The following is a 114,574-nucleotide window of genomic DNA, read 5'->3' on the forward strand; positions in this document are numbered from 1 at the left end:
GAATTTTCTGGTGACTATTCAGAAAGGTTGAAGAGGTTTCAATCCTTGATAACCGTATTATGAAAAAATAACTAACTCTCCATGTGTACCTTTTCATGAAATAGACTTATGTTCACTAAAATAAATAACTAACTTTCCATACGTGCCTTTTCATGAAACATAATCCTATAGGTATAAATAGAGACTTATGTTCTCTTGAAAAACTAAATTCAGAAAATCAAAAGTTGGAGAGAAACACAAGAAAAAAAAAAAAAAATCCTATGATCATTCTCCAGAATTGCTATCTGTAGAAACCAACATCTTGGTTGTATCCTGGAGACAAATTTGCGATAACCCTTTAGCAACAAAAGTGTGGGGGGCAAATATTGTCTAAGGAAAACGATATAATGCCTCTAAGTTATCTATTTTCTTTTTGTCTTTTGTGTTAACCTTATTCTTCTATTATTACTTTGTGTAATATCCCCAACAAAAATACACATGGAATAGTATTCCTTTCAAGTGTACATTTTATGATTAGAATATCTATCAGTGTTCAAAATGTAATGTTATTTAAAAATTTTAATAATTTTATACAGGATATACTTTTAGATTTATAATATTTAATTTGAATGATGAAATTGATCTATTGTGAAAGTTCACTTAGTGTGTAAAACACTAATGAATGTTTAGACTCCCAATTTTAAAATAACCGATACAAGGTTATACTCAAATAATATATGTGCAGAATGATAAGTACAAGCTATACCCTAACAAGGAACAAGTCTAAACCATAATAAATCACAAACACAATAGCAATTAAAAGGAAAAGAATAGGGGAGAGAGATGCAAACACAAAGATAACACCGATACGTATTATCAAAGAGGAAACCGAAGAACTCGGCAAAAAGCCTCTCCGTCACCCTCCAAGTGGTAAAATGATCCACCAAAAAATCAGTTGAGATATATGAATAGTAATAGACCCTCCAAGCCTAATCTACCCGATGCACCTATGCCCTCTAAGCTTCTTGCTCCAACCAGGTTAAGTCTAACCATGTCTTCCCTAGCTTTCCAAATCCTACAGTAAGCCCATTACATCAACCAAATGAATTAGTCCTCTCTAAATTGCTTCCCAATCAGCAAATAACCTTCTCACTGATATGGGTATGGTGAGGTAAGGATTTGGCTAAGTGTCCTCTCAAGGATATGACAATGGAGAAGAAGATAGTAGAGGAATTTTGGAGAATCAAATGTATGAGATTGTAGATGAATCAATCTTATTTTTCTCTAGGATTTATGTTTCAAAAATCTCTCTAGAAGCTCTCTATATTTCATGGGTATAAGGGTATTTATAGTAGGGTATGTGAGGAATACGAAAAGTCACTTTTCTGCAAAACAGGGTACTTTGGCAACTCACTTGCAACTGGGACAAGTCACGAGTTCCAATCGCCAAATAATTGACTGGCCAGACTGTCCTTTTTTATCCTATGGTGCTCTAACTGTCATGACCCTTCAACTTCCTGCATGCTTCACACGTGTGGCACTTTGGCGAGTCATTAGTTGCGAGCCACTCATGAGTTCCAGTCGTGAGAATACTCCTAATCGCACACACACTTGAATTCTTTACACTCTTTCACACACAATCCTTACATGATTCCCATCTAAATACATGGTATCTAATTGTTGAATTACAAGCAAATTTGACACAGAATAAAGCCAACACGTGATTAAATAAATTCAACCTTACATATTGAATGGAGAAGATCATTTTTCCTTCACACATGCATAAGGATGAGCACGTACATGCAAAGTCGACTGCCTTTCGTACATGTATATTTGTATGTATCAATGTGTTATAAATATATATGTATTCAAAATAAAGTATGAACAAAATTATAAGATTGGGAGTCATATTTACCACTTATGAAGATTGGAATAGCTTGGTTTCCCTATCAATGGCTGAGAAAAGAATCGGATCCAAGGCTGTAAAAAGAAATAGAAGTATCCAAACAGTCAGACATGTACAAACCACCACACAATGATGTTGTCATCGTTAAGAGTATGCATAATATCGAAGAAGCTAAAAAACACGCAACTCAGCAGTGCAACTAATGGTTGGTAAGGGTATGTGTCCTTTAGAAAGCTAAACCTCATCAGGATTTCCCTAACCCTCTCCATCTTCTCGGCTTTGAATTTGAAGGGATTTAGAAAACCAATACTCCTACTACCTTTCAATTAAACCTCTACCACAATTTTTAGCTACCCAGAAGCTGCACTATAACCTAGCTTGAAGTTTCAAAGTTGGGGGCTTGACCCCACTTGGAACAATTAAAGAAAAGAAGTCCCCTCCTTGTGTGTGAAGCAAGAGATAGAGTTAATATGAGTACCTAGGTGTATAAGGAAGAAGTGGGAGAAATAAAATGTTTTTAAAAGAGAAGAAGAGAGAGAAAACTTTAAACTAATATTTTTTTTATAAGATATAGCTACAGCAAGCTGTCAAAGATAACAACTTACTGTAGTTAAGGTGTTATTTCATTTAGCTATAGCAACTTTGATGTAACCCATTTTTAGTGTTTTAGCATTTAAATTATAGCATTTTAGCATTTGAAATCTTTGCTAAGAATGCTCTAAAATGCTAACATATATAAATGAAATCACACGAACAGGACCCGAAATTTATCACGAAACAGCACAAATGCATTGCTTAAATCTGAAAGCAAGCAATACACAGCATCAAAGATTCAAAAAGAAATTCGTAAGACGAGGAGAGTGGTCAGGTACCTGGTATTGGGGCGAGGGAAGAAAATGAAAAGCAATAGTACCGAGGAGACTATATTATATGAATTTTATCTGACTTGGTCATGTGAGAATATGTCAATGAAAAAAACATACAATTGCAAATTTTAATAAACCCACCACGATTCTAGGATTTCTCAATTAAAAGCTAGGAAGAAAGGAACAAGCATACAAGTTCTATATATCAAAAAGCTCACATATATAATGAAATCACAATATGACAGAACAAAACTAGTAAGATCACGTAGGAAACTGTATGTTTTTAGACCCTTTAACACAAGTTGTTTAACCTAAATATTTAGCCAAGTGATTACTTAGATAAATTACTCAATTCTATGTTAACACATTTAAATCATATCATGTAAATAATGCGAAAATGTAAAGAACACAACGATATATGAGAACCCAAGAAAATCTAACCGGTAAAAACCTGGGACGGATTTAACCTAGCTATCCTCAAAGTAAAAAACAGATCTACTATGAAAAAATTGAAGTTTTTACAATAAGATTTAGACCACTAACATCCTATTGCTACCTCAAGTAGAAAACTTACTACCACGACCACGTGACAACTCTGAGTCCACGAACCACTTCTTTTCTTAATCTGCAGCAACCACAAGTTCTCCTACATGTGACTTTGAGACTCCTCTCAAAAGCTTCAGATCTTCTTTAAAGTTCTTTATGCAGCAACTGAAGAGATCATCAAGTTCTTGACATGAATCTTGATCTTGATAACTCTATGTGTGTGTATGAAGGTAAACACTTCTAGATCTCACAAAAGATTCAACACACAACATTCAAAAGACTTCTAAAACATAGCTAGGGTTTTTCCTTTTATACTTGGAGTAAAACACAAAACCCAACACGTCAAATGGGCTTGGGCTAAATTAGAATTTCTGCAGAAAAATAAATCTGCACATGGTTCGATTGATTGAGCCTAATTTTTTATCTATCGAGCCTTGCAGATTTTGTCCAATAAATTCTGCAATCACTCGATTCCAATTTTACAAGTAAACACACTTTGAGCAAGTCAAAACATAAACTCTATGTTTTGATCATGGTTTGCCAACATAATACAAATTGAATTTCTAATACATTTAGTTCCTAAAGTCTTAGAACCTAACAAACTCCCCCTTTGGCAATCCTTGATAAAACACATCACAAAAATTGAAATGCTCAAAGTAAAGCATATTCATAATAAAAAAAAACCCTAAATACAATTCAACCTAAACCACTATCTATCAGTTGCAAAAGTAGACAACAGCCATGACTAAATTAACCAATAAATTTCTGAAACACTCAACAAACACATAAACGCATGTGTGGAAAATACAAGTAAATCAAAAATTAAACTTCTTGATTTCACAAAACATAAAATAAAAGACATATAAATATAAACAATGAATAACCTCATAAATATAAATCAATAATCAAATGTACCATATGTGAAACAAGAAACAATAAAAGAAACAAAACACAAAGCATAATGTCTCCCCCTAACATATACAACCCATAAAAATAAATACATCATAACCAAAAAGAAATACATCATAAAGCCAAAACCAAAAAATACATCATAAAAGCTCCTAGATACAATCTATATAATCTCCAACCTCGCCATATCTCCATGTGTATGCACTCCCCCTTTTGTGACGAATTGCCGAAGGGCAATCAAGAATCATCATCAAAAGGTGGAGTCGGTAGAGTAAAACCTCTAGCACCCGCTAAATCTGCTCACAAAGCCTAAAGCTCATTAAGCACATCCAATAGAAGCTGTCCATGCGCCGCTTGAACGGTCATAACTGTATCTAGCATGCCATGTAAGGATGAGTCGCTCATTTTTTATGGTGGAGGATCCACAACAGCTGTAGTGTCTACATATGTCTCTACAGAAGGGTCACTAGATGGAGGAGGCCTAGATGCATCACCTGTAGAAGACTAAACTCTAGGGTGTTTAGAGCTAGCTTTCAACTGAGCTGCTCTTTGCCTAAGGAAGGTGGCAAAGAGCAGACCATCTAATGGAAGTACCAGTGATGAGTGACATAATGTCATCAAGGGGAGGGATCTTAGAGGAAGGGTACATTGGCTGCTGTACCAAAGGTACACCGAGAGCAAAGGCCACTATATTAGGAGTAATGACATACTCTTCTCCCCTTATCCAACTCTTCACATACTGAATGTTGGATGAAGTGGAGTGGACAAAGAGATTCGAATAGAACTCTCTAATCAAAGCAGTCGAAGGAGGATGCTCGACCTCTAAAAAGTGGTAACCAACCCCTACCCTCAAAACTCCTACGTATCTCTAGATTAAGCTCATCTAAAATGACCTTACGCTCAGCCCAAACAGACCTAAAGATATTCAGCTTCTCATAGGTTTCTTGGTTTTTTGGGGTTCAAAACCTATCACTTTGGAACACAAGGGTAGAAGGGGTGGTGGTTTTCTTGGCTCTAATCTTCCTAACCATGATGCTTAAGGGTTTAAAGGAAAGGAAGACAAAAAACAAAGAAAATACCAAGGGCAAACTGCATTAAGAGGGTTAGAGCACAAAAACCTCAATAAATAACAATCTATATGATGGATGAGATGAATGCACATATGACGCATGCTCTAATGCATTGAAATTTGTTCAATTATACATTATAAACCATCAATTGACTTGAACAAAGAGTTTTAGTCCAAAAAACCCAAATTTGAAAAACCCAATTTCAAAAATTCAACCAAATTGATCAATTAACAATTATACTAGTTAGAAAACATTATATAATGAGTTAATCTATCAATAACACAAGTCAATTTCAACAAATTAAGCTCAATTGAACAAAAATCCCAATTTCACAAAGTTCTAAGCCGTAGAAATTTCAATTTTCCTCAAATCACAAAATTGATCAAATTAATGCATGAGGATCATGTTTATATCATCTAAGAACAAAAACCCATTGATAAAAAATGATTAAAACATTCACTTTTCGAATTTCAATCGGTCGAAATTGAGCTTCAATCGATCGAAAAATAGATTCGATCGATCGAGCATCAATCAAGCACCAATCGAGCCAGGCAGATTCAAATCAAAACTTTAAGCACAATTTCGATCAGTTGAGTAATAGCTTCAATCGATTGAAAATCTGGAATTTTAAAATTTTTGAAAAACAAAGCAAGTTTTATGTAGTAACCACTCAAACCACCATAATTCATAAATGAAATGCATGAATATGAGTTTAAAACTTTTTCAAAAACACTTGAATTCAACCTATATCTTCCAAAAACAAGATTTTCAACCTTTTGTCCCCAAAACTCAAACATTAAACATATTTTGCATAAAAATCAAGGAACATATAATCTTGGATGGCCAAAAACAAATTCACACACAATATCATGTATTAAGTTTAGCAAAAAATAACTTGTGTAATGTGTGCAACTAGTAATAGCAAGAGATGCATATGAGGTGATATGTAGATAGTAATCAATCACAATTTCTACATTATTCATCACATAAGTTTAAAATGAGACTATCACCTCAAGAGTTATATTATATAACTCTCACATCTCCTAGAAAACAAGTTTGCAATCATGTAATTTTTTTTTATTGCCTCATAATGTACACACCATTTTTATTTCATCTTGAAATTATTATTTTAGTCAGATAATGTACACACCGGTTTTATTTCTTTGTGTCATCTTTATTTTAACACAATAATGTACACACTAATTTTATTATTAATCCGAGGCTACACCTTATCATATTTATTTTAATCCAATAATGTACACACTAATTTTTTTATTAATCTGAGGCTACACCTTATGTTCTTTTTGTGCATGTGCTACACTTTCTTGAGCACAAAATCTTATGATATGCACTAAGGTGTTCATGATTGGTTAGTAAACAGTGGTGAGATAATTATTTATGCCTTTCTCATTATGTTCTAGTCCTAACAATCAAAAGCATGTGACTTCAAAATCAAGATCATGTGATCAAAAACTATAAATAACTCCCACACAACATGCACTACATAGCTAAAACTAGCAAAGTGCAGATAAAATAAGCTCATCCAAGCTAAACAAGGTACACAAGCATGTTATGTAAAGATAATAGGCCAACCTTGATTACAAATCCAAGATATATAATACAAAACGCATTCCTCTTTCCTCCTTTTTATTATTATTTTTTTTTTTAAAGAAATAACAAAAACAACCTATCATGAAATGCATGAATGTTATGCAATGCAAATCCTAAAGGCAAAAGGAAAACAAATCATCAAAAGAAAAATGGTCACAAAGAGTATTAAGATGAAGTACAAGGACCAAAAAAAAACAAGGATGACTAGGGACATAAAATTACACCAATCACTTGACGAAGTGTCTCAAACTTACTTCTATCAAGAGGTTTGGTGAAGATGTCAGCATTTTGACATTCAGTAGGGATATTCTAAAATCACAATCTTTCTTTCAACCAAATCCCTAATAAAGTGATATCTAATCTCTGTGTTTAGTCTTAGAATGTTGAACAGGATTCTTAGAGATATCGATAGCACTAGAATTATCACAATATACAACCATGGTGTCCTGTGATATCTCATAATCACCTAAAAGTTTTTTCATCCAAAGAAGCTGTGAGCAACAACTTCCAACAGCAATATATTTTGCTTTTGCAGTTGATAGAGGGACAAAATTTTGCTTTTTACTCATCCAAGCAACAAGATTAGCCCCTACATAAAAACACCCACCAGTGGTGCTTTTTCTATCATTAGTATTGCCAAACCAATCTGCATTTGAGTATCTAGCAAGAGACATATTTGACTCTTTACTATAAAACAATCCATAATCACAAGTTCCACTAACATATTTTATTATTCTTTTAACAGCATTCAAATGTGAAACTTTAGGATTAAATTGAAATCTAGAATAAACACCAACACTGAAAACAATATCTAGACGACTAGCAGTTAAATACAAAAGACAACCAATCATGCTTCTATATAATGTAACATCAACAGACTCACCTAAAGGATCATTGGTTAGCTTTGCATTTGTAGCCATTAGTGTTCTACCATGTGCAGCCTTTTCAAGTCCAAATCTCTTGACAAGATTTCTAGCATACTTTGCTTGATTGATGTAAATTCCAGAATCCATTTGCTTCACCTACAATCCCAAAAAACAAGTTAGTTCACCAACCATACTCATTTCAAACGTCTTTTTCATGTCATCTGCAAAAGATTTAGCAAGAGAATCATTAGTAGCACCAAAAATAATATTATCAACATAAATTTGAGCTACTACAAAATAATTCTTATCCTTTCATATCAAGAGAGTAGTATTTGCAAATCCTCTTTTGAATCCATGCTCAGTAAGATAGGCAGTTAACCTATCATACCATGCCCTAGGAGCTTGTTTCAACCCGTAGAGTGCTCTCTTCAACTTGTAGACATCATCCGGTCTATAAGGATCCACAAAACCCTTTGGTTGTTCAACATACACCTCTTCTTGCAGCATCCCATTCCAAAATGCACACTTAACACCCATTTTATACAACTTAAAATTCAAATGACTCGCTATAGCCAAGAGTATCCTGATGGATTCCAGTCCTGCAACCGGTGCAAAAGTCTCATCAAAATCAATCCCTTCCACTTGTGTGTATTGATAACGCCTTAAAATGTATACTTGTTATATATTTATATGGGTGTTATCTTCTTATTACTATGCTTAATTTGTATAATTAAGCCATGATTTGCATTAATCCCTATTATTTATCTTTACATAATTTCTTGAAAAAGATGCTATTTATTGTGTGTAATTTCCTACTTTCAGGAAATCATGTGAGAAAGATGAGTTTACAGGAATTTGTGAGAGAATGGAGGCCAAACTAGAATTAAAGTGGAGCTAAAGGACCATACTTAAATGTCTAAGGAGGTGCAGCTGGAGTGCTTGGATCGTCTACCATGATTGGAAGCTTCAAATAAGGAAAGAAATCAAAGAGGCAGAATCTAAAAAGGAAAAATCTGATTTGAGCACTGATCAGTATTTCAGGCATATCTCTCTCCTCAAAAATCCAATTGACACAAGGCCAGATGGATTGGAACCGTGACTTAAATATCTACAACTTTCCAGTTTTGAGTTTTCCGAAATTCTCAATTTTTGAAGGCCGAAATTAACTCACAACTTACTGCTGTAAACCTGGACGGAAATTAAAATAGTAAATGTTTTATTTTCTTTGGACACTTAGACATTAGGGTTTAGAAGTGAGGCTAGGCAGAACGAATTTTTGAGAGCAAACCTTGTATTTTCCTTTCTCTAATGGCAACCTAATCTCTTTGCTAGGGCTAGGGGTTATGTTTATTTTATACGGTATGAATATTCAATGTGATTCTTTCTAGGATTTTATCTACAACATATTTGATTGTTCAATTAGATTTATTTTGATGTATTAGTTCTTCCATGCTTTCAATAAGTTCAATCATGTTTTTCTTATTGTTTAGATGAATTTCTAATAGTTTCAAATAGAAATCAGGATTTAAAGTGAACGAGTTTTTCTGAAAACTTTTCTAACCGCATTATCAATCGAGGTTATCATGCGTTCTTGAATTGTCTCAGTTCAACCAAATCATAAGTTTTTAATTGTATAAGAACAATCAATTATGAAATAGATATTTTCTTAGATCACAAAGAATTTCATATCGATATAGGGAAACACCCTAATGCCCTAGTATTTACATTATTGATTTAAATCAGTTATTATTATTATTCTTGTTAACAATCACCAAGCAAAAGTATTTTTCTTATTCACCCAAATTGTTATTTAATTATATTGTTTTTGAATTTACCCTGCTCCTTGTGGTTCGACCTCGGTACTCCGAGAATTATATTGCTACGATCTCATGCACTTGGGAGTGAGCAAGCATGTATCCTTGAGCCACAAGTCTTGATTTATTTCTAATAACTATACCATGTTCATCTAACTTGTTCTTGAAAATCCACTTAGTTCCTATCACATTCACTCCCTTATGTCTAGGAACTAACTCCCACACATCCTTCCGAACAAATTGATAAAGTTCTTCATGTATAGAATTAATCCAATTAGCATCTTGAAATGCTTCATCTACTTTCTTCGATTCAAATTGGGATAGATAGCATGAGTGAGTAATTACATTCAAGGCTTTAGACCTCAGTCTCATGTTATCATTTAGACTACCCAATATGTTTGTGACAAGGTGATTTAACTTTACTCTAGCAGATGGACCTTTGACCAGAGATGTGGAGGTACCTTTTTGTTCAAATGAAGAACTAGGCTCACTTTGTTCTTGTTGGGTTTCATGAACAGGAGTGGATGGTTCTGAAATTGATGGTTCTGAAATAGCACCATTCAATAATTATAGTTCTTCATCACTATGCTTCCCAACATAATCTTCAGGAAGAGACTCTTCAGCCTCCATAGTCTTTTCTTGAACTGGAAGAGTGTCTTCTGAATGAGATTTTGAACATAGTTTGTCATTGATCACCACATTTGAAGACTCCATAACTGTTTTAGTTCTCAGATTGTACACTCTATATACTCTACTGGTGGAAGAGTATCCCAAAAAATATCCCTTGTCGCTCTTTACATAAAACTTTTCTAGGTTCTCCCTATCACGCAGAATGTAATAGTTACTACCAAATATCCTGAAGTATTTGACAACGGGCTTCTTTCCTCTCCAGAGTTCATATGGATTTTTTTTGGAATTAGGTCTGAAATACACTCGATTGAGTGTATGGCAAGCAGTGTTATTTGCTTCTCCCTAGAAGGACTTAGGCATCTTCTTGTTATTTTGCATGACACAAGCCATTTGTTGAATAACCCTATTCTTCCATTCCACTATTCCATTCTGCTATGGTGCCTTGGGTGAAGAGAACTCTTGTTGTGTGCCTTGATCATTGCAGAAAGTAGCCAGTTTTGTGTTCTCAAATTCTCTCCCATGATCACTTCTAATTCTGGCTATCACAGTACCCTTTTCAACAATTTCTTGCACAAGTGTATCATTTTTTCAAGAGTCTCGGCCTTATCTCTTAAAAGCACAACCCAAGTATATCTAGTGAAATCATCCACAACAACTAAAATATACTTCTTTCCACCTAAACTTTGAACTCTGGCAGGACCCATGAGATCAATATGCAACAGCTCCAAAGGTCTTGAGGTTTGAACTTCAATTACAGATGAATGCTTGGACTTCACTTGTTCACCCATCTAACATGGTCCACATATGCACTTCTCAATCTTTTCAAATTTGGGCAAACCAATAACAGCTTCACACTTGGAGATCTTTTCTAATTGCTTGTGACTTGCATGTCCCAACCGTTGATGCCATAAGTCTACTTGATTGATCTTCGCACTAAAACACTTGTTGCTTATACTTAATGTTATACCATAACAGTTATCAACTATCCTAACACTAATACACATGCAGTCACCTCTTCCATCAAGTATCTCACATTCATACTTGGTAAAGAGAACATTCAGTCCATTGTCACAAATCTGACTGATGCTGAGTAGATTACCCTTCAACCCATCAACATACCAGACATCTTCAAATACTGACAACCTTGGAATGTCCATAGTTCCAATGCCTCTGATCACAGATTTGCTCTCATCTCCAAACGTGACTGTCCCAATCTTTCCTTCAAAAAGTGTCTTGAATAGAGCTTTATTTCCTCTCATATGCTTGGAACAACCACTATCCAAATACCAAAGACAAGAATCACATGCTTTTAAGGCGGGTAAAGCTGTATAAAACACATAATTATCATCACATGTAATTATACCATGATACTCAAGGAAAGACTTAACACATGCAACAAGCATATGATCCACAAGCAGACAAGTTGAATTTTTGCAAAAAAGAAATTTAAAGAATCCATGACAATAGGGGTCAAGGATCAACTCTTAGATCAAAAGATCTAAAAACACAAGAGCTAACTTGCTCTGATACCACTTGTACGTTTTTACACCCCTTAACACAAGTTGTTTAACCTAGATATTTAGCCAAGTGATTACTTAGATAAATTATTCAATTCTAGGTTAGATAAATAATATCATGTAAATAATGCGGAAATATAAAAAACACAACGATATGATAACCTAAGAAAACCTAACCGATAAAAAACCTGGGAATGATTTAACCTAGCTATATCCTCAAGGTAAAAAACAGATCCACTATGAAAGAATTGAAGTTTTTACAATAAGATTTAGACAACTAACATCCCATTGCTATCTCAAGTAGAAAACTTACTACCATGACCACGTGACAACTCCGGTGAATTTTGGCATTTTCCTTTTTATACATTTAATGAGGCAGAAATCTATCGTACTTAATTGTGCTAAAATTGATTTGTGTATAATTAATAAGTGGGATCGAATAAATTGCACTTTCACTTTAACTATTGCTGACCTTCCCCGGCTACATCATCGAACACCTATGGGGAAGTCTTTGTAATTTTATGGTTTTCTTAAATATAATCCATTATTTAATGTTTGTGTACAGTATATTTATTTTTTCTTACTACCAAAAAAAAAATGCCTATTAAATTATACAACAAAGTGCTATATGTAGGCATATTGAGCTGTTTTAACAACTAGATGATATCCGACGCGATGCACTGACTACTTTATAATTTCATTTGAAATTATTGTTATATATATTAAGACCTATATATAATACTTATTTTATTGTATAATATTTATGTTTGCCCATAATATTGTTAAATACTTTGAAACTTGATTTTCTTAATTCATATTTAATTAAAAAAAAAAACTATATAACACTATAAGACTATAACATATTATAATATCTACAGTTAAAAGTAGATTTTATTTTTTAAAACTAATTAAATGATTTTGAAATCTATAAATAAGAATTTAAAGCATAAAATACTTTTATATCCTAAAACTACATAAATTTAAGTAACTTCTCAAACACTTCTTCAACCACTCTATTTTCACAACCAAGTATAAAGATCTCAATCACAAACACCCAATTCATTATCTCAATGAAATTAAAAAAATCATTTGTAAGTATCAACATAATGAGAGTGTGATTAAATAAAGAGAAATTGGTTAAAAACACATCCATTTATCAAAATTTAATTGTATTTAGTTGGATTTCCGTACAATTTATTAAAAAAAAAAAGTAAAAATACTTTGAAATCATCATCGATTTTTATTTTTATCAATATGGCTCATATCAAACAAAATAATAGTAAAAAACGTACAAAAAAACCTACAAAGTATGAGTTCTAACATAAATATATAAAAAATCACTAACTTCATAAATAATCAATTAGAATGTTTCTTTTTCTTTAATTCTAAAACAAAATACATTTATAACTTTCCCAAACCAAAATCTCAAACACCCAAAGACTCAAAGCGAATCACAACATTCACAAAATTCACATTGACTTCAACATCAAAACCGTAAGCTACCATCACTGAATAAAAAACGCAAGTCTCATTCCTTGGTCATAGCCTACTTATATGGGCTAGATACAAATAGTACTGCAATGTTGAAGTTACGTAGGTGTCATTAGAAGGTTGAAAGCAAATGACATAATTTTTTGTCTAAGTGTATTTAAAATGGGATCGCATGAAAGATTGTAAGCATGTGTATATAAAGGAGTAGAAGTGAAAAGTGTGAATGGAAATGCAAAACATTTTTTTTTGTGTATGAAAGAGAGGAAAAATCTTGAAACATTGAACCAAATGAAACAAATAGTAGTCTTAAAACATTAAATAAAAAAATGTAACAAAAAGTAGTCTTGAAACATTGAACCAAAGGAAATAAAGAGTCGTTATTTTTAAATTTGTTCTTATCTCTGATGTGGTTTAAGAGTATTTTAATTCTCTTCATAAAATACGTCACATGACAGAATCTCATGTTTTCTTACATGAGGTCTCTACTTTTATATATATATATATATATATATATTGATTGATTGATATGAGAGTATAAACAATATAGGACGAGATTATTTAACCAGACTAGACTTACCAGTACATTAAAAATGGACTACCTATATATAAGTTAAAGCTTGGCCTTATATTCTAGCAGTCCCCTCAAATTTAAATGAATTATGAAAAATCAGCTTGAATTTAGATACAAAGTCATGAAAACAACTTAACGATATGAATGGAGTACCCAAATTTAATTATTAGAACCAAAAAAATAGTGAATAATTAAAATAATTTAAAATGATTAATCATTAATGAGACTTCTTATGAATTACTTACTATTTTGGTAATTGACTTTTAATTAGACTAGTAATTCACTTATTCTTTTGAATTTTCTAAAATATTTCAGTAATCAATTTTTAATTAGAATAGTAATTTAAATTTTTTAAAACTTATCACAAATAGAGAGTAGTCACTTGACACATGCAGATATAGTGTCTAAAAGACTAGAATCCATATTAATCTCTAAATTTAGTCAAATAAAAAAATAGCAAATTACAATTTACCCACATGTGATTTGATCGAAATTTAAGTTACCTACCTGTGGTTTGAAATTTGACACTTTACCCACCTAAGGTAAGCTCAGTCAGCATTCTGTAACTCACTTCTGTTAAAAATAAGGCTAAATATGTAATTTTGCTTTACTTTTATGTCTCACTCTTCCTAAAACAAAAAACATATACAAAAACAAGATAAATAAATGGAGAATTTTGTAAAAATTTAGAACCATCATAATCTCTTCTCCTCCACATCCTGTTCATCAAATCTCTAGCCAAAAGAGCTTCTTTCTTTATGTTGGAGATGAATCTTTCTACAAGCACTATTCGTCCACTGTCAAGCCTTCCACTCCAAATTAAATAATAATAAATAAATAAAAAAAGAACAAATAAATGCATACAAAACCATCCAAAATAAAGGGGAGATAAAGTCAAGATTTAGACAAAAGTTGCTAATGAACCTCAAACAAAGAACCTCAAATCAGATCAATCCACAACCCATAATCTCAAACAAAGAAAAAAAAAAACCCACGAAGCAAAAAGAGAGAGAAGGGTAATATGAGATTTGTGGAGTTGAATTGGGTTTTATTTTTTTGGGTATATGTCCTTCTTGTTCAACATCTATGTGAATTAAGAGAGAGACCAATACCACATTTTTATTGCTAAGTGCTCAGATTTATTGTTGGTTTTTTTGTTTGATTTGTTACATTTTTTGTAATTGTTGTTAGGAGTCTTGAATATAGGTTCAAAATATTAATTTTTACAAAACCTTTGCTTTTTTAAATCTTGTTTTGTCTTATTTTTGTATGTGTTTTTTGTTTTGGGAAGAGAGAGATATAAAAGTAGAACAAAATTACATATTTAGCCTTATTTTTAACAAAGGTGGGTTACGGAATTCTAACTGAGTTAACCTCAAGTGGATAAAGAGTAATATTTAAAACTACAAACAAGAAACTTAAATTTTTTTTTCAAACTAGAGGTGGATAAGTTGTGATTTACCTAATAAAAAAATTCTTCAACAAAGAGGTACACTTGATGAAAAGGTCGTATTTAGAAAAAAAGTGAAAATTAAAGAGTATAGGTTACCAAACGGTCTACCTTGTGTCTAAACGACTTGGAGCATACTTTTATCTAAACGGCTTGCAGTGTGCATCTTTCTTACAAAACGCTAAAACAATTTTTATTTTTTATTTTTTTATTTTTTTTTTATGGTTGCTGAGTAATAAAATTCATATAACAAATAAGGGGCTAGGCCCAAAGAGCAATAAGATTAGGGCCAAAATGGCCCATTAGCATTAATTTTTGAAATATTTAGCAACAAAGCACTGTTTCGGAAATAATTAGGGAAATACCACTTTTTCTAGTACTCGAGCTTGGTGAGCTCGAGTACCATGTTTTTTTAATCCACTGTCGCCCCATATTCAAGGAGCCCTATAGTGGCGTTTTTAAGCCCTATAGTGACATTTTCGGGCCCTATAGCGGCGTTTTTAAGCCCCCATACCAGGTTAAGGGGCCCTATAGTGACGTTTTCGGGCCCTATAGCGGCGTTTTCCTGCAAATTTTTTTTATAAGTCCCCATAACAGGTTCAAGGGGACCTATAGTGGCGTTTTTAAGCCTTATAGTGACGTTTTTGGGCCCTGTAGCGGCGTTTTCCTGCAAAAAAATTTTATGAGTCCCCATAACAAGTTCAAGGGGCCCTATAGTGACGTTTTTAAGCCCTATAGTGACGTTTTCGAGCCCTATAGCGCCGTTTTTTTTTTTTGAGAAGATGTTTGACCAATGAAAAGATGGTACTCGAGCTCACCAAGCTCGAGTACCAGAAAAAGTGGTATTTCCCTAATTATTTCCGAAACAGTGCTCTGTTGCTAAATATTTCAAAAATTAATGCTAATGGGCCATTTTGGCCATAAGATTAGTGTAATCGGAATAGATGCCAGAGCTTCACAAAAGGCTGCCCAAATAGCAATCTTATGGGCCAAAATATTCACAGATCCAGTAACCAAAAAAAAAAAAATCTCACGTTAAAAGAATTTATTCTTGCTTTTAAGTTTTATCATCTGAAATGATATTTCTAATTTCCTAACCCATCTGTGATTCTTGCTGTAAGAATGCTGAAATAGCAAGCTGAGAATCTCCTTCAAACAAAATATACTTCAGTTCAGGCATGCCTCAGTTACTTCTTCCACTACCAGGAGCATTGCTTTTGCTTCTGTACGTAAATGGTAACCCCAGACTTCCAAGCCCGTTCATGCATCACAAATTCTACCCAATGATTCTCTGCAAATTGTTTCTGAAAACCCCATTCGTTTGATTGTAGCATCCAAGGTCACGTCTTCTTCTCAACCGAAGGGGTTGGCTTTGTCCAAGTTGCTACTTGGGAGAATTACATATGATTAATTCTTCTTGCCATTCGGATAGAATCAATGTTTACTATCGAACATCAATTGGTTCCACCATAATTGTCACAACACAACAACAGATGGCAGAGAAGAGAGTAAACAGTCTTGCTTCATTTTGATCAAGCCCCAAATGCTAGTCAGGACTCAGGATATAAAAGCATTTTCAACAACTAGCTCATTCACAGAGAATTGAATGTGCTGAAATTAAAAAACTATCCTAGAGTTGACCAGATTGAATTGCATAAGGTAAGGGCACATGAGAATCGGTAATTTAACATAAGTTTATCAAAGTAAGAGGTCCTGGATTCAATCCCCTATGTCCAGCTTACCTCCCATTTAAATTTTCATGTGTTTCTGACCAATTGACATGCATGCATAGGACTTAAGGGCCGTAAAATTGTAATTGAGTGATGATCAAGTCAAATATTAAAATCTCATAATTAGTTTATTTAATTTTATTTTGAATGTCCATTTAGTATCACATAGTTTTTGATAGTTTATTTGCTAAATATGAAATTAAAGATATAGTTTTTGGTAGTGTATTTACGCTAAATGTGTGACAAAAAGATATCAATCAGCTTGTGTAGGGCCCTTGGGCCCAAAAGTTCATCATTTATTCATATATTGGGCCTATGGCCCAAACCGAAAACAAGGATCTGCCTGAGGAGGAGAAGTTTTTGTCCAAGAGACTGCGCTGATGAATAAAAGATGGGGTTTGGTCATGATAGCTCAAAAGAGCTCACCAAGGATGAAAGAGTCCTCAGCTAGACAAAGCTGAGGACCTATAAGATGGTTTATCAGCAAGGATGACGATCTCGGAAATTCAATTGGAGCAGACAGGCATTGCAGAGACATCAAATAAGGAGGAGTCCTGAAATATCTTAGAAGAAAGTTGCTGCCTCCACATTAAATGCACTGCAGTTAACTCTCTGACCACATTAATGTGGAAGTGATGCCTGAATAGTGGTTTTCAGCCTTACAGCTACTACATGAGGACTTATAGGAAGTGCTGACGGGACAAGTATCCAGATGAACCGTCTAGAGTGCACGTGGAAGTTGGAAATGGAAGGAGAAGACATTATAAAAGGAGAAAGAGGGAGTAAGACAAGGGGATCGAAAAATTCAAGAAAGAAACATTGTATCAATCTGCAATCAAACTTGTAACGTTACCTAAGAACTATACATAAGAACCAGAGTTCTCGGACTTCGTCGAGGACGTTTTTTTCTTCATATTACAGTTGTCTATTTTCATCTTTTTGTCATCAAACCTATCTAACTCATTGTCCGATCAACCCAAGCCCAGTTCTCTAACTCATTCTCTACAAATTTATTGTTTTGGACTTTTTGGGCCTAAGTCCATCCACGTGTTGGGTTAGAATATCAAATTTGGTCCTTACAGCTTACTTTCATAGGAGATAGTTTTGTTAAATTTATAAAATAAAATAAAATGAAAAGCTTTAGCCAAGCGGACATTTGAATATAAATTCATCACCAAACTAGTTTATATCTTTAGACTTAGTTTTTTTTTTCTTTTAACCAACACAAATTTGTTTAGGAATTACTTGATTGATTTCAACCATAACTAAAATTCCTTTCCCTTCACAAACTTGTGCTAACAACTATATTTTAGGTTCTATTATCTGAATTAATATGAGTATATAAAAATTAGATTTATGAACCTAGCTAGCATGGTTAGAAATTGTATTAATTTTTTATTATGAATGGGCCATTTATATAATCTACAAAAAGAATGATAATTTGACATCTTATGAACTTATTTTCAACCATGGACAATTGAATCCCAAGTCTATATAAGTATATTTTGATATATATATATATATATATGTGTGTGTGTATATATATATTATACATATAAATATATACATACATTTACTTAACTTCATACTCAAAAGCATGTTCATTGATAAATTATTATGTTTGGGTTTATTTGCTTAATAATTGAGCCTTATCTTGAACTTTTGTTTGACTTGTTTTCTAAGTAAACATAGAAAAACAAACTGCAAAAACACATTTTGAACTTTTGAGTCCAAATCAAATTGATCATTTGTTCTAATTTGAAGTTAAAAGTCCCTAAGGTTAGGGAAATGGTCAAATTGGTTATTCTCCCACACTTTCGTTAGCTAGACTGGATGGAAAGAATAAAAAATTAAATAAAATTTCTCCTGTTTAAAAAAAAAAAAAAAAAAAAAACAAATTAATCTTTCTCTTTTCTTCCAACAAGCACCCACGCCACCCCAATATTGCCATGCGCCATGACCCTGGTGCTAATTAAGCTTTTTTTTTTTTTTTTTTTAAGAGAGATAATTATAACATGCTACTATCCCGCAGCTCGAATCCTTTCTTCCCTAGACCCCTAAGCACTTTGTGCATGAGAAGGTGTCAATTCAACTAATTAAGCTATTAGTGTTTGTAGGGGTGACCACACCACACCATAACAATATTGACACACCCCTTCACACTTGATCTCTGTCTTTCTCCCCTAGGGGAATGAGTGGTAAGTGGTAACTTTTCAAACAAGACACTTGGTAAAGCAATGCAACTCTTCAAGAAGAGTTGCTTAGATAGAAGCGATAACCCTTCATGAATAGTCATGATGCACTTTATAAAAGGTTAGTCCCTCATTTTCACTCACTAAAATTCCTCTTTTGCTGAAAAAAATAATACCTCTTTTGGATAACCAGATTTTCTTGTGATTTTCACTTTTACAGGACTCTATTTCTCAAGTACCAACTAAATTAAACAAAACCCAAATTACTGTTACAGTGGCAAACCCACCATTTCCCCTGAACTCAAAACACCTTTTTATTTTTTATTTTTACGTGATCATTAATTCAAAAAATCTTGTCAAAATTGAAACCCTTTGCTTTCATTATCAAACAATCAACTATCAATTATCTAAGATGGAAATGGTGGGTATAGAAATTGGGCATGGTTTTGGTTGAACTTTCATGTCCATTTGTGAATTGTTTATTCTCGGTAACTTATTTGCTACTATCATCAATCCTGTTAAACATGGCAAAATTGGACCAAGACCTGAACTTTTAAATTCAAAGTAAAATCAACTTGTGATACATCCCATTATTTGGGTCGGGTCAATCTAGCTGGCCCGTGATTTGACCCATTTAATAACATTCAGACCTGACTGATTGTTTTCTTGGGCCCAATATATGTATTGGGTAATACAAGTATTCAAATACAACAGCCAGGGAAATAAAACCTAGATGCAACAGGTCCAATTACACCACATAATTTATTCTTTTTTACAGCATGGTGTGTTACTGACTGGAGCCAAACAATAGAAATTATAGAATAGCTAAAGCCCTTTAATTTATTCTTAACTCCTCAGCTCATAAAGTTTCTTAGCAATTCTTTTCAAAAAAAGAAAAGTTTCTTAGCAATTATAGCCCAAGAAGCCATTAGAACTCCAACATACAATCTTAAATATGAGGAAACATTCAAAAGTCAATAAACTAAAAGGCAATATAAATGGTTCCCTTCGTAACATAATCTCTATTTTATGGGAGAAGCTGAGGACCAAGGCTTAAATGGGGAACTTGACCACATGAGAAGTTAACAAATAATAACCTTCTTAATTTCCAGGAGAAGCTCTTTTGCCATCTGGTTTGCCCATTGCTAGCTCCTCAATAACCAAACCATTTGAAAAAAGTTTCTCAATTGAGATTACTTGGCTTCGCTTTGTCTCTCCTCTACCTCCTGAATTTCCTCAGCTGCAACAGTTTGATCCACATTAGTTTTCCCTTCGGTCTCCAGAGTTGTCTCCTTCTCCTTCTGTTTTTTCTCATCCAAGGAATTTTGCTCAGTGCCTGCAGGGACCCTGTGCACGAGTACAGAAAAACACCCAAGTAACTAACATGTAAACTGTATGAACTTTAACAGTCCAAGCAATCAAAAATCAAAAACAAGTTTTCAATTTTTTTTTTTTTTTTTAAATTTTTCATGTGAAAAATTACGGGTCCACTCTCAACCCATCTCATAGGATTGACCCAATCAATTTGCAACCCGTTTTTGACCCGACTGATTTGCCACATCTACCCTAGTCAGCTAGTATGTGACCAAGAGATCAGATTAATTACTCTGTTGCAGTTCCACTGGTATCGTCAGGACTATCTTCTCTCGTACGTGGAATAACGAATTTGTCAATAATCTTGACAGTCTTTAACGGTTCCTGATCCGATGCAACTGCCTTCCATTGGCTGGGATTCTCTCTATGGTGGCCCGACTTATCCGAATTCAGCCCCTCCCATTCAGGATCCAGCTCCCATTCCTTTGGTACCTATATGTCAACATGGGTAATTAGCAACTACAATGATAAGAATTTAAAACTAGTTCAAGCCGTCAAGTCTTGCAACTCAAGTGACATTAATTAATGTTTTCGACATATACGTCCAAGGTTCAAGTCTTCCACAATTATCAAATTAAAAAAAAAAATAAAAAATAAAAAACATAAAAAGAATAAAAAGAAGAAATAGTTCAAGCCTCCTCAGAAATGCCCATATTATAGTTTTAAGCAATTAAACCATCCTAGAATTACCATCACAAAATGAACCACTAATATTGATTTCTTACCTTATCAACTGCAAGGGTATAAACTTCAAGATCACCCTTACGGTTGATGTGAAATCGTGTAAATGCCTTGTAATCAGCAATCCTAAGTGAGGAGAAGGCTTCATCATAGTGTAAGTTGAACCAGTTGATGCAGATGTGCAAGTAGTTTCCAAATACTAAGGCAACTGCAGGGGTTGACAATACCCAAAAATAAAGGAAGGTGGAAGCATAATAAATGGCGGCACCCCTTCGAGAGAGAGATTCCATCCCATTCTTGCAAATATTGCTCCGTGCCACCGCCATGAGCTGATAGTACATTTCATATGAAATTTATGAAAATAGATAAGTAAAGAAGCATGTTTGTGGAGCCAAAGGGAATCCAGTTCTCACCTCTGGTACATCAAATCCAGACATTAGATACTTGATACATGCTGGATAAAGCCCAAAAGTCCACCGTTTTAGTCTATTTTGAATGCCAATCGGAACTGGAAGGTGTTTATGGAACTTAGATTGGTGCCACCGATATAAAGAATGATTGTCTGAACGATAAAAGAGTATGCTTTAATTTTTTGGGAAGCTAAAAACATTATATATATATATATATATATATTTTTTGAGATCCTCAACATGATACATACTATCTTAGATATCACATTATTAATCCATGAACATACAAACTAGAAAGCAATTTAACCTTTTTATTTGAGTGATGATAAGGATGTAACAAATTTTATTACTTAAGTCTCATAAATTAATGTATCACAAATGAGCAAAAAGTAATTCATATATTTATTTAGGAAAAATATTAAAAATTTGAAAAATTCACTACAAAACATCTACAAATTAATGTGGTAATGAATGCGATTGTTGGATTTTAAACACATAATAAATAAACTTGTCAATTAATATTTTGGGATTTTTTTTTTTTTGTTGGATAATTCAATAGTTACAAGTACAACAATGTTGGGAGGAATTCGAACATTAATTCTCCAAGTAAAAGAGAGTAGACTTTTTAATCACTGAGCTACAAAACTTTTTTATTTTTATTTTTATTTTTATTTTTTATAATTAGTGACATATTAATTTGTAAATATTATATAGTAAAACAGTAGTATTATGTTCACTATATTTTCACGAAAATTTTACAATAAATACTAGGTGGCAAATTGTTATCGGTTGGTAAAATAGTGATGACAGTGGTGTGTAAGACAAAATTCAGAGTGCAGCGAAAACAAAATAACATAGACATACCTTCAGCCATAGTTGTTTAAGTGTTTAGAGAAAAAGAAGACTCACTATATGATAATAGTGTATATAAAAGGGTCTTCTAGTCTATGACCTTCACCTTACATATTTCCTTTTGATGGAGACAGGCCATATATATAGGCTAAACTAGGGACCCTTTTAAATGAAGATTTTCATAACTCTCCTTCCATCAAGGAGCTTAAAAGTTGTAACTTCACGGTGTTTATTAACCAAATGGGTTACACCATTTGAGAGTTACTAAAGGATGTTACATCTAACATGTAACTTTCACAAATAGGAAACTTAAGACATGAAATAAGAAACTTAAGATATGAGTTTCATCTTCACTCAAATGTGGGCCACATAAAATTCTCTTTAAGGAGATATAATCCTACATTCTCCCACTTGGCCCACATGAAATTTAAATAACTCAATAAGTGATTATCATTATGCTATAGCCATGATATTATCCATGTCACTAGTTGTGAAATGCTCCCACTCAAATAAAGAATCCAATACATGAATCATGGCGGTAATACCCTTAATTATAACGAGTACTTCCTTCCATGTATTACAATGTATGGTAATATTTACGTGAGTACTTTATGGGCCATTAATTCTTTATGAATGGACTACCTATTAGCCATTCGGATCCTCCTCTAAACATCCCCACGGATATTGTTCTTTATTTATCCCCATGGATTAAATAAACTTTATATATATATATATATATACTTTATGTGCACAAAATAAAAATCATATATTTTCTTCTCCAAAAATAACCAAATATGTGTCCAAAACATAGAATAATTAGAGAGAAAATAAACACTAAATGAGCTAACAGGTTCCTTATGTCCAAAAGACTTTTATACTGTTTTGCCGGCAAACCTTTAGTTATGAAATTAACAAATATTAGCTCAATAATTTTAACACAGTGGACACTTTCTTTTTTTTTTTCTTTTTTTTTTTTTTTTTTTTTTTTGGTAATCACACAATGGACACTTTCAATTGCTTAAAACTCTCTCTTAGATTGAGTTACTTTATGTCGATATGTTTATTTCGGCTTTCACATTCATTGTCCTTAGAGAAGAAAATTATAGCCAAGTTATCTTTGAAAAAATCTTTAAAGGTCTCATCATAAAATCGACAACCTTAAGACCTATCCATAATGCATGTCTTATAACTTCATAGCATGTAGGATATCTTACATGACAAAATAAAATCACTACTTCCAAGTAGTATGTCACATATTTAGGCGTAAAAACAATGCATTTACTCCCACTAATCTTAAGGTATATACACTAATTAACAATGTGCCCAATAAAACCAAATGGCACAACAAAGTTGGTGTACCTTTATATACCATTAGTAGGATGCTTATATGCCTAAATTTTGCAATATAAAACTTTTATTGGGAGTCAAACCTTAATGGATCTTGTAAACTAATATAAATAACTTTCACAAAACCTTTACCTTAAAGGAATAAATTCTCAAGTTTTTACTCTTGAGCAATTAGATCACTCCCACCCTTGTACTTAATTTCTCATTTGACATATTTTATTCAATAAGATGGGTGATTCATCCACGTGAGTACCAAAACATAGATCCACAAACCCAAAGAATATAAACTTTAATGCTATGAAACTTAAACTTTAATTCTAAATTAACCAATGCCAATTTAGTAGTAAATTCAACCTTCCTATGGGTAGAGGCGCATCATGCATGAATTTACTATAAAACTTTATTCATAAAACTAGTAAATATAAACACTAAGAATCAAATTTTCCATACCTATGGGCCTAGGAAAAATCTCATCTTAATGCTACATTCACCATTTTATTCCAATTAAATCATAAAAATAATAACCTCCCTATGGGGCCAAGTCATTATCTTCATGAATTAATTGCCACTTAGATGCCTTTGTACCTAATGAAGTCTTGTAAAAATTTCTTGATGTGATTATCATCATGGCTTAGGATGCTATGGCCACTCCCATGTCATTTTGATATTCACCACTTCAAGTAGCATCATAAAGATCAACCAATCCTAATATTGATCATGACAGTATGCACTCCAAAATGACATGAAATAATACTTAAATACATGATAAGTGCAAAGAAACCTAAAATGCACTTAAATAAATTACTCACTTGAATGATCCAAATCTCATATGTAAGTGTAACAATAAACTTTATGAAATAATTTCAAACTTACATGCAACACATTTATCCCCATAATTTATAGTAAAAGGTTATGGTTTCCAAAATATAAGGATCATTTGTTTTATCATGCCAAATATATATATTGATCCACAAAAATTGTCTCTAAAGCAATTTACAATTGAAAATTGTACAAATTATTGAGGCATGTTTGTCATATGAACCACCATACTGTTACTAATTATTTTCCAAATAATTAAGATTTTCTATCTAGGAAACAAACATAAATACTTGAATGAGCACTTGATGAATATCAAAATCAAAATCAAATTTATGAACACTTTAAGTGCCATGGCATGTATTTTAGTCAAATTACCCACTAGTCCACATTGGCATATTGTAAAATACTATATGTGGACAATTTAAGATTAGAGAAAACAAAATCCTTGAGTCGCACATGTAATGAAAAACAAATACATACAACGTAACTACCATTGAACATGTCTAGTTCTATATAGATAATAATCACATGGATTCCAAATTAATACTTCCAATCTCAAAACTCAATGGTAATTTGTTACACATATACCAATAAAGATGCAAAACAAAACTTATTCTCTAGAATTTAGAGTACACGTGCTCTATATTTGCATCCAGCACAACTTAAATTTCATCCCAAAATTAAATTAGTGCATACAAACTTTAACCATAGATGGTACAAAAATATACCATGATTGGAAATAATAGAAATTTCTCAAACTAAAATCACTAAACAACATAGCATGAAGGATGGCTCTGATACCAAATGTAAGACAAAATTCAGAGTGCAGCGGAAACAAAATAACATAGACATACCTTCAGCCATAGTTGTTTAAGTGTTTAGAGAAAAAGAAGACTCACTATATAATAATAGTGTATATAAAAGGGTTTTCTAGTCTATGACCTTCACCTTACATATTTCCTTTTGATGGAGACAGACCATATATATAGGCTAAACTAGGGACCCTTTTAAATGAAGATTTCCATAACTCTCCTTCCATCAAGGAGCTTAAAAGTTGTAACTTCATGGTGTTTATTAACCAAATGGGTTACACCATTTGAGAGTTACTAAAGGATGTTACATTTAACATGTAACTTTCACAAATAGGAAACTTAAGACATGAAATAAGAAACTTAAGACATGAGTTTCATCTTCACTCAAATGTGGGCCACATAAAATTCTCTTTAAGGAGATATAATCCTACATGGTGAGCATAGATTATAACAAATAACAACTTGATACTTAAAGGTTATTTATTATAAAAATGTTGTGGACGTAATATTACTCATTGACCTAGTAACAAGTTTAAGGGCAGGTACGTAGGTGCACTGAACTGTGAATCCATTGGCATTCTGCCATCATACTCTATTGTTTATATATGCTGTTCATTGAAGAGTTGCTTACATCTCTTTATATGTTATGAAGTATGTGAATGAAAAACAGAAAGGGAAAACATTAATGGGATGCCACGCATAACCGAAAGGGAAAACTGACCTGAACTTGATACTAGTTCAAACCTGACAAACGTCTCAATACCCACTTCCAACACCAACATAAGAATTAGAGCTACGGCCAGATGTGCAAAAACATGAAGAATTCCAATCATTATCCTTTTCTTCAATGACAGTTTGGAAGGTGCAAATGCAACCGCCACAATTAGAAATAGCAAAGTAGCTATTAGAGACACATAAGAGTAGTCCACCACGTACATAAAAGCATTCCAAACTGTGCCGAAGAAAGCCCTCAAGAAACCGGAAATTGAATCTACTTCAAAAATGTGGTCAAGCTTACACTAGAAAGGAACATGAAAAGAGAGAGAAAAAATCAAATTGATAGGCCTGTTTAAGATATTTCAATTCAAGACAGGAAGAAAGAAGAAAGACATCATAATTGTCACAATAACTACTATAAATTGGAAAAATCACTAGAAGAACACAAATTCACCTGTGGGAACAGAGAATAGACCAACATAAAGTATATGATGCCACCAACAATATCAAATCGCCAATTTTCCTTTCGGAAATTCCAGATATTTCTTGATGCAAGCTGCAAATTAAAAGCAAATAAGATGTATTATTTAAACAGGAAGCAGAAGAAAATGATACAATATGTGAAGTTGGTAAATAATAGGAAATGAAACAACAGAGTCACAATTAATTACCCATGCTGACGTCTTAAAAGAAGGATAAGCGGCTTTGCACTTATAGAAAACTCCACGAGATTCGATAAAATCACGAAACACATGGGTGGGATGTGTAAATGCTCCACCACAACCATTTACTAGCAGATGTTGGGGATAAACTGAATTTGACTCTTTCGATCTAACAATTGAGTGGCGCATATAGTGATGTATGTCACCAGCAATTCGAAGTTTACACCTTTCTTTTAAAATGTCATAAATAAGGCATGAGACATATTTTCCTTTTGATTGATAGTCTGAGCCATTATTTTTAGAATCGCTATTCTCATACCAATCAACAAGCCAATCTGGTTGGTGTGTCATTATGATCACAGAGTTTTTCTCTCCAACCTTACACAGTCAGACAAGAAAAGTAGAGTCAAATAATATAAAGTTTTAGGGGGAAAAAACAAGGGACAAGTTTCTGTGTTACAATTTAGGTTGTGATATCATGATTATTATTGATTATTTCAAAATTTTACATTGTTAAGAAATGATAAATCCAATCAATTAATATAACAGTTATAATTACTCAGAAAAAGTAGCATGTAAAAGAAATGAGCCACTAAAACAAGTCAAACAACTGTACTATAATACATGGCAGTTTTTTCTTCTTTCTAAACTTATCAAAAGGAGAATTTGCCATACAATTCATGCTACATATGACCATATAGATAAAGTTTGGCTACAAACTCAATAATAGAAATATGACATGTACAATTACACAAATCACCAATTGTATAAAATTACTTAAGTGTGGATTAGTATTCTTCTCAAAAAAGAAAAAAAACAAGTTTTGATTATTAAGTCATGTGCAATGCACATTACAAGGACACATATTATCTTCCAATAAACTACATCTAAGTTTGTAATCAAAATTTGTTCTAGTCATATACACTTCATGCTATAAATAAATGAGCGAATCATGTGATCCATTTGTTTTGAAGAGAAATGACTATTTTAAAAAAAAAAAAAAATGTTAGGGTAAAGTTTTGTAAGTGCTGACAAATCCAAGTTAAAACACATTTTTGATTCATCTATTTCAGTACTCAAATACAGGAAAACTTATAACTAGTTATTAGTTTTCAGTGTTTAGATAAAAATTGAAGAATCACATTGAAGAACACTTCACCGAGGAATCAGTTATGGCCGCCTTATGCCCCTTGGGTATTACACCAAGAAATATTCATGTTTTTTTTTTTTTTTTTGTGTGTGGATCTATTTGTGAGCCTTAATGTAGTGATACACTCTTGGTTGCTCCAGAAGCTTATAAACCTTGAGTGGGAGGGTTCTCTAACCGATGTGGGATTCGGGTGAGCCTAGGTGTCAATCACCACAAAGGCAAAAATCTTGAGGTTCCACACTCGGAGATGAGGACAAAACCGTAAGGGACTGACTCCCCAAAGCGGACAAAAGCCTTCTAATGTCCCCACACTTTCTATCCTTAAATTTTACCAAATGGTTATTTTTCGTTCCTAAACTATTGAATTTTTTTTTTCATCCCTATTTTGTCTCTAAAAAAAAAAAAAAACTTTGGGTAAAATTTAGGGACCAAAATAGTATTTTATAAAAATAAAAAATAAAAAAATTCCGCAGAAACAAACATAATTAATTTGATTTAATGCTTTGATAAACATATTGAAAGTCAAAACAATGAAAATACAAATATAGGAAAGATACCTTTTTCTTAGCTAGTTTGGAGAAGAATTCAAATTGGTAGACATCGATATCACTATGGAGTGCAAGATCAAGACCGAATATCCACCATCCCATGGGAAGTTGCAAGGCGAAATAACTTGTCTTTTGAGGCATGAACTACCCTCCCAACCAGCTCCCATGACATATATATCTCGTAAAGGTATGAAGTCCATCAAACCAATCTGTCAAGCCAAAACAAAATATTACCACAATGACAATCTAAATGCAAACAAACTTTAAAGAGTTTTTAAAGAAGTATGAAGAATGGTCTTCCAAGAAAACAAGCGATAAATTAATTACTAATATAGGAAATACTAAAAATTATTTTACTACATTATTCTTAAAAACTGATGTATATATTATAAATTACAAAGAAGTGAGACTTTTGTTAATGAAGCATAAATTAGGGTACATTTAATATTTATTAATTGATGTATTTATATAATGTTTAAAAAATAAATTCAAACTGTGTACAAAGATCAAGAAAAACAAAAATAACTACAATATGCATGCAAATCAATAAATTATATACCAGTATATTTTTTGGACTAAAAAAGACTTTTTTTTTTAATTTTTAAAAATGCATTGAAGCTCTTAACTTTATAATTATTATTTCATAACCTATTCTCTTATAGAACTTGTTAACATGATTAAATAATAAAAAAAATTAATACATACATTTATTTATGGAAAGATGTTTAATTTACTTCAAAATATTATATATTGTATAAAATCTCTAGCATCAATATTTATTTATTGTAAAATACTAAAGGTACTATAAATTTTACTATAAAATGCCTACAAATTGACGTGACAATGAATGTAATTGATGCCACTTCAACAACATAATAACAAATATTGAATTACCTTTTGATGACTAGTAACACATCGATTAGAAAGCATTTAAAAAAAAATTAATATTAGATCTTACTTTTTTCCTTCAGAGCATTTGCATCAGCTCATGGAAAAATTCTTATCTGTTTTAGTATAAGAACTTATTTTTCTATTTTACATACTTACTTTTCAAAATACCTCCATCAAATTACCTATTTCACATTACATTTCATTAAAATATTAATTTTTCTTGATTTTTTTTAATTGGTTTTCTTCCATCTACTCTCTTTCTTCATCCTCAAGATACATAAAAAAAAAAAAAGAATAAATAACTAGATGCAAAATAAATAATGTTAGTTTAAATTTACATGGTTACTGTGGCAAACTTTTAAATTTACACATTATACATGGAAAGATGTAGATCATTAATTTTTAGGTAAAACTATATAAATTCTACACATTTTTATATTATACACAGACTAATGTGAATGCTCTTATACACACTCACTACGCAACTTATTACCTCCTCCTTTTAAGTTCGTGGTAACCCATATTTATAACATCTATCTAACATGGAGTTGGTCCCACACTTATGAGGCCCATCCTATGTGAGAGGGTTATCTAGACTATATACACAAATAAAATTTACTTTTTTTGAGTTAAAACAATCTAATTAAGATGAGTTTAACACTCCATTTGTTTAAAAGTAAAATATTTTTCATAAAATGTTTTCTTATTTTCAGATATTTGTTTGCATGTAAAATATAGTCAAACTTGTAAAATATTTTCCGTTAACCGTAAAATTCATTATAAAAAGTAGTAAAATATTTTACTTTTAAAAACTTGTTAAAACATTTTATAAAAACACACAATGACTCCCCTTCCCCTCATTTGGTGGCTAGGTTGTCGGTTTAGTAGCCAAAAATGCCATTCTGGCTGACCAGTCACCAAAGCCACCACTCCAGTTGTCGGTTTTGGTGGTCCAATCACCAAACCTTCAGTACCAATGGCTTTCGTGGCTGAGCCAACAGTTTTTGTGGTTGAGCCACCAGTTTTCGTGGTTAAGTTGAAAATTTTACATTTAAAAAAATATTATGTTTGAAAATATTTTACTTCAACATAAACAGAACATAAATGTAAAAACTAAGACCAACCATGGTTTCCGGGGATAACAAAACATTGGGGCCCTGGCATCGATTGTTTTTGGTATTTCCTTCTGTTTTTCTTCCCTTGTTGCGGATCTGACACCCCTGGAATCATACTTTCTTTTTCATGACAGGGTGGTTGAAGAGCAAACTCGAAAGGACGAAACAAGCGCCTTTCATATGTAAACTCTGAGGGATTAGGATACCTACAATAAAAGCAAAGGTTTCAAAATTTAAACAACATATTGTCAAACATAATATATAAACATTTTTCTCTTGCATTTTTTTGAGAAACTTGGATACATTTTTCTCATGCATGCAGGGGCGGAGCCACATTCACAGTAACATGAGTAAAAAAAAAAAAAAAAATTGTAGTAGGTAAAACCATAAAAGTTAAAGACTTAAGACTCCAATGCATTTATTGAAGAGTTGACCCCCTCCAAGGCAATTGATTGACCCCCTACGTGTTCATGTTCTTTTCAATTTGCTTAATTACTTAGCCTTTCTCGATCTAGTCCCCATAAATGTTAGCCACAAGCCTACCATTTAATTAACTTTTATTGCTAGCTTCCTTTAAAAAAAAAAAATTTTAAATTTAAAAAAAAAATTGAAAACTTTTATTCATAAACAAAGGCCAAACTTTTATTGAGAAATTTTTACTACTAGCTTCCTTTTACCTTTTCAATTTGCATTTTTCATATTCTGCTTACTAGCCACCCAATTCAATGTCCAATCAAGTTTTCTCACGGTCTCACAATAAATTCTACTCAATTTGTCGACTCACCCATCCTATGCTCTAAGTCTCTCACATACTATATTCTCATTCAGCTCCTCTTACTTTTCTTTTCTTTTGAATAGAGAGCTTTCTTATTTGAAACTAAGGGGAAATAGTTTTAAAATCTTGAGAGGTACAGAATTTTTATTATCCTTCTCAAATTCTATTTTTCTTCAAATTTTATTTATTTATCTTATAGTTTATGATTTTTTTCCCTTTAATTTAATAAACCAATTGATAGACTTTATTCATTATTTTTATCTAAAATTTCATATTAGCTTCTACTCAAAGTCTTCTTAAAAAAAAAAAAAAAAAAAAACTACTTCCAGTCAAAGAACTGAAATACAAGTTGGATTGGGTATATATGATAAACGTAACTAGTACAAGATTACAACATAAAGTTTCGTAGTCCAATTTATGGTACCAAAAATCTTATTTGAAAAATCTCATACACATGCCAAAACTAACAAATTTGTTTTTTTGTTTGACATTTGGAGACACGAATCATGAAATTGATGTTTGAAAATTCATTAATGTAGTGATGAGTGCGTTAGACATTCATACATAGATCTTCTGAATCAGTATGATCATTTAGTTTTGGCCCTCTGAACAAAAATTTCTGACTATGCCCCTATATGCATGTATGTATACATAGAGTAGTAATGCTATAAAAGGAGAATTTTATAGCAAATGCTGTACCACTGAACAAAAAACTAGGACAAATAGAAACCCGAATAAAACCTTAACAAATAATGGCACCATTTGTAGTGACTTAGGTATGTTGTTTGACAATACCTATCAAAAAACACCCTTAACAACCCGTCCCACGTACACAACTGGATGCAATGAAAATGTTCTAAGGTTTCAACTAAAATCATGCACAAGCAATGCATGAAAGATCCAAAAACCAAGTTAAAAAAAGCCTTGATAGATTTTTAAGTTTGCAAAGGGGTGAAGAGTGTGGTAGAGGCAGTCGCTCTTACCAATCAGGAGATTTCAGAAGTTAATCAATGCCCAATTAGTGGAAACTTATTTTAGAGCATCAGTAGACAAAGGTTTATCACCTAGCTTGACCATCAAGAAAAGGCCAACTACTGAAAGACAATTTCGGCCTAGTCAACAATTAATTTTTTTTTTTTTTTTTTTTTTTGGAGACAGTTTTAACTTATGACATTCATTCCTGATAATTGTCTTTATCATCAAACTAAGATATCAATTGAGTTTTTAATGTAGATAGGGATTGAGCTACAAATTTCTTATTTGCCAACAAGGAATTTTACTAGTTGAGCTAACTGGAACCCACAACTTGTCAACAATAAGATGTAGAATTGTTAATAAGAATTTTTATTATGAATAAAATTGTCAATTTTCACCCACTCCCAATGAGTATTCAGTCTTTAAGTAAGATCGAAACCTTTATTTATATATATATATATATATGAAAGTAAGCTCAAAACCAGTTAAAATGTGTTAAATTATCAAATTATAATCATAAAAAGGTATTGTCAACTTACGCAAGATCCCCCCCAATGAGGAGGAAGTCTCCGCGTTTTAAGGTATCTGATTCGATTTTGTATTTTTCTTTTTGGGATGAATCAATTTTAATTTTGAGTTGAGCAAGTAGCCGTGCCACAGTATAAGTTGAGTTCCCACCGTCACCAGTATCTGCCATGAAGTCGAACCATAGTTCTTCTTTTTCATTAAAATCATGTAAATAGTCCCTTTGAGTCTCCTCTTCCGGATTTGGCTTCCTTACTGTCTGATGAGTGATGAGTGAAGATGGAATAAAGGGGAAGTTATGAAAGAAATCATTAGTAAGATCCATATCCAAATTTTTTTTTTTTTTTTCATTTTCCCTACAAAATAAATAAATAAATAAAAAGTAGCCTATTTGCACGTGTAAGATAAAAGAGAAGATTTTAAATGATGTGGTATCACATATATCTTAGATTTGTAAATAAATTTCTTCATGAAATAGCCCCTCCTATACAAATAGCATTTTTGGTTCTTAAACTTGTCCAATTTTTTAGTTTGCTTCTTGGAGTTTCAAAATGGCAATCCAATCCTTAAAATTTATAAAATGATCGAATTTGTTATGCACACTAACCGGATATATAATAATATGTCATGTGATTAGGCACATTTATAATTTTTTATAAAGTCGATGTAACTTAAATATTACATGTTAACAGTACATGTGGATTAAAAATAAGGGGCTATCAAGAACCTTGTAACACAATTGATTAATAACTCCTACTGTTCTTAAGTGAAACATTTAATGTTCAAATCCATTTTTTCCCAATTATTGAATTATTTAAAATTAAAAAAATAAAAATAAAAATAAATGGCCACCAGGATCGTTCACTACTGTATTGTCACATGCAACAAACGTGAAGTATTCAAAGAAATAACATTGTTTACTTTCTAAACTTGAATTTACTAAATAACTCTACATTCCATTTACGTCCCCCATCGGCCATCATCGGTACTATTACTACCACCATTGTCTATTTGTCTATTTGAGTTTTGTCAATTTTAGCATAAAAACTTTTAGTGTGATCAAACATTCAAAATTTCTAAAGTCTCAATCAAACAAGAGAAAATAAATCATTTACCTCAAAACAAACGGAGGTTAAAGTTAGTTATACACTTATACCTGATACATACGCAGGTCAAAGCGACTTAGGAAGACTTTTGCTGATATTACGAGGTCAAAAACAGTCTTGCATAGTTCAGCTGATGTACTGCACCACAGCCACAACCAGAGAACAAAGAACTTAAGGGGGTGTTTGTAAGAGCAAAAAACTTAAAATTAAATAATAATGATAATAATTAAATAAATAAATAAGGAGATGACAGAAATATACCCTGAATACCAGGGAACCATATCTAGAAAATCAGGCTTCGTTTGCTTATTCTTCTTGTCTTTTTCTCCTGACCTGACCATAGAACGCAAGAAGCACTCAGTGCAGCTCATCTCTTACATCCTAATTAATGTCAACTATAAAAATAAATTTTAAATTAAAAAAAAAAAAAAGCTTTGCACGTTCTAAAATCAAGCATGGTACATTGGCACTCACTCTGATGACCTCTCTGCTACATAATTGGCAATGTACAGGCCTACAAACGTTACCCAACACGAGTAGATGAGAGAGATTTCGTCTGATGAACTCGCAGCCTGAGAAAAGGGAAAAAAAAAAAAGGAATATGTATAGGAAAAAGAAGATGACATGGCAATGCATGTGAGCTAAATTTTCATCCAAATATATTAATCTTTTATTTTCTCATAAAAAAACATAAATTTCTATTTTGGTTTATTGTCATTCTTTATTATAATAGGTGGGATAAAAAACAGAATACGAAAAAGTATGACCTAAGGATTTGTATTCGTGTATATTGGCAGTTAACACTTGGGGAGATTCTAAATGAGAAATATAAAATAAATAAACAAACATATAATGACACTATTTAACCCAAAAACTTAAGCCTATAAATTTAGGCCTAACAATTTAATATTTACTGTAGGGATGAGGGCCCAAATATAGGTATTGGGCCATGGGCCATGCTCAAGGATATCAGATAGTCCGAGAATAGGTAAATACTAATGAAGGTATACAGGTTAATGGGCCATGGAGGAAGTCTGGTCATAAGGAGCTGGAAACGTTGTCCGAGGAGAAGTACCTCCTCAACAAAACAGAGTAGAAGTCAAAGGTCCAATCCTTCGTCAAGAACAAGGCAACAAGCAATCATGCTAGTAAGGATAACCATCAGAAAGAGATAAGACAAAAGAAAGTTGGGAAATATTTGAGAAGAAAGTTGTTATCACCGCATTGAATGCTCTACATCTAACCCCCTGACTGCATTAATGTAGAGGTGATACCTGAATAGTAATTTTCAGCCTTACAACTACCCCCAAAGACTTCAAGAAGGTGCTAATAAGACAATTATCAAAGCTAGCAATCTGATCTACACGTGGAAGGCTGAAATGAAAGAAGGAAGGAGAATATAAAGGAGAAAAATCCCATTACAAAGGGATCATCAGAAAATCAAAGGGAAATCACTGTATACCCAAGAACTATAATTTTGTATAAGTCTGAAAGAAATATATAAGAACAAACCATCATCGGACTTATCCGAGGAGAACTTTTCTTGCTCAAAACTATTTGTTTTATTCTTTCCAACAACAACTAACCTACTATGACTACTATCCACTTAACTCATTGAAAGTTCATCTTCAAGCCCAATCTCTAACAAATTCATTGTTTTGGACTCTTTGGGCCATTGATCATCCATTTGAGCTTTGAGAGCAAATCGTGCCCTTACATTTACAATTCACTTTTTTTTAACTATTATTCAATTTAGAATTTCATTCACACATGTATACTCAACAATATAGAATAAAAAATCAAATACATACCTAATGGTGATAGATGGAAAACAAAATGGAATTTGGTGATTACAACCATACCTTGTGATAATAACAACATTTATCCAGCATTAAAAAACCGATAATAATTCTCTAAAAACAAATAAACCAAATAATAATAGTAAGTAGTGTTATTAATTTTGTACCGAACCACTGGTTAAACCAAAATAACCGTGTTCCATGACATTAGATGGAATGATATGCAGTTTTGTACCATTTTAAGAAGTCTACCGTATCAACCCACCGAAAACCATAAAAACCAAGTTATAAATTGTTTAAACTGTGGTTGATTAAAAGACCTCAACTTGGAATAGAAAATCAATTTAATGACAAAAGCTAGCTATCACAATTTTGATACAAATAATGTCACTTTTTGACCTTTTTGGGTGTTTTTGGTCTCTTACTCAAACCTAACAATTAGCTTAGCCTTTAACACGTGTAGAAGTGAATTATCACTGCATTTCCTACTAAACGATGATATTTTTTTTAATTATCTATTTTGGTTCTTGGATTTAACAATGAAACTAAAATTTTTATTAGTTAATTTTACTTTATTTTAGTTAATTTTTATAATTATATATACTTAATTAATTATTAATAAACTTACGGTCCAACCATTAAACTACTGGTTGAATCAGTGAACCAATCTTTCAACCGGATCATTCCTTAAGACAGTTTTGATAACTATGATAGCAACCCGCTTACTCCACAGGAGTAAGCTAAAAGATGAGCACACTTAGTAAAAAATAAAGACAGATTCATTTTCATAGATATTGTCTAGTTCTCAGTTAGTGGCAATATCTATGAAAATGAATCTCTAATCATGTGTTTGTATAATTGCAAAACTGCTCTAAGGACATGTCTAAAGTATCGGTGCACTGTCTCAACTGATCTATAAAACCTCCCACCAACAACTTGAAACCTCACATCATGCCCAATAGTGTGTAAAAAAATTAACACTTGTTCTTTAATGGACATATGAATGGTCTCTTGAAATAGATTATTCTCGCTTAAAATTTTACATAGCGCATAAAAAGCAATAGGTCTCATTCTTATATTATGGAGACAATGCGTATCACCTCTACAAAGAATATCATTCATATATGTCTCTCTTTCATACTCTCAATTGACATGAGGTTCTCTAGGCAAAACTCTCCTAGATCTTAGTCCTTTCAAAAGAACAACACCCAAAGCAATAACAAATGTAGCTGCCCCCATTATGGCAGTAGGAAGTGATGGGTTATCCATCTATATTTCCAAAAAAAAAAAATGATGAGTATGAATTAAATGTTGAGTTAGCGGAAGCTCTTACACTAGATTATTGAATAAATGATTGAACAAAGAGCTTTTATTAAAACTTGACTCTTTGAATTGCAATACTTTACAAGCACTAATGCTTTTACAAGACACACACACCAACTCTCTAGACACCTATGTATTGACACTACACAATAGCTCTTACTTATTTCTTGACTTCACACTCTTCACAAGTCTCTCACACATCTCACTAATCTCACACACTAGTCTCACACTCTTCTTCACATACCACCACATCTATTTATACTAGGTGTAAGTTGGTTAGGAAACCAACTTGAAGCTTCTAGCAACTTCCTTTCTATTGGCATTAAATGAATGCCATTCTCCAACCTTGTAGACTATTCTATAAACATGTGGTTGAGTTTCACTTCTACATAGAAGTCTCTAGAGAAACCCGGAATGCAAGAGAAGGTTCTAGAGAATGTGTGAGATGTTCTAGGAGTTTCTAGAAGTTTCTAGAGAATTCCGGAGAGAAGCAAATTGAGTGGAACTCTAGAAATTTCTAGAAGTTTCTAGAGACAACAGAGTTAGTGTTGATTTCTAACATTAAATGTGTACTTAAAGAAAGCATTCACAGTTATAAAAAATAAAAGCAAGCTCAAAATTCTGCAGTAGTCCAAACAGGAATCCATCAAACCGAGAAGAATAAAATCAAGTATACTGAAACACCCACGAACAAGAACCAGCCATGCAAATCTTAGGAGACTAAATTGTGAATAGAGTAGGCAGAACAACAAATTGTATCATGGAAAACAGAATGCACAAAAAAATTCTCTATATTTTTATTACAAATAATAACTCGTAAACCAATCATGAATTCGGTATGCAGAAAAAATGTATCTTGCTGTACCAAGTAAATAACAATAATCACTAGATCAAAGCAAAAGTTTGCCCATAAGCGTGTAAGATGGTACATAAATTCAAACTCAAAATCCAGCACAATCTTCAATAGCAAACTTTTTTCATAATGTTAAAAAAATATCTACTGAGTTGATTAATTAGAATTATGGATGTCTAAGCATGCCCACATGCTTGACTATCACAATCATCAGATACAAACATCATAAACCATATAAAACACCTAAACTGTAGTCTATTTGTTCTCATACAAATTTTCAACTCAAAATACCCCTTGCCCACAACAAATGCCTAAGGTTATAAAATTTAATACTAAAAAACGTTGAACATGGGAATACTATAATTGAAATCAAGAAACTTATAAAAACATGAAATTACTAGATATATCGTTAGCGACACAAGAAGCAAACTATAAAATTGGGGTTTTTGTAGAAAAGAATGAAATATTACCAATGCACAGAAGAGTAGTTGACCTTGAGAGACCAATAGAAAGAGATCTGTGAAAAGAGGAGAGACAATGAGAATATGAGATGAGAGAAAAAGCAAAGAAAAGGGAGAAAATTGAGAGCTTACCGGGAGACATTGAGACAGGGCAAACGTCAAAATAAGTTGTTTCCAGCGGCTACAGAGGGTAAAGAAAAAGATAATATTTATAGGAGATATGATGCGTGAGAGAGAGAGATTGTTTTCAAAAAAAAAAAAAAAATTGGAAAACAAATAAGCCTTATTTTTCTTAGGGTTTTCCATTGATTAAAGATAGTTTTTTGTTGACTAATTTTTTTTTGTGCTACCAAACACTGAAAAATGTGGAAAACTATCTATATAGATAGTTTTCCAGTGAAATAAACAGAGCATAACTAAGAACTGGATGAATGATACACAAGTGCCACAAAAAGCCTAGATACAAACTTGCAAAGGTAAATTCCCAAAAATTACTGATTCCAAGTATCTTTCTCTATGTCACTTTTTATATATCCATAGATATCAGATCATGATTCTTTCCATTACACTTGTTGGAAGCGATAAAAAGTAAAAATTTATTTTTTTTTTTATAAAATAGAAAATGCTACAACTACAAAACTTACCATATAAAACTTACAAACTAATGTGATAGTGAAAGTGATTAGTAGACTTCAACCATCTAATAAATAAATGTTTGGATTGTTTTTACATGATTAGTAACATTTCAATTCGTAATAAAATTTGTAATTTATCTCTAGCATAACTCTTTTAAAAATGACAATGTGAAGGAAGCCACATGTGATATCCCATACCTAAATCTTCATACTAAGGCACGCATCGTATTGTCTAAGATCTTCATACTAATGTCATTCTTGCCATATTTGTTTATATTTCTTCTTGTATTGGCCAAGAGAAAACCTACACAACTCGAATTTTGAATATGCCTCTTAACTAATTTTAGCAACTTTTCAAGCATTCAAAAACAAATTAAGTCTTTAGTCTTATCGCAAGAATGTTTGTGGGTCTTATAGAAAATTTACAAGAACTATTAGGGTGCATATGTATTTTGGCCAAAATGGCCAAATACCACCTTTTTGCAAAATATTTTGCAATATACCACTATTTGTGAAATATTTAGTAATGTACCCCCTTTTTGAAACTCAAGTTTGTAAAACTCAAGTTTGCTGTGTAACTTAAGTTCCATAAACTCGAGTTCTTTGAATAAATAGATTTCAAATTTGCCGGAAAAATTTTTGATGGAACTCGAGTACCATTAAAAATTTTCAAAGTTTTTCCATAGAACTCAAGTTCCCCAAACTCGAGTACCCAAAAAGTGGTAGATCCCTACATATTTCCAAAACAGTAGTAGACTGATATATATTTCGGTAAACAGTACTATTGTACCATTTTGGCTTATGTATTTTACTGAAAAGCATGGAAGCATGACTCACCTACTTGGCATGAAGCACGACACGCCTACGTAAATATGAAAGCATGACACGCCTACTTACATATGAAGCATGACACATCAACTTAGGAAGGAAGTATGAGACATCTACTTCAAAACATGATTCATCTTCTCTTTGCTGCTAGTTGCATGACTTCTCCACATTACTCCCACACCACCTAATTAATCCTATGTTCAGCAATTCCTACAGAAATTTTCAGTATTCTAAACCTCCTCTTAGTCTTTCTCTCACACTTTCACTCTTTCTCAAGAACCAAGCATACCAACCATTCAAATTCAATAGGTAAGACACAAATCTGAAAGTTTGCATGATCTTCTTGTATCTCAGCATAGTGTATTAAGTTTGCACGTTTTTATTTTTATTTCTTTGGTTAAGTAAATTGTTTAAAAGTTGTTTCTCTTAGTTGAGAACTTGTATGCCATGTTGGCTGAGTAGAAAAGTATGTGCATGTTGAAGGAAAACTATATTTTTGCTCTATTTCGGATTCTAAACACAATTGGGCATGCTATTTGGTTGTCTAATATACTAAAATTTTGTAAATCTTATACATGGTATTATTCAATGATGAGTGTAGTGTGTGTACCAATTTCCATGTTGAAAGAATTCCATTTGAGCATGTTTTACAAATTTACAAGACTAATGTGCACTGTTGTTTCCTATACAGATTATGTACAGCTTGTGATTAAAAATTATGTTAATTTCTATAGACTGAATTTTGAGACCTAGTTTAAATTGAATGAAATATTACATCCATTTGTTTCAAATGAATCAAGTATCAAAGAAATTGGACTAGTATTGAATGTTTTATGAGTTTTTCATTCTGACTCTTAATCTTTCTTTGACGGAATTGAGTTTAATGGCTTGTACAAATTTTAATTAATCATTGAGAAATGAGACTGAACCGAAATTTATAGAGTATGAACTAATCATATGTATGATTGTCCATATTAAGTTTTATGCCAATTGGAGACTTTTAAGTAAGTTAAATTAAGTTCACAAGCAGACTGATTTACATTTAACTTGAATCTGTAAGAGTAATGAAATACTAAGAAATTAGAGACTTAAAGCTTGGTTTTGGATTATTAGATTAGATTTTCATTTGATGTCACTATCCATTGATATTTGTTTTAATACTTGAGCAAATTTATTATGGCTTAATTCAATGGTTTAATACCTAAAAGAAACACATGTACTTCAGTATCCCTTGTTGAGCAATGCTCGCATCGTAAAGATTTTTGGTACCTTCTTATAATGACCCTCTTTGGTTATGCTCATTAAATTGTTTGATGTATGTATGTTGGTTTTGGGAACCTCTTTGATATGGGTTTACAGTTTTCTTTATTTTTAGAGTTAGGTTGTCATTCATGTGTAAGTTTTTGGTAAGGTAGAATTGTAAGTAATAAGCTTTGATCATTCATTTAGGTGGTGAGAACGTGGACACTCAAGCTTCTCCAATCCTAATCTCTTGCATCCTCTACTTTTACGTGAAGGATATGTGGTATGGGCATTTGTTAAGCATGAGGTTTGTTTAAAAATATTATTACGCATTAAAATATTTTGACTAAAGATGTTGTATACAGTCGTGTTTCAAACAAAGATATATGCTTGAGCTTTTGAAATCTTATGTATATGATTTAAGCATATTGATGTTATTACTCATTTCATGAACATGATATTTAAGAATGAAGTGGATATTCTATTATCTGAAACATTATGGAAAAGCAAGATTTGAAAAGGCTTTGGTTTTATGGTTTTGTCTATGGTATGATCTGAACTCGGCCAATAGGAGTTAATTAAATTATAAATATGTAAAGGCGAGGGATAGAATCTAAGATCCCTAGGTTTTAATAAGACCATACTAACATGCTAACTTCTAAGCTAAGCTCCTTTAATGTATCAATCTTTGATGACACTCGTTATTTTATTTATTTTGAGTGGTTTGTATTATAGTTTTTCTATTTATCATATTACCCCCTCTCAGTCTATTATTATTTGATAATTTTATTAGTGGTTCAAAAATAACATTTTTTACATGTGAATATTCAATTCATTAATTTATGATGAAAATGATTTTATTTTAAACTTTTTTAATTTGAAAGATTACTAAACACAAATTTTTTACACTTGTTTATGCTTTATTATTTTCTATTAACCTTATAAAAATAGTGAAAGTTCATTTGCAAGTTGTTTAAAGATTTTTAGACACGTTTTTAGTAAAATTTCGTTAATGTTTGCCATTTAAATACCTTTCTTTGTATTTTATTATTAAATATATCTTAATATTTATGGACCACTTCAAAAAGAGAGGAAATAGAGCACGTGGAAAGGAAAAGTAAATGTGAAGGCATCTGGCTCTTGCCAACGTGTGCATGCATATGTATGTATTATACATGTCTTTAAAAATGAAGTATGAACAGAACTATCATAAAGATTGAAAGTAATTTTTACCACTTAGACTGTTAGACAGATTAGATGTAGCACGCTGGTATTGGATGATAAATAGAGGCTTTTACATTATATCCTCATTGTATTTAATCTCTTTCTTATTTTGGTACACTGTCATTCTTTATATATCATATAATATACTATTTCTTGGTAGGATAAAACTAATAAAAATCCTGTTTCACTCAAGTGTTCCCTTTTTATCCTCTAGTAACCATAGTTTGCTACAGATCTTTTTATATAAAATAATCAAAGTTTGAAAAAAAAAAAAAAAAAAGAAGGTATGGAACATTGGATTGAAAATTTTTGTTGGATAAAATCACACTGCTTAAAATAGGTTGCAGGCATACCTTGGCATAAAGATCGTATATTGTCCCGCAATTTTCATCCCGCATGCAAAAAAGTGAAGAACACACTTTGTCTTTCAAATTTCTTTGTTCAAGCGGCCCTTCTCTACAATGACTCAGAAATACACAGCAGGCTATACTGACAACCTTCAAAGCATGAACAAGTATTCAGAGTTTACATGGAAAAGGGAGAAGTTAACTGATTCGGCAAATCTAGAGTTACCAAAAGTCATTTTAGGACTTACAGCAGAAAATTGGAGAATGGTCCATGTGTCTGGCCGCTTTCGATTCTGACATGAAAAAATGTACTCGACCAGAATAAAGATAAAGTGGAAGACGAGAAGGCAAACAATAGAAAAGATGAATATTGTCAAAAATAAAGACAAATTCATTTTTATTGATATTGCCACTGACTGAGAACTTGGAAGATGATACACAAGTGCAACGAAGAGCCAGGAGACATACCTGCAGAAGCAAATTCCCAAAATTTACTAAATACCCATTGTTTATCTTTATGTCCCTATACAGTCTACACATACACATGAGAACATGATATTTTCCGTTTCACCTGAAAGGGATGAAGTCCATTTTTTTTTCATGGTCAAATTTTTTAATTTTTTTCTAATGGAAAATGCTATAGTTATTACAAATTTTATAATATAAAATTGATAAACTAATATGTCAATTAATTGGATTAATGGATTTTAACTACTAATAAATAAATATATGAGTTGTTTTCATGTAATTGGTAACATATCAGTTTTTTTTTTTTTTTTCTGAATAGTAATATATCAGTTTGTAACTTTATGTAGTAAAATTTGTATATATCACTATTTTAGAAATGACAACGTAGAAAATGTCATGTTATCAAAAATTTTAAATGATATGACACTGAATATATCTTTAAATTTATAATATTTAATAATCATAAAATGAATCAGTTTTTTTTTTTTTTTTTAGAAAATGGATCCATTTCAAATAGAGAGGAAATGCCGTGCAGAAGGGCAATGTAAATGCAAAGGCAGCTGGCTCTTGCTAGTGTATGTACGTGTATGTTTTATACATGTCTTTCATTAAAATGAAGTGTGAACAGAACTATCATCAGATTTAAATAACTTTTACCACTTTGAGAGATTGGAATAGCTCGGTTCCCCTATCAATGGCTGTAAAAAGAAATAGAAGAATCCAAGCAAACCGACATGCACAGACCACCAAACAATGCTGTTGTCATCATTAAGAGTATGCATAATGTCGAAGAAGAGAAAGAACACGCAACTCAGTGGGGCAACCACTACAGCATGTCGTGAGAGCTCAGGTTGGTAAGGCAATGTGTCATTTAGCATTCCAAACTTCCTCAGGATTTCCCTAACCCTCTCCATCTTCTCGGTTATGGAGGCATTTAGAAAACTAGTTATATCCCTTCCAATCTCTTTGAAGGATTCCATCAAATTGCTTGTTAGAACCTGTTGCACAATGTAGTTCACGTTACTTGATTCACCGTACCAGGCAAGCTTCCGATTTCTGTAGAAGGAGTACTATTAAGTATAGGCATTAATAAAAGAAGTACTTCAAAATACTGGACTCCTAAAATAATAAGTCAAAAATTGTAACGTTCACATTCACGGGTAAATTTTCTAAACGAAGATCTACCACGGTAGAAGTTGCACTATACTATCGTTTCAACCAAAAAAAAAAAAATTGCAGTATAAAGAAAGTGAAGCCATGGAAATAAAGAACCTAGAATCAATAAAATGAGAGTTGGTATGAGTGACTACTGACTAGGTAAGAACTGTGGTGTGTACAAGAGTGCGGTTGTGATTATGCGTCTACTCTTGTGTATCACCGTAAGCAAGAGATACTTGTACTGTCCAAGTCTTTATTAGTAAAAAAAAGATTAAAAGTGTTTCTCTTTCTCAAAGTACAACAGTTGAGAAATGATTAATTAAAAAAAAATAGAGAACAAGAATTAATAGATTCGTAGCAGTTTTTTATTTATTTATTTTTTTAGAGACTAAGGATTTTCCAGGGAAATTGAAAGGGACATGCAAATTTGTTCCATATTTAAAAGGCTCACATCAATGAATTACACAAGGTTATTAAGATCAAGAATCTACAAGGGATCGAGAATTGTAAGATCTTACCTATTTTCATATTGAATGCAAAAAATAAATTGGTAGTAACTTTGTGTGTTGAATAATCACAAATTATGAATCCATCCATAAAAAAACAAAGATTTGCATCAATATAATGTAATTTATATATCATGCATCTCTCCGTCTATACTAACAAAACAAATATGCTTAAGTTTGAATACAATATATCCAAAAAGTTCAATAAATGTTTAATTAGCAACTAAGTACCAAAATATTTATCAACACGTACGGACGACACCTTTTTAAGTTTCAAATGTGGTTTCTTTTTTAGATTTTCAGATGGTATGGGTAAATTTGGGACTTCAATACTTGTGGGCCACTAGTAATATATTGGACTTGTGGCTTTAGTTGGGCTTAAAAAAGCATAAATCAAAATTTATGTTTTGGTAGAATCAATAAAATCCATATGATCCTACAAAATTTGCGCTCTTACATGTGTGATTCTACAAAATTTGCAAACGTAATTGTTTTGGTAATGTGGGATCATAGGATCATATAATCCTACAATTTAGATCACGATTTTGACAATCATAATTACAATAGAATATAACCAAAAATGAAATTAATGCACACAACGCAAATGCATTGCTTAAATAAGAAAACAATCATTTTTAAAAAAGAAAAAAAGAAACCACAATTTTCTCTCATTATTCGTTCTCTTTTTCTTTCTTTTTTTTATCAATCTGATATCTTTTTCCTCCTCTGCCAGAGCCTATCGCTGTCAGATAGAAAAAGGAGAAAAAGCACCTAGATTTTCTTTCTAACATGATAATGACTAGCATATGTGGCGTAACAATCTGAACTATTATTCCTCGTAGGTTCCATATGAATCGCATATGCCATATGGATCTATTAAAGGGTGATCCTTAATATCTATTTGGATAGAACTTATTTTACTGAAATTAAAAACGGAAAACTGAAAACATTGTAGCAAAATAATTCTTAAATGTATGAATAGTATCGTGTGGTCCATTTTTAATGAAAAAGTTAGTAAAAAGTGGAGTTTATAGGACCCGTAAACAGTACATAAATATACTGTTCACAGAAAAAAGGGTCTTGCAGCCAAAAAGGAAAAAAAAAACTGAGAAAACACAAACGCAGTACTAATAAGTGCTATTGAAACTAGCACTTAATAAAATATCCTTGGTTTCTACTTAAAAGGAATCAAAATTAGAAATGAACTTTTTTTTTTTTTTTATTTCAAAGAAAACTGTTGCTTTTGCCCCTTCTTCTCCGATAGGGCCATCATAATTTGCAGAAAAATGATCGAAACGAACTAAAATTCTTCAGAATCGAAGCAAACTCACCCCTTTGGCGTTGATAGTCTTGTTGCCAGTGATGGGTAGATGTAGAAAGAAGAGGGGTAGAGAAGAGAGAGAAATATACAAATTAAGAGAGGGAATAAGTCTGTTAGGACCTTGGCCGGTGTGGTTGGGTTAAGGCCACAGGGTTTTTCTGGGTTTCTTTGCGAAGAAGATGAGGTTTTTCCTTATAGTTTTCCTGGCTACCAAACACTGGATGTGGCTTTTCTATTTGATTTTCTCGGCTATCAAACACAGTCATTAATCATTTTTCTTTTTCTTTTTAAATTTATTTCTAAAAAATCAAAGGAAATCGTTGTGGTGTTGTAGGTGATAAGAAAAAGGTAGAAAAAGGTAGACTTTATATCATATTTTCTATTTTAAGATTATATTACATTAAAATAATTTAAAACGAGCCTCATTCATATTAAAAATTAAAAAAAAAAAAAAAAAAAAATTTATTGTGGCCCCATTGACAAGGAGAGGGATAAAGAGAAAGAAAATGAGATAAGACTTGAAATGTGACCTGGGAGAAAGAAATTGGAATAAAAAAACACTAAAACATGTTTAGCACCTATTTCATAATGTCGTTCTAGTTATTTGTATTTTTTAGAAATATGTATTGATAAAAAAGTGTGTAAAAATATATATAATATTATTTAAACACTAAAAATTGTTGTTCAAAATTCACTACCAAACAGACCCATAAGATTTTATGTCTGGTTCCAAATATGAAATTATACTGTTTATCAATATTAAATTTTTTAACATTTAGAATATTTGATGGCATTTAGCACACTTGATGATAGTGTTCTAATTCATTTTCACAAAACTTTTAACCAAATTAACTTTTTAATTATACTAAACTTGTTTTACTTTTTATTTAATAATTAAGATTAAAAGTTTTTTTTTTTTCAATTCTTAAATTCACTGATTACAATTAGACATGGCAAAACGGACGAGTCGGGTCGGGTCAATCGAATTGCGAGTCAAACGAGTTACGAGTCAAAAACGAGTCATTTTAAGCGGGTTAAAAACGAGTTCAGGTCAATCAAGTTATGGGTCGGGTTGGGTTGACCCATATTTTTCGCATGATTTTTTTTTTTTTTTAATGAAGAAAACAACATGTATTTGCCATTTGGAAAGTTATGTAACAAATTACTTGATGTAAAATGCATTATTTTGAATTCACCGCTTATATCAAGAACGAACTCAGTTAAACTTATTAATACTTATTCAATAATTTTAAAATTATACAAATCCTAACATTGCTATCTAAAACAAAATAACAAAAAGATAAGTAACATAAATACACAAGTTTTATTTCTACACAATATTAACATTCCAAAATATAAAAAAAAAATTATAAATGACTTATTGGATAACTCATTTGATAAAAAATAAAAACATATAAGAAATTTACCATCTTGAAAATCAATTTTATAATCTATTATCAATTGTAGTTGACACTCTATTTTAATTGAGATATACATTAAAGTTTGATTACTTACTTATTTATACATGGTCTCTTTTATGAATATCATATCATTGTTAAGCAACACACACTTTAGGAAATATCATAATTTATTTTGAAAAGCCGTTTATTTTGGACATAAATTGTTAAAAAAATAAGTCTAAGCATTCATAATTTATGTTAATTTGATACTTTGGCTTCACTATTTTCACACTTGTGAATATTTCTCACACATGTCTACAATTTTAAATCTATGTTTTTAACTCTATTGTAACCAGATTATCTTGGCATGTACTTTACTATTTGATATCTAAAAATCTTTATTCATTACAGAATGCTCAACTATTTATCTTTCAATTAATTTGCATGCAGTTATGTAAATGTATCAATTGTTTCCTTAAAAGTCACAATAAACAATTAAACCAATATTGTCTTAATTTTACTATTTTTTTACCCAAAAAAAAGTTTTAAAAAAAATGGTTCGGGTTCGGTTTCGGGTTCATGTTGACCCGTAAAAAAAATGAATCAGGTCACGAATCAACCCGTTTTTGCTTTGGGTCAAAAAAATCAAGTTTAGATCACGTATTTTTCAGGTCGGAAAATTCTTACCCATTCTTCCATGTCCAATTACAATTACAATTACATCATGCATGAAAAAGTGTGTAAACAGGGAATTGGTTGTAGTAAGTTCAGAACCACGCACTTGTCTTGTCTTCCAATTTTGACACAAATTGGAGGGAAAAAAAAAAAAAAAAAAAAAAGGATGAACCAAAAATAAAGCAAAACAAATGAAAAGAAATTAAAAAAAAAAAAGGAAAAAAAAAAAACTAACTGAATGAGAAGTACCCGAAAAGACAAAATCCAAAGGAAATTAAAAGGTCAAAAAAAAAAAAAAAAAAAGCACGAAAACAAATGCTTCCGTGGGATTGGTTTGAAATTTTTTGGAAAAGGTAAAAGGAGAAAACACAAATACATTGAACCATGTGCAGGTGGTCACATGGGTTTTTAACTTTTTGGTCCTACTTTTTCTTCGGATGTTGTTGCCAAATAGAAAACAAATGGTCCAACCGGCTTTGGTCCAAAACTCCCCACCACAAGAAGAAAGTATACCATGGAAATTACACTTGAGCTTAAAGTTTAATACTTTCTGTGGGTTTCATTTTTCTTTTTTTTCTTTTTTTTCTTTTTAAGAATTTGATGGGTTTCAATTAATTTAATTTGTAAAGTTTCTGATGATTGTATAAAAAATTTGAGATTCAATCCCTATTTATACAAAAACTGATTGGTATCTTAATTTAATAATAAAAAATTATTATCAAAAATGAATACTATAAATTGAAACTCTCTTAAAAAAAAAAAAAACTTATGATATAACTTTGTATTACAACTTGTCACATAGTAAATTGTGAATGATTCGTGATAGTGAGCCATGTGAAAACACATTTCTAGCACTCAAAACTCACCAAACTCAAAATTATGTCCTGGGCATTACATTACTCTAAAGTTAAAAGGAAAAAAAAAAAAAAAAAGTATTTGGTATTGGTGGGTCACAAATGATGATTAATGACACTTGAAAATTACGAGCCTGAGAAGGAGAACTTTTTTAAGGATAATATTTAAGTCCAGCATTACAATATTTTTTTTTAGTGAAGTACTGCCATGTGTAGGAGTGTCCACGGGTCGAGCTGGGTCGGGTTTGTGCTCGACTCGGACTCGACCCGAAGTTATCTGGTGGGTGAAAACGGAACCCGCAATCGACTCGGAATGTTAGTTGGATCGGCCAGTTCGGGTCGCATCGAGTTTCAGGTTGTACCGGTTGGTTTTAGCCGGACCCGTCGAGATCTAGCCAAATCACGACGAGATCTCAACATGATCTTACTAGATCTCATCGAATCTAGACTAGATCTTGACGAGATCTCGACATATCTCGTCCGATCTAATGGGTTTCAAGTAAATTTTTGCCAAAGAACTCCAAGTATCGTCGATTTTTGTATGTTTTCGCCGAAGAACTCCAAATATTGTTGGAAGTTTTTGGCTCTATGCTTAGGTCGAGTTGCTCAGATTTTAGGAGAGGAAACCCGCCAACCGACCAAAAGACGTCGGGTTCTATGGGCAACGACCCACCACCGACCATCGGAGTAGTCGGTTTGGGCGATTTTAGGTTCGGGTTCGAGCGGGTTGCTTGGTTTGGTCGGGTTCCAAGTTGAGTTGGACAGTCCTAATCACGTGACTGAATTTTAAGAGTATGTTTAGTTGAAAGTAAAATACGAAAATTTTAGTTGGGGCCAAGCATTTTTCACCTAAACCCACAAAAACACTGTCTCTCCTATTTAGAGAGAAAATGCTGGAGAAAAGTGACTGTGCAGGCAAATGACCATTTCTACCCTTCTTCTCTCAGCCACTTGCGTTTAACTCAAAAAAATTTGCCCATTTTCCTTTCTTCTCTCAACAATAACTTCATCTCACTATTATTCAACATAGAAAATAATTTTAAAAAAAAAATACTTGATTGAAGTATCATCGATTGAAAATGAAAATGCCTTTTCAGTTTTCATAGATTTAATAAAATTAAAAATTAAAAAAAGAGAGAAGAAAACGGAAATACCTGGGACTACGGTGAGCACCTGAGTTCATGTGTTTTTTTTTTTTTTTTGAAAATGCATCTAAGATTCGTTGACATGCAAGTAAGAAATGTGAAAGTGAAAGTATGAGAGGAAAATCAGGTAAGAAATGTGAAAGTGAAAGTATGAGGGGAAAGTCACGAAGAAAAAAGAAATATGGGAGAGGAATCTGAGAGATGATTTCATGAGAGAGAATGGTAAGGAATTATAGTGAAAATAATATAGCTGAGGTTGTGAGACCTACCGGCCTTTTATTTCATTTTTAGTTTTATTGTATAGTACTATTTTTTATGAAAAAATTTATGATCACATAATTTTTCACAACTTCTTGCCACAATTATAACATGGTAAAGTGTGATAGGTAAAGAAAAATCTTGGGTCCATATGTAAGTGATAGTTAATCAATCATAATCTGTCACATTAGAGTTGTGATAAAAAAATTGTAGAATAATTTGTGGTTCTAGAATTACTTATTTTTTATTGAGCTTCAACAAGTTTTTATTTTTATTTTTATTTTTAATTTTTTTTTAATTAAGAACCAAAGTAGTTGTAGAATGAAAAAAATTATGTTCCTAATGCAAATAAGTGGTTAAATTTAAGAAAATGATATTGGGATTTTAAGGTATTTCTTATTTTAAATAAATGTTAATTTTCTTATTTAATGATTACAAAAAAGTAAGTGTTGTTCGATAACAAAGAAAAATAATATAAATTTGTACGTATAATAAGTTAATTTTTATATTATTTAACGAGGATAAATAATTCTTTTTTTTTTTACATATTGACAAAGATATAAAAGTTAATTTATATAAATTATTTTATCCTCACTTTTTTCTTCATTCAAGCAAAAAACTTTTTCACCCTCCCATTTTTTTATCCCTACAACCAAATACACCTCCAACCAAACACATCACAAAAAAACTAAATATTTTTTATCTTTTCACTTTTTCATCCTTCTACCCATTTTCTATCTTTCCACTTTTCCATTCCTCAACCAAATAAACCCTTGAAGAAGAAGAAGAAAAAAAAAAAAAAAAAAAAAAAAAAAAAAAAAAAAAAAAAAAAAAAAAAGACATCGTATAAATTCTGTATCTAAGTTTTATGGTCAACTTCAAGGTCAATTTTTCATCAAAAAAAACTAATCAACGAGTAGCCAATAAGTTCCATCTTTTTACTTTTCCACCTTCCTGCCAATTTTCCATCATTTATCTTTTCCATTCCTCAACCAAATAGACCTTCAAAAAAAATTTATAAAAAACAAAAAAAAAAAAAAAAACGACAACAACAACTAAGAAACAACGTATAAGTTCTGTATCTAAGTTTTATGGTCAACTTCAAGGTCAATTTTTCATCAAAAAAAACTAATCAACGAGTTGCCTTATGATAACAAACACAAACGACCAAATAGATCTCTACAAATAAAGAAAATAAGATAAATTAAAATTGCAAAGAAACGCCCAGTGAATCATTAACCAAGCTGATTGACAATTTTGAACGAGAACAAAAGATTTTTGTAGATCTAGCTAGAGCTGTTTATTTACAGTTAAATCCATTATTTATAACCAAATCGAAATACTTTTTATGTAATATTTACAACCAAATTACGATCGGAGAGAGATTGGGGTGGACTAAGTGGTGGTAGTGGCGTAAAATAGATTGAAAAAAATTATGTGAAGTCCAAAAGAGAGATTTGTGAAAGTGGAAACGAAGCGGAGAGGGTGAAAGAACTTAAAAGGAGGTGAAGAAGACGAAAAATTGTGAGCTGACAGAGCCCTGTTTGGACTCCGAGAAAGTGTGATAAAAATCTGTATAATTTCAAAGCTTTTTTAAAAATATTACCGTGATGGTTTTGCATAATAACAGAGGTATCAAAATATTAGGTAGTAATCTCTTTCTTCTTAGGAATAAAAAAAAAAAAAGTAGTGCACGATATTCCCCAAATGAAATCAGAATTTAATAATGAGTCGGATGAATAATGAGCATTTAATGGTAAATATTTAAAACTGGTAATGTTAATTATTATATATTACCATAGTCTAAAGTAAAAACATGAGAGAACACAGGTACCTGCTGGCTCTTTATCTCTCTACAATCTTCCGAGTCGAAGCCTTGTTGAAAGCAACCACCATCGAATTTGTAAGTGTTTAACAATGGCGTCTTCCTGGTAGAAAGACAAAAAAAAAAAAAAAAAAACAAAAACCGACGGGCTCTCAGATGAAGAAGATAATAGAGAGAAATATGGTTAGTGAACTGGGAGTGGACAGAAGTGAAGACAGCTGCATGTTGAAAAAGAAAGCGAAAACAGGTGAATAATATTATCTCGACTGGCGTGTCGGTGCTAGTACGAATGGAAAAGAAATGATAGATAAATAATTATACTCGGCCAAAAATTTAAGTAAAAAACAAAAGGAAAAAATGTAACTTTTTTGCCGACAAAGGAAAAAGGTAACTTTTTATGATCTTTTATTTATATATTTCATACTTTCTTACTCTACGGTCCACAAAGGCAGCTCCGCGTGGAGTTCAGACTTCAAATGGTCAGAATAGTACCTTGACCTGATAAAAAATTAATTATTATATATAAAATTTAAAAATTTATGATTTTATTATCTTTAAAAAATATTTCAAACCACCCTAAAACCTTTTAGGGTCAACATAAATAATTTTTTAGGGTCAACATAAATAATTTTTGGACAAATCTAGCAACAAACTTGATTTTAGACTAAGACATATATGTGTATGTTTGGTTTCCACTTTTTCTGCGTTGCGTTTCTGAATTGCGTTTTTGTTCCTTTTTTTTTTTTTTTGCACGCATTTTGTTTTGGAGTAATGCAGTAACCGCAAATGCTAACTTTCTGCCGTGAACAGTGCACATATGTACTGTTTATGGACCCACAAATTACACTTTTCAGCAACTTTTTCATTAAAAATAGGTCCCACGGTACTATTCACACATTTAAAAATTATTTTGCTACAGTGTTTTCAGTTTTCAGTTTCAGCAAAATAAGTTCTATCCAAACACACCCTATAACTCTACTCAATATTTTTTTATTAAATGTGAATTATGACAAATTTACTATTGAATTATATTTTCTTTTTATATTCTCCATATTTACAAAATTTCAAAAAAATCAAAAATCAATAACTATGTCATTGATCAAATTTTTAAATTTTGAGTTTTTATAGTCTAAAATTACATAAAAATTTAAGTTTATAAATTAAATAGTAGATAACTCTAATTAACATAAAATTTAACATGTGTTTTAAGAACATAAAGAATATGCAGTTCAACAGTTAAAATTTTAAAATATGTAACTATGTTAATTTGTTTAGTGCGAGTTATAGTTTTAGGCTACAACTAAGTTTGTAGCCAAATTTTGTCTTTAAATTTTGGTCCCTTTAACAATATATTAAATCATTACAAACAAAAAGAAAAATCCCAATAAATTTGTTATCTAACTAAAATTTTGAAAGAAATGTAACTTGTAACATTGATAATGAGACTATCATGCAAAGATTTCAAAATAAGAAAATTTATAGAATAAAATTGTAAAACTTTATATTTTTGTGTGTTTGTATTTTAGTCAATATATGAAGTTATCTTTTTATTAAATGTTGGTCAATAATAACCATCTTGAAAAATATTCCTAGAGCTGCCATTGTTGTGAACTTGTGCCACATGATACCTTTTACGTGTTCCTTTGTTATTAAGCAAATTGCCAAGTTCAAAACTTTTCTTACCGATTTCTAAAATAAATAAATAAATAAAAAGCATATTCAAAACTCACCGTTTTGTTTGGTGAGTACTTTTGGTTGAAACAAGTGCAATGAGGTTTGGTTTAGGGTGGTGCTACTTGTAAGTCAAGGTGGTCACAGGACTATCCTGACTTGCTAATAAATAAATAAATAAATAAATATATATATATATATACATACTTGCAAAATTAACCTATTTGGACCACCTTAATAAAAATATTAAACACCCTAACTCGAAAATTATAAGAATTTTGATTCAATAAAAATAAAAGTAGTACTACATTTACAACATTTTTACAATAATTTCACTACAAATCTTATGTAATAAGCAAAAAGCAGTTACTAGTTCTAATTTTGGCTCAATATTAACATTAATTTTTAACCTACTAATAACAAATTATTGCATAAGATTTGTTTTAAAAAACATTGTAGATATAGCATTACTCCAAAAATAATTATGTCCCCACAAACATAATTCTTGACCCCTTAAACCCAAAAATAAAAAATAAAAAAAGAGAGCCCATATAACAACAAAAATAACCCAAAAAGAAAGACTAGACCAAACAAAAACGAGATAACAAATTATTCAACAAAAAGCCTATTCAAAAAGAAAAATAAAAATAACCATTCAAAATTTTAACTTTTTCAACCTATTACATAAAAATAATCTCTAATTTCATTTTTACTTAAAAAAAGAACTCAAGAAAAATATTGTAGTTTATGAGTTTTTCTTGGCAGTGCCGGTAATTATGTTATTGTGCGTGCCAGAAATGAGACTGTTGTGCTTGAACTCACTTGGGCTCACAATTTATTTGTAAAGTGGGCTTTAAGATTTCCTACTTTGGGTCGTTCTCGGCACAGAGACTCAAAGTAATATTCCTCCTCTTTTCCTCAACGACTGTTTTTTCTCCTTTTTTCTGAACCCTTGCTTCTTCCTAAACTTCTGCTATTTATAGCTTAGGTTAGTGGGGAGATTATGATTACAACCACCGCTAGTGCAATTGAAGGTCCAATATTATCTGTTTTAAGTGGGTGTTTAGGTGAGAGTGGGATGCAACAATTATGGCCTTGGAACTTGGTTCCAGCTTAGTCGATAGTGCTCGGTAATGCTATTCCCGAGCATTTCATGATTTGCCCGGACAGGGTTCATATGTTTGTTCGAGAAAGTTTATGCCGAACACTTCTTAGGATCCGAGGCCCAAAACTTGTTTTACATGAAGGCAGTTTCAAGAAGGGCTTTGGGCAATGGGGCCATTCCATTGGGTCTGGGCCCAGGGTCCATATGAGTCTTGGGATCTCGATGCTGTACAACTCTCTTTAGCTTTGCAGTCGCAATAATTTTGTTCTCTTTACCGACTCAACTTTTAATTGCAGCAATATTATCAATTTTTCTTTATCTTTTTCTATTATCATTTTAATTTTTTTTTTTTTTGGTAAACCAATTTTTTTACTTTATTACTCTTGTAAGAGCTCAAAAATGCCAGACCCATTTAGAATAGTGGAACAAGATTTTACAGGCCCATTGCAACTAATTTGTTAGAGTATGAAAAATGTAACAATGATTATAATATAGAGTGTAAAACATATATTTAAAAAGTTTAAGGTATAATGTATAATTAGTGCTATAGCCTGGGTTGGCATAGTTTTTTTCCTAATTATATGTGGGATTCAAATTATTTGGACCTCTGCTCACCATTACGGGCCGTCACTATCTTCACCATTAATTAAACAGCTTTTGACAAGTCCATAATTTGGCGTTTTTTGAGACCCTCTCAAGTCTTTGATTTGTTTTTGTATTTGGGTCTGAAGTAGAATATTTCAAATTTTAAAGTTGACAAGGACAGCAGTCCAGCGTGGAGTGTTGTTTGCCGTTAACACTTATTTATTTCTCTTTTGTCATTTATATTACCTAACATTTATTTATTTCCTTTTCAAAAACTAGGAACATTCGAGATTATGTAGACCATACACGAAAGATTCAAAAGAAAAACATTGATCTATTCCTTTTTTGTCATCGCTTTCGTAAGCAACATGACGTGAAATTCCCAAAAATAAAAGAAATATTAACGAGCTATGTACAATGTATCCATAATATCGGTCAAGTGCCCCAAAATAATTTTCGTAATTAAGCAGCATGTTGTGAAATTCATATAAAGTTTAAAGAATTATTAATTTATTACAGTCAAAGTTGCAACTATGGAGAGTTATTATTGACTAGTTTTTGAAATAGATTTTTTTTTTTTTTTTTTTTTTTTTAAGCCTTAACCAATGCTCTAAGGCATTGGTTTAGAAACTATTTTTAGAAACATTTTATTAGAAGAATAATAAAACAATAAATATTGTTAATAACTTTTTATATTTTTCCATGAAAGTAATATCAAAACTTTCTTATTATGATTTATTAACAATTATCATAAGAGTATTCGTTAACATGACCTATATAATATATGTGCATATCAAGATTAAAGAGCATAATATATAAAAAATAATAGATAAATAATATAAATATAAACTATATAAAGTAACACCCCCCCCCCCCCCCTTCTTCAACACACACAATGAGTATTATCTTTATAATTCTTTTGTCCTTTTAATTCCAAAGAGTCCTATATGTTATCATGGGTCTAAATTGATGAATATAACTAGCTAGTCCAGCTACAAGTGATCAAGGTTTTGTGTGCAATTAATGATAGCATAAATGTAAACTTGTGATTTCCTTTTTCCTTGTTAAGACCATTTTAATTTAACCAGTGTTGCCAAAGGCCTTTTAGCTAAATTGGCACTTTCATATGCACAAAGTGCTCGGGAGTTTAGGGGGAGATAGTGTTTGAGTTGCGGGATTAGCAGCATGTTGTAATTATCTCTCAAAAAAAAAAATTTAACCGATATCTCCCTCTATTATAACATACATGAATTGGGTCTAGTGCCATTTATACTCTAGACCTAATATAACAAGGTCACATTCCTGTATTATATCGGGTCTAATATACAGGATGCACTTGTCCCAAACCTCTTTCCATTATAAGTATCAAATAAATAAATAATTCTCTTTTTTGCTATAGAAGTGAATTTTAGGAACCAACATTAATGCTAACTTCTTCATTTATATAGTTACCGTTATTTATTATATGGACTTTCTGAAATGTCCTCATGAAACATTCCTTTCTTTTTTGTTTTTTGTTTTTTTTTTTTAAAAAGTTTGTTTTGTGACATTAGACGGAGGATGATGGACTTTTATGAATTTTGGCATTTTGCTTTTATTTATTTTGATTAGTAATGCAACAAAAAATTTGGTCCTTAAGCTAAAATTGGTCTATGTATATACATAGGGTTTTACTAACATATGCCCTAAGGGCATATATTAGTAAACTATTTTAAGAAATTTTGTATGGAAAAGCGAAAAAGTTATTAACTTTTTTGACAGTTTTTTCAATTTTCTATAAAAATTTATTTAAAATGGATGATTAATATGTACTCTAAAGGTATATATTATCCGAACCCATATAGATATAATTAATAAGTAGTATCCAATTATTTGAACCTTTACTTTGCCATGTTCTTTTTGAAATTGGCAAATGGCAACCAAGTCTTTCTGTCTTTTATATATATATATATATATATATTATTCTTTTATATGTATTTATCAACTTTGCAAAAAAGACTATAATTGAGCTACTTTTAATAAATAGGAAAAACTTAACAGCTGTATTAAGAAATTGGTTTAGAAAATATTTTTAAAAGTTTTTTATGAGAAGTAAAATAAAAAAATAAAAAATAAAAAATTGACAACTTTTCATATTTCTTATTGTAGGGATGAAAGGCCCAGGTAAGGATATTGGGCCGTGGGTCGTACCCGAGGACGTCAAGTAGCCCGAGAACAGATAAGTACTAGCAAAGCTAGATAGATCATTGGGCGGTGGAAGAGGTCAGATCATAATGGACAAGTGACATTGTTCGAGGAGTGATCCCTCCTCGGCCAACAGAGTGAAGGCCTAAAGTCCGACCCCCAATCAAGTACTGGGCAACAGGCAATCGTGCTTGGGAGGATAAGCTTTAGAAAAAGATGAGTCAACAAAGATATGAGAAAAATCTGGAAAGAAAGCTGCTACCACCGCATTGAATGCTCTGCATCTAACCCCCTGGCCGCATTAATGTGGAAGTAATACCTGAACAGTAATTTTCAGCCTTACAGCTACCCACAAAGATTTTAGGAAGGTGCTGATGAGATAAGTATCAAGAAGATTTGCAATCTGACCTACACGTGGAGGGCTGAGATGAAAGAAGGGAAAGGGAATATAAAAAGGAAGAACTCCATTAACAGGGGGGGGGGGAACAGAGAAAGATCACTGTGTAACCCAAAAATGTAATTTTTTGTATAAGTCTGAGAGAAATATATAAGAATATACCCTTCCTCGGACTTGACCGAGAAGAATTTTTCTTGCTCAAATTGTTTGTCTTGTTCATTCCAATACTAACTAACCTATTGTGATCAACATCATCCTAACTCATTGAACGTTCAGTATCAAACCCACTCTCTAACGAATTCATTGTTTTGGGCTCATTGGGCCATTGTTTAAACCATTTAGGCTATAGAGCAAAACATGTCCTTACAATTGGCGTCGTTTATGGGGAGATTAAACATTCTTGAGCTTGTTCAATCATGGTGGGTTCAGGACCAAACTGTGAAGGAATCTGTAGGATCCCAACATCAAGATCATTTTCTTAATCTTTAACGAAGGAAAGACTGTGAAATTAGTGTGCACACAACTCATACCAGTAGGAGTCATTCCAAAAGTGGGTACCATGTGTCTTATGGAGAAGATACCAAAAACTTACTGCTGGAGATAGATTATTTACGAAGGAAGCTACGCCGTAAGCAAAGGAGATAGACTCCTTTAAGCTTGAGGTCTTAGACTGACAATGATGACAGTTATAGACATAGATCAAGAACTCCTCCCAGTGAGTCTTTCTTTTATAACGAAGATCACCATCATAGGCGAAGGAGTAGAATCCTAACCCATAGGAGTTTAGGGAATGATGCTATGAGTAGGGCCTTACGCCAAATTTTAAAATCACCATTTACATGGTGGATTGAGAGTGGAAAACTTTCTCGGCGGTTCACTCAGCCAACGTTTACCATGTATAATTGTAGGATAGATCCAATGGAGCATGTTAGTCATTTTAACAAGAGAATGGTTGTCTACTCGAAGAATGAGGCCTTGATGTGCAAGGTAATCACATCTAGTCTAGGGTCAGTGGTGATGAGATGGTTTGATGGGTTGAAGGAAGGACCAATTAGCTCTTTTCAAGAGCCTGTCCTTACTTCCAAGCACACTTCATCGTCGTCATGACAGACTAGCCCATAAGAAAAACGATGAACAAGATAGATACAACGGGACAACTCATTCAATAGGCAATTGAATTAGGCCAGTTTGACATCGAATATAGACCTCGAGTAGCAATCAAAGCCCAAGTACCGGCGGACTTCATTGCAGAATTCACTTACCCCTGTAAGGAAAAAGAATCCCCCATGGAAAAATGGACGGTCCAAATAGATGGGTCAACCACGAAGAAAGTGGGAGGAGCAGGAGTAGTTCTCATACCTCCAAAAGGAGAAATGTTGAAATATGCAGTCAGATTGCAGTTCCCAGCAACAAACAACGAGGCAGAGTATGTGGCATTGCTGACAGGACTAAGCCTAGCAAAAGCTCTGGGAGCAAAAAGTCTTATCGTCCAAGCTAACTCTCAGCTAATAATAGAACAAGTGAAGGGAGATTATGAAGCCAAATAAGAAATGATGCAGAATTACTTAAAGATCGTCCAATGACTCTCACAGCACTTTAACAGTTTAAACTTTGTGCAAATCCCTTAAGCCAAAAATGCGGAAGCTGATTTTCTAGCAAGATTGGCCTCGTCAGACAATTACAATGTGATGCCCAAGCTAAGTGTAGAGATAAGGGGGCAAGCAAGTACAGAAGGTGAACAAGTCCTGACGATAAAAGAATAAGACGAGTAGATGGCTCCCATCATCCATTACTTGAAAGAAGGATGGCTCCCTAAAGATAAGAAGGAAGCAAGGAAGATACAAATTAGAGCAGCTCGATTCGTCATTATTGACAACGTGCTATACAGGCGAGGGTATTCACTCCCATATCTAAGATGCGCTAGTTTAGAAGAAGTAGATTATGTGCTCCGTGAGATACATGAGGGAACCTGTATAAACCATGCTGGGGCAAGATCCTTAGCAGGAAAGGCGCTTAGAGTAGGATATTACTGGCCAACCCTACAAAAAGACGCATACAACATCGTCAGAACATTCGAGAAGTGTCAACGCTTCGCAAATGTTCAGACGAGACCAGGAGAGACGATGATACCCATCTCCTCACCATGGCCCTTCACCCAATGGGGAATTGATATTATAGGTCCATTCCCTCAAGGGAAGAAGCAACTCAAATTTCTAATAGTCGCAATTGATCACTTCACAAAATGGGTTGAAGCAGAGCCAATGACAATGATAACAGAGGCTAAAGTCACAAGTTTTGTGTGGAAAAACATCATTTGTAGGTTTGGAGTCCCACATGTCATAATATCAGATAATGGAAAACAGTTTGACAACCCCAAGTTTCAAAAATTTTGCCAAGACTTAGGAGTCAAGAATCACTATTCTTCTTCAAGACACTTTTAGGCCAACGGCTAGATAGAAGTGACGAACAGAAGCTTGCTCAAAATTATCAAAAAGGGAGCATGGCCTGAAAAACTACAAAATGTCCTTTGGGCATATAGGACGACCACAAGAGTTCCAATAGGAGAAACACCATTCAGACTGACATTTGGCACTGAGGCCGTCATACCAGTGGAAGTAGGATTGACAAGCTACTGAGTCAAAACATATGAAGACCAGAAGAATCAGCAGGAGTTTAACAACAAACTGGACCTAATTGATGAAGTCAAAGAAGAAGCTATGAAGCTAATGCCCAAGCACAAGGAAACAATGGCCAGATACTATAATAGAAAGGTTAAAGTGAGAAGGTTCAACACAGGAGACCTCGTCCTTAGGAAGGTGTCACAGGCAACAAATGACCTATCCCAAGGAAAACTGGGACCAGCTTGGGAAAGCCCCTACAAGGTAATCTGTCATTCCAGAGAAGGCTCCTACTACCTGAAGTCTTTAGATGACTAGGAACTACCTTGACCATGGAACATAGAACACTTGAAGAAATACTACCAATAAGGAATGCTCTACATTTCAAGTTGCCTAATCTTCATATCAATATGTATGACAACCATCATTTTCATTATTCATAAGATCAATAATACATGAAAGCATTATTCATGCGTATTCATCAATAGTTATCCATGATCTGTCATGTGCAATACGTATTTATCAAAGATTATCCATGATCTATCACTATCAAAATGTGTGCAACGTTTAGGAGTCATCCTTGGGAGACGTCTCAAGGACCTCTGTCATTAAAATTTCAAAGCAAAAGCTATTCACGCACAGCCAACGGCATCTTAGCCATCAAAATTATTGATACACAACTACCAAAATCGACTAAATCAAAGTTGTTCAAACATAACCAATATAATCGTCAAAAAATAAAAATGGTTAACCTAAAAGATGCTCCAATACCACGACTCTGAGTCACAAGTAAAATGCAACATCATCATTCAAACATGACTCAATAAAAAGTTGTTCAAACACAACTAAAATTTTTTTAAACATAACCAAGATCATCATTCAAACATGACTCGATAAAAAGCTGTTCAAACATAGCTAAAAATTACTAAGTTGTTCAAACACAACTAAGATCGTCATTCAAACATGACTCGATAAAAAGTTGTTCAAACACAGCTAAAAATTACTAAATTGTTCAAACACAACCAAGATCGTCATTCAAACATGACTCGATAAAAAGCTGTTTAAACACGGTTAAAAATTACTAAGTTGTTCAAACACAACCAAGATCGTCATTCAAACATGACTCGATAAAAAGCTGTTCAAACACGGCTAAAAATTACTAAGTTGTTCAAACACAACCAAGATTGTCATTCAAACATGACTCGATAAAAATCTGTTCAAACATGGCTAAAAATTACTAAGTTGTTCAAACACAACCAAGATCGTCATTCAAACATGACTCGATAAAAAGTTTTTCAAACACGGCTAAAAATTACTAAGTTATTCAAACACAACTAAGATAGTCATTCGAATATGACTCAACAAAAAATCAATCTAACACAACCGAAGGTAAAAAGCTGTTCATATACAAGCTAAGTATGAAAAAGCTGCTCAAATGCAAGCTAAACAAAAAGGTTGTCTCAACTAACATCATCACAAAGGGTTGTCCAAGCATAAAAGAGTTGTCTACTACAACTAATAGCAGGAAATCCATAAGCCATCTACCATCGTCAAAGGAATTGTTTAGTTGTCCAAAACAACAGGCCCAAAGAGAGATATTATTCTTGCCTTGCAAAGAAATTAAAAAATTAAAAAAAGAAACAATAAAAGATTACTGCTCATCAGGGACAAGGTCTGCAGGGGTTATAACAGTAGCCTCCTTCATTCCCTCAGCAACGTCTATGGCTTCCTCTTTCACATTCTCCGCTGTAGCGTTAGAAGACATGAGCTCTTTCTCGATGTCGTCCATAGCCAAGCCAGAAAGGTCCAAGCCAAGGTGGTGCTTTGCCATCCACTTCACGAGAAGATCAAAGCCCTCCACATAATACTTACACAATTCATCAGAGTACTTGTCAAAGTCATTGAAATCCTGTACCGCCGTAGGCCCCAACGTTCTCCAGCTTCAGCTCCAGGTTACTAATCTGCTTGTCCTTCAACTTGCAGAAGTCCTTCTCCACTTGTAGGCTCTTCTCCAAAGTTGCCACACACTCCTTGTCATTCTTAGCTTCTGTAGTGAAAATAGCAACTTTGTTTTTAAACGTCTCGTTCTCAGCAGATAAAGACTTGGCCAAAGGCTCAGACGTGGCCACCTTCTTCTCTAAATCCAAGAGCTTCCTAGAGACGAATAGGGACTCCCCCAAAGCCTATAAGGAAACTTTCTCTCAACAGAAGTAAAGCAAAGGAAAAAGAAGAAGCAAAGACGACCAACGGCACATACCTACACAGGTTTTTGGATGTGAGACGACATCACCTCACTGGATGACTTCGCCATCAGAAGGCTCAGATCATCCACAAAAAGTGCCTTATGGACCTTCAAAGCTGCTGCATCAGCGTCATCCTAGAAGATAGGAAGGAAAGATTTAACACCAGCCTTTTTCTTCTACCTAATCTTCTATCCACCAAAGGCAATCATCTCCAGTGACGAAGTAGGAGAGGCAAGGCACTTAACAGGTGAGTGAGCAGGAGGAATTGTCGTTACAGGGTCTTTCTTAGAAGCGTCACCAGTCTTCTTCTTGGACAAGAGACCACTAACAGTGCCACCCTTGGCCTTCTTCTCTTAGGCCTCAGCTAACTTCTGCTTGCTAAATCTAGTTGTCATTCCTGAAAGGATGAGGCAAAAGTTTAAAAAAAAATTTTAAATAAATAAATAAAAAAGAATTAGAAGAGAATGAAGAAGGCAGAAACACATACTCTTTTTCACAACTTCCAAATTCTTTCAAACCTTAGTAGACAATTCTGACCCAAAAAGTGTAAAAACAAAGATTGAGGAGAAACAAGTTCGTCAAAATCCTTGACAGACTCGAGATACTCCTTTACTTTCTCAGCATGACACTGGTACCTCTTCTTCAAAAGGGGACGCTGGGTAACTACGAAACAAGAACATAAGTAAGCCACCTGTCATCGTCACTTATAAAGGAAGGGAAAAGCAACTGAAAAGACAAGAAAGGCGCACCAGACACGGGAACTCCCCAACTACGGAAAAACTTGGGGGCTTCGTCCAAGTCCTCACCAAGGACGAACTCCCAACCACTTCCAGAGATAAAAAAGAAATTTGGCTTCCAGTTTCGGAGAGACGAGGGGTAATCAAGGATTAACTTAGAAGCCCTATCCCATGGCTTAAACTCATAATAGTTGGGTCCTTAGATTTTCTTAGACGATAAAAATGGAGGAATTCGTCCCTCCTAATGACATCCCCATCATTGGTGGACATCCATACCACCATGCAAAAGACAAGGATCTGCTAGGAGTTAGGCACTAACTGTGCCAGAGCAAGATGCAGATAGGAAAAAAGGTCTTTAACAAAGGGATGAACTGGGAAACGATGGCCACTGTTAAAATTGGCCTCGTAAAAACAAACCTCATCGGTGTAAGAGTGACAAGCCCTTTCCTCGTCAATCGGGATCCTAATTTTTACAGAATCAGGGAATTGAAATCTATCCTTGATCCGCTGCTCGTCCTTCCCGATGAGAGAACATGAGATAGTCCAAGTTTTATTAGGGGAAGAAACAAAAGTGGCTTTCGAGATCACACGATCACCAAACGAAGATAACCTCGTCTCCAGATCACTAGACCTCACTTCAAACATCTTTAATAACCTGGTTACCCCCAGCAGAACGGGAAACTAGAAGGAATAACGAAGAAAGAACGAAAGTATAAGGACAATTCTCCCTTACGAAGAAACTAACTCTCTCAAGATGCTCCCCCTCTATATACTCGAGTAAACAACATAAATGAGCAAAAAAGAAAGCCACCGAAGGACATCTACCCTAACAGCAGAATAATCTACCATGGAAGAACTAAAAAAGAAATAGGAGCACGAAGGACTAACCAGGAAACTCAGGACAGAGAAAGGGAGCTCGAAGAAGAAACAAACCCTAAAACAGAAACTGAATAAGGAAAAAATACAAAGGAAAGGAAAGATGAGGGAAAAATGCAAAACTAGTGGCCAAAACACGTGCGGGAAAACCGAGACATGTCCGTATGACGAACGCATCCTAGCCGCACACGTGGCACTCAACTGCTCAAACATCAAAACTATCATAAATGTGCAATACACGGAATACGAAGCATCAGACGAATTTGTTTGTATCTCGTCTAACAGACAACAAAACGAACAAAGGGGGTAACTGATGAACCAGAAATTTACGGTCGTCGCTACCACAAATCCTCATTCACCCAGAGACGTTACGCATTTATTACACTCATTGATGACGAAACGTAACAGACGGATCAACGGTCACAGAATGAGCTGTGATCTCTAGACAAAGATTCTATAACGCACTAGCCATTGAGCATAAATGCAGCACATCATTGCCCATTAATGGGACACATAACTATAAAAGAGAAGACAACAGAAGTTAAAGGTACACATAAATCACTCTCGACTCATTTTCTCTCTAAAATCTTTATCCCTTACTGACTTAAGCATAGAAGGCGGTTTGGCTTACGACACATCGACGTGTAACTCTTCCCCTCAACTCATTTTGTAGGATTCTCACCTATAAAGATAACCCCATTCACAGCGTCATCCATCCGCTATGACGAGGAGCTCAACTATTGATTTTTTGCATCATCAGTATCTATATATATATATCCCTTTTTCTTCTAGATGTTGTACCCTATTTATGGTGGCATTAGTGCCTCTTTTGTAACGCCTCTGGGCTCATTCAATGTGGGATTTGATGGGTCTCTCAACGGTCCTGTTGGCTAATTCGTAACCATCTGAGATATTGAATGTTCCTCTTTATGGCTCTTCTACCATCGTCAATGCTGGGTCTGGGTGGACAATGATACTTGATGGGCTCGTCTAGACAATGGCATTTATTGGGCCTATCAACATGTGTCATCCAAATTGACATCACATTGGCATATCAAAATTTGTAATGTGTCATTTGGCCCACAAGATAAAGATAAATTTCCTATTCAAAATTTATGGATAATTATCTTTATTAAAATAAATAAATAAAAATAAAGATAAATTTTTTATTCAAAATTGATAGATAATTATCTTTATTAAAATAAATTAAATAGAGATAATTATTTATCTTTGTTGATTATTATCTTTATCAAAATATGATCTTTATTAAAATAGATAAATTGAGATAATTATCTCTAAGAAGAATTTGGGCCAATTAAGAGTCTACTACATCTTTTCAAGTATATCAATTCAAAGTGGAGTTTATCCTCTGAAACCACTATAGATAGAGGACATCCCCACTCATTTTGAACACCAAGTTTTCAAGAGGCCTAAGCTCTGAAGAAATTCTATCTCAAGAATCTTTGAAGAACCTAAAGAATCTTTGAGGAACTTGAAGAACTTTCAAAGGGCTTGAAGAACTTGTAGGACAATAGATCTCTAATAAGTTCAAAACTAGAGATTTATTGTAAAGACCGATCAATCCATCTTCCAACTAAAGCAAAAAAGATTTATTGTTCGAGTCAAGTTCAAAGAAGATAGAATCAGAGGGTATTCTTTTGTAAAAGAATTGAAATAGAAATTGTACTCATTATTCATCAATACAAATTTATATTTACAAACCATATTTCTTTTCAATTGTTTAATTTTCTGCAATTGAAAAATTTTGTGTTTACACATATATAAGCCCGACTCTGACCATTTCTTTTGCATTATTTTTCTTAGCATATACAAATAGAATGAAACCCAAAACCCCTTAAAAATCGTACTTTTCTTTCATTTTTTTTTTCCTTTTCTGGAAACTTTTAGATGGAAGTCACAGTAAGCTCCTATTGCCATTATAGTAATGTTTTCTACAATTCTTGTTACCTATATCGTATGTCTTCTTGTTTTCTTCCCATTACTAATTCAAAAGCTTGTTCTTTTGTTGAACCTCTATCTATTATTGAGTAACATCTTGGTAATCCATAAATTACAGGACACACTAGTCATAAAGCCTCCTAAGAAATCTCCATTGATATTGGTAATTCTCCTTTTTGTCATGGTTTGTGGAGTCTATATTTGCTCAATCTATTTAAATCAAATAAGCACCCATAAAAAAGTCAAATTGCTAAACATTAAAGTGATAGGCCAGTCAAATAAGCACCATATGTGCATTATCCAAAACCCAAAACATATAACAGGTACCCAATAAAGGTTTTTTTTATTTTTTATTTTATTGATATGTTACACATGCCATCTTAGTTAATTGTAAATTTCTCATTTAGATTTGTCAAACATATATATATATATATATATAATTGGCTTTATTCTTTTACAGGGAGTCATGTCAAATGTGCATGCAATCCGGTCCGGGTTCTTTGCTATATTGTCAATGCAAAGATCCGGGAGTGGCTGGTTTGAGACATTATTAAATAGTCTTTTTTATTTTAGTTTTTAAGGTGACATAATCTCATGGATTTCGTTTGCTATTTTAGGGGACATATTCTCATGGATTTCTTTTGCTATTTTAGCATTTTTTTAATCCTATAAATGAGATTTAGTACATCTTTTAAATATTTTAAAGTCTAAAAATGACTTTAGAACAGAGGTGAAATGTTGAGTGACAAGTGTACAATTTAACCTAAATATAAATAAATACTATATATAACAGCAATGAGAATTCTTTTAACGAAGAAAATAACAATGGATTCCACAATTGAGACAGAGAGAGAAACAAGCATACATGTTTGATTTATAAAAGGTTCACATAATGAAATCACATGGAAGATCGGAACTAGATCACGCAGACAGAAGCATTAATTGCTCGAATCAAAAAGCAACCAAATCAGATTAACGAACATACAGGCTCAACAAGTTCAAAAGGAAATTCTTGAGATAGAGAGAACACTGTTACCTGCATGTAGATCAGGTGTGATCAATAGAAAAGAAAATGAAGAGACGTATTGAAGATAAAGAGAGGCAAGGAAGATTGCTGGAAGTTAACAACTTTGTAAGTTTGTATACATTTAGTTTAATTACAGAAATTATTTTGGTACCCTATTGACCCATATTTCAGACACCAATTATTTTGGCTTGATAGTCCCTTCACAAGTACAAAGTTCTCGTGGAGTGAGGTTAAAAACCAGAATTCAAGTTTTTAGAAGAAAGGTTTACACACATATACTTTTAAATTAGGCTAGAATAAAATTTTTATATTGTATAAAAATAATAAAAAAAAAAGATATATACATAGCTTGTTGATAATTCTTTAAACTAGGAATTTGAAGGAAAAAAAAATGCTAGGTGCTACGTACACTCCACGCTGGAATATATATATATATATATATATTCTTTTACATGCATTTATCAACTTTCCAAAGATTATTACTTTTGGGCTCATCTCAAAACATAAACCGCGAAGAAAGGAGAGTTTTTAAGGTAAATATTGTTAAAATCTGAATTAATTTATAGGCTTTATGTTTTTTGTGCTAAATCTTTCAGCTAAATGAAGAGAGATGTTGGCATAGGATACAGGAGACAGAAAAAAAGAAGTTGAAATTCGCCACATTACCGAATTCAATCCCAATTCCTAAAGCTTTTCTTGAGATCTAGTTTCTAATGTTAGCTTTAATGTTAGTTTTTAAAAGAAACAAAAACTTATCTTTTAAATAAAGAGAAATGCTAATAAATGCCCTTAAAGTAATGCTTAATAATTCATTTAAAAAAAGTTTATATAGAAGAAAAAAAAATTATTGTTTTGACAGTTTTTTTCATTTACAATAAAAATGGTATTAAAACTTTTCTAAAATAGATGGTTAATAATTATTCTAAGAGTACCCATTAACTAACCGGTTAACTAATAGTAAAATGGTAACATTGGAAACTAGTTTTTTAAAGCTCGGGAAGCTTTGGGAATTGGAATTGAATTCTGTAATATGGATGCCAAATTTCAATTCCATTTTCTTTCTCCTCTCTTATGCAAATTTAGCAATCATGGGTGCCATTTTTCTGAGCAATTAGGTACGTGTCAAATTTTACTTCTCTCTTCATTTCGCTAAAAAGCCTTTAAACTCATATTGTAGCAATATTTATTATCCGAAAGACTTGAAGTCTAACAGTATAACATCACGAATTAGATTATAGACTTAATGATGCCTCAACCATATTTCTTTTTTCTTTTTTTCCAATATCAGTAACAGAATATGCTTGCCTTGATCTGATTTTTTCAAGCAAAAGCCCGACTCTGGTCATTTCTTTTGCCTTATTTTTCTCAGCGTGTGCAAATAGAATGAAACCCAGAATCCATTTAAAATCATACTTTTCTTTCATCTTTTTTTATCCTTTTCTGGAAATTTTTAGATGGAAGCCACAGTAAGCTAGCTTGCCAATTGTAATGTTTTCTACGATTCTTGTCACCTATATCATATCTGTTCTTGTTTTCTTCCAATTACTAATTCATAAGCTTGTTGTTATGTTGTAACCTCTATCTATTATTGAGTAACATCTTGGTAATCCATAAATTACAGGATAGAGAGGTCATAAGGCCTCCTAAGAAACCTCCATTGATATTGAGGATGATGGTAATTCTCCTTTTTGTCATGGCTTGTGGAGTCTACATTTGCTCAATCTATTCAATCCAAATAAGCACCTATAAAATAGCCGAATTGCTAAACATTAAAGTGATGGACCAGCAGTGTAATGCTACAAATGTTAAACCATCTGAGATTCCCTATGTGCATTATCCCAAACCCAAAACATATAACAGGTACCCATAAAGTCTTTTTTTTTCAATTATTGATAAGTTACACATGCACTCTATCTTGGATAATTGTAAATTTTTCAATTTAGATTTGTCAAACATATATAATATTATTGGATTTATTCTTTTACAGGGGGGAATGTGCATGCAATCCGGTCCGGTTCTTTGCCATTTTGTCATTGCAAAGAACCGGGAGTGGCTGGTTTGAGACATTATTAAATAGTCATATTAATGTAACCTCCAATGGAGAAGTTTTTACACCTAGAGAGAGAAGGAATAATATCACTACTATTGTGAAGACAATGAATAAAGTTTATAGACTTGACTGGTTCAATAGTGCTTCCAAGAATGAGTGCACAGCTGCGGTTGGGTTCAAATGGATGATTAATCAGGTGAATAGCATAGTAGAAGTTGGATTACAGATTGAAGTACTTAGGATATAAATATTTTGTTCAATATAACATATGTTCTTTGTAGCTTAATCTCTTTATTTTTGTTTTGTCATTTTTAAAGTAATTTCCAGCAAAAGACACTTATATCACAAGCCAAAACATTGACTTAAATTCTTCCTATTCAATAAGTTTAGGAAGATAATATTTTTCAAAAAAAAAAATTCCAATTGCTTACAAAGTTTTTTTTTGATGGGTGCATGTCTGTAATAGACTAGAGTAAAATTGATGTTGCTATTAAAAAAATAAGTCATATCAACCGAAATGAAAAATGTCAAAGTCGATTGCGGCAAATTGTTTGTTGCATATATTTACTAATTCGCTTAATACTTGGCAGGGTTTTTACCGGCATCGCAGACAGATACTGAAGTACTTTAAGAAGAGAGGAATTTCATCAATATTCCTCTTTAGAAAGAATATACTGCGCAGGATGATCTCTGTGCTTGCAAACTCCCATGACAAAGATGCTAGGTCACTCAATGGAACCCACCAATCTCATGTTTATTCGCGAATGGAGGTCTCTCTCTCTCTCTCTACATAAACAAAACACATGGATGTGAGTTTCACCTTTCAAGTGATAATTAATCTCACAGTTATATGGATTGCAGGCTCGTATACTAGCAAAATACAAGCCAACAATCAATGCAACATTACTTTTATCCGAGCTACGACAAGAAGCAGAAGAAACTGCCGAGACTATAGATTTCTTTAAGAGAACCCGCCACATGGTTCTCTACTACGAGGATCTTATCAACCGCACGGTTAGCTTTTTATTTTTTATTTTTTATTTTTTATAATTTGATAGTTTCAACAATATGGCAGAAGGAGAACCCTAAATGACTAAGTTGGAAATATCATAAAGTGTTAGTTAAACTACAACACTATTGACGGCATAGTTAGCTTATATACGAGCAAACTTATGATTGGCACTTCCCTTTACCTATGTCAAATTGTAATGTCTATATATGTCTTTCACTCTGCGCAGAACCTTAACTTTAAGGAGGTCCAAGAATTTCTAAGGTTGCCATACAGAGAGCTTTCGAGCAGTCAAGTTAAGATACACACAGCCCCCTTGTCGATGCAAATTCAAAACTGGGAAGCTGTCCGAGAAGCATTGGAAGGGACATCATATGAGAGATTCCTCTATGAAAACTAACGTAGGTGGTCTTCCAAACAGCACTAGATATTTTGTAGATTACAACTCGGCAAATCAAAGTTTGTCATCATTTATCACAAACAATTTTGGCTACAGCAAGAAAGCACAAACCTTGTAGATCCTAAAGTCTTTTTGGTTCTGTTAATTGGCGTACCTCTTTTTAGAATGTTTATCTTGTTAATGCAAATTTGCAAGATTTTGTCCGTTTGCAGCATACTTGTAGATAAACCAGAGGAATTAATGGACAATTCACAGCAAGAATCAGTATTTTTTTCCCTTGTGAAGAAACTCAAGGAATTCAGAATGTGGCTTACTATTATTCTGCATTACTCTCCAGCAGAAAATTTTAGAACCACCGTGACCCATTGCTGGGAAAAACGAATGATTATTTGAAACTTTTTCTTTTTTGGGGCTGAAAAAATGCTCAATGTTACACTAATAACTTCGAAATCACCTGTATTAGTCAAGTTAAAGATAGATAAATTTTTACATGATTAGCTTTGTATTTCATTATTATAATTTTTTTTCTGACACCTCTTTCTCTCATCAAGCTCTCTCCCTCTCTCTCTCTTTATGAAGATGATAATAAAAAAAGAATGAAAATGATTATTAAAATAAAATAAAATGTAAAATAGGTAATAAATGTAAGTTTTTTCTTTTTTTCAAAGGTTGTGTAGAATAGAAAAAGTAGAATACAATTTACGTGGCAAACGAAAATATCGGACATCTATTTTATACGAAAGCAACCAGATCTTTCCAATGTTAGCCTTCAAGGGCATTCACAACACCAAGTCCTGACCAATTTTTAAAATAAAATAAAATAATTTAAAAGCAACCTGTGATCTTAATAACCATCGCATATTTTACTATACAACAATCTAGAAAGAAACCTATTTAGTAAATACTAGTTAGTTAGACACCTAATCTGAGTCCTAAGAACACTTGGGGTCCATGTGAGACAGATCTAATAGCACTTAGCGCCCTATATATAGGCAGCAGACAGCTGGAAAATAGAACCTCAAGAAGTATAACATTAAATTTTTCTTTTTCCTCTTTTTTTGATTTTTTTTTTTTCCATTGCTTCCTAGGACTACATTAATATTACAATTGAGAAGCACAGGTCACTGATTGACTGACCCATTACTTGATCCAATATCAGATTTATCAGTTCTCTGTATAACAAATTGATCAACAATCTTAACAGTATGAAGTGGGTCTTGATGAGTAGCAGCTGCACTCCATTTGCTGGGGAACTTATTAAGGTGGCTAAACTGCCGAGATTCTTTTGACTCCGCTTCCCAATCAGGGTCCAGCTTCCATTCCTTTGGGACCTGCTTGTCAAAAAAGCGTTTGTAATAAGGGTTAGACAACTTCCAAGTGTTCCCGAGAATGTGTAGTTGTTGCATTCGACAGTATTAATATTGAACTATAAAATATTCAGTAATATAATGTTTCTTTACAAAGTGTTCTTCAAACTTCAATTTCTCAATTACCATCACAAATATGTCCAGCTTGGAAGTCTTACAAACCACTTTTTTTTTTAACGCAGAGAACCTTTCTAAAAAAAAGTCCTTTGGACTTGCTTCTAGCCAGTAAAACCTACGAACAATTGACCCCACCCACTAAAACCAGTTGTCAGGTAATTCAAAGGCATTCACCCCTGCAGGCTAAGCAGTTTCTGCTCATGCTCAGGGGCCGGGACTTACAAAACAATTTTAAAAGGAAACCACTCTCTAGTTTAAGATCCATTGACATCACTTGACACATTTTGATTCACTTGATTGGTTAATTTCTCTAAAATCACAGAATATGCTGATAATGGATGTCTTGCTGATTGCTGTAAGATGCAAAGCTCTAAGGGCAATTATAATTATCTTACTCAGTCAAAACATGAATGCCATAACATTGTTTTAAAATAGAAGACAAGAAGTTTGCTTATAAATTGCAAGAGCTATCCTTCTACTTTAATAAGAACAGTTTTTGGGCTAATCATAACAAAAAGCGGGATAGTAGCTTAGTTTATTAAAAGAAAATTAATATAAGAATAAAGGGGAGAGGCAGGTTTTATAAGGTCCACAATCTGGTACACTAGATGAAAAGCCCTAACCATTATCACCTAATTATTAGCTCTAGACCTTGGTTCCTACATCAAGCACAGGGCTGACTGTAAGAAAGACTTCATCAGGTAGAGCAAGTAGAAAATAACATTGTAATGCTGGTGATCTGGAATATAATGCAATTCCAATCCTAGTTTATTGGAGGGAGTGGGGAATAAAGTAACGAGTCAGTGGAGAAAAAAATCATCACATCAAAGGTACTTAATGATTTACTCACCTTATCAACAGCAAGGGTGAAAACTTCAAGATCACCATCAGACTTGATATGGAAACGAGTGAATGCTTTATAATTTGCAATTCTTAAAGAGGAGAAGGCTTCATCGAAGTGTATGTGAAGCCAGTTTATGCAGATGTATAAGTAGCTTCCAAACACCAAGGAAACCACAGGGGTTGAGAAGACCCAAAAGTAAAGGAAGACTGAAGCATAGTATACATAAGCACCGGCTCGAGAGAGTGAATCTATTCCATTCTTGCATAGGTTGCTCCGTGTTACAGCCATGACCTAATTATACTTCTCCATTAATATAGACGAATATGAAGCACATTTCGGGAACACACAAAAGATTCTCTTACCTCTGGAATATCAAATGCAGACATGAGATACTTGATACATGCTGGATAAAGGCCATAGGTCCATTGTTCTATACGAGCTCGAAGGCCAGTTGGATCTGGAAAGTGCTCACTTTCCACCGTGCGGTACCACTGATATAAAGTGTGATAACCTGGGATGAAAAAAAATTTGATATTATCAACACGTTAAACCACATCAGTCACTGTAATTCTCAATCATAACACTGTTTTTGTTACTATTGTTGTACCAATAATTAAATTTAAATAGCCAAACTAAAATTTCGGTTTCATTAAATTTGTCACAGTTTCAATTTCATCCTTCAACTTTCTATAAATGTCTCTCAATATTAATTGTCAATTTCATTGCTCAACTTCAAAATCAAGTCAATTTTATCCACAAAAGTTGACTAACGATAAAATTGACTTGGTTTTGAAAGTTGAGGAGCAAAATTGAAACTACCCCCATTGTTGGAGGACCAAACATGTAGTGAGTAAAAAAAAATGAAATCTAGATTCTTGCAGTCATGACACAAATGTCATCTCTCAATATTAATTGTCAATTTCATTGCTCAACTTCAAAATCAAGTCAATTTTATCCACAAAAGTTGACTAACGATAAAATTGACTTGGTTTTGAAAGTTGAGGAGCAAAATTGAAACTACCCCCATTGTTGGAGGACCAAACATGTAGTGAGTAAAAAAAAATGAAATCTAGATTCTTGCAGTCATGACACAAATGTCAAGCTCCAAACTTGTCATATGCATAGGAATATATATCATACAAATAATGATAAGCCAATGAGCTCTAACTTAACCAGCAGCTCCTCCGACCATAAGAATGGGTGAAGGATGAGGTCATCCGTCATTGGTTCAAGACCCACTAGGTAGGTGTGTAAATTACTAATAAGAAAACTAATAATGATATTAATATAATTAACTTTCCTCATCTCCATACGGAACATATAAAATTAATAATGAATTTTGCTGCTGCTTGTAATATAAGCTGGAAATGCTTCTAGACCTTACCAAAAAAAATATATATATATGAAACAAGCAAATTTCTAAGTAACACATGAGAGGAAAAAAAAGAAGTCACCTGAGGTTGCTAGTAGTTTATGCTGGACACACGTCTCAACACCCAGTTCCAACAGCAACATAAGAATTAAAGCTGAAGCCAAGTGAGCAGAAACATGAAGAACTCCGATTATTACCCTTTTCTTCCGAGACACTTTCGGGGGTACAAATGTGATTGCTACAATTAGCAATAGCAGAGCACCTGCTAAAGATACATAAGAATGTTCCAGCATGTATATAAAAGCACTCCACACTGTGCCGATGAAGCTCCTCAAGTGACCTGAAAATGAACGCTCTTGCAAGATGTGATCGAGCTTGCACTAGAGAAAGAGAAAAAAAAATGTCACCTCTCCGTAACACAGTAATATTTGCCATGTTATAAGCAACTAAATTAACTGCTTGCACACAAGGAGGGAGACGAGAAAGCCAGCAAGGTACAAGCTCTTTCAAAAGAGATTGTGTGGGGGGAGAAAATTCCGTACTCATCTCTGTTCAAAGATGCTATCTAGATAACTACCATAGATGAATATACACACAGAACTTAACAGAAACCCACCTGTGGGAACATAGAAAAGACCAATATAAAGTATATAATGCCACCAATAAAATCAAATTGCCAATTCTTCTTCCGAAACTTCAAAATATTTCCCAGTGCAATCTGCATAAAAATAAGAAATATATTAGTGCACCAACAATTAAAAGGAGAATGATAAAATTTTGAAGGTCTTATCCAGGAAATGAAAGCACAAAAAAATATGTTCCACATTTACCCTGCTTGAATCGACATACGAAGGATATGCAGCCTTGCACTCATAAGAAACTCCTTGAAATTTTTTAAATTTACTAAAAACATGAGTGGGATGCAGAAATGCCCCACCACAACCATTTACTAGTAGGTGTGGCACATGAACTGGCCCATCTGATTTAACAGAGGAATGGCGCATATAGTGATGCAGGTCCCCAGCCATTCGAAGCTTGCACCTTCCTTTCAAATAATCAGATATCAGGTGCGAGATATTCTTCCCAGACACGTCATCCCAATACCAATCAATAAGCCAACTTGGTTCATGTGTCATAATGATCACAGAGTCCTCATCACCAACCTTGATCAAACAAGGTGAGTTAACGATGTTAGGGTCAACCAGGAAAAATGTTTATATAAGTAAAAAAATTATCAGCATAGAATATATGGACATGGACACAAGTGTCATCTTTAAAAAAAGATTGTGTCGAACATGACAATTTCCATATAAATCTCGACATATGGACCAGGCTATGTATCTGTGTTCTGACCATTTATAATAATAAACATGTATACTCACATATATTTGATTACCAATTTCTGTGCATAAGCACAATCATTTGTACGGCAATTTGAACAGTGATCATGCATTAGTTTCTTAAAAAATTTGCATAACACTTAAAACTTTTCTTGAGTATTTATCATTGTCCAGGCAAACCCTGAACAGGGGTTGACATGAGCACCATGTCCAGCAAGCAAGATTTCAATATGAAACTGTCCAAGACATCATAGCAGATAAGTAAATGCCTATTGAGTGAACACAGAGGATAGAAGCAATCTACGCCATTTAGTAAAAGAAGTGCTTTCCACTGAAAAGCTCTGGTTAAGTCCCTTATTACATAAGGCATCACAAGCGCCTTGCCTTCTGCCAGAAAGCAAAGGCAGAAAGAAAATATGGAGCAGGCCATGATAAAATTACTTCAAAGGTGGACAGTTCAAAAGGGAAAAGTCAGAAGCAGAAAGAGCATTAACATTGGAACACTCAATGATGCAGGAAGCACAAGCAAAGATTCATTTTAATTTAAACTCATTTAATTTTGCAAATCAATTGTATTTTTATTGGTCAATTGTATTTTATTCCAGGCCCTAGCGGTTGATTGGGTTTATTAGTATTTTGTTTAAAGTCAAAGGTATTTTTTGTAATTCAATAATTGAGAGATCCCAAGTTATTTAGTATTAGAATTTCCTACTTCAATTAAAATTAGGGTTTGGTAGTCTTATAAGCAAAGTATTGTACTCCTTTGGTGGAGGGGATTATTTTGATTAATAAAATTTCTATTGAAATTTTCCCAATGGTCTGGAGCCCACTCAAACCAATCCTAAGTGCTGACTCCTAGAGGCTTTCTCTTGCTTTGTGCTGATTCAAGGCAAACCTAAGTGTTGACTCCAAGGTTATCTATCCTTTATTTTCCTGTTATTCTATTTTTGTGTCACAATCTTATGCTTTGTCCTATGTCGCTCAAATATTATGATAAAGTGGAAACACAAGGATGTACACTAGTTAGTAGTAGCATCATAAAATTACATGATTTCCGGATATATAAAATTAGCTATTTCAAATGAGAAAAAGGATTTGGTCATGCACCAATTGAGACTCTGCACCAGTTTGAGGCCTGGTGGTTGACAGACCTCATAATCACGGCGGTGCAAAAATTAAAGGCAAAGTAACCACAGGTATTCCCAAAAGAGAAGCCTCAACTTCCTATGCGTCAGTGGTGGCGGGGAAACGGAAAAACACCAGGGGTGGATAATCTAGATGCGAGAAAGGAGTTAGTGGGTCTTTCAAATGAGGAACAGATTCGGCGTCTTCAACTCAAAGGAGACATAGAACAGTTGGCTTCTCTTGAGGAGACTTCCTGGAGGCAAAAGTCTCAAGCCTTGTTTGTGAAGGAGGGCGATAATAATACTCGGTTTGTTCATAGATTAGCAAACTCTCATAGAAAGGCTAATCAAATTAAAAGGATTGAGGTGGATGGTGTCCTTTATGAGGATGAGTCTGATGTGCGCTCTCAGATAGTTCTCTTTTATCAAGGGTTGTATAAGGAAACCAAGGTGGGGCGTCCTACTATGGATGGGTTAGATTTTGATTGTATTGAAGAGGATGAGCGGTTATCCTTAAAGAAGGAGTTCACAAAGGAGGAAGTCATCCAAGTATTAAGGGAGATGGAGGATGATAAAGCCCCTGGTCCTGAATCTTGATGGTTTCACCATAGCTTTCTTTCAGAAATGTTGGAGTGTTGTGGAAAAGGATGTAATGAATTTTTTGATAACTTTCATCGGCACTATGTGTTTGAGCGGTCTATGAATGCTTCTTTCCTCACTTTAATTCCTAAGAAGTGTAATGCCGTTAACATCAAGGACTTTTGCCCCATTAGTTTGGTGGGTAGTGTGTACAAGCTGTTGTCCAAGGTGTTGGCTAATAGGTTGAGGGTGGTTTTGGATAAGCTCATCTCTGAGACTCAAAATTCGTTTGTTGGCGGAAGGCAGATTATGGATTCAGTGCTTATTGCAAATGAATGCCTGGATAGCAAGTTGAAGAGCAGAATTCCGAGTGTGGCTTGCAAGCTGGATATTGAAAAAGCTTATGATCATGTGAACTGGGAGGCCTTGTTTTATTTGTTGGACCGGATGGGTTTTGGGTTTAAATGGAGGGGGTGGATTAAGGCTTGCGTTTCGTCTGTCCGTTTTTCAGTCCTAGTTAATGATTCCCCTAAAGGTTTTTTTGGTAGCTCTATGGGTTGAGACAAGGGGACCCACTATCACCGCTTTTGTTTCTTTTGGTAATGGAGGTTTTAAGTAGACTCTTAAAGAAGACAAAGGAATGTAATCTTATTCGGGGTTTTCATGAGGGAGTTGGGAACTCTGTTGGTGTGAGTATTTCCCATCTGTTATTTGCTGATAACACTATCTTATTCTGTAATGCCTCTAGGGAACAAATGCTGTCCATAAGGTTGGTGTTGTCTTGTTTTCAGGCTTTTACGGGTTTGAAGGTCAGTGTAGGGAAAAGTGAGATTGTCCATGTTGGGGAGGTGAATAATCTAGATGCTCTGGCTAATATTCTCCATTGTAGAGTGGGCAGTTTGCCTATGAAATATTTAGGGATGCCATTGGGAACTTCTTTTAAGACGGCCTCGATTTGGAATCCTATTTTGGAAAAAACGCAGAAGAAGCTTTCTGAGTGGAAATATTTAGGGATGCCATTGGGAACTTCTTTTAAGACGGCCTCGATTTGGAATCCTATTTTGGAAAAAACGCAGAAGAAGCTTTCTGAGTGGACGTCCACTCAGAAAGCTTCTTCTGCGTTTTTTCCAAAATAGGATTCCAAATCGAGGCCGTCTTAAAAGAAGTTCCCAATGGCATCCCTAAATATTTCATAGGCAAACTGCCCACTCTACAATGGAGAATATTAGCCAGAGCATCTATTTATCTAAGGGTGGTAGGCTCATGTTACTAAAGAGTACTCTCTCAAGCCTCCCAATGTACTTTTTATCTCTTTTTACTATTCCTAAAGCTGTGGCGGCTAGATTGGAAAGTATTCAGAGGAATTTCCTTTGGGGGTCTTCTGAGGGGTGTTTCAAATATCCTTTGATGGCTTGGGAAAAGGTGTGTTTACCCGTTGAGACGGGTGGTTTGGAGATAAGAAGTGTGGTGTCTTTTAATCAAGCTCTTTTAGGGAAATGGTTGTGGAGATATGGTCTTGAAGTTTCCCATCTTTGGCAGCGAGTTATCTTCTCTAAATATGGTGAGGGTCAAAGGGGGTGGAGGACTAATGTTTACAGGTTGTCTCATGGGTGTAGTCTATGGAGAAGCATTAATGAAGGGTGGAAGAGCTTTTCTGAGCATCTGTTGTTTGCAATGGGTAAAGGCACTCGTATCCGCTTCTAGCATGATAGGTGGATTGGTGACAATACTCTAAAAGATCTCTATCCTGAGCTCTATGTGTGTTCAGCGGTTAAGGATGCTTGTATCTCTGAGGTTTTGTGGATTCCAAAAGGGAGTACTATTAGAGTGTGGAATTTAAGGTTTTATAAAGCTTTTGAAGATTGGGAGTTGGCTGCATCATATTCTCTCCTTCAGCTTATCCAAACTCGTATTTCTCGGGGTAATAGGAGAGATACTCTTTACTGGCGGCTTAAAGGGGATAGTAAGTTTGACACTCAATCTTACTACCATGCGATCCGGGGTGCTTTGAACTCTATGTTTCCTTGGAAGGGTGTTTGGAAACCAAAGATTCCTAAACGCGTAGCGTTCTTTCTGTGGACTGCTGCACATGGTCAGATCCTCACTTTGGATAATCTAATGCTTAAGGGTAGGCCTTTGGCTAATAGGTGTTGTATGTGTTGCTGTGATGGGGAGTCGGTTAACCACCTTCTTCTTCATTGTCCTTTTACCCATTCCCTATGGACGTTTATGCTTCAAGCCTTTGGTATTCTTTGGGTTATACCAGGATCGGTGGCGGGTTTGTTATCTTGCTGGCACCAGTGGCTTGGGAAGCATAACTCGGACATTTGGAACTTGGTTCCGGGGTGCTTAATGTGGATTGTGTGGTTGGAACAAAATCGTCAATCCTTTGAGGACAAAGAGAAGACGTTGGATGAGTTAAAGCTTCTATGCCACCGTAGTCTTTTGGAGTGGTCTCAGTGTTGGGGTTTTACTGATTTTTCTTCTCTCTTTGAGTTTTTGTCCTCCCTTAGTTTAGTTTCCTGACTTCCCTCTGTTTGTTGTGTTGTTTGTTTCTTTTTTTCTAGTTGTTCATCATCATGAACTTCTTGTATTCCTCTTTTTTCTATCATTTATAAAAGTTTTCTGATTACCTATAAAAAAAAAAAACACTAACTTCAAAAGTGTAAAGGCGAGTAGTCTGACACAAGCAGCCATTTCAAGAATATAAACCTAAAAGGCGGTAATCCTTCTACTTTTTTAATAATTTTTGGCCCCAAAAGGGATTTGGGGGGGGGGGGGGGGGGGGGTGTTGACCAATAACATAGACATCTCAAAGCAAATATATTTAGACCCACATTGCAAGATTAAGTGTTTCACTATCCACTATAGTTAATCTGTTAGTGGGTGACAGCAGGCATGTCTTGACACAATGACAAAAGTCCGATATGCACTCCATATAGTGCTTGTCAAAATGTGTAACGGACACATTATAATATGCCCATCTCTAAAAAATTTATTATAGGCATCAGATTCAACCCAACAAGATTGAGACAATAACAAGGGGACCATGGAAACAACTCTCATGCAGTAAGAATCCCATCTGGTTAGATTGCCGGTGCACCACCAATCTCATCCACTTGTGATATTTTCAGAAAAGTATTAAAATAGCAAAAAATGAAAAGAAGAAATACCTTGTTCTTTACTACTTCTGAAAAGAATTTGAATTGGTATACATCAATATCACCAAGGAGTGCTAGATCGAGACCAAATACCCACCACCTTTTAGGGAGTTGCAAAGCAAAATAACTCTTCTTTTGAGGCATAAACCACCCGCCCAACCAGCTTTTATGACATATATACCTTATAAAGGTATTAAGACCATCAAACCAATCTGCATTCAAAAAGAGAAAATTATTTCACCATAGTGACAATCTAGAAGTTACAAAGTTTAAGGGCTTCTCAATGAGGAAAATCAAGGTCTAAAAAGCTGATACTAGTTCATGTTATCAAATAAATGCAATAATAAATTCATAAATGAAAACAACATAATCAGTTCCAAAAACTTTTCTCTTTTGTGGAGGAACAAAAGTAAATCATGAAAGGCTCAAACTCAGAATTTATACAAACCATGGTTTCCAGGAATAACAAAACACTGAGGTCCATCATATTGCTTCAGTTCAGACACCCCACAAGGTACCTCAGGCTTGTTTACAGCTACGTGCTCTGGCTTATACCACACAGGGGGCTGGAGAGCATACTCAAAAGGACGGAAGAAACGCCTTTCATATGTGAATGCTGACGGATTAGGGTACCTATAATAGAACCAGACAATATGATATTCAACTTTGTTTTTTTTATATAATTAGAACTCACACAACAATACGGAATGAACATGCCCTACAGGGAAGGAGATGTCATTTAGAGATACTTGAGTGTGAATGTGAATAGTTTAGCATATAATAATTAATTCTTCTCCTACCCTTGCCATAGATTTTTTTTTCCCCTTCTTTTTTTCAAACTCAATCATTGACAATTAAACACTCAGCACCAATACACATTAGAGTTCTCTTAAGCAACACCTTCCCACCCCCCCCCCCCCCCCCAAAAAAAAAAAAAAAAATCAATTTGAAGCAATTGCCATAAATTGTCTACTTACATGTCAAATGCTGAAAGCAAAGTTACAATAAGGTGATCCTAAAATTACTAGAATATGTGGTCTGCAACATGCTAAACAAGTAACCATTGAGTCCATTCAAAGAACTTCTAACATAACAGGAACAGCCAGCATGGAGTTGCGCTCTAAAGAGAACAAACCTTAAATCCAGCACACTTATAAATTGATGCCAAAGTGGTTGGCACTACAAAGTAGGCAGAGGCAGTGGTGGCAAAAGGGAGTTGATGTGGCAGTTAAGAGGTGGTGTACAGACATATGATAAAGGCAGTAGGGCCAGAGTGGTATGGCTGATAGTATTATGGTGAGTTGAAACATGTAACAATGGTGGTAGTGGTGTTGAAGATTGTTCTTTTAGGTCTAGTTACTTTCAGAGTTGGAATTTCAATAATGTTGTGTTTGCATGAGAGATTTTTATGTAGGATTTTACTCGGTTGCAATTTTGGAATTTCCAACATTGATTTCCCTTGTTTACTTTTACAATAGAGTGAACTTGGTTTTCAAATATACATAGCCCAAGTTCAAATTCCATGGAGGAATGTACAAAGCCCCAAAAGAAAAAATCGTGGAAGAAGCTATCATTGTACAAATTTCTACCACCATTATTATCTCAAACAACCCACCATTGGTGTCAACTTTTTTTTAATGAGTATAAATAGGTGTCAATTTATAATTTCCAATAAGCGTAATTACATGTAATCACATCATGTTATGAATCATAAGTAAGAGTTTTCAACTCACGCTAGATCTCCTCCAATAAGTAGCAAGTTTCCACGTGGTAGGGTAACCACAGAATCACCTCTAGTGAGACGAATGGAAGGCTGAGCAAGTAGTCGTGCCACAGCATACGATGAGTTCCCACCATCACCAGTATCAGCCATGAAGTCAAACCACATCTCATCCTTTTCACTTAAATGATCATATAGAAGATCGCCTTGTTCTCCTCCATCTTGAACCTTGCTCATTGCTGCCTAATGACCAGAGAAAGGGAAGGATAACAGACATAATTACATAAAGACCAACATTGAGATGGAATAATTATTAATTAAACTCCACTCCTTGATTATCTCATATGAAGGAGTTAACTTGAAACAAGGTTAGCATGTGGTTGGTGAAAAAAAACTACTACAAATAATTAATTAAAACAAGTATATGACTAATCTAGATGGCTATTCTGCAACTCAACACTCAGGAAAAGTACTGAAATTGACTAAAAAAGGAACTTGCCAGATATGCAAAGTTTCTAACATGATATCATATGACTGATTTTTCCCCCATCTCATAAAAATTAAATATGGGAAATTTCAAAAAAAAAAATATATATATATATATATAAACTTCTAAATTTAAATAATAAAAAATTATAATGATTGTTAAATTACCAATTGTCCAACTTAAACTATTAGGAAATGCGGAATTTAATCACTTAACCATATTTCTAACAATGATATTACTACTTATGGGTACTTCATTTGATAACATCATATCCTAAAATAGATAAGAATTTTAAACTTCAAGAGGATATTCACTAAGTAAGAAAACGTGTAACTTAAGAAAAAGACAAATTACAGAACCTTAATGTATAAAATAATAAATAAATAAGGTTTTATACCTGCATCATACGCATGTCAAAACGACCAAGAAAGACAGTTACTGATACCAGGAGATCAAAAACAGTCTTGAATAAATCAGCTGATGTCCTGCAACATGTAGTCATCAGCATGGTGAAAACTACAAACTGAAAATCAGCTTCAGCAAACCCCTCCCCGCCCTTCACCCCCACAATGCAGAGGCAGCAGAAGAAAAAAATGAGTGCTTACCCTGAATACCAAGGAACCATATCCAAAAAATCAGGCTTCATTTGCTTCTTCTTGAATTTCTCATATTCTTTAACTGACACAGGATGAGCAAGAGCCCACCTGTTCATTGTAAGACATCAATGAAGTATTGAAGAGGAAATGGAGGGAAAAATGAGAGAGAGATGTAAAAGCAAGTATCAAGTATAAGCATTATCTAAACTGATTGTACAACAGAAAAAGGATTAATTTAACATGATAAACCATCTTAAAGTGTTACATCTCTTATCTTTGGATAATTATAAAAATTTCTCTCTTCTACATCATCCTCAACAGGCCAATCTTAATCTATAATAAGATATTAAAAAAATAATAAATAAATAAATAAAAACGGTGCCTAGTGCACAAAGCTCCCACTTTTTGTGGGGTTTGGAAGATGTCATGGTAGGTAGCCTTACCCTCAATTTGTTTTGGAGAGGTTGATTCCCACTTTAATGAGATACTCAAGAAGGATACAAAATTTATCTATCATGCTACCCAAAACCTAGCTACAATACTTTATAAGCCAAGATTGTAGCTGGATATCCATTCTAAGACCAGTAACACAATAACATCAAATCACACAGCAATTACTTACATAGTCCCTCCCAGTCAAAACAACAAAAGGCCAATGATACCTTCACATTAATCAACTATATACAACCTTCATTGGATAATTAGGACAGAAGGTTAACAACATAAAAGAAGAGAAAGAAAGTACTCAGTTCATACATTCCTATTAGTGAGAATCCAATTGCAGAAATAGAGACAGAAGAGAGCCCTTGACATCAAAACCTATACTTTAAAACAAGAAATCCTACTGATGTCAAGAGAGAACAACCAACAACAGTAAAATAATAAAATCAACTGCACATTTGCTACTCACCCTGTTGACCTTTCCACTACATAATTGGCAATGTAAAGACCTATAAATGTAGCCCATAGTGAGTATATGGGAGATATTCCATCCGCTGAACCAACACATGAGCCATTGCAAGCTAACTGAGAAATGGAAGGGAAAAAAATTACAAACGAAAAATGGGGAGAAAAGGTTTTGCATAAAAACTTATAGTGGATGCTAAATGTACCTCGCCATAGATAACCCATTTGGACAAAAGTGGATAATCACTTGCTGAACCAACTGGAGCAAACCAAGATGAGCAGACCTGGTCTTTCAACTCATTCATACGGAGGAACTTTGCAAGCCATGTGTTTCGCTCTTGTTTTTTCCAAAAAGCAAACCAATTAGAGTTTTTCCGTTCAAGCGGTCTCTCTCTCAAAATAGCACGGTTGCCGCAATGACTATAAAAAACACAGCAGGCTATACTAAGAACCTGAACCAAAAGTAAGGGCATAAACATGATATTCAGGGTTTATATGTAATGGCAAAACCAGCAATGTGACACAGAGGTACCAAAAGCATCATCACAACTTACAGCACAATTTTGAAGAATGGTCAAGATCTCTGGTCTCTTTCCAGCCACACGTGAAACAAGGCCAATGTACCAAAGACCATAAAAGATAATATGGAATACAATAAGAAACAAAATAGAAGAGACAAATATTGTTAAAAACATTGACAGATTCATCCTCATATCCACTCCCATTGACTGAAAACTAGGAAGATGATACACAGCTGCTACTAAAATCCAGGCTATGTACCTGCAGAAGTAAATTTCCAAAGATTACTAACACCACTAGATTTTACAGTTCACCGTACTAGAAAAGTGACAGAAATACATAAATACTAAACACGTGTGTGCATCTAAGTATGAGAAGCAAACTCAATAGCATAGGAGAGGAGTAAACTACTTACCACCGACTGAAATTAGAATAGCTTGGTTTAATAGTCTTCCCTATAAATGGAGATGAAAAGAAATAGAAGAAACCAAGCAAACAGCCATACATAGACCACCATTTAATATTGTTGTCCAACTTCTCTACAAGAGTATGGATGTTATCTGATGAGATAAAAAACAGGCAACCTATAACAACAGCAATTATAGCATGCCGTGAATGTTCATGTGGGTACGGATATGCCGGAGTAAAAATTGTTCTAACTCTCTCCATTTTGAGTGTCTCCAGTAAACCAACAGACTGCTTATCAGAACCCATTAAACAGCCTTGCACTTATTCGGATCACTTCACTTGATTCAAAGCCTTGCAAATAAAACTCTCTTTGGGATTTCCAAAACCACCATAGAAACAAGTTCCAGAATCCTGAGCACATATTCATATTATTAAAAAAATATATATTAAATAACTTGAAAGGATTACATTCATTGACAAGGCTACACATATAAATACACAGGACAAGAGACAAGTTCAGCAAATTGCATGTGTAAAAGAAAACGACATATCAATCACTACATTCTAATCAGGCTGATGGCCCTCCTAGTTGAGGCAGATACTGCATGTAAAAGCAGACCCTCATCCCTCCAACATTAAGACCCAACATTTCCTCAACATTGTGATCTAACTTTTTTTTTTTTTTTTTTTTTGGAATTAAAAATAAAATAAAAGATAAAAATCCTGTGCTTGCCAACGAGTTATAGCTCAACTCGCACTTCCTTCTCCCATAACAATGGGTTGGACGGTGAGGTCATGAGTTCAAAAAACATTAGACGCAAAATGAATTTTCAAGAATTAGCATTAGTGATTATTTCCATCAATTAATCTCATCAACTTCAATTCAAAAAAAATTAAGTCTAAGCAAACAGTGAATACTGATTGGAATTCACAATTATCTCGAGTAAATCAAAAAACCACCAGTTCCCTAATATGGTTCTCCAACTTATTAAAACCAATTATTAAACAATAAATGCAATGTCCACAATACTTCAAATTAAAATCAAAAAGCACACCACAACACAAAAGAGACCATACATACTAACTACTTACATATATACACACACATACATTTTACATTATATATAGTCACTTTTATCTAAATTTGCGCGGTTCTTCTACGCTGTAATAACGAATTCAAATCAGTCACACACAAAAATCAAACAAGTACAAACCCTAACACAACTCTTAACCGCGAAGTAACCGCCACAAACACAAACACAGAGAGAGACACGTACAGTTAATTGAAGAATTATAAAGCACAAGAACATAAAAGCAAAATTACAAAGAGAGAAATAGAAAGAGAGAGAGAGAGAGAGAAAGAGATTGTACCTGAAAGAGAGAGCGGTGATGAGAGAATACAGAGAGTGAAGGAAGAGAATAAAAACACAACATGTGCTAGCAGAAATTTATGTAATTATTATAAGAAAGAAATAAGGGGTTGCGGTACGCTATGTTATCTAATGTTGTAAAAGAGCGACTTGGTATCTGAGAATGTTTTTCAGGAACATAGGCACATTGCAATGGCATATTCTTTTTTTTCTTTTCTTTTTTTTCAAACTCTTGCCTATAACCACCCCCTCTCTTTTACAGAAAAAATTAAAAATTAAAAAAATTATTATTGTTTATTTATAACGATATTGACGTGTCAGAATTTAGAATTACATGGATCTGTGGAGATTGGGAAGGAAAGAAAGGTTTATGTTTTGTTTTTTGTTTTTTGTTTTTTGTTTTTTTTTTGGGGGTTTATTCAAAGTTTGAAACCCAAGTTAATGTTGTTGAGGCGGTTCGGTTGTGTCTACGACACGTAAGAGAGGCCTCGGGCTTTTTCTTCAATGAATACCCAACCTACTTGCATTCATTGAATTCTTGACTTTTGACTTTGAGCCCAATTTGCATAATAAGTTTATTTTTTTATTAATGGAAAGGTAAATTATTGTGCCAAATAATAAGGGAAATACTTATTATAGATACTCTCAATAATATTCTTTCTTCTCATATTTATGATGGACTCATCATAAATTTAATGAGTGAACATCACCATGAATATGAGAAAAGTAAGCATCATTCAACATGTTTAGTACTTAAGAATTACTCTACAAAAGTAAGCATCATTCAACATGTTTAGTACTTAAGAATTACTCTACATTTAAAATGTAAATTGTATCCTCTAAGTTTGGTTGAAATTTATTTTATTATTTAACTTTAATTTCATTTAATTAGATCTTTTAGGTCTCGTTTGGGAGGAGTGAATGGAATGGAATGGAATGGAAAAGAATGAAAAGAATCATTTTAGAATATTCTTCCATTCTCTTGTTTGGGAATTTTAATGAAGGGAATGGAAAGCTCATTCCCTTGTTTGGGAGTTTAAGTGGAAGGGAATGGAATAGATAGGAAGGAACACTCATTCCTCTCTATTCCCTTAAAACCTCAAATTTTCCTTCCTTCCGAAATTGGGAGGAACGGGAGGGAATGATATTAGATTTAATGATTTTTTTTACTAAAACTCCCAAAATACCCCTATATATTCAACTCTTTATTTTAAAATAGGGGTCTAATAGTAATATTATCATAAAATTATTCCATTCCATTCCCTCCATGTTGCTCCCAAACAAGATTAGTTACATTCCATTCATTTTCATTCATTTCCATTCCTTTATTTTAAAACATCCAAACAAGGTTACTTAATTCCATTCCATTCCATTCTTTTCCATTCCTTTCCCTTACTTAAATTTAGTCTATTCCATTCCATTCCTTTCCATTCTCTTATAATCATTCCATTCCATTCTATTCTATTCCCTTATAAACTCCCAAACGAAGCCTTAAGTTTCAAATTTATTCAATTCAAGCCTTCTGTCCAATTGCCCTTAGAAAAATATTATTTTCACATGAAAAAAAAAATCTATATAATTATTTTTTTTTTTAATCTTATAAATTTTTTATGTAAGAATTTTTTTTCAAAATTTTTTTTTTATTAGTTAATTGCATCCTTAATGGCAAATTTTTTTTTTTAACAAATTTGGACAAAATGCCTGAATTGAATTACTTTAAAATTTAGACGATTCAATTGAATAAAAGTAAGGTTAGAAAACTGAAATGAGTTTCAATCAAACTTAGATGGTGCAATTTATATTTTAGCCCTAATAATATCACTGTGTTTTTGGAGGTTACTGAAAGTCTGAAACAGATTTTATAGGGAAGAATCAGATTTGAGAATCATGTCATGTTCAAAAAACAAGAAACATGAAGAATGTATTTATCAAAAAAAAAACGTGTAGGATAGAAAGTCAATTACAACGGCGATGGTTTGACGGGCCAGGCTGTGAAGATTGCTGAGGTTACTAAGCCCAAATAGGATAAAGGTGGTCCATGGAGGAGGATTAAAACTTAAAAAATTGGCAAGCCCAGTAAATGCCAACAGATCTGAATAAAAGAGAGGCCCAGTCAGAGCTCAATTTTTCTTTTAAGAATATATTGAAAAGGATAGAGAGAAAGGGATATAAAACCACTATGCATTTTTAGAATGATAGTCATTTCACAAGTGTAATTCATAGTTTAGCCAAAAAATAAAATTTGGATCTTTGTTCCCTTCCTCTAATGTTACTGCATAAGACTTTGAAAGCCACATTTTTTCATGCCATCATTATAATATAAAATTTTTAATTTGCTTTAGAGCTGCAAATAGTGTCAAACTATATTAGTTTAAACTTCAAACCAGTTAGCTTGCCCTTTTTTTTTATCAACTAACCTAACACCAAACAAATTCTAAATAAATAGGTTTGATCTTCTCTAAAAAAATTGTAATTAAATTAAGCAAGTTAATTTCTATAAAATTCTCTAAATTTTACTCTCTGTTTTTATTAATACTCATTCATCATATACATATCATATATAAAGATAAAAATAAAATTTCTCAAACTTTTTCATACATTGCTTAGGTTAATGATTAGTTACTGGAACCTCCAAAACAATATATAAAAAAAAAAAATGTAATCCAAATACCTCCAAAGCAAATACTATTTAGGAATTATCATGTAATCCAAATACAATAACATAGTTATCTGTTATCTTGTAAACAAACATTTATCCATATATGTAAGTACATTCGAATATATATATATATATATATATAAAAGTAGCCGCTTTTAAAATATTTTCAAGAAAGCAAACCAAAACATAAACTCTTGTTATTCCTCTCTTTCTCGTGATAGCAAAAGAACCCCTTCCTATTTTTCGTAAACTGAACAAATTGTTCAGATTGATGGAAATGACTCATTTTTGTGTTTTTCTTCCCTACATGTCTTCAGGATGTTATGCGGTAGTGTAGTTATATTGGTTTCTCAATGCAGTTGGTATCTAGTTCTCAATAAAAGTGAGGTTAAGGCTACGTTTGGTTCGATGTAAATCAAATTCCGAGTGTAAAATGAATGCAGGGGAAAATGAATTTCCATAGGGAAATTAAAATCCGGGCATTTGGATCTGCAATGGAAAATATTCCAGAAAACAATTTCCAGTGTTTAATAACATTCTGAAAATACTATTTTCCTACAAATTTTTCACATTTTCTTAGCCATTTTCTCAGCTTCCAAATAAATTTTATATCAGAAAATCCACTAACACCCACACACCAGCACCCACAAAAAATCCACCACTATCCACACAAAACCCACCTCCACACACCACAAAAACCACCAAAACACCACCACCCACACCACCACAACAACAAAAAAATCAGAGATCAAAGAGAGAAAGATTGAGAGATTGAGGGAAAGAGAGATCGGTCTTCAGCGGCGGCGATAAGATCGGTCTTGGGTGATGACGACGATGCATGGCATGCAATCGGTTGTCAAGATCGGAGCTTAACCTGTCTCGTCAATGCATGGCTGGCGATCGGAGAGGTGGGTCTTGGGTGTTTGTGGATCGGTGATGAGGGAGGGGTGGATTGGTGATGGCTGGCAATCGGTGATGAGGGAGAGGCACAGCCTAGACGGCGGTGCCGTTGATCTCAAGTTCAGGTGACCAGCCTCTCTCTCTCTCTCTCTCTCTCTTGGTTCAATGCTTTTTTTCTGGAAATGGTTTGAAGGTAAAATAAATCTATAATCTATTTTACTCTTCAGCCAGCCATATTTTACAGTCAACAGAAATGATTTTTCGTTTGACCAAATTTTTTATATACAACCAAACACACGATAGGATGTAAAATGATTTCTTGAAATGCTTTTCAGGCAAAACAAACGCACCCTAAAATGTCATGACGACATCCTTCAGGTTGGCTGAATATATACTATATTATATATTTAGATATGTAGGTTGTAATTTGTGAGAGATCCTACTTGAATTTGAATAATGGAAGTGTTTGTTTTTAGACCCCTTAAAACACAACTAGATTAACCTAGTTATTTAGCCAAGTGATTACTTAGTCAAATTATCAAATCTAGGTTAACACAAATATATCATATCAATGTAAAGTGCGGAAAATAAAGAACTCAAAGATATGATGACCCAAGAAACCAAACCGGTAAATACCTAGAAAGGATTTAACATAACTATCCTCAAGATAAACCTGAATCCACTATGAAAGAATTGAAGTTTACACAATAGTGTTTTAGACCACTAACATCCTATTGCTACCTCGAGTAAAAAACTTACTACCACGACCACGTGATAGCTCTGAGTCCACGAACTACTTCTTTCTTGGATTCTCATAAAGTACAAGCACACCAGCTTGTGTATCTTTAAGCTTCTTGAATGCAGCAACTGAATGATCACCAAGTTCTTAACATAATCTTGAATCTTGAAAACCCTAAGTATGTATAAAGGCAAATACCTCTAAATCTCACAAAAAATTCACATACACAGCATAAGGAGCAATCTCAAAAACATGGCTAGGGTTTCCCTTTTATACCTAGGGCAAAACATAAAACCCTACACGTCATATGGGCTTAGGGCTGAGTTGGAAATTCTGCAGAAAAAACAATCTACACGACTTTCAATCAATCGAATCTAATTCTCAATCGATTAAGCCAGACAGAACTACACACTCAATTCTACAGTAACTCGATTCTAACTTTACATAAAAGGCCTATACTTTGAGCCAGTCTAAAACAAGACTAAACCTATTTTGATCATGGTTTGCCAACATACAAAATGAAGTTCTAATACATTAGTTCCTAATTACTTAGAACTTAACAAACTCCTCCTTTGACAATCCGTGACAAAACACAAACACTATGCTCAAAGTTACAAGGAAAACAGCCCTTTTACAAATAATAAAGCCCATTACAAAAAATCCAACCTAACTACTATCCATTAGTTGCAAATGTAGACAGCAACATGACTGAATCAACCTATATATTTCTTGAAACGCTTAACAAATGCATAAACGCATGTGTGGAAAATACAAGTAAACAAAAAAATAAATTCTTGATTTCACATAACACAAAATAAAGACATATATCATGAATAACTCATAAATATAAATCAATAAGCAATGTGAAACAAGGAACATATACAAAATAATATATCTCCCCCTATCATGAATAACCCAAACAAAAATACATCAAGAGCTAAAAAAGGTAAATACACAATGAAGCACCTAGATACAATCTATAGCTCCAACATACAAAAATCTCCCCATAACTACAAAAACCCTCTACAAATGTCCAAATGTACTCCCCATTTTTGTGATGGAATGCCAAAAGGCAATCAGAATCCATCATTAAAAGGAGGTGATCGTCTAAAATGCTCCAGATCTGCTCGCAAAGCACGGATCTCGTCAAGTAAGTCCACCAAAAGCTGATCATGAGCCACCTGAACGGTCATGACAGTCTCTAACGTACGACGAATGTCAAAAACATCTGAAATAGATGGTGAAGGAACAGCAGCAGCAGCAGGATCAACAGACGCCTTAGCCAAAGTATCACCTGTAGAAGTGGGAGGAGGGGGTAAAACACCAGAAGGCTCATCCCTAGGATGTTTAGAGCCAGCTCTCATATGAGCAGCCCTCTGCCTAAGAAAGGTGGCACCTATGGGAGCTACTATGTGTACGAGCTCAAAAGCGGGAAAGTCATCTAAACCTAAAAACAACAAAATTCGATGAATGAAAACCGGATGGAAAAGAGCATAAGTGATAGAAGAACTCCTATAAACCTCTTTCACAGAACGAAGAAATAGATGAGGAAAACTGATAGGAGTATTAGTAATAAAAGCATACAAAAATGCATAACGCTCCAAAGGAATGGTGTGCAGACGAGAGATAGGCCATAAAGAATGACAAGCTATCCTAAAGAAAAGATAGTGAATCTTAGTGAGCTCAGTAGTAGTGATCCGAGGATTAGAACCCCACTGGATAGAAGACCCAGTGATATACGACATAATGTCATAAAGGGGTGGAGACTCTAAATAGGGATAGATAAGGTGTTGGACCAATGGTACCCCAAGAGCATCAGCCACTACCCTAGGAGTAATGGTGTACTCTTCACATCGTATCCAACACTTAACTTGAGTGTTGGAATCATAGACATGGATAGAGTGGTTCGAGTAGAACTCTCTAATCAGGACAGTTGGGGGTGGATGATCAATATCCAACAGTGGCAACCAGCCCCTACGCTCAAAATTAGCCCTAATGGTTGGATCAAGCTCATCTAACAAAACATTTCTCTCAGCCTAAATTTTTCTCTTAATGTTCAGCGTCTCATACAACTTTTGGTTTTTCACACTCAGAAACTTATCACTCTCAAAAGAAGGCTTAGACGAAGTGGAGGCTTTCCTATTGACTCTAGTCGTCCTAGTCATGGTGCTAGGGTAAGGACAAAGACACAAGAAAAAGAACCAAAAAAAAAAAAAAACCAAGGGCAGACTGTAAGTTAGCACCAAAAAAAAAAAAATAGAAATAACAATCTATATGATGCATGAACAGTATAATGTCATGATGCATGCTCTAATGCAGTGAGAATAAGTTCAATTTGAGTTTAGAATCACAAAATTAGCTTGAGCATAGAGTTTATAACAAAAACCCCAAAATTTTGAAAAAACAACTTGTTCAATTTGTAATAAATTGACCAATTGATCATTACACAAGTTAGAAAACAGTTTAGAATGATCAACTCAATCAACCCAACAAACCAATTTCATCAATTAAGCTCAATTTGAACAAAATCCCCAATTCGGGTATATTCAAGCCCTAGAATTTTCAGTTTCTCACAAATCACCAAATAGATCAAATTAAACCATCAAGAACAGTTATATAGCATCTTAGAACAAAAACCCATTAATCAATTTGAAGAAAACAATCTTTAATCATCAAAAAAACCCAAAAATTTATAGGTTCGAAATTTCCCAAAAAAATGCATGAAAAATGCATGAAACTTGAAAATAAATGCAAAAGGAAGGGTAAAAGAGTCTTACCGGCCTTAGAGGAGAAAAACCTTGCAAAAGAATTGGAGGAAAACGACAAAAAATTTGATTTGAGCCTTGACTGATCAAATAGAGAGAGAGTGTTTGAAAACTTTTTGAAAAGTAAGTTGAACACATGAGAATTAGGTTTTTTAAAAAAACTCTCTATACAATTTTCGATTGATCGAAAATTAGGTTCGATCGATCGAAAATGCTTCGATTGATCCAGTATCAATCGAGCATCAATCGAAACAAACAGAGGCTGACCAAAGATTTTAATTGCAGTTTTGATTGATCGAAAAACAAGTTCGATCGATCGAAATTCTGGAAAACACAAATTTTTGAAAAACAAAGCAATTTTATGCAGAAACTTCTCAAAGCATTGAATTTTATGAATAAAATGCATGAGTATGAGATAGAATATTTTTCAAAAACACAAGTTTTGAACCCAGTTTTCCCAAAATTAAGATTTTCAATCCATTCTCCTTAAATTCTCAAGCATCAAATATGTTTTGCATAAAACTCAAGGAATTTTCAAACTTGGTTGGTCAAATCAAAGACACACACAATAACATGTATAAAGTTTAGCAAAGAGTAACTTGTGTAGTGTATGCAACTAGTAAAAGCTTAAGATACATGTGAAGTGATATGTGAATAGAAATCAAATACAAAGTCTACAAAATTCATCACATAGAATTTGAAAGAGACTATCACCTAAAGAGTTACATCATATAACTCTCACATCTCCTAGATCATAAGCTTGCAATCATATAAGTTTCTTGATTTGCCTCATATTGTACACACCAATTTTAATTGAGCAAAAACTTATTAAAATAGCCGGGATAATGTACACATCAATTTTATTTGATTGATTTAACTTTAAGTCCAATAATGTACACACCAATTTTAAGTATTTAAACCAAGGCTATACCTTATGTTCTTTTTGTGCATGTGTTACACTATCTCGAGTACAAAATCTTACAATATACACTAAGGTGTTCATGATTGGCTAGTGAATATTGGTAAGATGGTTATTTATGTCTTTCTCAAAAAGTTCAAGTCCGACAGTCAAAGACATGTGACTTCAAGATCAAGACAAAGTGATCAAAGAATATAAACATCTTCCCACACAACATGCACTTCAAAACTTCAACTAGTAAAGTGCAATAAATAAGCTCATCCAAGCTAAACAAGGTACAAAGACATGTTATGTGAAAATAAATTGACCAACCTTGTTTTCAAAAACCAAGAAGATAATACAAAAACATAATTTGCTTCATTTTTCCCTTCTTCTTTTTTCCTTTTTTTTTTTTAATTTTTTTTTTATAAAAAGAAAACAAAAACAACCTAGAATGAAATGCATGAATGTTATACAATGCAAATCCTAGAAATAAAGAAAACAAAAACCAAAGAACAATGGTCACAAATAGTAAAGCAATGAAGCACAAGAACCATGTCAGAAAGACTCAATTTGATTGAGCCTTTTGCATCCAAAACTTTTTAGATGCACCTCAAGCATTGGAGTTCTTATTCACATGAGAATGATTACCAACTCCAGGATTGGAATAAAGGTTTAGAACCTTTACCAATTTACCAATAAATACCATAGGATTTTGTACTTGAGGTACAAGTACTTTTGGTTTATTTGCTCGCTTAGCAGCTTGCAGCTTGTAACAGTTTGGACAAATGTGCCCAGACTTTCCACAAAAATAACAAACCCATGCAGGCTTATCATGCAACTTGCCCTTAGGAGGGTTAGGAGCCTTAGGTTTAAACTCTTGAAGATCAACCCTAATCTTCCTAAGAAGTGTAACTTCTATAGATTTAGCCTCACTCAAAGAGGGTTTGGCAACCTTACTCATAGGGGGTTCGAAAGAAGAAGAAGGAACAAAGTTTGTGGAATGGGGTGCAGGCACATAGATGCTTTCTACAAAACCTAAGCTAGTTTTGTCAAAGGGAGACTTTTGAACACTTAGGATGTGATCAAGTTTGGAGCTTGTAGACCTATTAGTTTGTTCTCTAGCAACAGATAATTCAAGTTCCAAATTCTTAACTTTATCAAGCAAAAGCATGTTCTTAGTCTTCACATTATTCAACAATTCATTAGCATCAAATAGTTTCATAAGCAAAATTTTCTTTTCAAGTTCAAGAAATGCAATTTTCTTTAAGCTTAAATCAACACTTATAGTATCCTTTACAGCAACTTTGCAAAGTTTATTGTAGGCTTCTTGTAAATTTACATCCTCAGAGAGTTTCCCATTAGAAGGGTTCTCCTCAACAGCAACACTTTCATCAACTACAACAGTAGCAGTGAAAGTTATGAAATTTCTATCATCATCACTACCAGACTCATTGTCAGAAACTTCATCATCACTAAGAGTTACAGTCATAGCCTTACCCTTAAACCTCAAGAATGTAGGACATTCAGATTTCACATGACCATACCCTTGACACCTAAAACATTGTTGACCCATAGTATTATTAGAAAGTTGACTTACTTTTTCTTTAGATTTTTCAATGTTATTAACCATAGTGGGATCATTCCTCCTAAAATTTCTAGGTTTAGTGGTGTTCTTACCTCTTGCCCTTCTGTTATAATTCCTAAGAAAGTTTTTAAAGTTTTTGACAAGGTAAGCAATCTCTGTAGAAGAGAGCTCATTATCAAATCCACTCACAATAACATCATCAATAGACTTAAGAGCCATTGATTTGGATTTGTTAGTCTTAGATAGGTCCAACTCATAGGACTGAAGAGATCCTACAAGTTTATCAACAAGGATGGAGTCCACATCCTTACTTTCAGTGATGACAGTTACTTTGGGTCTAAAATTCTCAGTTAAAGATATAAGAATTTTCCTAACAATTTTAGGTTGATCATAGATTTCACTGAGATTATATTCAGAATTAACAATATCATTAAACTTATCATAGAATTCATCATCAGATATCCTAATGCTTTCAAATCTAGTTGTTAATTGCTAAAACTTATTAATTTTAACTGCCTTTGTGCCTTCATGCACAGTCTATAGGATATTCCAAGCAGTATGAGCAATCTCAACATTAGAGATTCTCTTAAATTTCTCTATAGAAACAGCATTAAAGATAACATTCATAGTTTTGCTATTGAACGCGTCTGCTTCTTTTTTAGAAGTTTGCCACTCATTAACAAGAGTAGTGGGCTTCTCCCATCCGTATTCAATGGAGTTCTAAACTCTCTCATCAATAAACTTTAGGAATGCTTTCATCCTTACTTTCTAATAAGCATAGTTATTCCCATCAAAGTGAGGTCGAATAACAAGAAAATGTTTGTGTTCCATGACAACCGGGGTCAAGGATCAGTTTAGAGATCAAAGGATCTACAACAAGAGAGCAACCCGCTCTGATACCACTTGTTTGTTTTTAGACCCCTTAAAACACAACCAGATTAATCTAGTTATTTAGTCAAGTGATTACTTAGTCAAATTATCAGATCTAGGTTAACACAAATATATCATATCAATGTAAAGTGCGGAAAATAAAAAACACAAAGATATGATGACCCAGGAAACCAAACCGGTAAAAACCTGGAGAGGATTTAACCTAACTATTCTCAAGGTAAACCTGAATCCACTATGAAAGAATTGAAGTTTATACGATAGTGACTTAGACCACTAACATCCTATTGCTACCTCGAGTAGGAAACTTACTAACACGACCACGTGACAGCTCCGAGTCTATGAACTACTTCTTTCTTGAATTCCCAGCAAGTACAAGCACACCAACTTGTGTATCTTTAAGCTTTTTGAATGCAGCAACTGAATAATCACCAAGTTCTTGACATAATCTTGAATCTTGGAAACCCTAAGTATGTGTGAAGGCAAACACTTCTAGATCTCACAAAAGATTCACACACACAAAATAAGGAGCAACCTCAAAAACATGGCTAGGGTTTCCCTTTTATACCTAGGGCAAAACATAAAACCCTACACATCATATGGGCTTAGGGCTGAGTTGGAAATTCTGCAGAAAAAACAATCTGCACGACTTTCGATCGATCAAGTCTAATTCTGGATCGATCAAGCCAAACAGAATTGCACACTCAATTCTGCAATAACTCGATTCCAACTTTACATAAAAGGTTTATACTTTGAGCTAGTCTAAAACAAGACTATACCTGTTTTGATCATGGTTTGCCAATATACAAAATGAAGTTCTAATACATTAGTTTCTAATTACTTAGAACTTAACAGGAAGAATGAAGAATATGTAGGGAATCAACCCGAAATTTCCAACTTGTGAGAAACAAAAAATAGAGAAAACACTCGCCAAAGAAAAACAATCATACGCACAAGACAATATTTACGTGGTTCGGCAATTTGCCTACGTCCATGGAGTTGCAGAAATTTCACTATTATCAAGGAAAAAATACAAAGTACGGCAGTAAAGTTTTTCTCTCTCTCAAAAAACTACATCGACGAACCCTAATCACCAAAACTGCATTTTCTACATTCTATGCACAGGATTCACAATGGGCTACAAAACAAGCCAAAAAAATTTCCCGGGAGTACAGCTTGGGCTTGTCGGCCCAAGCCTCTGCTCTATGGATTAAGCCTCAGAAAATCTCCCATTAAAAACCATGCAACATTATTCGGTCGGGTCAGATCGTCAACTGGATTAAACATAACTAGGCTCCACAAAACCTAACAAAATATATTTAAAGTAAAATAAAGTTGAATTTAAGAATCTCACTAGAGGGAGGTTAAGATTTACTCTAGCAATAGACATGCGACCTTTCGATCTAAATTTTAATTCGATATTAAAGAGTTAACTCTAGTGAGATACATATAGAAAGTCTATTTTCTACCCAAAAAAAAAAACAAACATAAACAAACAAGAATCCAACAACGAAGTGACTTAAATTCGTTAATGTGTCCACAGCGAATAACAATCATATCAACATTCTAGAGTTTTTATTCCACCATAAGTGACCTTTCAAATGTATATTTTATTTGGAAAATCTTCATTGTGAGTCAATGGAAGAATAAAAGAAAAAGAAATCAATAGATCATAGAAATTTTATGTGTTCGAATATTTAATTAGTTCAGTTTCTAGTCATTCATTGAATATCTCCCCTCATGATCTTTGGTCAAGTATTTGGAACAATTGCTTTGTGCAAATATATAAGGTGCCAAGAGCACATGATCATATGCATCAAAGCCAAGAACTCCTTTTTCTATCGTGCGGTTTGAAAAAAAATAATTTACCACCTTGAAAATTTGAGCCAAAGCAAGATTATGGTGTATTATTATTTTATTTCACATGAGTACCGAATAATTTATGAAGCTTAATGCTCTCTCTTTATTAAATTATAGTTGGGTTTTCACTTCCTCATGACGTAGCTCTTCGTACGAATTGGTAGGGTAGTTGGTTTATGTGATTCAACACAAGTACATTATTAAGTCACATCAAGCCAATTTGGTTTGGAGAATGGTTCCAACTTTAAACTCTCAATTGATTAAAGTCTTAGTAATATATGTGTTTAATTGTGAAGCTCATATTAAGCTTATTAACAATCTCATAAATAAGTTTAGACTCAATATGTTTTATATCAAATCCTAATGTTCACAAGCCTATTATGATTTATGAACCTCTTTCTTATTTATTTTTTGCTTGGGCTTAACTTCTTTATTAAACAAGCCTAAAAAATGCTCAAGTTTGTCTTATTTATAAACAAGCAAATATGAACAAACTTTTATTAAGCCAAGTTTGAAATGTTAATTTATAAATAGTTTGGTTCATTTATTTTTCTAGGAATTTATCTTCCAAGAAGTTAGAAAGAATTAATTTTCATTGATTTACCAGGCTTAAAAAAGTCAAGTGTAATTAGAACTGTAATTGAAAAAAGAAAATCTTCAAAATTTTATATATAAGTTAAGTAAACAGAAAATAAACTATGACAAAATCTCAAGTCAAATGAAAAAGGATCCACGGTGCTTTCAAAGACTCCTTTTTAGTACCACAATTGGATTTTTGTTTCCAATTCTCTTAGTGAGACATAATTTACTACACATTTTAACACAATTTACACATTTGTCAACTTAATGATTAGATTACTTACTTACCTATGAGACCACAATTGTATTTTATGAAAAACAATTCAATCACCACTAAATATGACTATCAGTCTATCACTTGTACTCGGTGAATAACAATCCAATCACCACCATATATATATGCACAAATTGGGGTAACATGTGACAAATGTATGTCCATATACCTTTCTCTCGTTTTGTTTCAAAGACTAAAATTCAATAATATTAGAATCACATACTTACACATACATTTTGTCACAATTGTCCGACATGACAAATAGTGAGTGATGAGAGAAAAAAATATGGGTTCATATAATAGTAACAGATAATCAATCGCAATCTACCATGTAAAACAATTATAGCAAAGTGTTTATAAAAATGTGTGGTACTACCATTATTGTCTAGAATGAGTGGTTTTCATTTTCAAGCTCGGTCGTAATCGCTGACATCCCATCCCACGACTTGTAACAACCAATACCACTATCTCAATGACTGCAAGTAGTCATGTTCTTGGTCCAAACTCATTAAGTGGTGAGATGAGCCTCCCCAAACTTTGAGGAGCCAACCACATAATTTTGTCATTTTTTGGTAGAGAGAGAAAGGGAAAAAGGCATGGCCGCATGGGGGACATTTGAGAACAAAAGAGAATCATTAGATTCATTTGAAGCACCAATTAACTTCTCTGGGATTTTATATATATGTTAATGGACAAAGGGGTCCTCTTCCCTTTAGGGACATTCTGTGTGGGGTTTGAGAGGCTCTTGACCTTTCTTTTACTAGTAAACGTATTGAAAAGTTAGTGCGCCCTCGGTCAAGATCACTTAACATTTTTAGTTTGTGCATCAAGATCTAAATCCTCTTTTAACTTACTAAATTGTTGATGTAATGTGATTTAAAGGAAGATTACGTAGTGTTTGGCTCAAAGAATCTCACATGTCCCTCATAATACCATACTACTATAGATTTGTTTAAACTTAATGCCTTAGTACCTTGAACATTCGAGAATTTAATTATGTTTATGTTATCAAGACTAGCTTTCAAATCTTTCACCTTACTATTCTAACTATTATATAAATAAGAATACATATAAATATATATATATATATATATATATATATATAGAAAGAGAGAGAGAGAGAGAAATAAATATATAAAATCATATTTGATTTGTTAAAAATTTGATAAAATTCTCAAAAATATAAAATTGTATGTTTTGCTTTAAAATCAACAACAGCGTGACAAATATTAAATAAAAATATAGCAACAGTATCACACACACACACACATATATATATATATATATATATAATTAAACTGATTCTAAAAAAAAAACATATAAATATGTATATATATAAACTCAAATAAAATAAAAAAGTTAAATCATAGTATGAAAATCTTTCATTTTGTTTTTGCAGAGAAATTTGAAATAAGTAAATCTTCCACCGTTCATATCTACGTACATAATGATAATAGTAGCCCCCAAAAAATCAAGACTTAATTTGGGAACAATGAAGAGGTAGAAAAGGATTTACGTGGAAAATGAAAGATTGACCTTTGTTAGTTGGATATTAGATGAGGTTATTATTTTCAATTTATCAAAACTAAAATGCTCTTTAGTCATTGAAATATAGATGTGCAAATATTTTAAAGAGACCCACGTTATGCTATATATGCACTTGGATTTACTTGATTAATTTGCAACCAAACAAATAATATGCATGAAAATTCATAATGGGTACGATAATTTTATAATACATGCATGACAATAACTTATTAGTGAATAACTCATATATCACAATGAACTTAATAATTAATTAATGATGTGTTTGGATGAACTTGTTTTCATTAGTTTATTTATTTATTTTTTACTTTGTTATGTAAAAATATATATAATTGTAACTTATTCTTTTTCCCTCATGATTTGGAATTTGGACCTACGCACCTATAAGCTAGGCCTTACCCGGTACTTAAACTTTAGCTCTACTATATGCATGCATGTATATACAGAGATCAATTCCAACTTGGTTACCATTTCTAAGCCGGCACCTCCGTTAATGTATGGTTCAATACTTGTGGAGCCCTAATCATGGCAACCAAGAAACATATTGAAGGGCAACCAAAACATTTCAAGACTATTGAGCTCATGATGACCTCATAAAAATTAAAAGCCTCCTCTTAAAATCACACACACAAAAACACAGAGAGGGGTAGGTATTTACTAGGGATTTTATTTTCAACATTTTCCTTTCTCTTTTGCTAGTTTGTTTTTAGCCTTCTGAAGTGCCCAACAAAGAAACTCCTGTTTCGTTTTGAAGGGGTGCCTGAAAGGAAGGACTTTCAGTCAAAAAGAACCGCCACAAAAATCGTACTTTGATTCTTTCATCATTACCAACCGACGCAAATGGCCACTAGAAAGCAAAAACTAAATTATATATTGTACATGTAGAGCAAAAGTAATTCTTTTATTATTATTGTTGTTGATATTATATTTTTGTTATTATTGATGAACATACAATAATACATATTGTAAGCAACTAAACATACACATATCATGAGCTGAATCGTTCTAAAAGAAAGAGCATTTAAAAACATAAAGCCACTTTTTATTGTTAATGAAGGATACTAATATGATTATATGCATATAGAACCTTCCAACTTGCCAAATATACCTTAAGAAATCTATTTTTGGTTAGCTTATTAGTTACTTGTTTAAGAAATCTATTTTTGGCTAGCTTACTAGTTACTTGTTAAGGGTCTTGTTGTTGCGTGTTTAAGGACAATTACTAAGGTGGCATTCTCAATGCAATCGACTCAATTTCAGTAAAAAAAGAGTCTAAATTTTTATTAACTCTTACTATTTTTGTTGCTTTCAATATAAGTAGAATTCATTTTTTCTCTTAACAATTGTTTTAAAGAAATTCGTTAACACACTTCCTTGTCTAACTATACCTCATATTTCAGATTTTTAGTAAAAGAATATAAATTAAGTTGTATTTGTTTGAAGTATAAGTTCTTGTCTCATTTTTTTTTGCAAATAAGCTAGGACTTAGAAGATTCCAAACGCACATGACCATTTGGTTACATCTCTTTCAATTCCATAGAGATCTTTTCGTGCAAACAATTAAAGATAGGTGTAGTTGATCATGGTAGCACGTGAAATGTGACGCAGTGAACAGCTACAGAATTTTGAGCAAGATTCAAGGGCTAAACACTGAAGTAAAATGATGGATTCGCACCAGAAATTATGTCTTGTCATGCCTTGGCTAGTGGGTATAGTCGTATAGATGTTTCGCACTATTTTGATCTATTATAGTCCAGACATTAGTATTTTCTCAATGCAAGTTATATGTAGAGAAATGGAGAATAGTTGCATGGCACATGCACAATGGAAATCTAGATCCTCAAAACAACATAGAATATACTCATGTAGTCCCTTCCAAGAAAAAACTTGGCAAACATAATCATAGGAATCGTTTACAATGTACCAATTTAGAATTTCCAACATTTTAATTAGAAAAATTTATATTATATTAATATAATTCGCAGCCGCATTACCCAACTCTCTAGGCCTATATATACCCTCGGATACAATAGCTCTTGCATGCCAACCCTTCTTTCTCTCTCTCTCACACACACACACACCAACACTCACATTCTTGCTTAGTCAATTCAGAAACAAAATCATTCTTTTTAATAATCTCTCATGGCCACCTTCAAGCTCATTTACACAATTGCTTTCCTTCTTGCAATAGTCTTTTCTTATGGGATTATTGCCACTGAGGGAACTAGGCAGTTGAGGACACAGAACATTAAGAAATGTGATCAGAATCACGTAGCTATTTGTGAGAAAATTGTTAGGGAAATGAGAAATAGTCTCAATCACTTGCGCCGTGGCATTTTAGACCATGAAGCTGCAGGTACTGAACCTGCACCACCAGCTGGTAGTGGTCAAACTCATGTTGAAGAAAGCAGAACTGATGATTTCCGACCCACTGATCCAGGTCACAGTCCTGGTGCTGGTCACTCCAAAGGATCTCAAAGCGTGGATCCAAACGAGTAGACATATATTTACATGACTAATTATTAGGTATTGAGTATGGTAACGTGATGCTCCTCCTCTCATATTAATATAATAAATTTCACTAGTTATATTAATAGTGAGATTCACCATGCATGAGAGGAGAAGGCATTACGTTATTGTATTCTAAAAATATCTAATAATTTTCCTGTCTCAAAACTTCATGCATGATTACTATCAATTGTTCATAAGAATAAATCAGTTTATTGTTGTGAAATATTAAGAAATTTAGATTTGGTTTGGCTGATAATGATGCATATGTATTTCCTAGTCTCTTGTGTATTTGTATCATGCTAGAGATACAAACTATTTTACAAAAAATTTTACAAACTGTTGATGTCGTGGGTAGTTATTGATAAATGAAAAATTGATTAATAGCAGATCTAAATGAAAATCAATAAAAAGTTGGTCACATCAACAATTTGTAAAAATATTGTAAAATAGTTTATGACTGTGGCATTACTCTTATATTATTGTATGTAATCCTATGCTATCAATCAATAAAATTGGACTTTGTATCTGTTGTAGTTGAAGCCTTAATTATACTAATTTAGTCTAAGATATCATTTGCTATTTCTGAGCTATCCAAGGTTGTATCATTGTATGTGAGGTATCAGTCAATAAAATTGGACTTTGTTACTTTGTATCCGTTGTAGTTGAAGCCTTAATTATACTAATTTAGTCTAAGATATCATTTGCTATTTCTGAGCTATCCAAGGTTGTATCATTGTATGTAATCCTATGGTATCAATCAATAAAATTGGACTTTGTCTTTGAATCTGTTGTAGTTGAAGCCTTAATTATACTAATTTAGTCTAAGATATCATTTGCTATTTCTGAGCTATCTAAGGTTGTATTAATGAGTACTTTCAAGACAATAATAAATGCCTTTGTTATATTTCCACGCGTGTCTCTCTTTTTTCCTTTTTAAAGTAATCAAAGTTTAGAAAGAAAGAAAAAAATCAAATAAATGGAACCCTTGAAGAGTATAAAATGGAACATTCCTATCAACAAAGAGGATCTTTGTTTTTTTCCCTCAATAAGATGATAAATACTTAAATAGAATAGAAAAATCCAGTTTCCATTGACTTTTGGCTCAACCATATTTTCCTTTATATATTGATAAGGACAAAATTCATGAAAAAAAAAAAAAATACATAGTAGAATCTTAAGAGATGAACCTAAAAAATAGCACCTAGGTGTTGTACCTAAGTCTTACTCTATTGATAAAATATATTGCAAATACAGTTTCAAGTTGATATCTTATGTTATATATAGTTAGATAGATGGTGAGTTTAGCTTATATATAATATTGCAAGAACTGTGTAAAAAAAAAAAAAAAAAGAAGAAGAAGAAGAAGAAGAAGGAAGATTTTATTTGCACAAGATTAACAGCCATCCCATATATTAACAACAAAAATAGTTATAGTGATGAATACACAGAGTTGTTTCTAACCTTTTCTATAAATTTTTTTTTTTTAAAAAAAGGGTATACTTGGAGTTCGGCATATAATTCGATATATATATATATATATATATGTATGTATATATAATATTGAAAGAACTGTGTTAAAAATTAAAAAAAGAAGATGAAGAAGAAGAAGGAAGATTGTATTTGCACAAGATTAATAGCCATCCTATATATTAACAACAAAAATAGTTATAGTGAAGAGCACACAGTTCTTTCTAATTAACCTTTTCTATAAATTTTTTTTGTTTAAAAAGGGTATACATGGAGTTCGGAATATAATTCGAAAGATATATATATTATGACTTGATTCACTTCCATCGGAACCTGTAATTTGAGCTTTACCAGTCTGATGGTCACACATTGAAAGCAGCTGACGGTAATATTACACATACTAATTAAGAATGGAGCATTAATATTGATTATTAACTATCTGAATCATGAGGTTTCAAACAAAACAAAACCCAAAAAAAAAAACTTATCTGAATCGTGAGAGCCAAATAATTTAATAGATTGTTCTAATGATTGACGATCAAAGTGAACTATCTCTTGACTTCCAAGTCTTCCATGATAAATAAGATCATTCATTTAAATTATTATTAAAACCATAGGTGCTAATACCAACTAGTATATTATAACCAAATATATAATTTGATTAGCAATTTGATACTATTCATTGTCATCACTCCAAAAGCAAGAATGGAATAAATAAACTTTGTTGCACCATAGAGAGAGAGAGATGTTTGCCTTTTTAATAGACTAATGCCTTTCAATTGCATGATGGCCCACACCAACTTATATTGGCAAGGAATTTTTGGGAATTTTCCTGAATGGGGAATCAAATCCTAGATAAATTGACTTTCGACTGTTGTTGTCCCTTGATGAGTAGGCTTTCTTGAGTGATGGATGGACATTAAGGATAGCAACAGCTTTATGCAATTTTTTTCTTCCTTCTAAGTTTGTAGCTTTGACATGTTTATACATGCGAGTGGAAGTATTTTAGAAACAATTACAAATTACAAACAGATGTGGAAGTATTTTAGGAACAGTTACAAATTACAAACAGATTAATTCAATATAGCCAGTTGATTCATGTAATAATGATATTATATTGAAAATTAGATTTATTACCCTAACACTTGGAGTCTTTTAATTTTACTTACGCTTCATGATATTTCAAATGTCCAAGACTTAAATCATCTTATTTGTCGATGTTATAGTGTCATTTTTATGGAGTGGTAAATAACTAAACATTTAAAACATTTATCAAAAGATTACGACTAGACTAGGGTTTGAAATAAGGCTAGTGAGAAAGAGGCTATGCTAGGGTCTGGACACTGGAATAAGGAAAATATAATAATTTTGTAATTAAAATTTATAAGAATGAAGTCAATGAACAATTTCGTATAAATTATTTTTGATATAAGATAGAATTTTACTCTAGCCTAATCTAAGTGTATATGTGTGTGAAACTCTCTCCTAGAGACTTGAACCTCAGCCCTTGCCCTCTACACCAAGGGTGTGCGGTGATTTCGTATAAATTATTACATTCCCATAAATAGGTAATATGAGATTACCATCATTATATATATATATATATATATATATAAAGAATCCAATGTGAATGCTCTTACCATAAATAATAAATTATGATAATCTCACTACTTTATATATAAAGCATTCCGCATTCCCATTATCACTTATAAACAACACGTCCTACATCTTGTTCTTTATTTTATACTAAATCATAATGAAGTAGCTTTTTTTTTTACACCATTTGCAACAATAGCAACAACCAAAAACAAACAAAATATGTTTTACACCATGCTATAATAATATGTATATTTGCATAATACTATAGCAATGTTTATTATTTATATATATATATATAAAGAATCCAATGTGAATGCTCTTACCATAAATAATAAATTATGATAATCTCACTACTTTATATATAAAGCATTCCGCATTCCCATTATCACTTATAAACAACACGTCCTACATGTTGTTCTTTATTTTATACTAAATCATAATGAAGTAGCTTTTTTTTTTACACCATTTGCAACAATAGCAACAACCAAAAACAAACAAAATATGTTTTACACCGTGCTATAATAATATGTATATTTGCATAATACTATAGCAATGTTTATTATTTACTAAAGTAATGCATAAGCTAATCTTTAGGAGTTTTAATTACTACATGGAAATGCAAAATGAATTTTGCATTATTCGCTAAGAATGCTCTAATGTAACATTTTTGGTAATCTTACACTGCCCTGATGTTGTGTACAAATAAACAAATCAAAAACCAAAACACTTATAGTAATGTGGTTGTAATATTTCGTTTTGTTTGTTTCACTGTAAAATGTTTGCAGTGTTTTATTATGTTTGTTTCATTATAAAATTTGATTAAACCTAAAAATGTTTTCCACTAATCGTAAAACCCTTTATACAAATTTGTGAAATCTTTTTTTTAAGGTAAAATCTTTTACAAAAATACACTGCTCCCCCTATCTAGTGGTGAATTAGGATATAATTAAATAAATGAAGGAAAAAAAAGTTGTTATAAATAATTAGGGTATGTTTGGTAACTGTTTTTTCCCCTTATTTTCTGTTTCCAAAAACAGTTTTCTATTTTTGAGACTAAAAACTTGTTTGGCAACCCAAAATAAACAGAAAACAAAAATTGTTTTCAAAACTCAATTTGTGAAGGAAACTGAAAACATGTAAAAGGTTGTTTTCAGTTTCTAATTTTCAAAAGTCAATAAAAATACATATTTACGCTCTGTTTGTTTCAGCATTAACATTTTCTGGAAAATGATCCATTTTCCAAAGAGCATTTTCTAAAAAACTATCTCATTTTCCAGTGTTTAGTAACGACTTTGAAAATGAGTTTGACAATGTTTTCTGGTGTTTGGTATGCAATTTTTTAAAAATATTTCTTGTATAATTTAAAACATGTGTATTATGTAAACCAACTAATGTAATCATTATAAATAAATAAAAACCAAGAATGAATTCGGTTTTCATACTAAAATTTTGACAATAGATACAATCAAAATTAATAAGTTGTCAAATTTTCATGATCTCTATCACTCATCTTGCTCATACATATGAACAGTAACGTACATACGTATGTGTATATAAATATATAAATATATATATATATATATATATTAATTTGACAAGGGAATACATTTTCAATAAGTATAAATGACAATAATTTTTAATTGTCTAATCTTTTTGTTGGTATACTAATTGTCTACTATGGTCAACCACAAGTCTTCAATATTACTCTAAATTGTGTATTTACATAATGTACTGCATAATATATCATCACTGCATAAAGTATCTGCCAACAAAAAAAATATTTTCCAACAAATGCAATTTCCCTAAACAATTATCATTCATTATATAACAATATTATTAGTCCATGAAAAAAAATTGTCCCACGTAAAAGAAATTTAGAGCAATATAGGTACTATGTTTAAAATTTTCATCTTTTACTTCATTCATTCTTTCTTCTTCATCTTTTTATTTATTTTATTTTTTTGCACTTTATGTACGAAAAATAAGTAACTTTTGCCTAGAATCCATCAAACCAAAAATTTCTTGGAGAAGAAAGAAAATCAAGCTTGAAATTCAAAGCAAAGAATTGGAATTTTGGTAGAGAGGAATGAAATAATTACCGCTGCAAATTTGGTCTCCTTTGCAAGTCGGAGCTATTGAATGATCAAAGAAGGAAAAAAAAAATCTAATAAGAGAATTGTGTTACGGAGGGGAAAAGAAACATGAAGAAAAGAGAGAAGAGAGACAATTAGAGAGAGAGATCTATGGGAAGAGGAGAGACTAGAGTTAATGACAGTGAAGGTATGAGGAGAGAAAAAGCAAAGGGAAGAGAGAAAGCTTACCACGAGAGAGAGAAGGCGCCAAAAAATTATATTTCCCACGGCTACAAACGAAGATAATATTTACAGGAGATGCAATGTATGAGAGAGAGATTGTTTTCCAAATTTTTTTTTTTTTTGGAAAACTACCTATAGAAAATAAGCCTTATATTTATTAGGGTTTTTCGTTGACCAAAGATAGTTTTCCATTGACCAGTTTTTTTTATGCTACCAAACACTAAAAAATGTGAAAAACTATTTTTATAGAAGGTTTTCCAGCAAAACAAATAGAGCATTAATTTATTGAATCTATCTCATTTAATAAGTTAGTATTAGAGTTCAAATCCTATTAACAACATATTTTAGTATTTTTTATTTTTTTCTTTAAAAAATTATATTTTTAATTTCAACTAACCAAATATGTTTTTGATTTCAAAAATACAAGAAAATTATTTTTTCTTTATATTTCCAAAAACAAGTTTTTTAAAACAAAAAACAAAAACTGTTACCAAATATAACCTTAAGTTTTTGTGTCTATTAAAAGAATTCATAAAATAGTAAAAAAAAAAAAAAAAATTGATAAGAGTAGTTAAGCCAAGATTAGATAAGAGCAAAGGAGCTTATATTATATATATATATATATATATATATATATTAATAACAAATCAAAAAAAAAAAAATCAATGGTAAAAGAATGTTAAGAGCTTAGCTAAATCAGAAAATGGAAGGAAGGAAGAAGATGATGAATATGGGAATTAGAGAAAAAGAGAGTGTTGCCAGTAATGCAGTGCAGGGGTTAAGGAAGAGAAGAGAGAGCTAACTGGAATGTTCTTTCTTACCCTTACTCATTCATCAATTTAGCTATATACAATGTACAATCAATCCTCATGAACTGCCAGTAACTAACTACCTCCCTTAACTAACTTCCACCACTTCATCAATGCCTTCTATCTAACTAACATACTTAACTAACTTCCACCACTTCATCAGTACCTTCTAACTAACTAACAGACTTAACTACCCAATAAGCTTGACAACTACCTTGAGATACAACACCAATATTACACCACAGGTTACATCACAACTAAGCACACACATTACAACTAAGCACACACAGTACAACTAAACGCAACACATTACAATTGAGCACACACTAAGCAGTATACAATCATGATCCTAACAACATCTCCCCACTTTAGAACAGCTTGCCCATAAGATGGGGAAATTGTTGTTGCAGATGAAACAAGTCCTCCCAAGTAGCATCATTAACAGTACCACCTTGCCATTGAATGAGATGTTGAGTAATAGTCCTATTTCGGAGCTTGTGAGACCTGGTTTGAAGAATAGCTACTGGTTCAAGTGTCGGGAAGCCTTGATAGTTCACTGATGGCAGCAAGGACATAGACACATTATGCTTGCCCAACTTCGTCTTCAAACAGGACACATGAAACACTGGATGTATTACAAAATCAACAGGCAAATCCAACTTGTAAGCTACTTCACCAATTCTTTCAAGAATCTAAAAAAGCCCAAAAAACCTGGGAGAGAGCTTATGAGAAGCCCTATAGGCCACTGACTGTTGCCTGTAGGGTTGTAACCTAAGAAACACCCAATCACCCACACTGAATTCCTTCTCAGACTTATGGAGATCATACTGCTACTTCATCCCGGCTTGGACAGTCACCAAATTCTGCCTTAATAAGGAAAGAATGAGCTGTCTTAATTGCAAAAGAGAACCCACAACTGCCACTTGGGTTGTATCAAGTATGTAATCTAACAAACGAGGAGGAGGAAAGCCATACATAGCCTCATATGGAGTACACTTAGTAGCTAAATGATAATTGGTGTTGAATCAAAATTCAACTAGGTACAACCAATTTGACCACTAAGTAGGTCTATCAGCAGAAAAAGACCTTAAATACTGCTCTAAACATTTATTCACAACCTCAGTTTGGCCATCAGTTTAGGGATGATATGCTAATGACATAGCCAACTGCACCCCTTGTAATTTGAATAATTCAACCCAAAACTTGGCATTGAAGACAAGGTCTCTATCAGACACAATAGAAGTAGGCATCCCATGTAATTTCAATACATTCTGAGCAAACAAGGTGGCCACCTTAGCAGTAGAATGAGAATGAGATAGTCCTATGAAATTAACATATTTAGTGAGCCTATCCACCACAACTATTATAGTATCCAACCTCTGAGACATAGGCAACCCATTGATAAAATCCATACTAACAGCAGACCAAGGCCTATTAGGGACTGGCAAGGGCTGTAGAAGTTCAGTAGTTTTGCAAGTCTCATGCTTCATTTGTTGGCAAACTCCACATTCCCTAATATACTGTTTCAAATCCGATCTCATTCCCACCCAAAAGAAATTCTGTTTCAATCTATGGAAGGACTTAAGGAAGCCAAAATGGCCCCCTAGTGGACTATCATGAACTAGATGAAGAATCTTACATTTAAGGCTGCATTGTGGACCAAAAAAACCCTACCTTTATACAAGATCAGGCCATTATGCAATGAAAAGAACCTTGGGTAAGCTGAACCTGACTCAAGTTGCTGTAATAGCTATTGCAACTCAGGGGTATGGTGATAGCTATCCTGTAATTCCTCAATCCAAGAAGGACATGGAAAGGAAATCAAAAACAAGGTTGGAGGAGAATCCAAAGGAGTTAGGTTGACTGAGACTTCAAAAGTAGAATCTAACCTCCTCGACAATGCATCTGTCACCTTGTTTTCACATCCCTTTTTATACTCCACCACAAATAGATAACCCAACAACTTAGTCAACCACTTTTGTTAGGCCAGAGTGGCAATTTTCTGCTCCAAAATGTACTTCAAGCTTTGTTGATTAGTCTTAATAATGAATGGTCTTCCTAATAGATAATGTCTCCACTTGTGCACTGTAGTGACCAATGCCAACAATTTTTTTTCACAAGTGGATAGTTGCAGAGCTTTACCTTTAAGGGTTTGACTATGAAAGGCAATGGGTCTATGATTTTGCATCAAGACAGCCCCCAAACCACTTCTTGATGCATCACACTCAATAATAAAGGGCAGATTGAAATCAAGCAAAGCTAGGACAGGGGGTTGGCTAACAGCAGCCTTTAGTTGATGAAAGGCTAGTTCAGCTACAGCAAACCAAACAAAAGCATTCTTCCTTAACAATGCAGTCAATGGGGCAACTATCTGACCATAATTCTTGATGAATTTTCTATAATACACAGTCAAACCCAAGAAACCCTTCAAAGCCTTGACAGAAGTAGGAGTTGGCCAAGTCACCATGGCTGCAGTCTTCCTTGGATCAACACTAACACCTTGGCCAGAGATAATGTGACCAAGATATTCCACTTCTGGACAGCCAAAGACACATTTACTTCTCTTGGCATATAGCTGATGTTGTAGCAGCAACTCTAGGACAATTTTGAGATGCTGAAGATGAAGATCCAAGGTAGAAATAAAAACTAAGATGTCATCAAAGAACACCAAAACAAACCTCCTTAAATAAGGCCTGCAAACATCATTCATGAGGGATTGGAAGGTTGATGGAGCATTGGTCAAGCCAAATGGCATAACCAAGAACTCATAGTGTCCATCATGGGTTCTAAAGGCTGTCTTAGGAATATTCTCCTTTCTCATGCAAATCTGATGGTATCCAGACCTTAAATCCAATTTGGAAAAAAATGATGGAACCAGCAAGCTCATCTAGCAACTCATCCACCACTGTATAGGAAATTTGTCCTTAATTGTAGCTTGATTCAAAGCTCTATAGTCAATGCACATTCTCCAAGAGCCATCAGCCTTCATTACCAACAATATTGGAGAAGAAAATGGGCTTTGATTAGGCCTGATTAAACCAACCTCCAATAAATCAGTAATGATTTTCTTAATTTCAATTTTTTGGAAGTGAGGATATCTATAGGGCCTTTGATAAATTGGAACAGTCTCTTCCTTCAAGACAATTTGATGTTCATGACCTCTATAAGGAGGCAGACCAGAAGGTGTATCAAAGACAGAAGCAAATTCAATCAATAGCTTCTCAATCAAAGGGTCACAGTGGTGCTGGGAGGAAGGAGTGCCTGAGCCCAATGACACCACCTGCAGCAATATACCCTTCCTGACAGGTTGTCTAAAGAAATGCTCACATTCTTAAAGAGTGGAATCAGTAGTGTGCATACCACTCAATGTAATAGTGGTAGCAAAATGCAGGAATTGCATTGCCATCTTCAGAAAATCCCAATGAACCAAACCCAAAGTCCTAAGCCATTGAGTGTCTAAGACTAGCTCACAATCCCCTAAGGGCAAAGCATTCAAATCCACTGAAAACATGTGACCTTGCATAACAACTTTAACCCCAAAACAAACACCCTTGGTCTTAATTGTTGCACCATTAGCTACCTTAACCTCAAATGAAACAGTGGGATCTAAACATAGCTGTAGCTTGGAAAGTATAGCAGTATCCAAGAAATTATAAGTGCTGCCAGTGTCAATTAAAATAGCAACCCAATGCCCATTAATTTTACCCTTAATTCTCATGGTACCAGATGAAGGACTTCTTAAGAGAGCATAAAGAGTGATTTCTGCCTCAGCCATTTTAGATTCAATCTCAACAGATTCGGAATGAAGCACATCAGATTCAAGAGACAAGGGCATCTCATTATCATTAAGTTCTATTAGTTGAGAACTAGGACCTTGAAATGGGTAAAGACCTTCTAACAAGTAAAGTTTAGCAGACTTACAGTGATGCCTAGGTTGGAATTTCTCATCACAATTAAAACAAAGTACCTTCTTTCTTCTCTCTTCCATTTGAGCTTAAACTTTGAGTTTAGCTTGACATCAGGTTTTGGTCCAAGAATTGAAGGTTTGTACAAATTTGATGAAGAAGGTTTCTGAGACTTCTTGCTAGTCATCAAATACTCTTCTTAAATTTTTGCCAAACCAAAAGCCTCATTGAGATTCTTTGGATTAAGCATTTTCACAGGCAGCTTAACTTCAT

At 33.2% G+C, this 114,574-nt stretch overlaps 3 protein-coding genes and 1 pseudogene across 3 annotated transcripts; 2 read left to right on the forward strand and 2 right to left on the reverse strand.

The window, feature by feature from the left end:
- Nucleotides 1–19,962: 19,962 nt before the first annotated feature.
- On the reverse strand, nt 19,963–52,494 carry LOC126711800 (uncharacterized; annotated as a pseudogene).
- A 15,182-nt stretch (nt 52,495–67,676) lies between these two features.
- On the forward strand, nt 67,677–71,478 carry LOC126694001 (uncharacterized). The gene is made up of 6 exons (XM_050390035.1): nt 67,677–67,736; nt 69,253–69,491; nt 69,619–69,877; nt 70,272–70,451; nt 70,543–70,695; nt 70,920–71,478. Exons 1-6 carry the CDS (start codon nt 67,677–67,679, stop codon nt 71,088–71,090), a joined length of 1,062 nt encoding a protein of 353 aa, XP_050245992.1. The 3' UTR covers nt 71,091–71,478.
- Nucleotides 71,479–71,794: 316 nt separating this feature from the next.
- Nucleotides 71,795–87,214, reverse strand: LOC126711816 (uncharacterized). Its single transcript, XM_050411285.1, has 16 exons — nt 87,002–87,214; nt 85,638–86,041; nt 85,258–85,483; nt 84,910–85,155; nt 84,708–84,823; nt 83,807–83,905; nt 83,599–83,686; nt 82,728–82,957; nt 81,443–81,627; nt 81,007–81,206; nt 75,621–75,953; nt 75,407–75,508; nt 74,873–75,170; nt 73,781–73,929; nt 73,425–73,709; nt 71,795–72,421 (listed from the first exon to the last, which is right to left on the reverse strand). Exons 2-16 carry the CDS (start codon nt 85,934–85,936, stop codon nt 72,212–72,214), a joined length of 3,066 nt encoding a protein of 1,021 aa, XP_050267242.1. The 5' UTR covers nt 85,937–86,041; nt 87,002–87,214; the 3' UTR covers nt 71,795–72,211.
- Nucleotides 87,215–103,837: 16,623 nt separating this feature from the next.
- On the forward strand, nt 103,838–104,194 carry LOC126694009 (precursor of CEP9). The gene has a single exon (XM_050390042.1). The coding sequence runs from the start codon at nt 103,838–103,840 to the stop codon at nt 104,192–104,194; it is 357 nt and encodes a 118-aa protein (XP_050245999.1).
- The last annotated feature ends 10,380 nt before the right edge of the window (nt 104,195–114,574 follow it).

The sequence above is a fragment of the Quercus robur genome, chromosome 2, assembly GCF_932294415.1.
Source record: "Quercus robur chromosome 2, dhQueRobu3.1, whole genome shotgun sequence".
Lineage (NCBI taxonomy): Eukaryota > Viridiplantae > Streptophyta > Magnoliopsida > Fagales > Fagaceae > Quercus > Quercus robur.

Bases quoted from the DNA above. Each gene is read 5' to 3' on its own strand.
- LOC126694001 (XM_050390035.1), top strand. From the start codon at position 67,677: ATGAAGAGACGTATTGAAGATAAAGAGAGGCAAGGAAGATTGCTGGAA. The intron at 67,737-69,252 runs GTAAGTTTGTAT...CATAAATTACAG, and splicing joins TGCTGGAAGTTAACAACTTT to GATAGAGAGGTCATAAGGCC. The intron at 69,878-70,271 runs GTGAATAGCATA...AATACTTGGCAG, and splicing joins TCAAATGGATGATTAATCAG to GGTTTTTACCGGCATCGCAG.
- LOC126711816 (XM_050411285.1), bottom strand. From the start codon at position 85,936: ATGGGTTCTGATAAGCAGTCTGTTGGTTTACTGGAGACACTCAAAATG. The intron at 75,954-81,006 runs GTATTTCTTCTT...TGTTTGATCAAG, and splicing joins CAGAAGTAGTAAAGAACAAG to GTTGGTGATGAGGACTCTGT. The intron at 75,171-75,406 runs GTGGGTTTCTGT...CTCTTTCTCTAG, and splicing joins TCTTTTCTATGTTCCCACAG to TGCAAGCTCGATCACATCTT.
- LOC126694009 (XM_050390042.1), top strand. From the start codon at position 103,838: ATGGCCACCTTCAAGCTCATTTACACAATTGCTTTCCTTCTTGCAATA.